Below are 144,179 nucleotides of genomic sequence, written 5' to 3'. Positions count from 1 at the left end.
TCTTTCAAATCCTTAAATTACTTTCTAAATATTCCAAGCCCTAACCCCTCATTTTCACTAATTACCATGATTAAACAAAGGAAAATCACCATATATACAAGTATTAGGGCTCAAGTAACTTACCTCAACGAAACCCCCCTTGATTCCCTCTTCAAATCTATCCCAAAAGCTCTAAAAACCGAATAGAAATGGTGAAGAATGCACCAAAATCGTGAAGGGTTCTATTTATGGTTTCTGCCCAGGTTATTTCGCACCTGCGGCCATTTTCTCGCACCCGTGCGACCGCAGCTGCGGTCCAAGGAGCCGCACCTGCGCAACTCACTTAATCCCCCAGCTTCCGCACATGCGGACTCGCATATGTGGTCTTTGGTGCGCATCTGCGAAACCAACCCAAAATTCTCATCTCTGCATCTGCGCTCAAGGCCTCGCACCTGCGGGCTCGCATATGCGGCCAATTCTTTGCACCTGCATTCCCAGCCTTGGCCCAGCGTTGCCCGCACCTGCGCACTCCCCACGCGTACCAGCGGACTCACACCTGCAAGGCTTTCTTCCGCAGGTGCGAAAATAGCAGTAGCAGCAGCTCCAGCTGCAAATTCCAACTTTGACAAATCTGTTAACCACCCGGAATCACCCCGAGGCCCTCGGGACCTCAACCAAAAATACCAACAAGTCATATATCAACATACAAACTTAGTCGAACCTTCGAATCACTCAAAACAACATCCAATCATCAAATTACCCTCGGATTCAAGCCTAAGAACTTCTAAATTTCTAAATTCGGCAACCGATGCCGAAACCAACCAAACCACGTCCGAATAACCTCAAATTTTGCACACACATCAAAAATGACATTACCAACCTACTCCAACTTTCGGAATTCCACTCCGACCCCGATATCAAATTTTACACTGTCGACCGAAATCGCCAAATTTTCAATTTCGCCAATTCAAGCCTAATTCTACCACGGACCTCCAAATCATATTCCGGACGCACTCCTAACTCCAAAATCACCTAACGGAGCTAACGGAAACATCATAATTCAAATCCGAGATCGTTTACACATAGGTCAACATCCGGTTGACTTTTCCAACTTAAGTTTCTACTTAAGAGACTAAGTGTCTCAATTCACTCTGAAACCACTCCGGTCCCGAACAAACTAACCCGACATAACATAATATAGCTGAATAACACAAAAAGAAGTAGAAATGGGGAAAACGAAGCTATAACTCTCGAAACGACCGACCGGGTCGTTACATCCTCCCCCTCTTAAACATCCGTTCGTCCTCGAACGGGTCTAGAAACATACTTGGAGTCTCGAATAGGCGTGGATATCTGCTTCACATCTCCCGCTCGGTCTCCCAGGTGGCCTCCTCCATAGGCTGACCTCTCCATTGCACCTTCATTGAAGCTATATCCTTTGACCTCAACCTTCGAACATGCCGATCCAAAATAACTACCGGCTCCACATCATAAGTCATATCACCCTCCAACTGAACCGTGCTGAAATCCAAAACATGGGACGGATCTCCAATATACTTTCGGAGCATGGAAACATGAAACATTGGATGCACACTCGACAAGCTGGGTGGCAAGGCAAGCTTATAAGCCACCTCCCTTATTCTCTGAAGCACCTCAAAAGGCCCAATGAACTGGGGGCTCAACTTGCCCCTCTTCCCAAACCTCATAAAACCCTTCATGGGTGATACCTTTAGCAAAACCTTCTCCCCAACCATAAAAGACACATCACGAACCTTCCTATCCACGTAGATCTTCTGCCTAGACTGCGCCGTGCGAAGCCGCTCCTAAATCAATTTCACCTTATCTAATGCGTCCTGGACCAAGTTTGTACCTAAGAGCCTAGCCTCACTCGGCTCAAGCCATCCAACCGGAGATCTACACCTCCTCCCATATAAAGCCTCGTACGAAGCCATCTGAATACTCGACTGATAACTATTGTTATATGCAAACTCTGCGAGTGGCAGAAACTGGTCCCATGAACCCCCAAAGTAAATGACACAAGCATGCAACATGTCCTCCAATATCTGAATAGTGCGCTCGGACTGCCTGTCTGTGTGAGGGTGAAAAGCTGTGCTCAACTCAACCTGAGTACCCAACTCTCGCTGCACGACCCTCCAAAACTGCGATGTGAATTGAGTACCCCTATCTGAAATGATAGAAACTGGGACACCATGCACGCGAATGATCTCTCGGATGTAAATCTCAGCCAACCACTCTGAAGAGTAAGTAGTACCAACTGGAATGAAGTGCGTGGACTTGGTCGGCCGATCCACAATAACCCAAATAGCATCGAACTTCCTCGAAGTCCGTGGGAGCCCAACTACAAAGTCCATGGTGATCCGCTCCCACTTCCACTCCGAGATCTCTAACCTCTGAAGCAAGCCACCCGGTCTCTGATGCTCATACTTCACCTACTAACAGTTGAGACACCGAGCCACAAACCCAACTATAACCTTCTTCATCCGCCTCCACCAATAGTGTTGCCTCAAATCCTGGTACATCTTCACGGTACCCGGATTGATGGAATACCGCGAGCTGTGGGCCTCCTCAAGAATCAACTCTCGAAGCCCATCTACATTAGGCACACATATCCGGCCCTGCATTCTCAGCATGCCGTCATCACCAATAGTCACATCTCTAGCATCACCTCTCCGAACCCTGTCCTAAAGAACGAGCAAATGGGGGTCATCATACTGACGCTCCCTAATACGGCCATAAAGAGAAGAGCTGTAGACCACACAAGCCAATACCCGATTAGGCTCCGAAATATCCAATCTGACAAGCTGGCCTGCTAAGGTCTGAACATCTAATGCCAAAGGTCTCTCTGCTGCTGGAATATATGCTAAACTCCCCAAACTCTCTGCCCGGCGACTCCGAGCATCGGCTACCACATTGGCCTTCCCCGGATGGTACAAAATAGTGATATCATAGTCCTTAAGAAGCTCCAACCATCTCCGCTGACGCAAATTAAGATCCTTCTGCTTTAACAGATACTGTAGACTCTGGTGATCTGTATAGATCTCAAAATGAACCCCATACAAATAATGATGCCAAATCTTCAAGGCGTGAATAATGGCTCCTAACTGAAGATCATGGACAGGATAGTTCTTCTTATGGGTCTTCAACTGGCGTGAGGCATAGGCAATCACCCTACCCTCCTGCATCAAAACACAACCAATGCTTATCCTCGAGGCATCACAATACACGGTGTAAGAACCTGAAGCTGATGGTAGAACTAACACTGGAGTTGTGGTCAAAGCAGTCTTCAGCTTCTTAAAGCTCTCCTCACACTCATCTGACCACCTGAATGGAGAACCCTTTTGGGTCAATTTGGTCAAGGGCAATGCAATAGATGAAAATCCCTCCACAAAGCGACGATAGTAACCCGCCAAACCAAGAAAGCTCCTAATGTCTGTGGCTGAGGACAGTCTAGGCCACCTATGCACCGCCTCTATCTTCTTTGGATCCACCTGAATACCCTCGTTGGACACCACATGTCCCAAGAATGCTACTAAACTGAGCCAAAACTCACACTTGGAGAACTTTACATAAAGATTCTCCACCCTCAATCGCTGTAATACAATCCTCAAATGCTGAGCGTGCTCCTTCTGGCTACGAGAGTACACCAGGATGTCATCAATGAATACAACGACGAATGAGTCCAAATAGGGATGGAATACACTATTCATCAAATGCATGAACGCTGCTAGGGCATTGATCAGCCCAAAAGACATTACCAAGAACTCATAATGGCCATATCGGGTCCTGAAAGGTGTCTTAAGAATATCTGAATCCCGAATCTTCAGCTGATGATAACCGGACCTCAAATCAATCTTAGATAACACCCTCGCTTCCGGAAGCTGGTCAAATAAATCATCAATACGAGGCAAAGGATACTTGTTCTTGACTGTGACCTTGTTCAACTGCCTGAAATCAATACACATTCTCATGGAACTATCCTTATTTTTTACAAATAGAACCGGTGCACCCCAAGGTGACACACTAGACCGAATAAACCCATTATCAAGGAGTTCCTGAAGTTGTTCTTTCAATTCCTTCAACTTCGCCGGTGCCATACGATACGGTAGAATAGAAATGGGTTGAGTAACCGGCACCAAATCAATACCAAAGTCAATATCCCTATCAGGCGGCATGCTCGGTAAGTCTGTAGGAAACACATCCAGAAAATCACGTACCACTGGAACAAAATCAATGACAGGAGTCTCTGCACTAACATCCCTCACAAAAGCCAAATAAGATATGCAACCCTTCTCAACCATGCGCTGAGCCTTCAAATATGAAATCACCCTACTTGGTACATAATCTACAGAACCGCTCCACTCAACCCTCGAAATTCTCGGCATAGTCAATGTCACCATCTTAGCATGACAATCTAGAACAGCATGAGATGGAGATAACCAATCTATACCCAATATCACATCAAAGTCAACCATACTGAGCAACAATAGATCCACTCGGGTCTCCAGACCCCTAATAGTCACCACACATGACCAATATACGCGGTCCACAATAATAGTATCGCCCACAGGAGTAGATACATGTACAGATGAAACTAAGGACTCACGGGGCATATCCAGAAAATAGGCGAAATACAAGAAAACATATAAATACGTGGAACTAGGGTCAAATAATACTGAGGCATCTCAGTGACAAACTGAGACAATACCTGTAATCACAACATCTGAAGCAATAGTGTCTGGTCTGGTAGGGAGAGCATAGAAACGGGCCTGACCAACCCCTGATTTGCCTCCCCCTCTAGGGAGACCCCTAGCTGACTAACCTCCATCCCGAGCTGACTGGGCGTGTGGTGAGGTAACTGGTGCTGTATTCAGAGGCTGACTCCTCTACTGAGATAGAACTCCATGACGACGAGGACACTGCCTCCACATATGCCCAAGCTGCCCACACTCAAAATAACTCCCTGGTGCTGGCGGCGAAAACTGAAGAGAACCCCTAGCACCGGGATGACTGGTACAAGAACCTGGCATGGAAGATCCCTAAACAGGTGGAGCACGGGACGAACTCTGAACTGGAAGGGCACTAAGTGATAAGTGGCCCTGATGAGAACTGTGAGAACCATGGCCAGATGATGCACCCCAATGAAATTGCCGAGCTGATTGAGCCTGCCTGAAATGACGACCTCTACCGTGCGGGAACTGATCCCCAAAAGGAGCACCACTGAATCCACCCTGACCACGAGGCCTCTTGGCCTCCCTCTCAACCCTCTCCTGACCGCGAACCATCTCAATCTGCCGAGCAATGTCGACAACCTCATCAAAGGTAGCACCCAAAACCCGCTACCTGGTCATGAGCAACTGTAGCTGATAAGTGAGGCCATCAATAAATCTCATGATCCTCTCTCTATCCATGGGAACCAAACAGATAGCATGATGGGCCAACTCAGATAATTGCATCTCAGACTGTGTCACAGACATATCACCCTCGCGAAGCCGCTCAAATTGTCTGTGCAGCTCCTCTCTGCGGGATCGAGGCACGAACTTCTCCAAAAAGACTACGGAGATTTGCTGCCAAGTAAGGGGTGTTGCGCCAACAGGCCTACGCCTCTCGTAAGTCTCCCACCATCTAAGTGCAGCCCTAGAAAACTGAAAGGTAGTGAATGAGACCCCACAAGTCTCCAGAATACCAACAGTACAAAGTATCCTCTAATACCTGTCCAAAAAAGTCCTGAGCATCCTCTCTCTCTGTGCCACTGAAAGGTGGTGGCTGAAGTCTCCCAAACCTCTCCAACCTACGCTGATCATCCTTAGGCATAGTAGGAACCACATAATTCTGAGCAACGGCAACCGGTTGGGCTGGTGGTGCCTCCGGTGTCTGAAGTCCCTAAATAACCTGCTCGGGTGTGCGAGCGATGGGAGTCTGAGTGCCTCCCTGGCCTGAGAAGTGGCTGCAGCCGTCTAAATAGAGACCGCCTGAGCAAGGCCAGTACACGCTGTCAGAATCTGAGCAAGGGCCTCCTGAAGGCCTGGAATCACAACAGGCACAGGTGGTGCCTGAGCTGGTGCATCAACAACTGGAACCTGATCCTGATCTGGGACAACCGGTGGATCTGCAGGTACTGCCCCAGCTGCTGTATTGGCTGCACCTCTACCCCTACCATGGCCTCTACCACGGCCTCGACCTCTCGCGGCCCGGGCTGGTGGTACTGGTGGCTGGCCCTCCTGACCGGTAGTATGAATCCTCACTATCGGTGAGAGAATGAAACAACAGATGTTTAGTTACTAGAATCAACAGATTCGCACGACAAAAATTCAAGAATGTGGAGTTTCCTAAAGGTTCAGCAGCCTCCTGAAGATAAGTACAGACGTCTTCGTACCGATCCGCAAGACTCTATTAAACCCGCTCATGACTCGTGAGACCTATGTAACCTAGGCTATGATACCAATCTGTCATGATCCAAAACTAACCCCTGTCATGATGGCGCCTATCGTGGAACTAGGCAAGCCAACTCATTTCTAAAACAAACCGATATTTTTATTTTAAAGATAATTTCAAGGTTATTTAACATAAAAACCTTCGTAAAGGAGTTCCAATCAAAATAAAAGTGCGGAAGGAAAAGCCCAACATCGGGGTGTCACTAGTCATGAGCATCTACTACAATCTGTCTAACAATATCAAGGCTAACTCAGCCTGGAAAATAGCTAAATACAACTAGAGGAAGATAAGAGGGAAAAGAGCAGGGGCTGCGATCGCCAAACAGCTACCTTGCTATCTCCAAGAAAATCTGCAACCAGAACACTCAATAACCGCTACCGTGACCAGCTACACCTGAATCTGCACACAAGGTGCAGGGAGTAACGTGAGTAAACCAACTCAGTAAGTAACAATAATAAATAAAGACTGAGCAGTAGTGACGAGCATTAAAGCATATAACATTCATATCGGGAAATCTCAGTAAAATACCACATGCTTTTAAAAATCAGGATTTGAATCAAAACATCTCGTTTAACCCAGTTCCAGTAAAAATCATTTAAAGATATTTTTCAACAGTTTTCAGACAGGGAAAAAATGCAAAGGTGAGCAAAAATGATGAAATTATAAACAGCCCCTCGGGCAAAACATCACTCATAAACAGCCCCTCGGGGAAACCTCACAGTCACTCGTGCCACTCGGGCATACCTCACAATCACTCTTGCTGCTCGGGCATACCTCACAATCACTCATGCCTCCCAGTCACTCAACACTCGGCACTCGCACTTATTAGGTACCTACGCTCACTGGGGGTGTGTACAGACTCCAGAGGGGCTCCTTCAGCCCAAGTGCTATAATCTGCACGGACAACTCATGTGCTGCACGGACAACTCAGGTGCAATAATAATAAAGTATGCTGCAGGCGGGCAGCCCCAATCCACACTCATCCTCATAAATCAGGCCCTCGGCCTCACTCAGTCATAAACCTCTGAAGTCACTCGGGCATTTCAGTAATACAGGGCATTCGGCCCAAAATATTTATATGCATCAAAATAGAGTCATAAAACTGAGTTATGCGGTAAAAAAGTATAAACATGACTGAGTATAGATTTTCAATCGAAAACAATGAGAGGATGGTAAGAAACAGCCCCTAAGGGTCCAAACAGCATTGGCGCAAGGCCCAAACATGGCATTCAACCCAATTTACAGAAATTCTTTCTAAAACATATAAGTATCATATGGTTTCAACAAAGTATGGAACTTTACAGTTGCTACAGGATGGAACAAGTCACAAATCCCCAACAGTGTACGCCCATACACCCGTTACCTAGCATGTGCATTACTAAAAATAGTAGAATGATACAAAATCCAGGGTTTCATACCCTCAGGACTTATTTACAATCGTTACTTACTTCAAACCGGTCAAATCTCTACCCCGCAATGCTCTTGCCTCTGAACTCGGCCTCCAAATGCTCCAAATCTATTCACAATCAGTACAATACCATCAATATACGCTAATGGAATGAATTCCACAAGAAAAGTTTCAAAATTAGACTAAAATCCGAAATTGGCTCAAACTCGGCCCCCGGGCCCACGTCTCGAAATCTGACAAAATTTACACATACTAGAAAGTTCATTCACTCACAATTCTACCATACCAAATTCATCAAAATCCGATATTGTTTGGTCCTTCAAATTCTTAAATTACTTTCAAATATTCCAAGACCTAACCCCTCATTTTCACTAATTACCATGATTAAACAACGAAAAATTACCATATATATAAGTATTAGGGCTCAAGTAACTTACCTCAACGAAACCTCCTTGATTACCTCTTCAAATCTCTCCCAAAAGCTCCAAAAAATGAATAGAAATGGTGAAGAATGCACCAAAATCGCGAAGGGTTCTATTTATGGTTTCTGCCTAGGTTTTTTCGCACCTGCGGCCATTTTCTCGCACCCGCGCGACCGCACCTACGGTCCAAGGAGCCGCACCTGTGCAAATCACTTAATCCCCCAACTTTCGCACCTGCGAACACCTTTCTCGCATCTACGGTCCCTGGTGCGCATCTGCGAAACCAACCCAAAATTCTCATCTCCGCATCTGCGCTCAAGGCCTCGCACCTGCGGGCTCGCACATGCGGCCAATTCTTTGCACTTGCGTTCCCAGCATTTCCCGCACCTGCGAACTCCCCACGCACACTAGCAGCCTCGCACCTGCGAGGCTTTCTTCCGCAGGTGCGAAAATAGCAGTAGCAGCAGCTCCAGCTGCAATTTCCAACTTTGACAAATCCGTTAACCACCCGAAATTACCCCAAGGCCCTCGGGACCTCAACCAAAAATACCAACAAGTTATATATTAACATACAAACTTAGTCGAACCTTCGAATTACTCAAAACAACATCCAATCATCAAATTATGCTCGGATTCAAGCCTAAGAACTTCTAAATTTCTAAATTCGGCAACCGATGCCGAAACCAACCAAACCACGTCCAAATGACCTCAAATTTTGCACACACATCACAAATGACACTACGAACCTACTCCAACTTCCGGAATTCTATTCCGACCCCGATATCAAATTTTTCACTGCCGACCAAAATCGCCAAATTTTTTATTTCGCCAATTCAAGCCTAATTCTACCACGGACCTCCAAATCATATTCCGGACGCACTCCTAAGTCCAAAATCATATATCGGAGCTAACAGAAATATCAGAATTCAAACCCGAGATCGTTTACATATAGGTCAACATTCAGTTGACTTTTTCAACTTAAGTTTCTACTTAAGAGACTAAGTGTCTCAATTCACTCTGAAATCACTCCGGTCCCGAACCAACTAACCCGACATAACATAATATAGCTGAATAACATAAAAAAAAGTAAAAATAGGGAAAACGAGGATTTAACTCTCGAAACGACCAGCCAGGTCATTACACCTTTACAGTTTGCACCATGATCTATCTCTACTTATTTGAACATTGCACGCAAATCATTATCGGTCCTAAGCTAAAAAAAAATATTAAAAGAAAAGAAAGAGAATTGTAATAAATTGATGGTTAGTGTATATATAGTGTCTAGTTATGCTGAATATTCAATGTGCGCATAGTATGTATTCCTAGAAAGAGGGGAATGACTATAATAAGATTCATATAACCAATTGATTTAAAATTAAATAGTAATTATCTTATTAACTTTAAAATTTTACGGTTTACTCTATATTTAACTTATCACATGTTTGGATGAATTTCCTTCTTTGGGTTTTCTTGTTAAGTAAACTAAGTAGCGAACAAGGAGAGAAGTGGCTTTACCTCTAAACATCTCTCTAAAATTATTTCTCTCTCCGTACAATTAGCCGTTAACACCCAAAAGACGGTAGCTTAGGTGCGTCTTTGTTATGCGTCGCCTCATGGCACCGTCGGACGGATCTCTACAAGAGCATACTACTAATCAAAATGATCTCCCAATGTCATCACACCCATCTACTGAAGCAATTTCAAAGAATCCTACCTATGCCAACACTATCGCTGCTGCTACTCAAATTCAGGCTACCAATACACACCATCCCAGAGAAACAGTCATTGTTATACATACCACCCACAATGATATTCCGGCAGCGATCTTCAAAGCCAAGGATTATTACAGAATCATGGCTGATGAATGTAGACTCACCATTGTTAGGCGATTCCTAGCAATACACAAAAGACAGTTGACCACCCAATGCAAGACTCTTCACTACATTAAAGTATACATAGAACTGAGCAAAGTAAATAGAGAAACCAAGACAAAGGCAACTATGAAGAAGAAGAGTATCTCCAAACATAAAGAGGAAGAAGTAGAACAAGAAACTCAAGCAAGGGTAACAAAAATAGATATGCTACCTCTGTAAAGAGAAAACAAAAGAAAGATACTCTCTCCCCAAATATATCATGATCAATACAATCTTTTGAGATATTAGGGCAGTGAGGCCAAAAAAGGCCATTCATAGGCTAAAACAACATATAGACATTAACAACATTCTTTACACTTCAATAATGGAACCCATGGTTGGAAAGAAAAAAATTGAAGGGTAAAGAAAATTCTTGGGCTATCAAGAATGCATTTTCAATTATAATGGAAAGATATGGTGCTTCTGGAAAAATATCAGCAATACCTCTATTATTGCAAATGATAAGCAACAAATTTCTATTAAAATTGAAAATGGTTCAGACAACCACTCCATCATTATCACTGCTATATATGGCAAATGTACTGCTTTGGAAAGAAGAGATCTATGGAGTATCCTGGAGAACATCAACCTAAATATTAATGGTCCTTGGTGCATTGGAAGTGCCTTCAATGTTATTCTTGACCCCGGAGAGAAGCTAGGTGGTAAACCTCATATGATGCACAGGAGTCTAGAATTTCAAAATTGTATGGATATTTGTGGTACTACAAATATTGCCTATACAGGTCCCAAGTTCACCTGGTGTAATAACATAGGGCCAAGGAAAAGAATTTGGAATAGGCTTGATAGAGTCTTTATTAATGATAAATGGGCTAAAAAATTTCAAAACACTACCGTGAGATATTTGCTGAGGATTAGTTCAGATCACAGGACTACTCATGAAACCTTCAAACTCTACTAACTCTCACTTTAAGTACTTCAAATTCCTTAACTTCTGGACTTCACAAGAGGATTTTCGCAATCTAGTTAAGGAATTTTGGAGTACTAAGATCAATGGTAATAGCATGTGGAGACTTCAGTCCAAATTAATGCTCCTTGTAAAGAGATTGAGTAAAAGGTCTAGAGAAAAAATTGGAGACAACCGGTGGATCTGCAGGTACTGCCCAGCTGCTGTACGGGCTGCACCTCTGCCCCTACCATGGCCTCTACCACGGCCTCGGCCTCTCGTGGCCCTGGCTGGTGGTACTGGTGTCTGGCCCTTCTGAGCGGTAGTACGAGTCCTCACTATCGGTGAGAGAATGAAACAACAGATGTTTAGTTACTAGAATCAACAGATTCGCCCGACAAGAATTCAAGAATGTGGAGTTTCCTAAAGGTTCTGCAACCTCCTGAAGATATGTACAGACATCTCCGTACCGATCTGTAAGACTCTACTAAACCCGCTCATGACTCGTGAGACCTATGTAACCTAGGCTCTGATACCAATCTGTCATGACCCAAAACTAACCCCTGTCGTGATGGCGCCTATCATGGAACTAGGCAAGCCGACTCATTTCCAAAACAAAACGATATTTTTATTTTAAAGATAATTTCAAGGTTATTTAACATAAAAACCTTCGTAAAGGAGTTCCAATCAAAATAAAAGTGCGGAAAAAAAAGTCCGACATCGGGGTGTCACTAGTCATGAGCATCTACTTCAATCTGTCTAACAATTTCAAGGCTAACTCAGCCTGGAAAATAGCTAAATACAACTAGAGGAAGATAAGAGGGAGAAGAGCAAGGGCTGCGATCGCCAAATAGCTACCTTGCTATCTCCAAGAAAATCTGCAACCAGAACACTCAATAACTGCTACCGTGACCAGCTACACCTGAATCTGCACACAAGGTGTAGGGAGTAACGCAAGTACGCCAACTCAGTAAGTAACAACAATAAATAAAGACTGAGCAGTAGTGACGAGCAATAAAGCATATAACATTCATATCGAGAAATCTCAGTAAAATACCACATACTTTTAAAAATCAGGATTTGAATCAAAACATCTCGTTTAACCCCGTTCCAGTAAAAATCATTTAAAGATATTTTTCAACAGTTTTCAGACAGGGGAAAAATGCAAAGGTGAGCAAAAATGATAAAATTATAAACAGCCCCTCGGGCAAAACATCACTCATAAACAGCCCTTCGGGCAAACCTCACAGTCACTCGTGCTACTCGGGCATACCTCACAATCACTCTTGCCACTTGGGCATACCTCACAATCACTCATGCCTCCCAGTCACTCAGCACTCGGCACTCGCACTCAGTAGGTACCTGCGCTCACTGGGGGTGTGTACAGACTCTGGAGGGGCTCCTTCAGCCCAAGCGCTATAAGCTGCACGTACAACTCACGTGCTGCACGGACAACTCACGTGCCATAATAATAAAGTATGCTGCAGGCGGGCAGCCCCGATCTACACTCATCCTCACAAATCAGGCCCTCGGCCTCACTCAGTCATAAACCTCTCAAGCCACTCGGGCATTTCAGTAAAATAGGGCATTCGGCCCAAAACATTTATATGCATCAAAATAGAGTCATAAAATTGAGTTATGCGGTAAACAAGTATAAATATGACTGAGTATAGATTTTCAATCGAAAACAATGAGAGGATGGTAAGAAACAGCCCCTAAGGGTCCAAACAGCATTGGCGCAAGGCCCAAACATGGCATTCAACTCAATTTACAGAAATTCTTTCTAAAACATATAAGTATCATATGGTTTCAACAAAGTATGCAACTTTACAGTTGCTACGAGATGGAACAAGTCACAAATCACCAACAGTGCACGCCCATACGCCCGTCACCTAGCATGTGCGTCACTAAAAATAGTAGAATGATACAAAATCCGGGGTTTCATACCCTTAGGACTAGATTTACAATCGTTACTTACCTCAAAACGGTCAAATCTCTACCCCCGCAATGCTCTTGCCTCTGGACTCGGCCTCCAAATGTACCAAATCTATTCACAATCAGTACAATACCATTAATATACGCTAATGGAATGAATTCCACAAGAAAAGCTTCAAAATTAGACCAAAATCCGAAATTGGCTCAAACCCGGCTCCTGGGCCCACGTCTCGAAATCTGACAAAATTTACAAAACTAGAGAGCTCATTCACTCACGAGTCTAACCATACCAAATTCATCAAAATCCGATAACGTTTGGTCCTTCAAATCCTTAATTTACTTTCCAAATATTCCAAGCTCTAACCCCTTATTTTCACTAATTATCATGATTAAACAACAAAAAATTACCATATATATAAGTATTAGGGCTCAAGTAACTTACCTCAATGAAACCCCCTTGATTCCCTCTTCAAATATCTCCCAAAAGCTTCAAAAATCGAATAGAAATAGTGAAGAATGCACCAAAATCCCGAAGGGTTCTATTTATAGTTTCTGCCCAGGTGTTTTCGCACCTGCGGCCATTTTCTCGCACCTGCGGTCCAAGGAGCCGCACCTGCACAAATCACTTAATCCCCCAGCTTCCGCACCTGTGGACACCTTTCTCGCACCTGTGGACTCGTATCTGCGGTCCCTGGTGAGCATCTGCGAAACCAACCCAAAATTCTCATCTCCGTATCTGCGCTCAAGGCCTCGCACCTGCGGGCTTGCAGATGCGGCCAATTCTTCGCACCTGCATTCCTAGCCTTGGCCCAGCGTTGCCCGCACCTGCGCACTCCCCACGCACACCAGCAGCCTCGCACTTGGGAGGCTTTCATCCGCAGGTGCGAAAATAGCAGTAGCAGCAGCTCCAGCTACAAATTTCAATTTCGACAAATCCGTTAACCACCCGAAATCACCCCGAGGCCCTCAGGACCTCAACTAAAAATACCAACAAGTCATATATTAACATACAAACTTAGTTGAACCTTCAAATCACTCAAAACAACATCCAATCATGAAATTACCCTCGGATTCAAGCCTAAGAACTTCTAAATTTCCAAATTTGCCAACCGATGCCGAAACCAACTAAATCACGTCCGAATGACCTCAAATTTTTCACACACATCACAAATGACACTACGAACCTACTTCAACATCCAAAATTCTATTCTGACCCTGATATCAAATTTTTCACTGCCGACCAAAATCGCCAAATTTCCAATTTTGTCAATTCAAGCCTAATTCTACCACGGACCTCCAAATCATATTTCGGACGCACTCCTAAGTCCAAAATCACATATCGGAGCTAGCGAAAATATCAGAATTCAAATTCGAGATCGTTTACATATAGGTCAACATCTGGTTGACTTTTCCAACTTAAGTTTCTACTTAAGAGACTAAGTGTCTCAATTCACTTTGAAACCACTCCGGTCCCGAACCAACTAACCCGAAAAAACATAATATAGCTGAATAACACAAAAAGAAGTAAAAATAGAGAAAACGAGGCTATAACTCTCGAAACGACCGGCCGGGTCGTTACACCTTTGCAGTTTGCACCATGATCTAACTCTACTTATTTGAACATTGCACGTAAATCATTATTGGTCCTAAGCTAAAAAAAAATATTAAAAGAAAAGAAAGAGAATTGTAATAAATTGATGGTTAGTGTATATATAGTGTCTAGTTATGCTAAATATTCAATGTGCGCATAGTTGTATTCCTAGAAAGAGGAAGAATGACTATAATAAGATTCATATAACCAATTGATTTAAAATTAAATAGTAATTATCTTATTAACTTTAAAAATTTACGGTTTACTCTATATTTAACTTATCACATGTTTGGATGAATTTCCTTCTTTACTCATTGTTTAAGTTATTTTTGTAAGAGGTTTTCTTGTTAACTAAACTAATTAGCGAACAAGGAGAGAAGTGGCTTTACCTCTAAACATCTCTCTAAAATTATTTTTCTCTTCGTACAATTAGCCGTTAACACCCAAAAGACGGTAGCTTAGGTGTGTCTTTGTTACGCGCCGCCTCATAGCACCGTCGGACGGATCTCCCCAAGAGCATACTACTAATCAAAATTATCTCCCAATGTCAGCACACCCATCAACTGAAGCAATTTCAAAGTCTCCTACCTACGCCAACACTGTCGCTGCTGCTATCCCAATTTCGGCTACCAATACACATCATCCCAGAAAAACAGTCATTGTTATACATACCACCCATAATGGTATTCCAGCGGTGATCTTCAAAGCCTAGGATTATTATAGAACCATGGCTGATGAATGTAGACTCACCATTGTTAGGCGATTCCTAGCAATACACACAAGACAGTTGACCACCCAATGCAAGACTCTTCACTACATCAAAGTACACAGAGAACTGAGCAAAGTAAATAGAGGCACCAAGACAAAGGCAACTATGAAGAAGAAGAGTATCTCCAAACATAAAGGGAAAGAAGTAGAACAAGAAACTCAAGCAAGGGTAACAAAAATAGATATGCTACCTCTGTAAAGAGAAAACAAAAGAAAGATACTCTCTCCCCAAATATATCATGATCACTACAATCTTTTGGGATATTAGGGCAGTGAGGCCAAAAAAGGCCATTCATAGGCTAAAACAACATATAGACATTAACAACATTCTTTACACTTCAATAATGGAACCCATGGTTGGAAAGGAAAAAATTGAAGGGTACAGAAAATTCTTGGGCTATCAATAATGCATTTTCAATGATAATGGAAAGATATGGTGCTTCTGGAAAAATATCAGCAATACCTCTATTATTGCAAATGATGAGCAACAAATTTCTATTAAAATTGAAAATGGTTCAGACAACCACCCCATCATTATCACTGCTATATATGGCAAATGTACTGCTTTGGAAAGAAGAGATCTATGGAGTATCCTGGAGAACATCAGCCTAAATATTAATGGTCCTTTGTGCATTGGAGGTGACTTCAATGTTATTCTTGACCCCGGAGAGAAGCTAGGTGGTAAACCTCATATGATGCACAGGAGCCTGGAATTTCAAAATTGTATGAATAATTGTAGTACTACAAATATTGGCTATACAGGTCCCAAGTTCACCTGGTGTAATAACATAGGGCCAAGGAAAAGAATTTGGAAGAGGCTTGATAGAGTCTTTATTAATGATAAATGGGCTAAAAATTTTCAAAACACTACCGTGAGACATTTGCTGAGGAGTAGTTCAGATCACAGGACTACTCATGAAATCTTCAAACTCTACTAACTCTCACTTTAAGTACTTCAAATTTCTTAACTTCAGGACTTCACAAGAGGGTTTTCGCAATCTAGTTAAGGAAGTTTGGAGTACTAAGATCAATGGTAATAGCATGTGGAGACTTCAGTCCAAATTAAAGCTCCTTGGCAAGAGATTGAGTAAATGGTCTAGAGAAAAAATTTGAGATATTCATGAGCATGTTACCAAGTGGGAATAAAAGATCCCGAATTTAGAGAAAATTTAAATCTCTAATAATACTGACATCGACAGGGAAGAAACCAGCAAGGCACATACTGAATACATCAAATGGATGGATATGCAAGACTCTCTATTTACCCAAAAAAAATAATGCCAAATGGTTTGAGGAGGGCGACAGAAACACCAATTATTTTCATAGTAAGCTTAGAGAAAAAGGAAGCTCCGATTGAAGAGAATAAAAAAATATAAGAGCAAATGGATAAAAAGAGAGGAGAAAATTGCAAAGACAGTTATTCGGCACTTCAACTCCATGTTCAACCTTCCTGCACCTCACCTGAATTCTACATTTCTGAATTGTATTACTAAAAATATCACTGAAGAAGACAGAGATAAGCTAGATGAAGAACCTAGTAAGGAAGAAATCTGACAGGCAATTTTAGTCTGTCTGCCTCTAGTGCAGCTGGTCTAGATGGTTATAATGGTACCTTCTTCCACAACTGTTGGGATATTATTAAAGAAGACATTAGTGCTTTCATTTGAAAATTTTTCAAAGGTACTCCTCTTACCAAATTCTATACTCATACTTGTTTGGTTTTAATTCCTAAGTTGCATGCCCCTACCTTATTTAGTGAGTTTAGACCTATCAATCTATCTAATTTTACTAACAAAATTATTTCTAAAATCCTATCAATTAGACTTACTCCTTTGTTGACTAGTCTAATCTCTCCTAATCAGAGTGGCATTGTTAAAGATAGACTCATCTCTGAAAATATTCTACTAGCACATGAAATAGTTCAATCCATTTGTCTAGGTAATCAAGGTGGTAATTTAGTTCTTAAATTGGATATGGCTAAAGCCTATGATAGAATGTCATAGAGCTTTGTAACCTCTATCCTTAGGAAATTTGATTTCTCTGAATCATGGATTTATAAAATTATGAATTTTTTGTCTGGATTTTGGTATTCTATCATATTCAATGGTAATAGAAAAGGCTTCTTCTCATCCAGTCAAGGTCTTAAACAAGGGGACCCCTTATTCCTTTCTATTTTCATCTTGGCTGATGAGGTTCTTACTTGCTCTTTGAACAATTTATAATCTAATAATAATTTCATTCCTTTCTCTATGCCATAAAGGGGTCCTCGGATCAATCACCTTGCGCATGCTGATGATATTGTTATCTTCACTAGTGGTAGTAACGCTTATATTAATCTATTTATGGACACCATTAGGAGATAAGAGAATAGCTCTGGCCAAAAGGTTAACAATGATAAAAGTTTCTTTTTAACTGCTCCTAATACTTGTACTATTAGAATCAATTGAATCAGGAATGCTACAGGTTACATGGACAAGAACTTCCACTTTACTTATCTAGGTTGCCTTATTTATATCGGAAGAAAAAAGTTAGTGTACTTTGACTTCCTTGTTAAAATAATTGTAAAGAAACTCAATGGGTGGCATGGTAAAATGTTGTCCTATGGAGAGAATTATTTTGATCAAACATGTTCTTTAATCTCTCCCTATATATACTCTATCTACTATGTCCCCCCACCCCCCCACCCACTTTTAAATTGGTTGAGAAGCATTTTGCTAATTTCTATTGGGGCTACTCTAACAATCAAAAGAAATATCATTGGAGATCATGGAAAAATTATGCTTCCCCTTAGAGGAAGGAGGCACTAGGCTGAAAAGAATGGAGGCGTTAGCTAATATCCTGGCCTCGAAAAGATGGTGAAGATTTAGAACTATCCCCTAATTGTGGGCTACATTCATGAATCACAAATATTGCCCTAGATCACATCCAGTGAGTTAGAAAAAGACCTCTAGTGATTCACATGCTTGGCAAACATAGAGGAAGGTTAGAGACAAAGTAGAACCTCACATATTATGGCTTATAAACTCTGGTAATTCATGTATATGGTAGGACAACTGGACTGGAAAAGGCCCTTTGGCAGCACTTCTACCAGACATCAACAACAATCCCAAAACTCTTGTCAAAGATTTTATACACTATGGAAGATGGAACATTCAAAAACTAGGAGATGCCTTCGTAGAGGAAATTGTTCAATGTATTGTGAATATCAACATTGGCAATAAAGACATTTCATACCAAGCTATATGGGACCTCACAAAAAATGGTAAGTACTCAAACAAAATAACTTTGAATTTGTTCATAAGCACTCAACCTAAAGATCATCTACTTTGCAAGGTATGGCATTCTAGCATCCCTTTAAAGATCTCTTTTTTATCATGGAGATTATGGTTGGCAAAGCTTCCTTTTGATGATGTAATCCTTAGTTTTTGAAAACAAATTGTCTCTAGTTGTGTTTGTTGTACTAACCATTTAAATGAGCCTATACAACATGTTTTTATGGAGAGTGATGCAGCTAGGTACATTTGGAAGGCCATACGTTACCCTATGGGGATAGTATATAAACAAATTCCCACTAGAGGATGGCTTAATCACTAGTGCCAGCGAAAGAGCAACAATGTCATATATAAACAAATTCTGTAGATCACTCCTATCATCATTTTTTAGAAAATCTGGAAAAGAAGATGCTCATATAAATATGGAGATCAGAAAAGGTTCAACTTCTACAAGATGAGGCAGCAGATTATCTGGAACATTCAAGCTGTAGTTCTTAGATCTTTCCCTAGATGCAAACTGACTCTACCTTGGGTCAAATATTGTGAAACCATGCTGAGGCTACAACCTATTCCTGAAGCCATCATTGTAGTGTGAATTAAACCTCTTCAAGGATCCTTCAAACTAAATACCAATGGAAGTTTTTTACATGGAAATGATAAAGCAGGATTGGGAGGAACTATGAGGAATGACCTAGATGAATTCATAATGGCTTTTTCTATCTCTGCTAAATGCAATAGCAACAATGATGCGGAAGCACAAGCAGCACTATTTGGAATCAAATGGTGTATTCAACATGGTTACTTTGACTTCATCATTGAACTAGATTCTATCCTGGTGGCAAATATATTGAAAGAGGGGCGTACAGATAACTATAAAATGAAGAGGATTATTGATGAGGCAATACAGTTAATGAACCAAGTCAACATCACCCCTAATCACTGCTATAGGGAGGTGTTGAAGTGAGCTATAGTCGAAAGCCCAAGTTTAAGTCTTGACATTAGCCCATTTATTTATTTGTACACTTCACAACATTAGAGGGCCGTTGTAATTTTTTGTTATAGTTTTGGGTCAAAAGGCCCAATATATAAATAGAGGTCCGGCTATGTATAGAGACACTTTACTTTTCTCATTTTGGCTGCTCAAGCCATAAGAAAGACCCAGATATTTCTTGCCCGACTCTCTCTTTCTCAATATGAAACCCTAATGGGTTTTCACTGATCTTGTCAATTACTCATAAGTTTACATGGTATCAGAGCAGGATCTCTCTTACGTTCATCATCATCTTCCGTCTGATGCTACCCATCATCTCATCTTCGTTTATTTTTCGTTGCTGAGTCCGCAATTATTTTTGGTTTGGTTTCTTCTCTAGATTTATTCTGGAGCTGGGGAAGATTGTTACTGTTCGTTCCTTCACTTATTCTTCGATTTCATAAGATCGTGTTTTTCGATTGCAAAAAACTTCGATAAATCTGTTTTATTTTTTTGGAATATTGCATGTTAGGTTTTGGGTGCATGTATGGTTCCGATTGATTCGGACATTAAAAGTACATCCACTTCTCGTGAACCCACTGAATTTACCCCTAGACCCTCGAGTCCTCTATTTCTTCACTCTTCTGATATACCCGGGTTATCTCTAATTCCTGTGCCTTTTCCCGGGTCTGATTTTGGGGATTGGCGAAGGAGTATTATTGTTTCCTTGTCTGCCAGAAATAAAATTGAATTCATTGATGGAACTTTTCCTAGACCTTCGCACAATTCTACAGAATGCAAACAGTGGGATAGGTGTAATAATATAGTAATCTCATGGTTGACTAGTTCCCTATCCCCTAACATTACTGAGAGTGTTCAATATTCTGAAACAGCTGAGGATATTTGTATACAATTGAATAAAATGTATGGTACTGTAAATGGATTTAAAGTTTTTAAAATTAAAAAGGAATTAGCTTCCACCAATCAAGGTGCTCTAGACATTGCATCATATTTTAACAAACTGAAGAAACTTTGGGATGAGCTAAAGGTTATGCGTTCTAGTCATAGCAGCACTTGCACTTGTGCTGCTAAAGCTGGCATCCAAAAATAGGAAGAGGAAGATAGGCTGCATCAATTTCTCATTGGGTTAAATGAAACATATGTCAGTGTTATAAGTAACCTTCTCATGATGCAACCACCTCCATCCTTAGATATTGCTTACAACATTCTGCTTCAAGATGAAAGACAAAGGCAGGTCAATCCATCTACTCAGTTCAGTCCTGAGTCTACCTCCTTCATTGCTACCTCACTTAATTTCTCTCAGCCATCACATCCTCAGAAATAATATCCTCAACGAGTGTCTTTTGATTCAAATAAAGCTCCTCAATTTTGCAAGTATTGTAAGAAGAGTGGTCATTTAATTGACAAGTATTATAAGTTGCATGGATTTCCCAGTGGTTTCAGGTTTACTAAGGGTTGGAAGAAGGCTGCAAATGCTGAGGTTGAATTAGTCATTCTGATGGTACTCCCTCAGTCCCAGATCTCACCAAGGAGCAGTATGCTCAACTCATTTTCTTACTGCAGCAGGGTCATGTGACTGATCCATCTTCTGCTCAATCCAGCTTGATGGCATCTGCAAACTTTGCTGGTAATCTTCCTTTAACTACCTGTGTAGAAGTGCAGTATCGTGCATCTTTGTTGAGTAGAGTAGCTGAATATAGTTGGATTTTAGATTCTGGGGCCACACATCATATGACTTCACACAAAAATATCCTTTCCAACATTCAATCTTTAGTAATTCCCTATCTTGTCACACGTTCAAATGGCTACAAGGTGAAAGTAACTTGTACAGGATCTCTTAAGTTGTTCTCCTTCACCCTAGATCATGTTCTTTATGTTCCTACTTTCCACTATAATCTCATTTCTGCGTCTCAGTTAGTTATCCAACTTCATGGCATGGTCCAATTTGACTCACTCTCATGCATTTTACAGGCCCCTTCACTGAAGAGGCTACTGGAAGTTAGTAAGCTGGAGCATGGTATTTACAGACTCCTCATGTCTCCCTCAGAATCCACTACATTTACTTCTACTGTTAGCTTACCTTTTGTTTCCAATGCAACTTTACATTGTAGATATCCCTTGAATATTTTTTTGTTCCTCCTCTATATCCCTTCCACCTATTTTACATTGTAAAAACCATTCTTCCATTAATAAAGAGGAAGTGTTATGGCATCAAAGATTGGGTCACATTCCTTTTGTTAGATTAAAAGATATTTCTGGTATTCCTTGTAAATTCTCTTCCAAACAGTGTTTTACATGTTCTATCAGCCCAATGGATAGATAGTCAAGGTTACCTTTCCCTGACAGTACCATAAAGACTTCCCATCCTTTTCAATTAATTCATGATGATACTTGGGGGCCCTACTCTACTTCTACTTATAATGGTTTTAAGTACTTCCTCACTATAGCTGATCACTTTACTAGAGCAACTTGGACACACCTCATGGGTTCCAAAAGAAATGCTTTTCCATTACTTCAATCCTCTCTTGCCATGGTTCAAACTCAGTTTTCTACCAAAGTTCAATCTGTTCGAAGTGATAATGCCTTGGAACTTGGTTCTAACAACCATGGTATACAATTTTTTAAAGATCATGGAGTTCTACATCAAACTAGTTGTCCACTTATACCACAGCAAAATGGTGTTGTAGAAAGATAGCACAAGTATTTGCTTGAGACTTCAAGAGCCTTACTTTTTCAATCCAAGCTACCTATAAAGTTCTGGGGGGAATGTGTACTCACTGCCACATACCTCATCAATAGGTTCCCTTCCAAACTACTTCAGAATAAATCTCCTTTTGAATTGCTTTATGGACATTCTCCTTCTTATTCTCACCTCAAAGTCTTTGGTTGCCTTTGCTTTCACACCATACCTAAGTGTTATAGGGATAAGTTCCAACCAAGGGTTGAACCTTGTATCTTTCTTGGCTATCCTATTGCTAAAAAAGGCTACAAGTTGTTCAATCTCTCTACCAAACAAGTTCTTGTCTCCAGGGATGTAATTTTTCATGAACATGTTTTTTCCTTTGATACTTCAATATTTCCTTCTCTTTCCTCTTCTTCTTCTTCATTCCCTGTCTTTGTTGATCCTTCTAATTCTCCTAAGGATGCATTTTTTGTCCCTCTTTCTCTCCCTCCTTCTCCAGTCACATCATCAATCCCTCAGAATTCTTCCAATACCTCTTATTCTCCTTCTCCTATACCACCCACACCCTCCAATCAGCCTACTAGAAATTCGTCCAGACCTCATCACCTTCCTACACATCTTGATGATTTTGTTTGTACTCTTTCTCCTTCTTTACTTGGCTCCAGTTCTTTATCCTTTGTAGTTCAACCTTCTTCTCACAATGTTGCTATTGAGCCTTAGTTTTATCATCAGGCTGCTTCTATTCCAGCCTGGCAGGAGGCTATGAGAAAAGAATTTCAGGCCCTTGAGGCCCATCACACTTGGGCAATTGTTGAATTGCTTACAGGTAAGAAACCTATTGGTTGTAAATGGGTCTACAAGATTAAATATAGGGCTGATAGTACTGTTGATAGATACAAGGCTAGGTTGGTAATACAAGGGGATACACAGTTGGAAGGGGTGGACTTTACTGAAACCTTTTCCCCTATGATTAAGTTTTCCATTGTTAAATGCTTAGTGGTTGTGGCTGTTAAAAGGCAATAGTCTCCCTTCCAACTTGATGTCAACAATTTCTTTTTGCATGGTAACTTGGATGAGGAGGTATACATGATGTTGTCTCCAGGGCTGTATGTTGATTCTGCTTCTTGTTCTTCTAGTTCTTCGGTATGTAAACTTCAAAAGTCTCTCCATGGTCTCAGGCAGGCTTCTAGGCAGTGGTATGCCAAATTGTCTCTTGCTCTTTATACTATGGGGTATACACACTCTTTAAATGATTACTCTTTATTTTTCAAGAAGTCTACTTCTTTTATTGTCTTGTTAGTTGTTTATGTTGATGACATTATCTTGACTGGTGATGATGAGGCTGGGATTCTTGCATTAAAAGCTTTTTTGGATGACCAATTTAAAATCAAGGATTTGGGTACCCTCAATTATTTTCTTGGGATTGAAGTGGCTTCCTTTCCTTCTGGTTTGCTTCTTCATCAACACAAGTTTATATTTGATGTTCTCCAAGAATACAATTGTTCTGAGGTTACCCCTGTTGTTTGTCCCTTGGACTTGAATCAAAAGTTTAAAGATGATGTTGGTGAGTTGCTGCCCAAACCAGAACAATTCAGGAGTTTGATTGGCAAGCTGAATTTTCTCACACATACTAGGCCTGATTTATGCTTTGCAGTCCAGCACCTGAGCCAGTTTATTCAATCCCCAAGGGTTCCCCATATGGATGTTACCCTTCATATCCTTCGTTATTTGAAGGGTACCTCTGATCTGGGTATATTTTTTGAAGCTTCTTCTTATATGTCCTTAACTGCATATTGTGACAGTGATTGGGCTGCTTGCCCTGATACTAGGAGATCTGTGACTGTATTTAGCACTTTTCTTGGTGGTTCCCTCATTGGTTGGAAGTCCAAGAAATAACATGTTGTTTCTCTTTCTTCAGCAGAGGCAGAGTACCGGACTGTTAGCAAAGTTGTTGCTAAGCTTGCTTGGCTCACTCTTTTACTAGATGATTTTAATGTTTTAGTTTCTTCTCATCTTAATCTTAACCAGACAACTATTCACATTGCCCGCAATCTTGTGTTTCATGAGCACACCAAACATATCGAAGTTGATTGTCATTTTGTTCGCACTAAACTCACCGATGGAGCAATTCAGCTGAACCATGTCCCTACCACTACCCAATGGGCTGATTTGTTTACCAAGCCCCTTATAGGGAGTGTTCATCATGGGCTGCTGTCCAAGTTGGGAGTCGTATCCCCCTCCAACTTGTGGGGGATATTGGAGTGAACTATATTCGGAAGCCCAAGTTTAAGTTTTGACATTAGCCCATTTATTTATTTGTACACTTCACAGCATTAGAGGCCCATTGTAACTTTTTGTTATAGTTTTGGGTCAAGAGGCCCAATATATAAATAGGGGTCCAGCTTTGTATAGAGACACTTTACTTTTCTCATTTTGGCTGCTCAAGCAATAAGAAAGACCCAGATATTTCTTGACCGACTCTCTCTTTCTTAATATGAAACCCTAATGGGGTTTCACTGATCTTGTCGATTTCTCATAAGTTTACAGGAGGCTAATCAAGTGGTGGACTTCTTAGTTAAATTGGCTTCAACCACTTCTGACAGTAACATATATTTATCCTTTCATCAACTCCCTAAGGGAGCCAACGGTCCATTCATTATGGACAAATTTCAAGCACCTAATATTAGGATAAAGTACGACAAAGAGAATTTCTTTGTAAGTTGAACTTGTTTTGTATAGTTCACACAGTGGTGAAGTTGTAGGTTTCGCATCTGTGTTTTTTTTGGAAGGATACTAGTATTCTTGTGTTGTAACCTTTAGAGGTAAGGCCACCCCCCCCCCCCACCCGCAATTGGAAACTAAGTTTCCAAAGGGGAAATTTTATATATATATATATATATATATATATATATATATATATATATATATATATATATATATATATATATAAAGAGAGTTTTTTCTTGTTCGCAATTAACAAAATTAGATTACACCGAAATAAAAGTTACTGCAGCCACCCAAATAATAAAGAAATAACAAATGATGGTCATAGCACACTTATTATCTCAACGTATGTATTGTTAATTAAGCAAATAGAAAACTTTGATTACTGTTCGCACATGCAATCACTTTAATTAGCGGGTGGTATTGCAAATGTTAACAACATGATGAAAGGAGTAATAAATCTAAGAAAAAAAGGTACTTTGAAGTTTGAACAAACAATTTTCCGCCGAAATGTGGTACTCGTATTTTTCTTCTTATAATTAGTTCTTTGTGTTATCATCTAATTAAGGACATATTCACGAGAGAGTGATTGCTGAAATAGAAAAACCAGAGCTGATCTTCAGATTGAAGAAGAGTATTGCGAAGAATAAAGCAGTTAATTAGATCAAAACCTAATCAAAATCTGTCTATGTTTATTGAGATTCAAACTAATGAAAATATTTCCAAGACTAGTCGAATGAAAGAAAGGAAAATCAATGTCCAGCATCAAACACCAATACACGCTATATTACTTGTTCAGACTGCCTTATTAGCAAGTCTACAAGATTTAATACATTAAGTATCTTAAGATTAATTGCTAGATGTTCTATCAATTAAATTGTCTACTAATTAGTTTTAAACCTAAACCAAATTAAGGAAATACTTTTTCATGCATGTTCACGTCCATGGCCTCCAAATCCACCCACCCCCACCCCACAAAAAAAAAATCTTTAATTTTGGCAACACGGAATATAATGGTATAAGTACAAGATCAGAGATAGATCTTAGATTGTAACGTGATGGATTCAATCCTTATATCTTTACCGTTGAACTCATAAACTATATTTAATTTATTAAAAAATTTGTCATTTTTTATGTATATATCTAAGTGAAGCTTGGATTCAATATAACTTGGATCTCGTGATGAAGCTTTTGTAAGGATGTTCAACGTGAAAAACTAACTCAAAAAAGAATTGGTGAATTTTGCACAGTACATTAAATATTACTATACTTTATCATGTTCTATTTCCTTTAAGACAGAATATATAAGAAAGATAAGAAAGTTAATTATTACGAGATAAAACATCTCATTGTCTCTAATTTAATTTTTGAAGGTTTTTGTTTCATAAACTGTGAATAATCGATCTATTAACCATACTAGTTAGTAGTTCCAGATCTTATATTTACCTTTAGAGAAGGATTGTTTCCTCTATCTTAGGTTTGACGTTAGCAAGTGGGACGCCCTACCTCAATATTTGTTTCTTATTTTTCTCGTTGAAAAAAAATCCAGCCACATCGCTGGTTTTCTTTTAAGAAATAATAATTCTTCTTTAAATTAATCTCTTTGTTCCTATATTCAATTATAGTGAAGTTTTACAATCTCTCCAACTTCAAACCCAAGGTTGTTCTAATCACAAAAATAAACGTAGAAATGTAATTCAAGAAATAAGTAAAGAAAAAAGTTAATTTGTGACCTAACGAAGAGGATGAAAATCTTCTGTTGACTAAATTTTGAGAATAAAATTACTATTAAGAAGCCAATTTACTTCAATATTTAAGATTCGGAGAGGGGAAAAAACCTTAAACAAATTTGACCTTTTTAAGAAAATCCGGACTGATAATCTTAAAATCTTTATAGAAGATGATATATAATTAAGAATACCGGTAATAAGTAAGCACATTTAATCCTAAACCCAACAGGAAAAGAGCAGAAGAAAGTCTTGCAAAAATCACAATACATTTGCTATATTATAACTTCCTAATACAACTGGAATGCAAAAGTGGAGAATAACCTCCTTATTGCAAAAAACAAAAAACACATATAAAGAAATAGAAAATATAACTAACAAATAAACCGATGCCATTTAATTTTTTTTATTTTCTAAAGTTTCCATTTATAACACACAAAATCATCTAAGGCCCTTGGACTTTTCTTGATACGTTTGCTACGTCTTAAGCTCTCTTCTCCTGCAAATTTTGTCCCTTGATCAATCATTACATGGGGAGTAAATTTGGCAACCTTTTCTTCATCTTCACAGTCATCACAAACATTTAAATGTCATCAAGGCAGTAGCGATGCACACCAAATTCCATACATTTCACACAGTAAACGAATGCGTTTGAAAAACCTTTGTCTCCACAATTTAGGCATATCGTAACCTTTGATTTATTGACTGCCATATGATCTACTTAACTAAAATAATAAGTCAACTTACCTTGAACTATCAAGATCAATATTATAGATTGCAAATAGAAACTGAGTGATTAACAACTGAATGCATATATAAGGAGATCATAAGGACAAGATCATGTTTTTGGTAGGTTAATAAGTTAGACATTTATTAGGTCTAATTTTTATTTCTGAAGTTGCAAGAAGTAGCATTTTCCAAGCGTCCCATGTTTTTCTGTTTTGGATATTTCTGTCCCCTTCAAAAACTGGTAAAATATAACCAAAAGGCCATAATAGATAAATAAATAATTCGGAAGTAACTACAATTAATATCAATTTGTTTTAAATTTCAACAATTAATATGAATCCATTTGTAGCCAGATTATAGTACAACTCTTATTAGGCTGGATTTTACGAGCGGATATGTGTTAAATTGCAATTCACAAGAAAAATCATAGGTATCGTCCCTCCTCACGCCGACTATAAAATAATATTCGTCCTCGAACCAGTAAAGCTGACGAGTCAAATAAATTTAAACTATCAAGATTAGTGTTATAGAGATAACAACTTTTTAAGGTATTTAAATGTTGACAGGCAAATAAAGAATTTTTTTTAATAATTCACTACTAGAAATTCGCTAAAAACCGACCAAAAAAATCGACCAACGTTGGTCGGTTATGGCAAAAACGCGACCATTACAGTGTGGACGGTGTTTTGATGGTCGGAATGGCTTACCGTCCAAAGTTGGTCGGAAATTACCGACCAACTTTGGTCGGTATATTAAAACGACCATCTGACAAGTTTAATTACTTACCGACCAACTTTGGTCGGAAACATATTTTATTAATTTAATTTTACCGACCAAAGATGGTCAGTTTAACTAAATTATATTTTTTTATTAATTATTAAAATTTAAAAAAAACGACCAACTTTGGTCGGTAATTGAAAATATATATTTTTTAAAAATAATTAAAATTAAACATTACCGACCAACTATGGTCGGTAATCTCAACAATGCAAGCAAAATACCGACCAAAGTTGGACGGTAATGTTGAATTCTGGGAATTTAATATTCATTAACCGACCAACTTTGGTCGGTATTTTGGAATAATTTATTTTTTTATTAAAAACCGACCAACTTTGGTCGGTTTTTCTGAGTTTAATTTTGGCATAAAATGTCTGTTTTGGCAGCTACACCACCTGCCAGCATACCAATACAACAACACAACAACAACAACAACAACAACAACAACAACAACAACAACAACAACAACAACAACAACAACAACAACAACAACAACAAAAACACAACAACAACAACAATAACAACAACACAACAACAACAACAACAACAACAACAACAACAACAACAACAACAACACAACAACAACAACACAACAATAACAACAACAACAACAACAACACAACAACAACAACAACAACAACAACAACAACAACAACAACAACACAACAACAACAACCAAAACATTCAATAAATACTTTAAAACTAACAAATTAAAGTTCAATTGAACATAAAAATCCAAAACCAAGTTAAAACTAATTACAACTAGTTCAAAACTGGTTCTATTTGTCTAGTTCAAAGTATATAAAAGTCAAGGGGTGTTTTCTACAATATCATCATTACCGTCTGATGAACTTTCATTTACAAGACGATATAGAGAACGGTCTTGTGGAGGACGGGAAGCACGATCACGGGGAGGACGGGAGGAACGATCACGAGCAGGACGGGAGGAACGATCACGTGGAGGTCGACCCTCTGGAGATGACTCACGAGATCGGGGCAACGGAAAAGCTCCACTAGATAGGAGAGTTCTGATCTGAGCTTGCATGCCAAGGAATTGAGCATCTCTAAGCCTTTCTCTTTCCTTGGCCGCTTCTAGCTCTGATGTGAGCTTTGTCACTGTCTCCCGCATAGCGGAGAGGCTCTCCTTATTAAGTTGCTCGCCTTGCGAGGAATCCCTATTCCTCGCATTCCACACTTATAGCGATGGAAGTTTTTAGTAGGAAGCCCGTATACCTTCCCCCATTTTGGACCGCCAACAGACTCCAACCATATTCTTTCAGCATCCTCGTCCGAAGGTTGGGTTGGCTCACCCGATTCACCAGCTGGATGACTACGGATGAATTCCTCCACGTTACTTTGGTAGCGACCCTATATTATTTTAAATTAAATCAGTATTTCAAAATTTTTATAAAAGTAAATTATAATACTTAAATGAAATTGAAAGCTTACATATGCAGTCGAGGCCCATCCTCGGCCCACCCACTCTTTCTTATTCTTCACAATATGTGTCTCCTTGAATAGCTCATCGTGACTCATTGGACGCCCATACTTCTTTTTCTGAAAATAAATTAATTTAATTAATAAACAGAATAGATATACTTAGAAAAGTAAAATAATTTAAGCAATTACGTATCAATCTTCTTTTTATTGTCCCTAGGCTGATCGCACCTCCAGTGTGCAAGGAGCCTCCCTTCTCGGATGCGCGAGCTTTCTTTCCTTTTTCGCTCCTCTCTAAGAACTCTGCGGTAAGCCATTGCCTTTGCAAATCATTTCACAAATTCTCAAGTAACCAGCCAGGCCTCTTGTTCTTCTTTCTAGCATCCGAGAAAGCATCCGCCAATCTCTTGCGAGCTTTATGATAAAAATTTGTAGCCATTTTCGCGCTATAGCGGTCTTCCTATACACACTTGCTCTGTATTTTAAAAGTTAAATATTAGATGGAAACATCATAAATATAAATTATTAAACTATTTAAAATAATATTTATACCTTAAATTGATTGAAAATTTGCTCCTTCAGTGAGAATGGGCAATCAGTCCAAGTCGCATAAGGGCTATCATAAAGCTTTCTGATGGCATTGGTGATTATCCTCGTAGTCTTATTACCCGGCCTGAACCTGCAATTTAACAATAAAAACACATTAATATCTTAGTAAAAATGTTACAAATCAATAGACGCAAAAATAATGAATAACACTTACCCATCACCCTCAGGGACTATGATGATCCTGCCATATCGATCATAATGCACTACCTCGTCATCACTATCCGAAGCATGTGTATCAGAGGCATGTGAAGACGGTGTAGGCGGGTCAGAGCTACTGCCTCGTAGGTGAAGGCCTGCAATAGATGGAGTCGATGATGAAGATGGTTGCGATCCCTGTGACTGCGACATAGCTGGATGCGACCCAAGTAGATGTGATACCGATGGTTGTGACCCGAGTGGCTGTGACCCGAGTGGCTGTGACATGGGTGGATGCGATCCATGTGGCTGTGATATGTAGGGATGTGATCCATGTGGATGTGATGCAGATGGCTGTGAGGCAGCTGGACTGTATGTCGGACGTATAGACCTATGGCCCTGTGATGGAAGACTGGGTGTCTGAATGAAGGTGTACGGCTCGTGATGCTGTGGCAGCTCAGTATAGCCGTGTGGTGGAGGATAAGACATAGGCATCTCTGAAAAGGGTGGACAAGAGGGAGTATTATTTTTCACCCTCCTCTTTCCCTTCCTACCCTTTTCTCGACCCCGAGAACTAGTAGGGTCATTGTTACCTTGACCCTTACCTGCCATCTGCATAATATAATACACATTTAGATTGAAACATATAAGAAACTAGCTATAAAATGAGAGTGCTTTAAAAAACCAACTTTTTAATCCTCATCGACGTATTGTTCCTCGTCCGAGAATTCTTCGTCCTCACTTGTTTGAGCTTCATCAGTTGATTCTTCGTCCTCATTTTCTATAATTGTTACTTCATTTATATCAACTTCTTCCAATATGCGTTCAAGATGTTCCAATCATTTTCTAACTGATCGTCCACTATTTGGTGAACATTGGAGATATCGTTTTGATATACAACATCTAACACATTCTCGACTTTCACCCTACCTACAGGCTTAGTTTTTATTACAACCCACCAATCGGACTTATTCTGCCGCAATGGATAAGGAGCATAATACACTTGCCTAACGTTATATACAATTATGAAAGGATCATAGCGATCATACTCCCTCGTATGATTAACCTCAATTATGTTGTATTGGTTGTGTACTCTTGTACCTCTTGTTGGATTTGGGTCAAACCACTTGCATCTAAAGAGTATCAATTTCTTATATGGCCAACCTGTATATTCTAGTTTTAATATTTCTTTGACCACACCATAATAATCAATATCTCCAACTTGGTTGCCATCACCACGTTGAACCCACACCCCGCTGTTGTTGCTATTTTTATTTTTAGAGCAATCCTCTGTATGAAACTTATAACCATTCACTACGTACTTAGACATTGTTGTGACCTGAAGCCCAGGTCCCCAAGATATATCTTTCAAAAATTGATTTACACCATTATTTGGATTATTTACCTACATAGAGTTAAAAAAATTCATAAGTTAGCACAACTTATGAATCAATTTTTATACATTCACTACATATATATATATATATATATATACACTTACAAACTGTTTACATATATATATATATATACACACACACACACACACACACTTACAAACTGTTTGAACCACGTATCAAATCTCGTATATACAGCATCATAGCCAAATTGACCCACGAAGTGACTGTGACATATCAAATATTTTTAGTAGTTGCATCAATATGTAGTCACAGTAAATTTTATATTTTGATAACTAATAAATCAATACTTACTTGAGAAATGGTACAACTTCGGGACAATTTAGCAACACATAAAGTGTAGCTGACTTGTACTCCATATCACTCAAACTTCTCTTTCTAACATCCTTAGAACATCGGCCTGGTTGATTGAATGTGGACATTGGTGGATATAATGGATCATTCACACATTCGACCGTGTGCCTATTGGGCCTATTCCTAGAACATGGCACGTTACTCTCAAAATAATAAGAACAAAAATGTGCAGTTTCCTTTGCAAGATAGGCTTCGCATATAGATCCTTCAATCTTATTCCTCTGCTTAAGAAATTATTTGCATTTGCCAATTGTCCTACATAATCTCATGTTAGTGGAAGTGCACCTAATTACTCATTCACTTTGGTATGGTGGAAGTGACGTTGCATGTCTAATAAAGTCATCAACCCCTTCTACAAAATCCTCCCGCAATCCCCGCCGATTAGGATAATTTCTATTGTACATCCAAGTACGATGTTCCATCTATACAAATAAAACAAGAACAAATTAATTTATTCTACAATTATAAATTAATTATATCTTTTTTAGTTAATTCAAGATAATTATTTTTTCCTAATTACACCAATTTATATCCTAAAAGTTCAATTCATATCCAAAAGGTCCAATTCATATCTTAAAAGTTCAATTCATATCCTAAAAGTTCAATTCACAAGAACAAATCCTAAAAACTAAAATTTCAATTCATATCCTACGAGTTTAAACATAAACTAACTAAACTAAAGAAATTCAACCCATACCCTAAAAGTTCGATTCACAAGAACAAATTAATTTATTCTACAATTATAAATTAATTATATCTTTTTTAGTTAATTCAAGATAATTATTTTTTTCTAATTACACCAATTTATATCCTAAAAGTTCAATTCATATCCAAAAGGTCCAATTCATATCTTAAAAGTTCAATTCATATCCTAAAAATTCAATTCACAAGAACAAATCCTAAAAACTAAAATTTCAATTCATATCCTACGAATTTAAACATAAACTAACTAAACTGAAGAAATTCAACCCATACCCTAAAAGTTCGATTCACAAGAACAAATTAATTTATTCTACAATTATAAATTAATTATATCTTTTTTAGTTAATTCAAGATAATTATTTTTTTCTAATTACACCAATTTATATCCTAAAAGTTCAATTCATATCCAAAAGGTCCAATTCATATCTTAAAAGTTCAATTCATATCCTAAAAGTTTAATTCACAAGAACAAATCCTAAAAACTAAAATTTCAATTCATATCCTACGAGTTTAAACATAAACTAAACTAAAGAAATTCAACCCATACCCTAAAAGTTCGATTCACAAGAATAAATTAATTTATTCTACAATTATAAATTAATTATATCTTTTTTAGTTAATTCAAGATAATTATTTTTTCCTAATTACACCAATTTATATCCTAAAAGTTCAATTCATATCCAAAAGGTCCAATTCATATCTTAAAAGTTCAATTCATATCCTAAAAGTTCAATTCACAAGAACAAATCCTAAAAACTAAAGTTTTAATTCATATCCTACGAGTTTAAACATAAACTAACTAAACTAAAGAAATTCAACCCACACCCTAAAAGTTCGATTCACAAGAATAAATTAATTTATTCTACAATTATAAATTAATTATATCTTTTTTAGTTAATTCAAGATAATTATTTTTTTTTAATTACACCAATTTATATCCTAAAAGTTCAATTCATATCCAAAAGGTCCGATTCATATCTTAAAAGTTCAATTCATATCCTAAAAGTTCAATTCACAAGAACAAATCCTAAAAACTAAAATTTCAATTCATATCCTACGAATTTAAACATAAACTAACTAAACTGAAGAAATTCAACCCATACCCTAAAAGTTCGATTCACAAAAACAAATTAATTTATTCTACAATTATAAATTAATTATATCTTTTTTAGTTAATTCAAGATAATTATTTTTTTCTAATTACACCAATTTATATCCTAAAAGTTTAATTCATATCCAAAAGGTCCAATTCATATCTTAAAAGTTCAATTCATATCCTAAAAGTTCAATTCACAAGAACAAATCCTAAAAACTAAAATTTCAATTCATATCCTACGAGTTTAAACATAAACTAAACTAAAGAAATTCAACCCATACCCTAAACTAAACTAATTCATAACTAATTGACTAATTAACAAAACTAATTAGTTAATAAAACTAATTAAAACAAGACCTAAACCCTAATCCTCAATAAAATGAAATGTTCAAATAATTGAAACACTAATCAATTGAAACTAATTCATAACTAATTAACAAAACCTAAAAATAATAAATAAATGGGTTGTAATTCAAACCTAGAATTTTTAGGAGATGGAGAAGGAGAGGGGCGGCAGTGGCAGTGGCAGCGGCGCGGCGTCGGCGACGGCGAGGGCTGGACGGCGAGGGCGAGGGCTAGGAGAAGGAGAGAGGGGAATGTTTTGAGTGAAGAGAGGAAAATTTCAGAGAAATGGGGGTTTCCCCCGTTTTTCAATTCTCTGATTTTAGAATTACCGACCAAAGTTGGTCGGTAATTTTGGTCGGTACATTAAGTGTTGACCGTTTGACCAAAAACCGACCAACTTTGGTCGGTTTTTAAAAAAAAAAATTAAATTCATTTTTTTTGTGTTTTTTTCTTAAAATATTATAAACTATAAAAAAATATTATAAACTACAAGCATTTATTTTATTTAACTATGCAATTATTATAAATAATTATAAACTATAAGCATAATCTTTATAAATAATTATATTAACTATTTAATTTTAATAAATTATAATAGCATCTATCTAAGTAAATTTTTTAAGTTATAATTAAGTATGTGAGTAATTTCTCACACACACACATACACTATATTGTAATTGATGCTAATAACTTCTTTTTTCATTCGTTCATCACTAATAATGCATGACATAGATTAATCGATATATAGGTCGAGACGTTTTGATGAATCATCGATTAATATTCATCAATACGTCTAAGTAAGTTATAAGTCGATGAATTAATTTACAAGTAGATATATTTGATGATAAAGTATATATACTAATTAGTATCTTCCTAAGTCTATCCCTAAAAGAACCCGACCCTGTAGTCCTAGCGCTTCGTGTTCTTATATGTATATATACACATACAAACACACTTCACTGTAATACTTTAACTATATATATAGCTTGTTATAGTATATGTTAGTGTGTATATATATAGCTTGTTAAAGTTTGACCATGTTTGACCTATTAATTTAACTCGTTTACTTAATACTAATATCTTCTTTCGTTTATTTAATTTGTGATCCATATATATATATATATATATATATATATATATATATATATATATATATATATATATATATATATATATATATATATATATATATATGTGTGTGTGTGTGTGTGTGTGTGTGTGTGTGTGTGTATGTGTCAAAGATGTTTAGTATTAATTCTTTTATTTTTCATTCATTCATCACTAATAATGCATGGCATAGCTAGATTAATCGATATAAGTCGAGACGTTTTGTTTTTACTATTAGTCGATATAGGTCAAACGTTTTATTTTTAATATTCATCGATGCATCTAAGTAAGTTATAAGTCGATGAATCAATTTACAAATAGCATGTTATATATAGTATATGTTAGTGTATTCATTATTTGTATTACAAAAGTGTTAACGAATTACATTTATATTATTTAGATAGTAAATATAAAAGTAATTCGAAAGTTTGATCAATGTTGACGTAATAACCGACCAACCTTGGTCGGTTATTTTGCAAAAAATAACAATTACCGACCAAAGTTGGTCGGTAAATGCTTCCCCTACATTAACCAACCAACGTTGGTCGGTAATTTTAAATATAAATTCTTAAATATTATAAAATATTTTAAATAATAAAATAATTATTATAATTTAAAAAATTAGATCCAGATTACTGACCAACATTAGTCGGTAATCCAAAATTTTCTTGTCTGACCAGCTGGGTCAATTCGTTGACCAATTTACCGACCAACGTTGGTCGGTATTTAGTTTAAAAAAAATATAAAAAAAAATTTTCCCAGTTTCCGTCCAACCTGGACGGTTTTTGGTCGCTTTTTTTGACCGACCAACGTTGGTCGGAAATAGTTGGTCGGTTTTTAGCAGATTTTTAGTAGTGATTTACCCATTTTATGATGTTTGGTTTCTAATGACGATTATGTTTTTGGTAGGTTTTTTAAGTTTGAATGATTTCAGTCAAATTTTAGATTCTGATCAAATCAAATACAATACAAATATAGAAAGTTATTTACAAGATTCCCATATTTTATATTGTAAAAACCCCTCACACCAACTATAAAAGCCCTTCTTTTGTTCCCTTGTTTTCCACCCCTCAATTACATTCTCTATTCCTCTCTATACATTTCTTCCATTTTGAATATTATATTTCAGCTTTCTTTTATGTCCCAAAAAATGCCCAAACCTTGAACTTTCTGGCATATATCAAATGAGCATGGTTACATCTGGTAATTGCTATATTATGATCAGTACTTTAACCAATTTTTTTGAGCACATACATCGTATATGAGAACATAAAGTAAGTTGATAATCTATATTGGACTTCAGGTAACACTGTTTTTTTTCCCTTGAGAACCTAAGTAGTAATATGCTCCTCAACCTGTTGGACATCAGGCTTCTCCTTTTGTTTTTGTTTTTCCTAAAATCACAAGTGAATTGGCACCAACAAGTTGTTATAGTGATCTCAGGGTTTCTGTTTGTTTTTCTTTCTTTTTTTAAAGGAAAACTTACGTGCAAATGCAATATCTTTAGATCACTGCACCAACTCGGTAGTGCAAATTTTAAGGAGATTTTAGAAAAAAGAAAAACAAAAGGAAAACCCGATGTCCAACAGGTCAGGCGCATATTACAACTCTAGGTTCCCTAGGGAGAAAAAAAGAAGAATTATTATCTGAAGTTCAAGTAGAGATTATCAACTTACTTTGTGTTTGTGTATGATGTATGTGTTTAAATTAATTGGTTAAACTACCGATTAATGTCAGACTCTAAGGTGCCGTGAAGAAGGTGTCCCCAAGTTTATTGCTTAATTACACATTTACTCTATTCCAATTGTAATTATCTTATTTTAGCCCTGGTCGTTTAGTTAGACTGATGAGATTAACAATTGTATTGCGCAAGCTTCTTGCTAGTTTTTCACTCCTTTGATATTTTCAGATCGTAAATACAGAGATTTTAATATGGATACCACTCTTAGATCCTAGTCGGGCCAAACTTTCAAAAATTTGCATTGAGTTATAAGGAAAATACTTCCGATAATAGCAACTTTTGTTTGGACGAATCATTTGAGAAATACTTTTGTTAGTATTATAGTGTGGACAAAAGTTGGTAGATATAAGTGCTTCGTATAGTAGCAACTTGATTTTGACCAAAGGAAAGCGATTTTAATCTACAATGTTTGAAGGATTTCCATGTTCATTTCCTCCCTTACTCTCAAGGACAAGTTTTTTCTTTTTTTTTTGGACTAGTTATTTGATGAAAACTACTCCGTTTAATTTCCTGACTTTTATGTCACAAATAGTGTTTACCGTACCAACTAGGACACTTAAAATGGCACTAACAAGCTGTAAATTCTATAAACATATATATTTTTTAAAAAAAGAGTTACAAGAATAGATTATTTAAACATATATTTGTAAATTAGGAAATATTCCTTATTAGCAGAGTATCTTAAATTGAATAGATTTGATGGTATATTTGCTCTTTTTGTAAGAGAAATCAATGACAACAGTGATGAACCTCTCAGTTTATGCAAGATACAGCTGAATTATATGAACTTATCTTTTAAGTGACATGTACTAACCATACTTAAATAAATTACGATCTTATAAATTTAGTTGTTCAAAGAAAATAAGGTCATATTTAAGAGCTGTTTAAATTGCATTAAATAAAGGCAAATCCGATTCTTGTAATCTACTTTAGATTTTGTGTAATTCTTGTTAGATTGTATTGCATTACTTAACTTATGTTAGCGACGTTCCTAATTAATTGTGTATTTATATATAGGCCCGGAACTCATATAAAAATTTCGTTTTACCCTTTTATATGATCTTGCTTCATTCTTGAGTGATGTTAATCTTTCTTCATGTCCCAAGGATGCCATAAATATGTGATCTCACAGACCCTAATCATATTTACCAGTTGTCTCATCTCAAGTTTCTTTCTTCCTTTGTTGAAGGTTTCTTGTGTTCAAAGAATCATATGTACCAGTTGTCTCCTCAAGTTTTATTTAACCTAATGAACTTCCCATGATTAAAAAAAGCTTTCGATCGTTTGATAAGATATTTTCTCTCATTTTGATTTAACATCTAGAAAAGAGAAACTAATCCTCTTAATGTTTATCTGACTGAATTTTGTATAAGTGTGGTCACACCATTAGATTCTTGTATAAATGATAAGGCAACGGGTTTGCTTTAGCACCTTCACAAGCAAGAATGTTTTGATTAACTAAAAAGAAAGGAAAAAGACTATTATTAAGTACTTGAAGAAGAAAGGCTTTTGATAATAACTTCTAATGAACTCAAATTAGAGATTATGACTACTTACGCGATACGATTGGAGTATCAAAGTCGAGGGTTATTTTTATGTTGATCTTGCCTCTCAAAAAATCAAAACCCTTCTATGCTACAATTTTTGGGTTTGATTTCATTTTTATTTAACTCTGTTCTCCAAATTTTCAAGTTATTGAGCTGCTTTGGGTACTTTTGGTAAAGATTCTTACATAATCTTCGGGCACCTTACAAGCTTCGACGTAAACAATTTCACCTGAACGAAATTTGGTGGTTTGCTATCTTCACAAATGAATTGTTGTTTTACTTTGAAACATTTTCATTTTGATTGAATGTTCAATGGCCCCAAAGAAGGATTTGAAGATTAGTAGTTTCCACTGCTCTGCAATTATTGTTAGAGGAGATTAGTAGTTTCAATATCCTTGTCAAGTGAAATCAATTTCAGAGAAAGTGTTTTACATTAAAGCAAGTAAGAATTAGTATTGACTTGTCACCTTTACTTCACAAGACACTTTTATTTTAAATTAACGCGGCTAATTTTAGTTGGGGTATATCGTAGTTTCCACTGCTCTGAAATTATTTTATTCCCAAGACAAGCTGAGTATAGAGGAGGTTACACAGCATTCTTTTCATCTATGTATTAATTTTTAGGCTATTAATATATGGATAAGGATCTGCCGATCTCTCTGCCCTTGAGAGGATTTTATTTATAAATTAAAAAAAGTGTTATTTAGGGATTGCTAAGAACGTCATCCACTATTACAGTGTATTCAACAGTCCGTTCCTATACAAACATCTAGACACAAAGGGAAACCAGAAAACTTGTGTATCACACGTCCTGATCATCTATACATGCTTCCCTGGAAAATATCCAAATTTTGAATAATATTCTATTTAAGTTCTTAAGTATGTACAGATGCAGTCAGAAACTGACCTGCCCAAAAAACAAATATCATCTGCTGGCTTGTCATAAACTTTTGTTTTAGCTTACTTCAGATTGCGCAAATATTCAGGAGTTTAGTTTGCACCAAACTCTTGGTTCCACCGTTCAAGTTCCTCCCACTTGCTCTTTTGCAGACTAGGCCTAATCACTGTCATGGCCTTTTGGAAATCTCCATATCTTAAACCCCTTACCTGCAAAATCTGGATGAGTCAATATCCACAATTTTTCTGGTGATAGGTGAAGTAGAATATCCACGATTTATTCACCGTCTACATGGTACGAAAATAGACTTGCTTCCAAGTGCTGGTCAATCGTATACTTAGTGACCACCATTATTTCAATCCTCGGAAATAGAAACAGACAACGACAACAAAAACAAAAAAAAAACAGTATAATCCCACAAGTGTGGTGGAAATAGAACCAGACAAATTATGGAATTATAAAAGAAATTATAGAGATGTAAAACTGCTATTTCCAAACTGTCTTAAATACTCCTAGTCACAAAGCTTTTAAGTATGTCCTGCAATCCAATTTCAGATAGTGCATCCAAAGGTGTATAACTAACTCAAACTGACATCTAAAACAAATGACGTCAACCTTTCAGGTTCCGAGGAAACAACTAGGAGTATGAATACTCCCGTGGTACTATATCTGACAAGGTTGATTAAGCAGAGTTAAATTTCAAACAAATTTAATTCTTGACAATCTTATAAGCTGTACAAACTTCAGTAAAGGACTGTCAAACATTTTGAGATAGTCCAAATGAGAAGCATATCCACAAAATGGAGACAGGGATGGAGTACTTGAAAGAGCATGGGAAGAGTAGTCTTCGGACTTCAACTTCATAGAAAAACACAAGGTATCTTTGGAGTAGTATTTCAGCTATTTTCAGCAATATGCTTTTAGTGCATGTAGAAACATTAACTACAACAGGCAAACAAATTCAAGAGGTAGCACTGTAAACTCCAGAGAAAAATTACCACCTGATCTACATTGACTCTGAGAATGTTAGCACCAAGCTCTCTGATCGGCATCATTGCAGCCTCCTCGCACAAGGCTTGAAGATCACTTCCAGAATACCCTGTGAAAAAGTAGTTTTCAGATTGAGTTTCCCATGAGAAACAAGAGATGTTGATAAAGATTCTTAAGAAACAGATGTTCAGTTAAAAATTTGCTAATGGAAAGAACTCATAGCACTTTTTACCTTCTGTGTCTCTCACTAGTGGTTCTAGATCTCCACCTATCATCCAATAAACAAAACTGAGTTAGCTAACATTGCATTAGCATGCAATTATTCTAAGTAAGAACTAGGCTTTATATTTCACAAAATAAAAAAGAAAGTCTCTCCAAATACAATAAGAAGTCCTTTCAAACGATTTTATTTGATCCTCTGTCATCCTCAAAAGATTGTATAAGAACAAATAGTTCGAGTATACAACAAATGAGCAGGATTATCAGTAAGCTTAAAAACCTTTATCGACTGAAGCTACATAAGAGAGATAAGTCCAGAATGCACATTGGACTTTTATTGATATCATAATATAAAATCAAACACAGAGAAGACAAAGTTGTATTACGAACTCGAAGAACAAAAAGTGAAGCATGTTTGGTTTTCAAGCAACAATTGCAGAGATGCTTGATATGCTTCAGATAAAGAGGAATATTGAGAAATGGTCTTGGACTTCCCACTAAAATGGATGTGAACCGAAGAGAGACCTCTCCCACTCCCATGCATAGAAAAACCAAAAAAGTAGGGAGGGCCAGGGGAGGCGTGGTTGCCCTTAAGCCAGCAGTGACTACGCAAGATTTTTGTAAAAGCACGGACAACTTAAACGAGTGATAAAATATGGGACACAAACACCATTACTTTAAAGAACTCTAGACTGCAATTATCTTGCTTTCCTGCGCATAACTAAATTAGACATGTCCAATCATAATAGACTTTCAATGACCTTCTATAAAAGGATGCAAATCATCATTGCTTTCCTTCCATACCAAGTTTGAATCAGACAAATTTTCCAAGATCTTTGGAGGTTTCCTTTTTTTTTTTGGTTTAAATGCTTTTAAGATGTTTACTTAAGTTCTTTTCTTTCTAAGAAGTGGAATAGAAAAACCCAGTTGAAGTGTAATGATCATACTTCTGCGACTGTAATGCACTGACAGTTGGTTAAGAATTCGCAACATCATGATTGTATTTAGATTTCATCCACATTTCACATCTCAAATTGTAAATCGATCAACTTCATTAAAACCTTTTTTTTTTTTTTTTTTTTTTTTTTTGGGGGGGGGTGGGGGGGGTGCAGACTATTAAATTCCTCATTTTAAGTGGGAACTGTAAGTTATGGTCTACAAACAGACAGTGAGCCAACAACAAGAATAACATCGTTCTAGTTGTCAAATGCAATCTCACCAGGCAAGGAAAATGCTTTTCCCTTTAGTCTGTGTTTCAGAAGTTGTCTTCTAACATTAGCATCAGGTAAAGGAATATATATTCTTTTGACCTGTTCCATAGAGTAACAAGCATATTAGAAAGAAAACAACCTTACAACTATTTATAATAATTTTTTGATAACGAGCTATCTATAGAAAAGTTAAGAACAGTTCACATAGAAATTAGAACTATACTCTTCAGTAACTTACTTATTAAGCTTCTATGATCACAGACAAGGAACGAAAACCACCCTTCAAATAATAATAAGGGACAAGTTCAGAAGCAATTTGCAACTTGATATTTTGTTCTCTACTTTCTTATTATAAGCTGCTGGTCAGATTCAGATCATTTCACTTATCTTCTAGAGTCAAAGAGTATTTTAGTAATGTGGCACTCGTATTCCCTCAGTCCACACTTGAATTTCCATGTAAGATGCAGCAAGGATATCAAAATTACGAACTGAAAACGTTAATTGCTGGTGTTAATTGGGTTTTTTCTAATGACTTGCGAATAAAGTAGATGGGCTTATGTAACTTTTTACACTAGACTTATGTAGATTTGTCAAGGAAAAACTCAAACATATTGCTGTGATGTATAGTTGTATACCCTTTATCTTCATGTCCATTAATTTGTCCTAATATCTACCCAACCTATCAGGCCAAAAAATAAAACACACATCTATAAGCAAGCCAATGATGAAATTGCAACTATGTTCTCAAGACAAACTGCATTCTGATCAAGTGCCAGCACTTACCAATCTCCTTAGAACAGCATCATCCAACTCCTGTGGCTTATTCGTGGCACCTGCATCAGCATAGGCAGATTGCTCAGACACAATAGATAGAGAATACAACGACCAGAAAAAGCAACTTCTGTAGACTGATAACATATTCTCAAAGATCTCAGAACAACATCAGAATGATTATTGATCAGTGAGTCACTGAAAAATCAGATGGCCCATGATTATTGATCAGTGAGTCACTGAAATTTCAGAGGGCCCATCTAGAGTCACCACATCAGGGTCAGTTTGACATTGGCAGACAAAAGTTCCAGACTACAAAGGTTTGGAAAAATGGCTTTTCCTTGGTACATGTTGAACACTAATACTTCACATCTTTGTAGTGTTAGGCATATGCACGGTGTCTCAAACATTCTAAGCTTATTAGATTCTTTATCCTTTCTGATAGTTTGGCTATGTAAATTATGTTCTTAAGCATATTAGGTCACTACCTTCTTTTCTTTTCTTTTTTAAATCTTTCTCTTATAGTGTATTTTATCATTTTATTTTCAGAAAAGGGGCATACTTACCCCTCTACTATTGGACATTGTTTAAAATTACCCTTTAGATTTACCCCTCAGCCGTTAAGAAATCCGACCCATGAATTAAATGGACACGTGGAAGGCCATAAACACACTTCATTTAACTAAACCCAACCCTAAAAAAACCTGTTACCCTAGGATCCAGGATACTACACCCAGAAAACAATAAGCCCTGAGCATCAATTAGCAGGACCAGCTACTGAGAGAGACACCATAACTAAAAGAGAAGTACAGAAACAGCATGAAGCTTACCAATTACAATTACCAGGTCATCAGAATTTGATGTCACCCCATCAAACTGAACTAGAAACTCTGATTTCAGCCTTCTGCTTGCTTCATTCTCATTGGTAGTTCTAGTTGACATAATACTATCTATCTGTTAACCAAAAAATAGCTTGAAGGTAAGATTTGCTACCAATAAGCAACAAATGTACGTTTAGATGTATTTAACAACGAAAGACACAAGTGGCAGACATGTAGTTTATTAGCAGCAAAGTCTAAATAAATATAATCCCCCCATGTCATATTTATGTGGAGAGCTTGACTTGGAACAGAGTTTAAGAAAGAAAGAAAAATTTTAAAATTTGTGGTCTTAAGACCACAAAATCGTGTCACTAAGGGTAATATAGGAAGTTTAAAGTTAAATTGTTTCTAAATATAGAAAGGTGTCATTTTTTTTTTTGAAACAGACTAAAAAGGAAAGAGTGTCGCATAAAATGAAACATCAGGAGTACTAACTATTTTTTCTTTTGGATATGTGAAAAGAAAGATACATGCGGTGTTTTACCGAAGTATCTACAAGAACCAAACTTAAGAGACTTCATATAGAAGAATCAAAACAAAGTCATATAACACAAATATCTAGGACGCAAACTAAAATGCCAATCAGTTAGAGCAAACAAACAATTTATACATAGCTAATAATTTGCGTTACTTTTCAAAATTGCATAGCAAATATTGCAAATCCTACAGAGGTCCATCCATGACTTGACCAAGAAAGCTTCACTTTCACCTAACTGACAGATGTGCCAAGAGAGTAAAGGCAGTGTTTTAAATCATCATCAAACATGATGTTGCTTGCCCGTAAACTATTTAGCTAATCTCAAAGGCCTTGAAGTGGGTTAAGAAAAAAAGAAGAAGGTGCATTTGTCCAACTCGTGAAGGAATCAAGCAAAAGCATGATGTGGAACGGCAAGCGAACCAGCTCTTCTTAAGTTCTTTTTTCTAATTCTAATATATGTTTGCACGTCAGAGCAATGGCAAGAGTTGCCGCCATGTGACCAAGAGGTCAAGGTTTCAAACAGTAGAACGAGCCCCTTGCAGAAATGCAAGGTAAGACTTCCTCAATGTGCTCTGGCCCTTCTATGGACACCGCACATAGAAAGGAGCTTGATACCAAGCTGCCTTTTTGGCTTGTAAAACGGAGTTCGAAATAGTCCGGGTTTCACCTCTTATCGGGACGAAGCAATTTTCACTGATACAACTTTCTACTTTTTTCTGTTTAATTTGTCCCCCGCCCACCACCCACCAAAGAAAGTCTGCCTTTGATGGAAGAGGAATATAAGTTTTTTTTAAATGCGGAAGAGGGATATAAGTTTCTAATTTCTTTATTTGTTTAATAGGTAAAAATGAAGAAAACAATTGATAAAGACTCTCTTTATAGGTATTTTTCAAATTCATTAAATGAAGACCAAGCAGGAAAAACATGGAATAAGTATAATAGCTGAGGCATCAATCAATATAATAATTGCTGATAATGTCTTACCTCATCCATGAAAATTACAGATGGCTTCCTGGAAATGGCAACCATGAAAAGTGTCTTGACAAGCTTTTCACCCTCTCCAACCTGTCATAATAATATAAGAACGTGAAGCTCAGAATATCAAATGATGCAAAACAAACTCAATCAAAGGCACAAACAAAAGAGACACACACCCACTTTGATGTTAGCGAAGAAGCAGACACATTGAAAAATGTTGCCTCCGACTCTGAAGCTACTGCTTTGGCAAGCATGGTTTTTCCAGTACCCGGTGGTCCAAAAAGAAGTAGACCTGTAATACCATAACATCAACCTTTTCAGAAACAAGTTCCTAGTGTTTTATAGTGGTAATCACATATAGATGCAATACCTCTAGCAGGCCTTCTTAAGCCAGTGAAGAGGTCCTTTCTTTTGGTTGGTAGAATTACCATCTCTAAGAGAGCTTGCTTTGCCTTTTCAAGTCCCGCTGCAGGAAAACCCAATTCAAGAATAAACGATTTTACAAATCATTGCATAGGGGTAGGAGGCACAGGAAAGGATGGCTTCTCACCAATATCTTCCCATTTAACAGAGGGGCTTCTATCCACAATTACAGAATTTATCATGTCAACCAACTTTGGATCATACCCATTAGCAGATTCCTGTGAAGGTTTGTGGCTTGATATGCTATTACTAGGAACCCTCGCAACAGAGCTGTCTTTTCCGGAACTAGGAACCCTCATAACAGAGCTGTCTCTCCCAGAACTAGGCGCAGATCGAGATTCTCCTTTTCGAGCAGATGAACTTGATTGTGAAACAGCCAGCCTTTGGGTTTGAGGTGCTGAAATCTGGGGAGAACATGCCCAGATCAATTATGATCACATGATACCCACTTTGCAACTAACATATCAGAAATTCACAACATGTCCAATTCTGGATTCGTTCAGAAGTATACAACTGTGGGAGTAGGGGTACCATGAATTATGAACCAGACCCAGCATGGTGACAAATGGCAAGCTCAGCTCGTGAAACTTTCAATGATGACAAAATAATTTTGTATCAAAAACATTTGACGCCCATGTTCAGAGTTTACCGATTGAATTGTACTTTCCATTTAAAACAGTTCAAAGGCTCGTGGCGCTTACGCCCTGAAGCTCAAAAAAGCTCAAGGAGGGCGCTTTGCCTTGCTTAAGCTATGGTTCAGTGATGGTAAGGCACTAAGGCGTATGCTTTATAGGCCATGCTTTCTATGTTGAATCGAGCGGTACTAAACAATAAAATATAATCAGCAAAGAGATATAATAATTGTTAAGGAAAACCTTATGAATGAATTAGTTATTCTTTTCTTACATTACGACTATGTTGCGCGGACTCTCCAATAAAGGTGCCGCCCCCGTGTCGGATCCTCCAAAAATGCACTACTTTTGGAGGATTTAACACATACCCGGCGATTTTTTTGGAGAATCCGAACAACATAGCATTACGAATATAAATTTATTTTTTTTCAATACGCCATTTTTTACTAAAGCCCACACTTTAACTGCGCTTAAAGCCCTAATAGACCTAGAGCGCTTTTTAAAGCTTTTCTTATCCTTGGGTCGTTTAGTCTTCTCCGTTCAATAATAGTTGATTCCTTCATAAGCAAAGTGTCGAGCTACACGCAAGCCTTCTAAATCAAGCTTGTCCAAGCTCTAGCTATTCAAATAGCGTTAAATCAAGCCGAACTTGTTGAAGGTTGAGATTGGCTTGTTTAGAACCCCTATGTGAGAGTGTTTTAGTTCCTCTCAAGTGCCAAATTGTAATTATAATACCTAAAAAGATGAAGGCCTACAGGACAGTGACAACAAGCGAAAGGACAAACGAAGAAGCAGGATTATCCATGAACAACTAATTACATTACTTACTTTTGTTAAGAAAATAATTACTAGGACATCATAAATAAGAAATGGACAAAACAAAATGTAGAAATGCTGCAGCCTGCAAGCAGATGCATCAAAGAGAAGAACCAATTTGAGCAACAGCATTACTCCACATTAGCACCAAAAGCTCGTAGTAAAGTTCTAAAATTGAAAAAGGAGGCATCATCACGACGAGATAGGAAGGAGACTTGCAATTCCATTGGATGGAAAAGATGTAGTATTTGTTAGCTTAAAATGAACATCTGAAATTGTCTACTCAACATAACAAACTTCATACAGCAGTCCATACCTTGACTGCAGATGTGCCACCTGAAATGGGAGTGGGCAAAGGGAAGCAAGAAATAGTACTTAGTTATTCTCCCTGCTGGTTAAGATAAGATTAGAAACTCAATGCAAGAAGGAATAGAATTTTCGAACCTGCTCGTCGACTTAGAGTCTGAAGTCTCTCTGAAACTTGAGACTTCCACTTTGTTAGCTTTTGACGATATGATTTCACTTTCTCTTGTTCACTGTTTAAAAACCACAAGAGGGCGGCCCAATTACACCATAATCCATCAGATGACCAAGAAAATCAGATATGCCAGAAAGGGATGATTTATTCTTTAATCGTAAAATTTTCTTTACAATTTACTAAGTATATTGAAACAAACCAGCCCATTTTTCATCCTATGTACCTACTGCTGCCGACATGTCACACTAAACATCTAACTTTGCATCAGAAATCAATTAAATAACTCTTACTACAGTAAGAAAAGAGACAGAAAAGTGTTAAAACACAAGAATCCAGTCAACACAGACAGAATTGCAAGATTTGGTGTTCAATGAATTAGCATTCTGTACATGTGAATAACGCTGAATTGCACAAAATTAGAAGTAATTATATATAAAGGAGAATCAGAAATTACAACTAACTACATAAAACTCACTTTAAGAAGTAGTAAAGAGCAGTGTTAGTTTGAGATAAAGACAAGAAGCCAACACATACAAGAAACAACACACTTGTCATGGATCTCCAGGTTATCCTCGATACTAAAGCATAGCTATGGTTGAAAATGTAGTTGCAAAATGCATGTGTGTCTCTATTTTGCCTCACTGGAGCCTAATAGCTGAAAAGGAACATGACAATCACACATCACAAGTTACATTTTAGACAACTAAAAAACAGTTCTACAGGAAAAAAGAATGCACTTCATTCCTTCTTCAGAAGTCCTAGCTCAACCAAATTATCAATCAATCAAGCACCTCAATCTCAAACTAGTCGGATTTGATTATATAATCTTCTATAGCATTACGCTCAACCACTGAGCATTAGATTAATTTTATCTTCCATAACACCATCACATAAGCAAATTAACACAGAAATAAGCTGTACTCATTCAATTTAAACATGTTTAAGCAAACAATGACCTAAGGTTTAATCATATCCTCTGCTCTCAACTTGAACCATACATGTATTGAACAATTTCCTTTTCTTTTTCTTTTTTTTAACAAAAATCACATTTTTCTAGAAAGTTCGAACTCAGCGTCACATTAAAATAGTGGCTGCAGTAGCATTAAGCCTCTAATAAATCTAATCAAACAATAGCATACATAAATACACCAAAATATTCAAACTTGATTGAAATTGAAAAAGAAAAAATTGAATACCTAGAAGTAACATACGAAGGAACCGGAGTAGAAATTCCTTCGGCGAGTATTTTCTGAGCATTTTGGTAATGTGAAATTGCATCATCAGCCAATCCCCATTCTTCAGCCCTAACGGCTTTGTCGATCTCTTCTTTGGCCAAATCAAAGTAGCCTTTCAGCTTATACGCCGCCCGTTCGTTGCCGGTGGCAACGCCGTCCATCATCCGATCGCCGGAGTTTAGGTTACGATCGTTCTGAGGCGAAGACGATGATGGAGTGTCCGAAAAGATCGAGCTTAGGGTTTCAGCCAGGTCTTTGAGAAAACTCATACTATCTGAGAAATTTGTACTAATGGAGAATTGGAAATTTTAGCATGTTAAGGCCCTGTTTGGTATGATGTAAAAAGATACTATTCAAGAAAATATTTATTATGAATATTAAGGGATGATTCATGGAAAACGTACCATTTTCAGATTGACTTTTAAGATGATTCTGTTTGTAGCTTGAAAATCAAGTTCCCACTTGACTCTTCTTCGCATTCTATTTCTTCTGATGTGAAGAGGAGAAGCTCAACTCTCTATTTTTTTAAATTTTAATTTCTCAAGATATAAAGTTTTAGGAAGGCATAGTTAGACCGGTCATGATGCATGGAGTTGAATGTTGACCTGTTAAGAAGAAAGTAGCAGAAATGAGAATGGCGAATTGGATGTACGGACACTAGGATGGATAAGATTAGGAATGAAGATATTCGGAAGAAGGTGGGTGTGGCTCCCATTGATGACAAGATGTGGGAAGCGAGAATCAGATGGTTCGGACATATACAAAGGAGAAGCCCGGATGCCCCGATAAGGAGGTGCGAGCGGATGACTTTGGAGGATACGAGAAGAGGTAGAGGACGACCTAAGAAGTATTGAGGAGAGGTGATCAGGCAGGCAGAATATAGCGAGACTTCAGATTTCCGAGTACAAGGCTCTTGATACGAAATTGTGGAGGTCGAGTGTTAGTATTGTAGGTTAGGAGGTAGTTGAGTATCCCTTACTTCGTACCTTTGTGAGGCTAATGATTTTGTCGATGTCAACTAGTGGCAATATTATGTCTTACTGCTCTTTTGTTTTCCATAGTGCCGGGTCTATGTATTGTCTATCGCATTTGCTTTGCATCTACTTTCTCATTTCTATGATGTTATTTTTCCTATGATTTCTATTGGTGATACTCATATTGTCTCTTTTCATCTTCTTGAGCCAGGGTCTTTCGGAAACAGTCTCTCTACTCCCTCGGGGTAGGGGTAAGATCTGCGTATACAGTAGCCTCCTCAGACCTCACTAGCGGGATTTCAATGAGACGTTGCTGTTGTTGTTGTTTCTCAAGATATGCGAGATTTTTAATATAAACGAAATTTTAAGAGCCAATGTAATTCGGCTCTTCCTTGCTTCATTTTTTTCGCTAATTAATTTTAAAAATACTTTTGAGCATCAAACTAGTGTTTGATCAAACTTTTGAAAGTACTACTAATGTATTTTTCTTAAAAGTACTTTTCAAAAAATTATTTTAAAAAATCTATTTTTTCAGCTTCTCAAAAACTATTTTTGCTTCGACCAACTTTTTACAATTGGCCAAACACCTTAACGTTAGGAAAAAAAGCATGTTTGCCGTAATAAACACTTTTGTCCCTAAAGAAACTTGGTCAAGGCTATAAATTTTTAATTAGGAGCTGATTATATGAATTCAAATGATTTGTCATAGTTATATATGCTGACCATCAACGGATCAACCTATCACAATCTTTCGTACTATGTTTTGCAAAGATCACGTATCCCATGATTTTGCTAATGTATGGAAAATTCTGAAGTGATTTTACTGCTCAGTGTAATTGGGATTAGTTTAATATAGTCATTCGTTCTTTAAAATATAAAAAAAGTGCTAATCAAATCATCGAAAAACACATGACCCAAGCTTAGAGCCAATTGGTAAAACTAATGAAACATGTCATATGGATTTGTTCCTGTCAAGAATTTGCATAGTTACCTGGGGGTCGTTTTCTTTCTTTTCATTATTTTCTTTTTCAAGAAACTAATTTCTTGAGCAACATAAATTTTCAAGAAACACTTAGCCTCAGTTATTCATGCATAGAAACAAAATAAATCATCATTAAACCTGTAGCCCCTTAAGTGGAACTCACTTTCACATATTACAATGGATAACTAACTCTCAATTTACCTATTAGTCCTATGATCATGTTTTCATAAATAAAGATATTAATTGTATCTTCCGAAAATTCATGTCATTTTGATTTGTTCTATTTTTTCATGATGTTGTTATTTTTCTTATGGTTTCTGTTGGTGGTACTGATATTGTCTCTTTTCGTCTTCTTGAGCCGAGGGATTTTCGGAAACAGTGTCTCTACTCCTTCGGGGTAGGGGTAAGGTCTGCGTATACACTACCCTCTCCAGACCCCACTAGTGTAATTTTACTGGGTCGTTGTTGTTGTTGTTTGAATTGTTCTGTTCCCCTCATGTTCTTGCATCACATCCTTATTATTTCCTCCTCTTTGAACAGCATTTATATCCTTTGCCTTGAATTTTCTTACCACTTCAGATCTTGTCAAGTCTTGAACTGCAAAGATGAAGTTTTTGCTTGGAGTACAAAACCCTGCAGAGAGACAATTGCAAAAGGTTTGGATGTATAAAGAATATGGTCCTAAAGAAGTACTCAAACTAGAAGACTTCCCAATTCCTTGTCCTCAACATGATCAACTACTTGTTCAAGTCAAAGCTGCAGCCTTGAATCCTATAGATTTCAAGTTCCGCCAACGACCCATTGTCCCTTTAGATTTTCCTGTGAGTATATACTCCTACTTATGATCACAGGCACAAGAATCATTCCCTCCATCCTTAAAATAGCTTAGAGAGGACCATCACTTGCATGCGCCGCGACTCTTTTTCATCCAAAAACTATCTGCATAAGAGCCTATAGACGGAACCAGAATTTAAACTTGATAGGTTCTTTTTATGTTCTTACCACTAAATCCATCGCACTTCTGAAATTATGTGTTCCAGAATTTAATATTTATTGAAATTTAGTAATTCTTCACCACATTTAGGTAAGTTCCTTGGAAGAAAAGTTGGATTCAGCTGAACTTATGGAACGCATATTGTGTTCAACTCTGTTGACAACATATCATAATGAATATCAGGATGTTTGTGCAGGTTGTGACATGGCTGGTGTTGTGGTGGGAAAAGGAGATTCTGTATCAAGATTTGAGATAGGTGATGAGGTTTATGGGAACATTCAAAATTTCACCAAAGATAAAATAAAGCAGCCTGGGACATTAACAGAGTTTATAGTAGTTGAGGAGGAATTAGTGGCAAGAAAGCCAAAAAAAGTTTCATTTGAGGAAGCAGCAAGCTTGCCTGTGGCACTTCAAACAGCAATTGAAGGTTTCAAAACAGCAGGTTTTAAGAAGGGGCAGAGTGTTTTTATAGTTGGTGGTGCTGGTGGTGTTGGATCCTTGGTTATTCAACTGGCCAAGCAATTGTATGGGGCTTCTTTTGTTACAGCAACTACTAGTACTACCAAAGTGGAGTTTGTCAAAAGTTTGGGAGCTGACAAGGTTGTTGATTATACACAAACTAGATATGAAGACATTAAGGAGAAATATGACCTTGTCTATGACACAATAGGTAACTTTTGTTCATTTTTTTTTTTTTGTCATTTTAAACCATCTTCTACTAATGTTTTTTCTATGTGCAGTTTTTTCTCATCAAAATTGTAAACTTGTTATTAGGTGACTCCAAGAATTCCTATGTGGTGGCCAAAGAAGAAGCACCAATAATTGACATAACTTGGCCTCCTTCAAATCCTAATGCAATGCATTCAAGCTTGACAATAAGTGGAGAAGTTCTTGAGAAGATTGAACCATATCTAGAGAATGGAAAGCTAAAGGCAACAATTGATCCTGCAAGTCCATTTCACTTCTATGAAGTTATCGAGGCGTTTAGTTACTTAGAAACTGGAAGAGCCAGAGGAAAAGTAGTGATCTCTCCATTTCCCTCGATACATGAGGATGAATTCTTGTGATATATGTCAGCAGTCTATCTAGTAACCTCCCGTCCTCTCGTTTGTCTTGTAAAAGTAGTTTAGCGAAAAAATGAGTTCCCAAGCAACTTCTTAATGTATTACTATGTGGTGAATATAATGAAGTATTTCAAAGGTCAATAATGTGTAAATTTCTTCTTTTCCTTGACTAGGCGCAACCAGCTAGAAATGAATAGATTTTGTAAATCCTTGAGAAAAAATTATCTTCCTGCGATATTAACAGAAACCTTGAGGCTACACCCTGCGGTCCAAATACAATTTTTTGTCCAAAAACAGGATTTGTCTACTCAGAACAGCAATTGTGAGGGGTGTGTCATCGGCTAGAGTTGATCTTATTCATGCTCGGATCTATTCCATGTGTTACTCTCTTATGCTACGATGGGATGTGAGATTATTTGACTATCCACCCGTATGATGTGGTCCTGTTTAGGCCTTGTGGCGATATTTGAGCGAGATGGCTCTTGAGATATTGAGTTGTTCATTGCACCTTAATCGTGCTTTGGAAACAAAATTCTAGAATGCCTTATATTGTCCCTTATTTGGCTTCTGCTCCAAGATAAGAACTTCTTTAATACTGTTCCTTACATGGCTGCATCATATTACCTTTTCTTTAACTTGTTGGTTTATTTGATTTACATGCCGGTCCTCGAATATGCACAGGCAAAGAGCTTTCCTGTAATATGGCCATTAATTTGGCTTCTTCTCAAGCGGGGGCCAAATTTTCATGACATTTGCAATAACATAATATCCACTAAGATAAATTTGTGAATCATGACATTTGTCATAACATAATATCCACTATTAGGCCAAGAATTTCTTGCTATAAATAGAGGAGTTTCTCCTCATTTGAAAACACACCAATTCAAGAGTTTTTCACTCTTGTCTTTCTTTCTCCTCCTTTATTTCATTATAGAGTATTTTGTAAGAGAGTGAGTGTTGGGAAACACTTGTGTGAACCCTTTCTTTGGAGTGATCTTGTGAGGTTATTCTCTTGGGGTATTTGGTAATTAGAGTATTTACTCTAATTTTGTACTCTCTTTTGTACTCTTGTTGGTATAGTGAAATTGTTTCTCTCCGCTTGTGGACGTAAGTCACCTTGACCGAACCACGTTAAATTTGTGTCTTCTTTATCTTCTTTAATTACCGTTATTATCAACTTGCGTTGTCTTTGTTATTATCATTATAACGTTATTTGGCTAAATTCCGTACTACTCGATTTCCCGATCCTAACATTTCCCTTTTAAAAAAAAATTAATGATAAGACAAAAAATGAAGTAGTAGCTGATGCATCGAAATTTACAAAGACTTCCTAAAACACATAATATAGTCATGCAGAGCTCCCTCAAAGAATAAAAAACTTAACTAATTAACGACATTGTACCTAGAATTCAAATGGAGTATTTAATTTTATTTGGAAAACAGTGCTTTCTGCTGAGGAAGCCTAATCACGTTTTCCATATTTGGAATGCAGATAAGACATGCATTTTGGTTCTGACGAGGAAAAAAACCTCTCGATCCTTTTCATCGAAAAGAAATAAGGAGAGCATTACGCATCCAACGATATAGTCTAGCGGTAATGCGGGATAAAAACTATGGCACCCCAAGGTTCAAATTCCCGTGTAGGCAAAAATTAAATTATTTCTTCTCATCTATCTAAACTTTGACAGGCAGCGTTACTCAGTACTCGTGCTAGTGGAAGATATGTATTGGTAGAATAGTCGATAGATGCACAGGGTAAACTAGTTTAATAAAATGTCATACATATAGACAGTCTTGTTTGTTACAAGTAAGAAAAGAGAGGCCAAGGGGTAACAAATCTTGACGCGGAAGTGGAAATTAGGAACTTTAATTCATCTTCAGACCAGAAAACTACTAGGGAAACATGGCAAGAAGAGATTATACCATCCAATTGTTGACACCATTTTCAATCAGCTTCTCAACTTCCACAGGCTGTACCACTATATGATTGATCTTGCTGGCAAGTACAGAACTTACAGATTGATTAACCCTTTCAGGAATGAGATTTATACTGCTGACCCTGCTAACGTTGAGTACATTCTCAAAACAAACTTTAACAATTATGGCAAGGTACGCCATTTTCTAGAAATCCAAAGAAAAACCATTTTTTATGTTGGAACTTTATTTATTTTGTTCAGTAATTTAATTCTGTATATAGGAGAAATATCTATAACGAGTACAACTGATGTTCATTTTCGTCGTACTATGAACATATTTATGTTATAATATCATCACCAACTTTAGTTAATAATAGACTATTCAAGTTGTTAGCATCCAATTGTATTCAAAAACTTATAGTAGAATATAGGGCTGCTGCAGTTTCAGCCTGATACATGAGAATTTAAAAGTCACTTTGCTTGGAGTTGTCTACCTTTAGCTTCTCAATTATTACACTACAGGAAACAAGGTTTTCAGTAAGGATAAGTAAGTGTCACGAGTCGGCGCAATAGGTGATAGTTTCCAACCGGTCAGTTGGAAAGTTCCTGTATAAATTGTCGGATCCTCAAAAACAGCGAATTATATGTCACCGCAACAGTTTTGAGTAGCGACTACCTTAAAAAAAATCTTTACTTTTTGTGGCAAACTTAGTTGCCATAAAGTTAAAAATAAAACAAATAAGCTTTTGTGGCGACTAAGATCGTCACAAAAGAAAACAATGAGCCAAACAAGACTAAAGGTAGGTCGCAACTGGAAAATTCGACGTGTACTACCTTTGGTGGCGACTAAAGAGGTCGCCGCCAAATGTCGCCACTAAAAATTGAGTTGTTAGAAATTTTGGGTAAAGTTGAGCTTTCCATCCGTTGCAGTTCATTGAGTTTCTTTTTCCGCTATATTGAACACCCATTCATATCTATTGACGGGAAGATCCTCATCAAATAATAGAATCTTTTTCTTTTCTAGTATTTTTATGGGATTGTTACACAAGTAGCTGATCAAATTCAATATTTATTTATTTTATAAATTTATTTACCCGAAAAATCGGATAACATTAAATTTAGATATGGTTCTAAGGGTATGCAAATTCCTTTGATACAAAATAACAATACAGGTATTTTTGCTATAAAATGGGAATGATGGACGGAAAGACTGAAATGAGTTAGAAAAACAAGCACAATGAAATCTTAATGTATCTTGGAGGACCTGCGTCTATTGCAGTCTATCCCCCTTTTTATAGTAGAGGGTCACTGCTTTATCTATAACAACATAATAAAATAATACATATAGTGGAGGACCCATGATGGTTTGTCTCTTCCTTGATTCTCGCCAAGATTCTCTCCCTCGGTGCGGTTGTAACGGTTCTTATCTGCGAGCTTGGCACTGGCTCGAGCTCGGTGTTAGATCGAACCTCCAGTCTTGGTTCGAGCTCGGTTCTGCCTTGGGGCATCGATATTCGGAGCCTGTGTCGATCGGTGTTGCCCCGTAGTCCGATTCGAACACGGGCTCGATAATGATATCGAGTTTTGCCGTTGATTGGTCTTATAGATCGAAGCTCGACGTCCCTACTTCGGAATTCGTCTAAGCTTATTATGTGGATACCCTTCGATTGAAATGTCATTGTCTCGACCGATTTTTATGACTGAGAATCGATTTTGACTGTATACAAATAGTCCCCTCGTTTCTCAGAAAGGATGTAGCAAGGAACGATATGATTTCCCTGCGGCTCGATCAAATTTATGCTGACGTTTCTATCGAACCCGATCTTGACGTATGTGATAGCTGTCCCATCGGCTCGGTTTTACCGAAGCATTTAATGTGTGTCAGACGGTGGTCGGCCACCGCTGATACCGATTCGTCATGCCTTAGTCTATAAATAGTCTTTCCATACAACCTTTACCACTTTTGCGCCTTCTCTTCTTCCAAACTTTCTTATTTATCCTCTCTATTTCGCTGCTACGGGGCCGCCCATACCAGAATTTTGGTGATGTCTATTTCTTCACCTTCCTTTTTACTCTTTCCTTTCATATCAATGGCGAAAATTTCCAAAACCATACCTTAGAAGGAGAAAGCTTCTTCCTCACGGCCGTCTGATGATAAGGCACCGGTGGAGCCGTCAGTTCATGACTATGTTCCTGGCCTGTGCACTTTGAAGACCGATTTTAAGGTGGAGAATCCTTCCTCCGTTCCGGGTTGATGTGAACATGTATCGATGTATACGTGCTCTATAATGGAGGATCACCTCGAGGTCGTCAGAAAAGACTGCAACTGGGGTTCCGAGGTCGTGTTGCAAATTTCATCTTCCGATGAGAGTGTTACCACTTACGTGGAGGGTTTTTTAAGTGTTTATACTTATCCATTCACACTGGGACCCGTCGACCCTGTGATTATTGATTTCTGCAAAAGGTATCAAGTCACCCTTGGCCAAATTCATCCCTCTTTATGGCGTATAGTGATCTTATTGCGCTTCTTCTCTATCAAAGCCGGGGGTGGATTTTTCTCTGAACCACCTCATACGACTGTATCGGCCTCAGATCTTTCGAGGACTAATCAGACTTCATCGTCGGGCATCGAAGGCTTTGATGTCGAGCATCGATGAAGACAAGGATCGGGGTTGGATGTGTCGTTATATTCGAGTGAGGACCCGTGATCTCATTCCAGAGGAGAAGATGTCATTCCCTGAAGAATGAAATTTTGATCGTAAGTGATTTTTGTTCACTTTCCATGTCCTTTTTCGATTTTTTCTGATGTCCTTCCCTGATGTTCAGCTGCCCCTTGGATGCCACAAGCGGTGCCTGACCTCGAGGACTGGGTTCAGAAGTTAGTCTCGACCTCCTCTTACGCCGAGCGTGCTTGGCGTGATTTGGCAAAAGGCAGATGGAAGGCCAAGAACCATGGTGAGGTTTGCTTCTTGTTTCCTTCGAAGTATTCTTTGCGTTCTATTCGTTATCGATTTCCTTTTGTGCAGGCGTAACCAGGGATGTTGCTTTGAGGCCTTTGAGCAGTGAAGAAGGGAAAAGGTCCCTAGTCCCTAAACAGGGGGAAGATAAGAAGCGAAGAGCTTCCTCTCGGTCAGAGGACCCCAAGCCCAAAACTCGAGGGGTGAGGAGAAAAGCAATTGCCCTTTCGATTGACTCGGTCCAACGACTAAGAGAAGAAGAAGAAGAAAAAGAAGAAGAAGAAGAAGAATAAGAAAATAACTCCTCGGCTTTGGTAGTCCGATCTACGGAGGCCATCGAGGTTGCCAGAGCTCCCGAGCCGATGGCGGTAGTGCCTGTCGGGGTTGTTTCCGAAGACCTGAGTCTCGGCCGGAGTACTCCGAGTGATTTGCTCGGGTCTATGACAATGGGTCATTCGCCTTCTCTTCCATCTTTTTCTAAGGAGGCGTTGAAGGAAGCTCGAGAGTTGAAGACTCCCGATATTGGCGCAGGATCTAGTGTAGGGGATCCTTTTAGGGATTGTTTTACTAGAGTCAACGATGGTTCTGATATCGATGATGCTTCTCTTTTATTAGAGGAGACTCAGCGTTTCATTACTCGGGTAATAATTCTTCCATACTTGGTTTCTTTGTTCTTTTCCATACTTGACTCGTGTTTCTTACTGTGCAGGCCATTAGTAGGTTTCGAGTCGATCTTAGCCAGTGTGAGGCCGAGCTCCGGAAGGTCTCAGGTGAGAGAGATGCCCTGCGGCTTCTTTGCAGCCAAAAGGACGAGGCTATAAAAGACCTCCAAGCGGATTTGGCTAAGGTCCGTGAAGAAGGGGTCGAGCTTGATAAGCATGTGAGCCTCGTTCTGTTAAAGTATGGGTCTGACTCAACCATGGAAGTTAACCCTTCGTTGTCTCAGTTGCAGCAAAAGATCGAAAAGATCGGGTTACTTCTAGAAGAAGTCGATCAAATCCGAGCTGAATGCAATCGGTGGAAGGAGACCCTCGACCGCCTGGCAGCGAATAAAGAAACCATCTTAACAAAATTATTATCGGCTGATGTTCAACTTCGAAGTATCAAGCAAAAGGGGTCGGTTCAAGCTAAGAAGATCGAGGAGCTTGAAACACGACTTGCTGAGGCTAAGGCGGAGGTTGAGTCATCGAAAGTCTTGGCGGATAAGTCCATTGCTGTATATCGGGCTGATGCTGAGGCTGCTCAGATGGAGGCCCGAGAAGCGGCGAAGACCGCCGATGCTCGAGCTCATTGGGTTGCCGAACTTGCTAAGTGTAGGTCTCGGAGGGAGACCCTCGAGGAGATACACGCTCGAGGTTTCGACCTTACCGAAGAGGTAAAAAAAGGCAAAAGAGCTCGAAGCGGAAGCTGAATCCTTGGCTTCTGATGATGATGATGATGATGCTGGTAGCAAAAGCGAATCCGAGGACGGGGAAGAGCTCGACCAGGAAGCTTAGTTTCTAATTCTTCATGTTTGTAAATTAATCACGTAGGCAATTTTTGTATATATATGTATAACGAGGTCGACTTGTTTTTGTTTTGTGAAGACTTTTAATCGAATGTTGACCTTGTAGTCTCTCTAATCGATCAGATTTGTAGCCCCTGGGTTTGCTTGTTGAGTCGATGATTCAAACTTTAAAGGAACATAATATGTAGGTGTAATGTAATGGTTGAGTTAATGTAAACTCAGAGTAAAAGTAGCTTATTAGCCGTCGAGTGAATGTTTTGAACTTGAAATATTGTAGCCCGTAGGCGTAATGGTCGAGTGAGTGCTTGCTCGAACTCGGAATAACAGTAGCCCGTAGGCTTAATAGTCGAGTGAATGTTTCGAACTTGAAATATTGTATCCCGTAGGCATAATGGTCGAGTGAGTGTTTCTCGAACTCGGAATAACAGTAGTCAGTAGGCTTAATAGTTGAGTGAATATTTCGAACTCGAGATAATGTGGCCCGTAGGCTTAATAGTCGAGTGAATATTTCGAACTCAAGATAATGTGTCCCATAGGCGCAATGGTCGAGTGAGTATTTTGAACTCGAGATAAAGGTAGCCCGTAGGCTTAATAGTCGAATGATTGTTCCAAACTTGAAATATCGTAGCCCGTATGCATAATGGTCGAGTGAGTGCTTGCTCGAACTCGGAATAACAGTAGCTCGTAGGCTTAATAGTCGAGTGAATGTTTCGAACTCGAGATAATATGGCCCGTAGGCTTAATAGTCGAGTGAAGAACTCGAGATAATGTGGCCCGTAGGCGCAATAGTCGAGTGAGTGTTTCGAACTCGAGATAAAGGTAGCCCGTAGGCTTAATAGTCAAATGATTATTTCGAACTCGGAATGAAAGTAGCATGTAGGCTTAATGGTCGAGTGAGTGCTTGCTCGAACTCGGAATAACAGTAGCCCGTAGGCTTAATATTCGAGTGATTATTTCGAACTCGGAATGTAAGTAGCCCGTAGGCTTAATGGTCGAGTGAGTGCTTGCTCGAACTCAGAATAATAGTAGCCCGTAGGCTTAATATTCGAGTGATCATTTCGAACTCGGAATGAAAGTAGCCTGTAGGCTTAATAGTTGAGTGAATCTTAATTATGGTTGCACAATAAATCTCAAGTCATTGCACATGTGTTTATGTTTGGGCCAATCTATATGAGCATGGTTCATTTTGACCATTTGGCTCTTACAATTTTTCCTGTTGGAACCCTATTGTTGTGAGATGACTTTCTTGCATCTGAACTCGATGTATTTGAGGGCCCTGATGCCCCCCGGTATTCGGTATTCGAGGTCGATTGGAAAGAGGCCTCGGATATTATTAGAAGTGCAACACGATCGATGGTTGCCTCATTAAAAACCTTGCCGAAAAACCCATTTGGGAGAAAACCGGTCTAAGGGAAAAAGAGTGCAATGCGTGCTTTTAAGCGAAAGATCTTATTCAGCTCTTGTTCGGACTTCTGCATGGGTTAGTTAGATGAATATGGAAAGGTCGTACCTTAGTAGTAGTACCGTTTTAGATGTGATACATTCCAACTGCTTGATAGTTGTTTACCGTTTATGATGTCGAGCCTGTATGATCCTTTTCCAACGTTCTCGAGCACCTGGTATGGTCCTTCATAATTTGGTCCTAATTTTCCTTCGTTTGGATTCCGAGTATTGATGGTGACTTTTCTTAACACTAAGTCCCCCGGCTTGAAATGGCGAAGTTTAGTTCTTCGATTATAATACCTTTTATTCGTTGCTTTTGGGTGGCCAATCGGATGGGGGCAGCTTCTCGTCCTTCATTCGATAATTCAAGGCTGGTGTTCATAGCCTCGTTATTTGATTCTTCCGTCATGAATTGAAATCTGGGACTAGGTTCACCGACTTCAACTGGTATCAATGCTTTGGAACCATATACTAAGGAGAATGGGGTCGCCCCCGTACTGGATTTTGACATTGTTCGGTATGCCCAAAAGACTTCGGGCAGGATTTCTCTCCATTTTCCCTTCGCGTCGTTCAATCTCTTCTTCAAGTTTTGAAGAATAGTCTTGTTCGTTGATTTAGAATCAGAGTTGCGGGTACGACCTGATCTTGCAGGCCGAGCTGTTCTACGACCCTCGATCTGATGATGTTGGCCGAGCTACCTGGATCAATTAACACACGCTTAATCTTAGTTTTATTCATGAGTACAGATATTACCAGTGCATCGTTATGGGGTTGGATGATTCCCTATGTATCTTCATCACTGAAGGACAAAGTCCCTATGGATGTATACTCTTGAGTTCGAGATCGCTTTTCCCTCACAATCGATGTTTTAGTGCATTTAAGCATCAGTCCCTGAAGGGCATCGACGCCGCCGATGATCATGTGAATGACGTGTTGCGGTTCTTCTGGTTCGTTTTACTTGCCGAATTCCTTGTTCCTAAAATGGTTCTTCGCCCTATCACTCAAAAATTCCTGAAGGTGTCCTTTGTTAAATAAGAGGGCCACTTCCTCTCTTAGTTGCCTGCAATCTTCCGCTCTGTGGCCATGGGTGCCATGATATTCGCACATTTGATTGGGATTCCTTTGGGCAGGATCGGTCTGCATGGGTCGAGGCCATCTGGTATATTTGATGTGTCCGATGGCCGATACGATGGCGGATATATCAATGTTGAAGTTATACTCTGCTAATCGAGGGACTTCTATAGGATCAACATATTTATCAAAGCCGCTCTTGCTCATAAGTCCCCGAAAATTTTGCCCCCGATCAGTCCTTCGGTTGTTCCGAACCGTATCACGTGCTGAACCGTTGTTCATCCGATCTGTGTCGTACGGTTGGTATCGGTCTCTATTCGACCTTTGTTCTCTGTTGATTTCCCTCTGATTTTTAGTGGTTGTGTGGTTCTGACGTACGGGCCCATACGGAGCTCCCAATTGATCATCTTCAACCCTGATTTTTGATTGGTACCGGTTGCGTACATCTGCCCAAGTTATTGTTGGGTACTCGATCAAATTTTGTTTCAGCCGACATGATGCTGTCGAACTTAGCCCGTTCAGTCCTTGGGTGAAAGCTTGTACGGCCCAATCATCTGTGACCGGTGGCAAGTCCATACGTTCCATTTGAAATCGGGATACGAATTCCCTCAGCATTTCGTTACCCCTTTGTTTTACTTTGAAGAGGTCTGATTTCCTTGTTGCAACCTTTATGGCACCAGAATGTGCTTTTACGAACGAATCTGCTAACATGGCAAAAGAATCAATGGAATTTGGTGGTAAGTTGTGATACCAGATCAGTGCTCCCTTTGCGAGGGTCTCTCCGAACTTTTTCAACAACACGGATTCGATCTCATCATCCTCCAAATCGTTTCCTTTGATGGCACATGTGTAGGAGGTGACGTGTTCGTTAGGATTGGTTGTACCGTTATATTTGGAAATTTCGGGCATACGGGATTTTTTGGGAATTGGTTTTGGGGTCGCGCTCGAGGGAAAAGGCTTTTGTATGAATTTTTTCGAATCGAGCCCTTTTATCATTGGCGGAGCCCCCGGGATTTGATCGACCCTAGCGTTATACGTTTTCACTTTTTTGTCGTTGGCTTCGACTCGTTTTGTGAGTTCCTCGAGCAATTTAGCAATTTTAGGAGCGGTCCCCGATTCCTCCTCGTTTGATTTCACTACGTTGGGCTCCGTTCTGGGGGTGACTTCTCGAAGAAGCGAATTGGAGTTCGGCCCGCTTTGCATATGAGTTCGGCTCTACAACTGAGCTATCGCTGCTTGTTGGGCTTGTAACATTTCGAAAATCATACGCAAGCTGACCCCAATTTCCCCCGTGTTGTTGGTGTCTCGGACTATGGGTCGAGCACCGCCCTGAACGCTTCTTTCCGGTTCAGAACGCTGATTCGCTTCTAGAGCTATTTGTGAATTGATATCCAATGGTACTTCGGCTCGAATTTCGGGTTCTTCGATTCGAGCCTCGTTGCCGTCGTCAGGTAGTCTTCCGGCCCCGGGCGCCAAGTTGTTGGTTTCATCTTGAAGGCCGGCTTCGAGGTCGATAGGTAGAGCCATTACTGATTTGAAATTGTAAGCTGGAGTGTACTGTAGATTTATATCAAACAATCACTGTTACCCTTAGCCCCACAGTGGGGCCAAACTGTTTACCCGAAAAATCAGATAACATTAAATTTAGATATGGTTCTAAGGGTATGCAAATTTCTTTGATACAAAATGACAATACAGGTATTTTTGCTATAAAATGGGAATGATGGACGGGAAGACTGAAATGAGTTAGAAAAACAAGCACAATGAAATCTTAATGTATCTTGGAGGACATGCGTCTATTGCAGTCTATCCCCCTTTTTATAGTAGAGGGTCAATGCTTTATCTATAACAACATAATAAAATAATACATATAGTAGAGGACCCATGATGATTTGTCTCTTCCTTGATTCTCGCCAAGATTCTCTCCCTCGGTGCGGTTGTAACGGTTCTTGTCTGCGAGCTTGGCACTGGCTTGAGCTCGGTGTTAGATCGAACCCCCAGTCTTGGTTCGAGCTCGGTTCTGCCTTGGGACATCGATATTCGGAGCCTGTGTCGATCGGTGTTGCCCCGTAGTCCAATTCGGACACGGGCTCGATAATGATATCGAGTTTTGCCGTTGATTGGTCTTATAGCTCGAAGCTCGACGTCTCTACTTCGGAATTCGTCCGAGCTTGTCATGTGGATACCCTTCGATTGAAACGTCATTGTCTCGACCGGTCTTTATGACTGAGAATCGGTTTTGACCGTACACAAACCTCTAAACTCTATTTGTGCTATGAAATATTATACATGAATTATACATATATTATACATCAAGCGACTATTTATAGTTTAAGAGATTATGTGGGCGTCTATTTAAGTTAATTCTTCTTCTCGGGCGCAGGAGATTCATTTGACCTTTTCTTCCTTGTATAATGTGATTGTATCTCGATTCCTGTAAGAATTTGCAATCGTCTATGATAACAAGATGATGGTATAATTCTGCAGGGATGGTATAACTGCAGCAATCTAAAGGACCTGTTAGGGGATGGGATTTTCACAGTTAATGGTGATAAGTGGAGGGGAACAGAGGAAACTGTCGAGACACGAGTTCTCGAAAAGGGTTTTGAGGGATTTCAGTAGTGTGGTCTTCAGGAAAAATGTGGCAAAGCTTGCCAACATATTGTTTGAAGTTGCAAATTCAGACAATATGTTGATCAGAAGCCAAGTTAAGGGGCAATATAAGAACTGTTGATGCATTTGTGTCTAAGCTGATCCATAGCAAGACGGAGCAGATGAGTAAATCAGAAGCAAATTTATTTGTAGGTGAATCACTCTTTAGTTTCTTTTTTTTTTTTTTTTTTTTATATTTAGATGCTTAAACCGTATACCTACATTCAAGGTTTCTGCAATTACCGGGGCAGATCCAAGGTATTTGCGTGACATTATATTAAATGCAGGGGCGGCTCAAGCTCATACGAGGCCTAAAACGTAAAATCAAGTTTAATATGAGGCCTAAAGTGAAGTTTAATATGAATATATTATTTTTATTTGAAGTATATTCTTCTACCTTTTTGAGATACAAAGTTATTAATAATTTGTTGTCAACTTGTCATCAATTTCTTCCAATAATTCATTTTTAATTAATATTATAGTCAACACATTTAATATTTTTTGATACATTGTTGATCTTAGCTAAAATTTATCAATTTTAATTTTGAAAAATTTGTTTCCTTTGAAGAAAATGTTATAGGAAACCGATATCTATAAGCAATATAAACAGTTGGAAAAGAATCAAACCTTTTGATTTGATTGAGTATATACTATATAGTATATTTTACTTGTACTATTTTTTCTTGCCAAATCAATATCAATCACACGTTAAAAAAATTATTCATACAGTTCATTTTTAAGTAAGTCAAACTATTACTTTATTTACATACCTATAAAAATTCTTTCCTTTTATATGACAAAGTCTATTTTTCTACAAAAAAATTCTCAATTTTATTTTATTTAAATAATTATATACCTATTGTACTTTTAAAAAATAGGCCCCCCTAAATGCACATGCCTTAGTAGCAATAGCCTTAGAGCCGGCCCTGATTAAACTTAATTATAGCAGGTAAATATACAACAACAACAACCACCCTTGCTTGGTTTATATGTATGCTATGCAAGTACCCACATGTATAGGAGAAAGTAGTACAAGAGATTAAAGAAGCAGCAAATGAGAAAGAAGATGCCACAGAATATAATGACTCGCCTGGCCATTTTGAGTGTTGTAGCCTCGTTCCCCTGTTTAATACTTATTCTGTGCTCAATTATTGTTATGTGACTTGTCGGGGTGGTTGGTTTGGTTCCGGGGATGTTTCGGAATGAATTGGGACACTTAGTCCCAAGGTTAGAAGCCTAAGTTCAAAGAGTTGACTAGATATTGACTTATGTGTGAATAACTCTAGAATGGAGTTTTGATGGTTCCGATAGCTCCGTATGGTGATTGTGGACTTAGCAGCGTGTCCGGATATTGATTTGAAGATCCGTAGATAATTTTGACTTGAATTGGCGAAAGTTGGAAAAATAAAAGTTTGACCGAGAATTGACTTTGGAGTTACCGAGCTCAGATTTTGGTTCCGAAAGTTGGAATAGGTCCGTTGTATCATATATGACTTGTGTGTAAAATTTGAGGTTAATCGGAGTTGATTTGATTGGTTTCGACATCGATTGTAGAAGTTGGAATTCATTAGTTTTCATTAGGCTTACTGTAACGATCCAGCCGGTTGTTTCGGGAGTTATAGCCTTGTTTCCCCCATTTCTATTTTCTTTATGCTCTTAAGCTATAATATGATATGCCGGGTTAGTTGGTTTGGGCCCGGAGTGATTTCGGAGTGGTATGAGACACTTAGTCTTTTATTTAGAACCTTAAGTTGAAAAAGTCAACTGTATGTTGATCGATGTGTAAACGATCTCAGATTTAAATTCTGATGGTCCTGTTAGCTCCTTTAGGTGATTTTGGACTTAGCAGTGTGTCCGGAATGTGATTTGGAGGTCCGTGGTAGAATTAGGCTTGAATTGGCGAAATTGAAAATTTGACGATTTTTGGTCGTCAGTGAAAAATTTGATATCGGGGTCAGAATAAAATTCCGGAAGTTGGAATGGGTTTGTAGCGTGATTTGTGACGTGTATGCAAAATTTGAGGTCATTCAGACGTGGTTTTATTGGTTTCGGCATCGGTTGCCGAATTTGGAAATTTAGAAGTTCTTAGGCTTGAATCCGAGGGTAATTTGGTGATTTGATGTTGTTTTGAGTGATTCAAATGTTCGACTAAGTTTGCATGTGTTATATATGACTTGTTGGTATTTTTGGTTGAGGTCCCGAGGGCCTCGAGGTGATTCCGGGTGGTTAACGGATTTGTCGAAGTTGAAAAATGCAGCTGAAGCTGCTGCTACTTCTATTTTCGCACCTGCAGAAGGAGGAGTCGTAGGTGCGAGGTCGCTGGTGCGCAAGGGGAGTCCGCAGATGCGGAAAAGAGGGCACTAGGCAGACTTCGCAGAAGCGGAAGGAAATGCGCAGGTGTGCTACCGCAGGCGCGAGAATTTGAAGCACATATGCGGAAAATGGGAGGCCAAGGCTGGAGCGCAGGCGCGAAGAATTTGGACGCACATGCGAGCCCGCAGGTGCGAAACCTGAGCGCAGGTGTGGAGGCTGAGAGTTTAAGTGATTCTCGCAGGCGCGTGGAATAGGCCGCAGGTGCGAAAATCTGGACAGAATGTATAGATAGCACTTCGCGAATTTTGGTTCATTTCCACCATTTTCAAGTCGGTTTTTGGAGCTTTTGGAGTGATTTCGAAAGGTGATTCAAGGGCTATCAGTAAGGTAAGTTGCTTGAGCCCTAATACTTGTATACATGATGATTTTTCGTTGTTTAATCATTGTAATTAGTGAAAATGAGGGGTTAGGGCTTGGAATTTCTAAGAGTTTAATTTAAGGCTTTGAAGGACCAAAGGATGTCGGATTTTGATGAATTTGGTATAGTTAGACTCATGAGTGAATGAATTTTCTAGTTTTGTAAATTTTTTCGGATTTCGAGACGCGGGAACGAGGGCCGAATTTGAGCCAATTTCGGATTTTGGTATAATTTGATAGTTTTTCTTGTGAAATTTATTCCATTAGCGTATATTGATGTATTGTACTGATTGTAAATAGATTTGGAGCATTTGGAGGCCGAGTCCAGAGGCAAGAGCATTGCGGGGTATAGATTTGACCGGTTTGAGGCAAGTAACGATTGTAAATCTAGTCCTGAGGGTACGAAACTCCGAATTTTTTATCATTCTACTATTTTTAGTGACGCATATGCTAGGTGACGGGCGTGTGGGCGTGAACTGTTGGGGATTATGACTTGGTCCATCCCGTAGCAACTATAAAGTTTCATACTTTGTTGAAACTATATAATACTTGTATGTTTTAAAAAGAGTTATCTATAAATTGGGCCGAATGCCATGTTTGGGCCTTGTGCTAGTGCTGTTTGACCCTTAGGGGCATTTTCTTACTATCCTCTCACTGTTTTCGATTGAAAATCTATACTCAGTTATGGTTATACTTGTTTACTGCATAACTCAATTTTATGACTCTATTTTGATGCATATAAATGTTGTTTTAGGTCGAATGCCCTACTTTTACTGAAATGCCCGAGTGGCTTGAGAGGTTTATGACTGAGTGAGGTCGAGGGCCTGATTTGTGAGGATATTTATGGGATCGGGCTGCACGTCGCAGCATGTTGCATATTTATGGGATCGGGCTGCACGCCGCAGCATGTTGCATATTTAGGGGATTGGGTTGCACGCCACAGCATGTTTGATATCAGCCGAGGGCCTGATTATGAGGATGAGTGTGGATCAGGGCTGCCCGCCTGCAGCATACTTTATTATTATAGCACGTGAGTTGTCCGTGCAGATTATAGCGCTTGGGCTGAAGGAGCCCCTCCGGAGTCTGTACACACCCCCAGTGAGCGCAGGTACCTACTGAGTGCGAGTGCCGAGGGTCGAGTGCCGAGTGCTGAATGACTAGGAGGCATGAGTGATTGTAAGGTATGCCCGAGTGGCAAGAGTGATTGTAAGGTATGCCTGAATGGCACGAGTGACTGTGAGGTTTGCCCGAGGGGCTGTATATGAGTGATGTTTTGCCGGAGGGGCTGTTTATGATTTCATCATTTTTGCTCACCTTTGCATTTTTTATCTGTTGAAAAATATCTTTAAATGATTTTTACTGGAACTGGGTTTAAACGAGATATTTTGATTCAAATCCTGATTTTTAAAGCATGTGGTATTCTACGGAAATTTCCCGATATGAACGTTATATACTTTATTGCTTGTCACTACTACTCAGTCTTTATTTATTGTTGTTACTTACTGAGTTGGCGTACTCACGTTACTCCCTGCACCTTGTGTGCAGATCCAGGTGTAGGTGGACACGGTAGCGGTTGTTGATTATTTTGGTTGCAGATTTTCTCGGGGATAGTAAGGTAGCTGCTTGGCGACCGCAACCCCTGCTCTTCTCCCTTTTATCTTTCTCTAGTTGCATTTAGCTATTTTCCAGGCTGAGTTAGCCTTGATATTGTTAGACAGATTGTTGTAGATGCTCATGACTAGTGACACCCCGATATCGGGCTTTTCTTTTCCGCACGTTTATTTTGATTTGAACTCCTTTGCGAAGGTTTTTATGTTAAATAGCATTGAAATTATCTTTGAAATGAAACTATCGGTTTGTTTTGGAAATGAGTCGGCTTACCTAGTTCCACAATAGGCACCATCACGACAGGGGTTTGCTTGGGTCGTGACAGATTGGTATCAGAGCCTAGGTTACATAGGTCTCACGAGTCATGAGTGGGTTTATTAGAGTCTTGCGGATCGGTATGGAGACGTCTGTACTTATCTTCGAGAGGCTGCAGAACCCTTAGGAAAATTTCACTTTCTTGTATTATATCGTGCGAAATTGATTCAGCTTGAAACATAACTCTTTGAATTCCTTCCACGCATTCGTATGCGCACATGAGCGCTCGGTATCAGTTGTGCATCGCCGGCTTGTGATTCTATGAACGAGGTTCGAGGTGTGTATTATGTTTTTTGGTGATGGGCTAGTCTGGAGGACTTGAGGCCAGGTTTAAACCGTAGTTTTGGCTCAGTAGCTTCAGTTGTAACCTATACATTTGGACTCATATGTCCGGTAATGCCCCTACGAGTGGAATTTGTGGCTCGATGATCGGTGGAATAGTTTTGTGATGAGTATGATGTAACTGTGGGATGTGTTAAGATGATTTAAATGTGACGAGAAATGTTTCCTTGAAATGTAAAGGAAGGCCATTGGGCGCTTGATTTTCATTTTGATGTGACGTACGGTCTCGAGTGTGAATGTTCTGAAGGATCTTTCACGTTGTTAAATTTTGGGGCAAATTAAATTCTCATGTCTTGTCAATGAGTTTGGACTAAAGAAGAGTAAGTGATTGTGTAGTAATTGTGGTTGCGAATGGGTATTTTTGATGTTGATGGCTCGAGAAAGATGATCTTCGAAGTATTGGTTCAAGTGCGATAGAGATACATTTCGATTTGATGCAGCAGTTGGGTAGCAAAGTATGAGGGAAGACATGAAGGGAAGTGTTTCGCGGTGGATGAAGTACTAGCAGGTCAAGTAGGAGAAGTAGAGGTTGAGAAGTTTCTTAAAGGAGATGATTTAACCGAAGTAAGAGTGGCAGATTAGCATATGAATTCACTAGTAGGGCAGTCGTGCGCCTTGACTGCTTGGCGACCGCAACCCCTGATCTTCTCCCTCTTATCTTCCTCTAGTTGTATTTAGATATTTTCCAGGCTGAGTTAGCCTTGATATTGTTAGACATATTGTTATAGATGCTCATGACTAGTGACACCCCAATATCGGGCTTTTCTTTTTCATACTTTTGTTTTGATTTGAACTCCTTTGCGAAGGTTTTTATGTTAAATAGTATTGAAATTATCTTTGAAATGAAAATATCGGTTTGTTTTGGAAATGAGTCGGCTTACCTAGTTCCACGATAGGCGCCATCACGACAGGGGTTTGCTTGGGTCGTGACACTTACATTGGGTGCGATTCGTGTTTCTGATGTTGTTTGATATGATTTGAGGCCTCGACTAAGTTCATATCGTGTTTTAGGACTTATTGATATATTTTGTTAAGGTCCCGGGGGCCTCAGGTAGATTTCGAATGGTTAATGAATCGAATTTTAAACTTAAAAATGGCTAAGGAGTTCTGGACTAGTGCGATCGTACGTGCGAAGGATTTGGTCACAGGTGTGAGACCGCAGGAGCGTGGTTGGCATCGCAGAAGCAGATTTTGGCTGGGCTGAGGGAATGCACATGTGCGAGGTATTTGCCGTACCTGCGAGAGCACAGATGTGAGAATGGGAGCGTAGGTGCGAAAGGCGAGAGGCGGGCATTTTCCGCAGAAGCGGAGCCCAGGTCGCAGGTGTGACTCCGCAGATACGGAGTCTGGTCCGCAGAAGCAATGGCAGGGCCTTCAAGGGTAAACCGCAAAAGCGAAATTTGGCCGCACCTGCAGAACTGCAGGTGCGAGATGTCTAGCAGAGTTATAAGGTCGACGGTTAAGTCATTTTTCTCATTTTTAGACTTTGCAAGCTCGGTTGAAGGCGATTTTTGAGAGGGGTTTCGCGAGATTTCATGAGGTAAGCCACCTTTGGTCATTTTTATCTAATTATATTGATTACCCATTGAATTTCCCACCTAGTTTATGTGTTTTTAAGGTGGAATTTTGGGAGTTTTGGGCTAGGGATTGGAGAGTGAGAATTGGGGATTTGAGTGGCGATTTGGTGTCGGATTTGAGTAATTTTGGTATGGTTGGACTCGTGGTTAAATGGGTCTTCGGATTATGTAACTTTTGTTGAATTCCGAGACGTATGACTGGGGTTGACTTTTTTAGTTGACCTTTTGACTTTTGATTAAGAATATAGCATTTTTCATATAGAATTGATTCCTATAACTTGTGTTGATTGAATCGAGTTGTTTGTGGCTAGATTCAAGGCGTTCGGAGTCTGATACGCGAGGTAAGGGCTTATTAGAGTAGAGATCTGCGCGATTTGAGGTAAGTAACACTTCTAAATTTGGTCCTAAGGGTATGAATCCCTGAATTACGTGTTATGTGATTGGTATTAAGGCGACGCTCATGCTAGGTGACGGGCGTGTGGGCGTGATCTGTAGGGATTGTGACTCGGTCGATCCCGTGGAACTGTGTAGTCAAATAATCTTATCATTATCTATATATTCTCTATGTGTTAGAGTAATTGAGCTGGAGATTTATGTTAGGCTATATGTTTATTCTGTTGAGACCCACTGTGGTCATTTCTGTTGTTGAATTATTTGCTTAGATAGAAATTTTATACTCAATCACATTCATCATTTGCATATTATATCTTAGTCTCTGTTACTATTTATTGTTGTGTTATATATCATTGTTTGGGCTAATTGGCATGTGATTTGTGAGCTCGAGAGACTGGAGAGATTGATGACTGAGTTGGGGCCTAAGAAGCGTGTTGTGAGTGAGATTTGTGGATAGGGATACACGTCGTAGCAGGCTTTATGGATTATATGTGGATCGGGCTACACGATGCAGCAGGCCTTTTAGGCTTTATCACTATGGGATGCAGATGCACGCCGCAACAGGCCAAATTGGCTTATTATTAGCGCTTTGGCAGAATCCGCCCCTCCGGAGTCTGACATACCAGTAACGAGCGCATGTACCGTACAGTGCTGAATGACTGAGTGTATTGAGCTTAACTGTTAAACTTAGAAGCATGTCTACATTCATGTACTGTGTACTAGTGGTGGGCATAATACCGACCGAACCGAAAAAATTGTCTGAATCGTAAACTTCGGTTCATTCGGTTTCCATTTTTTTGGCTTATTCGATCGGTTTGCGGTTTATGTTTTTTTATAATTTCGGTGTTCGATTCGGTGTTCGATTTTGTAACTTCGATTTTTGATTAAACCGAAAAAATAAAGTTTTCTAATATGGGTCCTAGCCTCTGGGCTCCTCTTAAGGTCTAGCCCAACTTTTTTACATATTTACATTAAGAAATTTGAAGCCCAAACACACATAAAATCTCACAAATAAATATTGTTGGTATATTTTGGAATAATTCTAGAATATTGCATAACTAATTAGCGTATTTGGCTATATAAATAATATAATAGTGGTATAATATATACACATATATGTTTATTTATACATATTATTTACAAAAATTGCTGGTACATAATATTAAATGTATATTATGATACCTTACACGTTTATTTGTGAGTATATATCTGGATTTTTTTAAAAATAAATTTGAATGTTATAATCCTATAATTACACTTCTTTTAATCCTACCGAATTTTAGAGTAATAAAACGTATAATGGTAAGGATATTGTTATGATGAAAGAGAATGTGTGATAATTAAATTATGAGAGAGAATTATGAATAAATTGATAAGGATAACCGATGCCTTAATTTGAGATCATTATTTAACTTTAAAACATGTTTGCACGTAAACAATCTTTAAGATGCTATAAATGTTAATAAATCTATCATTTTTGAAAGAAATCTAAGCTGCTGCTCTTTATTAAAATAGCTTTTTATTAATGACCAACAATGTAAAAATCTCTATAAGTATCGCGTTTTCGAGTTTTAGCTGTACTAAAATATGAAATTAGTCATATTTTTTAGTAGAAAAAGTCTAATTTAAAAGCTCAATACGATAAGACCAAATCGACCGAATTGAACCAAAAGTCGACCGAACCGAATTAGCAAAAACCGAAGAAACCGAACTAATTTTGGTTCGGTTATTGGTGCACCAAATAGAAAACCGAACAAACTGAACCGAACTACATGTAAATTGAACTGGCCGACATTCCTGTACTATGTACCAACAAATTATGAGTTTCTCTGAGATATTATTGTCATATTTCCTGTCATTTTCATACTGTTAAACTCTGTATTTGGATTGTATTGGTTGAGCTCGTCACTGCTTTCAACCCCAAGGTTAGTCTTGTTACTTATTGAGTACTTTACTCATACTACACTCTGCAGTTCATGTGTAGATCCAGATACTTCCGGGCACGGAGGTTACTAGTGTTGGAGCTTATTCAGTTCGGAGACTATCGAGGTAGCTGCCTTGGCGTCCGCAGACCTTGACTCTCCTCCTTTATCTCTTAGTTTTATTTATACTGTTCTACCTTCCTAGATAGTGTTTCAGTTGTCAGACCGTGTTATTGTATAGATGCTCATGTACTCAGTGACACCCGAATTTTGGAAAATTATGTATTGAGTTGCGGTGTTTTCACCCCGTTATTATGAGATTTTATTTATTTAAACCTATTTCAGTATGTTTTGGAATTAAAGATGCCTGTATTCGTGAGTTGTCGGCTTGCCTAGTATAGCGATAGGCGCCATCACGGCACATGTAATTTTGGATCGTGACACAGACATAACGGATTTTGTTGCTAATGTGAGTGAAGATGCCCTTGAAAAGATGCAATATCTTCATGCAACATTGACAGAGACTCTTAGGCTCTATTCTCCGCGGGGATAAAAATTTAATACCGCTTATTCCTTGTTTGGTTATTAATTGTGGGATAAGTTATCTCAAGATTAAAAATAATAACAGAGATAACTTATACCTACGAGAGGGTGAAATAATAATTCCACGATATGCTTTCCCATGATAAATCAATAAAATTCACAATCACTGAATCACAGGATTAATACGGCAAGACTGCCCAGCATAACTTATCTTCAAAGCAAAGGACCCCTTAGTACCTATACAGTACTGACACATTAACTGGCTAAGTACATTATTGTGCTGATAAAACAGGCAGGGCCAATAATTTGTTTGGGAAAGGAGTTTGCTTACAGGCAGATGAAGATATTCTCTGCTGTGTTGTGACGTTACTTTGTTTTTAGGTTGAGTGATGACAAGAAGACTGTCAGCTACAGTACAATGATTAATCTTCACATCGACGGCGGACTTCATGTTCGTGTCTTTCATAGATAAGGCCATTAGAAAGAGTTTCCATAAATATGTTCAGTATTGGTCCCCAAGGATACTTCTACTAAACTTTGATTCATTCCCTTTGTGTTTTTATCACGTGTTGGATTGGGTTATGCGTTGATATACCCACTCTCTCCCCTTCCCCAACCCCTTCTTAGAAGAAAATACTAATAGCGTTTCTAAGGTCAGTAAACTATTTCCATGGAACATCGTGTAGAACCAAATCCGGATTATTTAATCAGTATAAATTGTCTGTCTTATTTATACAATATTAGTTTTCCAGTATAAAATTCTGCATAACCAATATAGTCTCGGTATAACTGATCCGGCTTTGGTTTCCAGTATTAAATGTCGCATAAGTCATGCAGAGTTTAGTACCAAAAATCATACATTGCATTACTACTTCCGGTATACCTTACACTAGAATTTATATACACCTTATGTTTCATATTTATGTGATGATGTTTGATTGGGCATACAGTATGAAAACTTTGGAATTGTGATTCTAAACGTACCAAAAGACAATTCTATTGATTAAAAAAATTTATTATCAAGGGTAAAATAGAAACTTAAATTAAATTAGTGCTCACAATCATACAAATTTAAGGATGCTGACTGCTGAGGTGGGGACAAACAAGCAAAAACAGCAGAGCAAGTTGTAAGACTAGTTAAACGTTACACTATGTCTAATGCTGAGACGCCATATTTATGTTCAAATCCAAAGGGGTCCCAACCTCCAAAGTCCAATTCTTCTTTCAAGGGGATAGGGACATCTTCTTTTGTTTATTCTGCTAGTTTCTTTCAGTTCATTTTCTACATGACTAGGACTTTGATTTTTCCCCGCTCCCACCCAACAAGAATCCAAACCATTTCCCTCTAAGAAATCTGCTAGATAATTCTAGCAAGAACGAAAAAGATTGGCGAAAAGATTCTTGGGCATATCTCTTTTGTACTCTATTTGGCAAGTTGCTCGGATCGCATGTGAACAATTTTCTGGATTTGTCTTAGCAATGGCGGAGCCAAAAATTTATATAAGAAAATTAAATAAGATACTAATCTTAGATCGTCCACCTGGAATGTGAATCTACGACCTAAAACAATTTTTGAACCCCTTTGCTACTTTACAAGAATTTTTTCCTTATGTTAAGGAGATTCGACAGTTTAAATATTATAAAAAGAATTCATTTTACTCACTCCACAGAGTGTAATTTTTCAACGCCCTATTGGTAAAAATGGATATTCTCTATACTATCTTCACCTGTATAGCGATCCTCTTATTCATATGTGTCGCTCCCATTTTAGTTTTAATAGTAAGGATCTATGTTGGCAAGTCAATCAGAAACCCCAAATATGCACCAGTGGTAGGGACCGTGTTTCATCAACTCTTCTACTTCAACAGACTCTATGATTATCAAACAGAAGTGGCTAAAAAAACCCCTACTTCCCGGCTTCTATCGCCGGAGCAGAGTGAAACATATACTACTGATTCAAGAAATATTGAACACATTCTTAAGACCAACTTTAGCAGGTACTCCAAAGGCAAGCGTAATCAAGAAGTTCTGAGGGACTTGTTTGGCGAAGGGATTTTTGCCGTAGATGGTGAAAAATGGAAGCAACAGAGAAAACTTTCAAGCTTTGAGTTCTCAGCAAGGGTCTTGAGAGACTTTAGCTGCACAGTTTTCAGAAAAAGAGCAACCAAATTAGTCAGCAAGGTTTCTGATTTCTCTCTTGCCAACCAAGTTTTTGATATGCAAGTAAGTTATTCAACAACTCTCTTTAGCACTTACCCTCAAATTTAACAATACTTGAACAGCTCAATAATTTCACTGGTTAGTTGTTATTACTAGACTATGGCACCATATTTGTAGGAACTGTTAATGAGAAGCTCCCTGGATTCAATATTCAAAGTTGGCTTTGGAGTTGATCTGAACTGCCTGAATGGATCAGGAGGAGATAATAACAAATTCATCAAAGCCTTTGATGACTCGAATGAATTGACATACTGGCGCTATGTCGATCCATTCTGGAAGCTTAAGAGATTCTTCAACATTGGCTCTGAATTCCTCCTTAAAAAGAACATCAAGTACATCCACGAATTCGTTGATGAACTGATAAGAACAAGGCGCAAACAGCTAGAAATGAAACAAGATTCTGTAAGTCTTATTTTGTTATTATTAGAATATTTTGAGAGCTGGAAGTGAAACGTTTCCATCTTCTAAAGCTTATGAATCTTTTTTCCGTTGTGCAAGATGGATAAGGAGGACATACTCTCAAGGTTTCTGGTAGAGAGTAAGAAGGATCCAGAGAAAATGAATGATCAATATCTCAGAGATATTATACTGAATTTCATGCTTGCTGGCAAAGATAGTAGTGCTAATACTCTTTCATGGTTTTTCTACATGCTTTGCAAGAGCCCCTTGATCCAAGTAAAGGTTGTTGAGGAAATAAGACAAGTTATTGGTTATAACATAAGCGATAGTGAAAGTGTAGATGATTTTGTGGCAAGTATTACAGAAGAAGTCCTAGAAAAAATGCATTATCTTCATGCAACATTGACAGAGACCTTGAGGCTATACCCTGCAGTCCCAGTGGTAAAACATTTGTTTAAGAAAACACAATTTTTTCATAATCGAAACCAAACTACTCTATCATTTCTACTTTCTGTATCTATAGATGACTATTTGTCATATCCAACATGTTATTTTTTTATACTCAGGATGGCAGGTGCGCGGATGCAGATGATGTTCTTCCTGATGGCTTTCACATCAGAAAGGGGGATGGAGTCTATTATATATCCTATGCAATGGGGAGAATGCCTTACATTTGGGGAAATGACGCTGAGGATTTCCGACCTGAAAGATGGTTGAAGGATGGGATTTTCCAGCCAGAGTCACCATTCAAATTCATAGCATTTCATGTAAGTATTAAACTTCCATACTTTATTAGCGCGACTACCAAATTGATATAGATGATCACTGAGGCTATATAGTTTGTTGTTAAGTGTAGTTCAGAAAATAGGAAATTATGCTCAAATATGTCAAGTTTTAGTACAGACCTAACGGAATATATAGCAGTTTGCATGCTTCACATAAGGGCTGCATCATGTTATTATTCTCTAACTAGTTGTTTCATTTGATTTACAGGCTGGTCCACGAATATGTCTAGGCAAAGATTTTGCTTATCGACAAATGAAGATTTTAGCAATAGCTCTTCTTCATTTCTTCAGGTTCAAATTATCAGATGACACGAAAGAAGTAACTTATAGAACCATGTTTACACTCCACATCAATGAAGGGCTTCCAGTTCTTGCAGTTCCAAGAAGAGGATGAAATGCAGAAGGCACTTTGATTATCATCTTTATAGCTAATGTACAGAAGTCAAGTCAGTCCATTTCTGCCATTTGAAAAATAAGTTCAACTATTCACAACTTTGTGACTACAAAATGAACGCTAATATTTCATCAGGTTCTTGATTTCTTCATAAAAGTACGAACTGGCTTCATATTAGTGGGATGTCGTACCCTGCATTCCATATTCAAAAGTTGGCCTTTCTTAGCGAACTTGAATAACAAACTAAAAAGTAGTAGTTGAAATTATAACAAATTATGTAGTCCAATTCAGTGACTTAGTAATACATAATATACATATGTGTATGTATATATTATAGGATCAAACTCATCTGAACTCAGTGACTTTAGATCCTAAATTCGCTTCTAGTACATGATTATAAAGTCAAGAATTTACGACGTTATCTAACCACGACGTTTGATGGACTAAATCAGATGATACCCTATAAAATAGATTGCACAAACATGGCTTTAGAAATATTGGATGCTTAACATTCGGGGTGTACATAGGTCGGATTGGTTCGGGTTTTTCAATTATCAAACCAAACCAATTACATCAAATTTTTAAATCTATAAACCAAACTAAATCACACCAACAAAAGTCGAATTTTTCAATCACGGTTTTTTCGGTTTTCTCAGATTTTTCGGATTTTTTCCCGGTAAAATCTTCATGGCATAACATATAACTTGTGCTCCAAAAATTTATTTGATACTAATCGGATACAACTATATAAGATGTTACCCATGAAAATAACACAAACTAATGTGAGATGAGTCACGACATTATACTAAGATATTCGCATAAAATAAATATTGCCAACTAATAAGTCATAATGAAAATGAATATAATCTAAAAGTATTGAATCTTGCTAAAATAAGTACGACGAATAAGTACTAAGTATTAATTATATAACTAAACAATAAAAAAATAAAGTTATGTATTTTCATTGTCTTAAACCAATGAAAAATAATATATATATCCAATCGTCATTCCTAATATTGAAATGATTTTTTTTTTTTAGCATTGATATTGATTTGGTTTTGCTTTGGGCTTTATTTGAGTTACTAACAATTAGGGGTATTATCACGTTTAGCACGCGTCAGAAATTATTTACATCTGGTATCCAAAAAAGTGTATAAAATTTATATAATTTTTGTATATAACATACAAAATGTATATATATATATATATATATATATATATATATATATATATATATATATATATATATATATATATATACATATACATACAAAAAATATATAAATTTTATACACTTTTTCAGCTATTATTTTTACAACGGTTAAACAATGTCATTTTTTCTAACAATTATGGGTTATAACATAGGGGATCTTTGGCAAATACCCAGGCAGGGGAAACTATTTACCCGCCCCTGCCCATATGGTTTGCCCCTACCCTTTTTTTTTTTAAAATACCCAGTCAAACCCAACCAAATAAAGTCAAACTAAGCTATTAAACCAAGTCAAACCAAGCTAATTCAAGCCAAATTGGTAATGGGTGGGTAGGTAGGGGTAATTAGTTTTAATTTGGTAGATATATATTATAAATAATTTTTAAATGGGTAGGAAAGGATAATTATTTTAAGCTCGACGGGTATTCTGACTAGTAGGGGTGGCAAAATGGTTAAAAGAAAACATTTAACCACTCATATTATCCACTAAAAAATGGGTTAGATAATGAACTTTTTAAAAAACGGGTCAAATATGGATAAGAACCATATTATCCATCCATTTAGAAAATGGATAACTAATGGGTTTAACTTTTACATTTGTAAAACCTCAAATTGGGGAGTTTGGAAGACTAAGAATTCTCCCAAGTGATCATATTTATGAAGCCATGGATGATTACCTATATTATCCGTCGATTAACCCGTTTTTTATCCGTACTAAATATAGGTCGGATCAGATAATTTATCTGTTTTTTCATTACCCGTTTTCGACCCGTCCCATATCCGACCCGCCCGTTTGCCACCCCTGCTGCATAGATTGCTTTATAACATAGTGGACCATTCAAAAAGTTTAAATCCAAGCTTTAAATAAGTTAAAAGAAAGAATTATGAAAAAGTTTAAGAAATATTCATAAATTACATTAGAATAAATATTTATTTATAAAATATTTTTAAAATTTGTATACATATAATGTCGGGTTTATTTAATTTCAGTTTAACTTTTTTTAGTTAAGACCAAACCAACTAATTATGATCGACTTCTTTTTTCCAACATCAAATCATAATTTAATTTTTTTTTTTGATTTGACTCGAATTATCGGTTTGATACACTTTGTCGATTTCCTTTATACTTTGATATTTTGACGGGTTAGCAGCTGCCTAACTCATAGGGAACCTAACATCAGCTTCACACTTATCCTTTACCAAAGGGACTATCAGAAAGATGAGTTCGGGGGGAAAAGACAAACAGGAAGAAAGAGAGACAAATGAGACTACCTAAAAACTAATAGTAAAACAAAGAACGAGCCAATTTTTTGAGCTTAGGTGGATCACCTTCAACTCCCATGACGCATATTATTTGATACATTATTATAAGCCAGATATGAACAAGTTACATAATATATTATGAGCTACCTATGCACAAAGATAGGTTAGTTGTTTCCATGGATATTCTTCAGAGCTCCATGATCTACATACCAGCAACCATTCTCTCACTTATTTGTTTTGGTTTCATAGTTCATATTCTGACCAGAAAAGTACTAGGAAAACATGGCAAAAAGAGATTATACCATCCAATTGGTGGCACCATTTTCAATCAGCTTATCAATTTCCACAGGTTGCACCACTATATGACTGATCTTGCTGGCAAGTACAGGACTTACAGATTGATTAGCCCTTTCAGGAATGAGATTTATACTGCTGACCCTGTTAATGTTGAGTACATTCTCAAAACAAACTTTGACAACTACGGCAGGGTACACCATTTTCTTCAAATCCCAAATAACTTCTTCTTTTTTTTATGTTCATAATGTTTGATATTTCTTAATACCCCACTATTTAGTAATTTTTTCATTCATGACTAAACTCCATTGAAGTTGAGTAGAAGCATCAATAATGAAAGAAATGATGGAGAAGTAGTGTTATCTGCTTTTGGAAAAATTAGCACAGTTTCTTGTACATTGAATAATTCAATGTTTCTTATTTCGTGTTGTGGACAGATCTACAGAGCAGGGCTGCAGTTTTGGTTCTGATAAATGAGTATTTTGTAAATCACTTTGCTTACTGTAAATCAGATCTGATTATTTTGGCTCACATCTGCTACAAGTAGTACCAAATCTTGAGTAAATTCTAAGTATTTGGAGTTGGGAAATTGGAAATTAGTTGACTTTCCCGTCTGGCTGAAAGGTCAATATATCTAGTTGCAGTTCATTGAGGCACAGTAGATTGAATCTCATTTTCAGTATCTGCATCATGCAACTGTAAATCTGCTATTGTTCTATCAATCGATCAGCTATGCCTCAATTTCTAAATTAGTTGTAGTCAGCTATGAATCTGCCAGTCTACTGTAACAAATGATAGAATGATACCCGTGTTGCGACTTGAGTATTTTGTATAATCTACAGGGAAGGTATCATCACAGCATTCTAACGGACCTGTTAGGGGATGGGATATTCACGGTTGATGGTGATGAGTGGCGAGAACAGAGGAAATTGTCAAGCCACGAGTTCTCCACGCGGGTTTTGAGGGATTTCAGCAGTGTGATCTTCAGAAAAAATGTGGCAAAGCTTGCTCATATGTTGTCTGAAGCTGCCAATTCCAGCAAGATAGTTGATATCCAAGTATTTAGTCTCCATGACTTGACTGCATTGAACAGCCCTTCTTTGTTTTTACCAGATGAGTAAAGTAAACATAGTTTCATCAATGCAGGATCTATTCATGAAAGCAACTCTAGATTCTATATTCAGAGTTGCCTTTGGAGTTGAGCTAGACAGCATGTGTGGTTCAAATGAAGAAGGCAAAAAGTTTAGCGATGCATTTGACAATGCAAGTGAAATGACACTTTGGAGATATGTTGATATCTTTTGGAAGATTAAAAGAGCTCTCAATATAGGATCAGAAGCCAAGCTAGGGGACAATATAAGAACTATTGATGCATTTGCTTATAAGCTGATCCACAGAAAAACCGAGCAGATGAGTAAACCAGAAGCTAATTTATCTGTAGGTGAATCACTTTTTAGCTTAACCAGAAGCTAATGACGATAGATGCTTTGACATTATAATCTTTTTCCAGTTGCAGTGGAAGAAAGAAGACATTTTGTCAAGGTTTCTACAAATAACAGGAACAGATCCAAAGTTTTTGCGCGATATAATATTGAGCTTCATTATAGCAGGCAAAGATACAACAGCAACCACCCTTTCTTGGTTTATATATATGCTTTGCAAGTTCCCTTATGTACAGGAGAAAGTAGCACAAGAGATAAAAGAAGCAGTAACTGAGGAACAAGATGCACTGGACATAACGGATTTTGCTGCCAATGTGAGTGAAGATACCATTGAAAAGATGCAATATCTTCATGCAGCATTGACAGAGACTCTTAGGCTCTATCCTGCAGTTCCAGTGGTAATAAGGATCTTCTTGTGTCATACAGAAGTCGCTAAGTAGATGTATGCTTTCAGATGTTAATTTTGTTTCTTGGGCTCACATTGTAGGACGCAAAAATAAGCTTTTCGGATGATACCTTACCAGATGGATTCAGTGTGAACAAAGGGGACATGGTGTCTTACCAACCATACGCGATGGGAAGAATGAGATTTATATGGGGTGAAGATGCAGAAGAATATAAACCAGAGAGATGGCTTGATGGGAATGGTTTCTTCAGGCAAGAGAGTCCCTTCAAATTTACAGCTTTCCAGGTTGGTTAAAGCTCCTTATCAGTTTTTAACATCATTTGTCAGAGAATTGAACATGAATTGTCTATACATTACTGTGCTGATAAAACAGGCAGGGCCAAGAATCTGTTTGGGGAAGGAGTTTGCTTACAGGCAAATGAAGATATTCTCAGCTGTGCTATTACGTTACTTTGCTTTCAAGTTGAGTGAAGACAAGAAGACTGTCAACTACAGGACAGTGATTAATCTTCACATCGACGGCGGACTGCACGTTCGTGTTTTCCATAGGGAGGGCCATTAAACGGAGCCACAGATATTTTATCTCCTCACTGAGTTCTGTATACTAGAGAGAGCAAATATGATACTGCTAATTTTTTTCTTGAATGCTGTTTATGATATCAGTATCCAAAATAAGCCTATCAAATAACATCGACCAGTCTGAAGATTTAGGTCCGAACTCTAAGAAAGGTATCATTGCTTCACATCCACATTTTCCTTGTTTTACGTCAGTCTCAGTTTTTCACAGGAATAACTGCCCCCCCCCCCCCAACCTCAGGTCAGGAGAAAATCGTAGTAAATTTTCAATTCTATTCTCTATCTTTAAAGCCTGGAACGCAGGTAGAAGTTGCATCAACTATAACTCCTCATCGCTGTTTACTGTTCACGAGTAATAAACAAGCATCTGAAAAGGTACAGTTACAAGTAAAAACTAACATATGTTCTATGAAAATGCTTCTATAGTCAATTTTGCCCTAAAGTTATGGGCATTACACTTGCATCGTTAACCAACTGACCAGCAGGATTCAGTATAGCAACTAAGGTTCGTAGGAAAATTATATACACATACACATTTACACACACCTGTGTAACACGTGTGTGTCTCAACGACGTCTCAATACCAAAATAAGAAAAGAATTGTAAGGCAAAAATAATGATGAACAGAGAGAAGTAGCTAAATAAACATGTAAAAAAGCACATCTTACAAGATAACATTTACAAGGGAGTATCTTGACTGTGATTCCACGACACTGAAGTCCCAATACAGTGATTGAGGAAGGGGAAGAAAAGATCAAATGGCTAAATTTCCTATACTCTAACATCAAACAATTGGACGGCATGTACAACTATATCGATCAAAACAATAAAAATAAAAATGCTGAACCCAGTAAAAAAAACTACTGGACAGCCCTGTGGTTTACCTATTACAGTACACTCATGTTACATGTCAATGTAAAACATTATCCTCGTTGCACAGTGACTATGATACAGTCAAGAGAAGGAGCCGCTGCGTGTCAGTTATGCATCCAAAGTTTTCGTATTTGATGCATAGCACTTTTCATCTTGTAAGATATGAATGGGATTTTTACCAGGAGAAACTTTGGTTAACCCTTGGTGAATCAAAGTCCAATTTCCTGAAACTTTCACTTTATAAGAGGGCTGAGTCCATCACCTTCCCAACCCAGCTTAAGCATTTGATCCACTACCTTCAAGCTCAACTGCATATGATATGGATAGAAAGTCAACTAAGATGTTTATAAGCTATAACCCCCCCCCCTCTCACCATTCTCCACTTAAATACAGGGCTTGGTCCACAAATTAGGTTCAAACTCGTGATATGCACATACCAAACATCTTGCCTTGTTTGCCATTGACCAAAGCCCGGGGAAATCAGGATAAACTCTTAATTTAGAAGAATGACATTAACAGAGAATTTTCAAAAGAAATCCATTTTGATATTCATAAAATTTATTAATCACTAATTTCCACAGTGGTGTTTGCACAGTCTAGCACAAAATGGCATAAGTGAATCTAGGAGCTAATTCGTCGTAGATAACTAAGTTCCAACTGTATAAGCCTAATTGCCTAAAGGTTCTTTTTGCAGTTATAGGAACAAACTCCATTTAAATCAAGTGTCAAACTTACTATTGTGGTTGTGCAACAAGGAATCTCTAACTAAAGTGGGAAGCGCTTCTCGCCATGGAACTCATGTCAACAGGGGCTTTGCAGTCATTTTCCAGTATTTAATACAGTAAATTTTCTTCTACCTTATAAGGGAATGGAACTTGGTTGTTCCTTTTGTTCGTTTCTCTCTTCTTCTTTTTTGTGGGGCTGGCCAGGTGGGCATAGGGAAGAGAAGGAATTTCATGAAAGAGTTAAGAGTGTGGCACAGACAAGTGAGGATATGGTAGATTAGAATTCACCTTTTATAATGTATTGTTTAATGGTTATAGCACTCACATCTTTTTCATTAATAGAAACATTCAAACAAGGAATTAGAATTCACCTTTTATAATGTATTGTTTAATGGTTATAGCACTCACATCTTTTTCATTAATAGAAACATTCAAACAAGGAAATGCTATTCCACAGAGAAGTTTTAACATAATTATCCAATTAAGAGAAGGCTCTCAGGATGAAATGGCTATGGAGGTATTCTCAAGAACCCCAAACCTTATGGGGTAATGTGATCAAAGCCAAATATGGTGAGGAAGACAAGTGGATAACAAAGGAAGTAAATACAGCATATGGAGTTAGCTTATGGAGATCCATCAGGTCACTCTGGCCTATTCTAAAGAACCACTCATCCATCAAAATGCAAGATGGCAATAAAACCTCCTTCTGGAAAGATAACTGGTTGGGAGATGGATGCTTAAAGGACCTCTACCCTGATATGTATGTTCTGGCACAACATCAACACAACACAGTAGCTGAAATGTGGTCCCCACAAGGATGGACACTTGTTTTTAGAAGAAGTTTGAATGATTGGGAGGTGACCAGAATGACTGACTTCTACAAACATCTGGAAAGATTCATAGGTTTACAGAGTGGGGTGGACACAATAAGGTGCCAGGGAAATAACAGTGGCAAGGAAATAACAGTGGCATCTATAAGGTGAATACAGCATACAAGATCCTGAATCAAACTAAAGATTAATAACTGGCCTTGGAAGCATATATGGAAAATCAAGATTCCCTATAAGGTAGCATGTTTTTGTTGGTTACTAGCAAAGGAGGTGGTTCTGACACAAGACAATCTTATAAAGAGAGGGATTCAATTGTGCTCAAGATGTCACTTATGTGGAGAAGATGTTGAGACAATTAGCCATCTATTTTTACATTGCAAGATAACTGACCAGTTATGGAAGATCTTTATTAATCTCAGGGGCATAGCTTGGACAATGCCTAGTAAGATTACTGAAGTTCTTTTCAGTTGGGATGAAGCTGGAACTGGAGCAAGAGACAGAGATATATGGAGAACTATCCCAGCATGTATTTGGTGGACAATCTGGAAAGAAAGGAATTCCAGATGTTTTGAGGATATGAGGATAGAAGAAATTCTGTGCAGAAGATCAAGCTTAATTGTGTTTTGCTTTTTTGCTTTTGGTGTAAACAGATCTATGCAGAAGATACTGTTTCAATCCTAGATGTCCTAGAATCTTGTTAGGCCTGAGGTCCAAGTTTTTTTCTTTTGGCTACTCACTTGTAAATATGATTTCAGTACAACCTATGTACTGATTTTATTATAATATACAATATGTTACCATCTCAAAATTATCCAGTTAAGAGATATTTCATGGGCCCAAGGGTATCCACAAAAATGCAAGTTGACAAGAAATTAAGGTGTGTGGGGCATAAAGAGCCAACAAAAATGCACCAGCCTTCAATGAAAAGTTGTAACATATGCTTCTTTCAATCACTAGATGCTAAACATGGCGTTTATAGATATTAGCATTTCATATATCTAGTCACTTGGAGATATTTTATGAAAGGAAGAAGATAGGGATGGAAACCAAAAGATAGAACCCAAAAATTAGCATTAGCAAAAAACTCTCAACATTTTTTGACAAGGAGCAAAAACCTCTTAACATAAAGAGAAAGTATTCAACTTACGGCGGGATCTGTGAAGATTATCAACTGCTTATCAGCTGTCGATAGCAAGAGATTAGTATTATCCTTGTTCAGAGCCAGAGCCGTAATATCTTGACCCTCTCCAAGCTTCATAATGTGAAAAACCTGCAAGTCAAAACATCAGCTTCTGCTTCATACACACAAGCGAAACAAGGTGAGAAATGAGTGTACTTCCTATCATCAAGCAACTAAGAAAATGGAATTTCAAGTTGCATGGGTCAAAAGGTGCTAAGAAGCAGCATAGACAACCCAGACTTGGCAAAGCAGCAAACAAACTAGATGGTCTGCCTTACAGTTCCTCACTCAGTGATGCCAGTTTTGACGTGGACAGGAAAAGAGAAAAAAATAAGGTCCAAAAGATGTCTTAACTCTACCTTTAAAGTATACATGTCAACGAAGCAGATCGAAGGCACAGAGATATCTAATATATTTCCTTTGCCATTTTCATCTGATTCGACATCAGAATCTCCAGGTCCTGGCTTTTGCCACTTCATAGACTTATTGTCTGATGGTCCATCATTTTCAGCAGATGGATTTACTCCAAGCAATGCATTTTGTCCATCAACAGAAACCTCCATGCAACTAATGGCGGAGTAGAGAGGAAACTGTATTCTAGCAATAAGAATTCCATTAAGAGTAAAGGTGCTTAGTGTTTTATGGAATTTATTCCAAGCCATTATAATTCCATCAGATGACAGACAGACAGAATGTGCCTCCATTCCAACCAGCCTTCTGACCAATCGACCCCTTCTTATAGTATGTAGCAAGACATCTGACGAGCTGGAGCATGAAACCACAATCCCAAGATCTGAACTCACACAGCAGCATAATATTTCCCCAAGATGGCCCCTAAGGACATGTATGGGACCCTCAATTCGATGCCTCTTACTTTTCTCTCTCGAGCTGTTTGGTGTAGTGCTACTGGTTGAAGGTGTGCTTGAACCAGTGGAAGCCTCTGCCGTGCTGCCGATGCGCGGCATTGATGCCCTATTTATTCTCCAGAGAAGCACGGTTGCATCTTTAGACCCGGTAACAAGATAATTGCTATCTGGAGATAAAGCCACGCATGTCACGGGAGCACAATGTCCTCTGGCTACTTCTAAAGTTTTTGCCCCATCTGATGATATCAGCCGCACACTGTTGTCTACATGGCCACCTAGATACAAGTCCAGGAACTATTATTAGTCAGTATGTTTAGGATTCAGCAACAACATAAAGCATGCAATGCTAATCTCGCTTCATTGAAAGGTCTTGCATTCAATCACTTTTTTTTTTCCGCCCAACTAAGGAACCCACTGGCACTCTCACAAATCATGGAATCAGAGGAAATGAAGTAAGAGGCTTCTGCCCTCAAGTAGATAATTTGAGATAAATGAAGAAAATTACAAAATGAGCACTAGTATATAACCCCCCCCCCTCTCCAAGTTCATCCTATGTGGTGGTTCTAACTTGGAATGGAGTTTAAGAAAGAAAGAAAGACTTTTGGAACTTGTGTTCTCAATATTCCATGACATTTTCTTGGCTACAAAAGCATGTCATTGAGGATTAAATGGGAAGTTCAAAATACAGTAAGGCGGCCATTCTTTTAGGAACAGACTAGAAAGGAAAGCATGCCACATGATATGGAGCATAGGGAGTAATTCCTAACTTCATTTGCAAAACATCAAAAGCAGTATATTGGCTGAGGAAATTTGTCTCAGATAAGTGAGTTTTGACCATCAAAGTATTGTTACAGGATGAAGAATTACGCAATCACTTAACCCCCCCCCCCCCCCCCAAAACCAAAAAAACAAAACAAAAAAGGAACAGAAAACCCACAAAAAAAAGGTTACAAAGCAAGCTTACATATAAATGGGTTAATGAACTCAAATATGATACTTTCACAACTACAATTCGATAACTAAAATATTTTGAGATTTAAATAAATAGAATATATATACTGCTTGCCTGTAAGAATTTCTTTGTCACATGTAATTGCAACTATGGATGAGCCTCTGATTCCAGAAGCTGCAAATGCTAGGGCTTGAGGGAAATGCCATTCCTCTGATTCAGAGCCAGTCGGCCCCTTGAACATACGCATGAATGTTCCACCAGCGGAGCTAGCACCAGGTTTTCCGTGTTGAAAGAGGAAAGGTGTTCCCTGGCCATCTGGTGTGTTTGGTTGCCATTTATGCTGAGCTACATGAGCACCTGGAGCATTCATATCAACAATTACAAGTGAATCAGAAGATGCCTGCATCGCTGCAGCAGGTAGGTTACAGCGCTCTGGGTGGGGAACCATATACGGTTTAGCATCTTTAGGATTCCGGAAGATGGTCTGTCAAAATTAAATGAGAAAAGTCCAAGGTTAAATTTGAGTCCACCTATTATGATAATATAATACTTAGTAGCTGAAAATGAGCTGCACTATCCGCTCAAAACTGAATCATAAATTGTCTAAGAAACAAGATACGCTCAGACCTCCACGCAGAAAGGAACATCCAGGCTTAACAACAAGTTCTCTAGATTCATAAGACGAACTTGCTCAAATGAATAGGATACAGCAAGACAAACAAAAAATAAATCGGGGTCTCCAAAGAAGGGGCCCAAGGGAAAAGTGAGACTTGAAAGTTTGACAAAGTACAATACAGAGGCTCAGAATTGGGAATACAGTGCCACATAAGCAAATAAGACATTGGTGATCTTCTGCCACCAAGGTGAAAGGGTAAATCGACTCATAAAACAGGAAGAAAATGACAAAGAAATCATTGTGTTCTACAACCGACCCGGTGAGTTCCTTTTCTTTTCCTAAAGGGGTGAAATTAACATCACCTACAACAATTAAATATTTCACCCCTCTATACGAGCAAAAGATAGACAGTTCTAGACTTACATTTCCCTCATCTAAATTAATCAAAAAGAAAATTACTACTGCTCACTTTAGCCAACTTCAATTTTACTCGTATATATTTTTTGATGAAGTTGAATAATATAAATAAAGGCATCAAGAAGATGCAAGGTTACAGAACAGAGGAAGATATCAGCTCAAATGTACAAAAAAAGAACTATCAAATAACCAATTTTACTCATATATATGTTACACTTGACTTTGAAAACCTTAAAAGGGGAGAACCTATGTATGCAACGAACTTACCTGTAGCTGGAGAACATCTGCCAGTGGCATCCTTTTCATGTGTGGGACAGTAAGAAGTTGAGATGGAGTTTGTCCAAAGTACGCAATCTGATCTTGCATAGCACGCTGCTGGACCTTTTGACAAGATTTAAGATATAAAAGTTACTAGTATTCAAGTTATGTGGGATAATTAAAGCAAAAAGAACAGGAAGTGAAGCATACTGGATCAGTTATCTTGTCAATATCCACTGTTCCTTCATACGTCAAGTAAAAGAAAACATTATTTGCCTGTATAGCTTCTTTTCCTCGTTGCTTATACCTGAGTATGCAAAGAATATCTTTTAAAAAGAAAAGAGAAGGAAAAAGAAGAGACAACATTTAAGGGGAAAGTCACTTTTGATGCATCCAAAACAACTCCTCACACTTCGAAAATCTCAAGGAGAGTAACACAGTACATAGGCAAAACCAGATTGTGTAAATGATCTTCTCAAGTGAAAGACAGACAGAACCTACCCAAAAATAAGATCAATCCATTCATGTAAATGAGCAGAGACATGCTCACTCTCAAGTGCCATCCGATTCTTATGAATAAAATCAACTGTGTTCTCAGCCCAAGGTGGAAGCCGCACAGAGTCTGAACAGAGATGAGAAGCAAATGATATGACAGTGCCACGACAAAATTTAGCTTTGTATTGCATCTATATTCAATTAAATTGTATTGCATACCAAGCTTTTCTCCCAACTGTGTTGTACCAAAATCAATTGAATTCTCATTTGTTAGCATCTCCGGAAGATAAAATAGCTCCGGAACCTAGGTATTAAGAAAGATGAAATAAAGATATGACGTATTGAATTTAGGAAAACATGGTGCAAAAGATTTAACTGACTCTAGAAACAACAAAAGAAAACAAATCATAGAATCCCAAATCTATTAGAAGCTGAAAGCATTATCTGCTCCATCTGTTTCCAATTGAATGTTACTTCCCTTTCCAGGACACACCAAATTAATGTCCATAACGGAATACTTTGTCATTTTAGATATCACGAAAAAGAACAACAATTAATCTATCATTTCACTTTAGGACCCACTTGATATAAAACAATCCTAGTTGACTATCCAACTTGAACAAATTATTCTAATCTACATTTCTCTAAAGAATTGAGTAAAGTTAATTAGTGAAACTCAAATTGTAAAAGAATATTGAGGTATAAGTAATATATAGTTCATACCAACTCCTTAACATCACTCATCTCCTCAAGAACACTTTTCCAAGTGGCAGGAATATCTGAGAACATCCTGTCTGCATGATCAAATTTTCCACCTTGGAGCTGAATAGATAGGGTAGTGAAGGGCTCCATCCTGATTAGATAATACAACACCTGGTGTAACATTAAAATTCATACCAAAGGCTTAGAACAGAATCTTTAAAATCATTGCAGCCTATGTTCACACTCAAGTAATGCATATTCAACATATATAACAAAGAACAGAGACAGAATTATCTATGAATCAAACCGAGCCAGAACAAGTAAATAACCAAGAGTGTCAGAAGGTCAAGAGATGAATGAAAATGCAAGCATCTCTAAGGAGATTATTGCTTGGTAGAGTATGCATTGAATGCTGACAGACTCGTCAACTAATATGTTGAATTATTCAGGACATCCAACAATATAGAGAGGTATAGTCATCCCTCACAATAGTTTAAAATGACTTAGGACAACCAAATGCAAGTGAGAGAAAGAACATACTGTTCCTGCACTTGAATAATGTGAGCCATAGTGGAACTTTGGGATGACAGGATCATCAAAGCTAGAGTATCTCTCTTGAAACTTCCTTAACCGATCAGGATTCAATGCTCCAACTGGCTGCACGTATACATTTCATATGTCAGCCATATAACAACCTGGTGATGATTTGACACGTGAAATATTATATATGCCAACCTTTGAGAGGTCTCGGTAAGAAGATGGATTAGCAAGATCCAAGTTGGTTGATGTATAATCGGATATGACCCAGGGGAATACAGGATACTGCAAAACCGACGGAAAACTGGTCAACTTAGCATGTGATTCCTCTCGAGTCCTCACAATGAGAAAATGGTACCTGAGTAATATCATTGTAACTACGTCCGGCCAGTGTGTTAAGATGCATTAGATACTCAAAGTTGCTGATCTGAAAAGATACAGATTAGCAAATTATGAATCTGTGTGACAAAGGAAAATGAGCACTTGAAGTTGAAACTAAAGGATTGTGGTGGATATATATTGTTAGATAATGCGCTTGCCCATAATTGGCTCAGTAAGCATTTCCAAGGGGGTTTTAAGGTCCTGAGCTAATCCAACCATCGTCTTAAGATATTGGTCAGATGTTTAGATTCTTTCACATGGTACCAAAACCATTCTTTCATGTGGTAACCATCATTTGATAAGCACATGCTCACACTACATGGTACCAAAACCACTCTTTCGCATGGTAACCATCATTTGGCTCGTATGGTTTGCAGAGGGTTTGTGCTATTCCACTCACTGCTTCAAGACTCTTTTTTTCTTTTTCTTTTTTTGGGGGGAGAAAAGAAATAGTAAATTGCTTTAATTTTTTAGGTTGGACGCTTAGATTTTCTCTCATGGTATTAGAGTCAAATGTTGAGCCTCTGTTTTTCTACAACCATTTTCTCAATACCTATACTATCGCACTGAGCTTCTCTCTACTCAGCCCATTGAGCTACTAACTTTACTCCAAGCCCAATCTTTAACCTATTGAGACTAATCTCTCTCTCTCTCTCTCCAGACCCCCATTTCAACCTGCTGAGCATTCTTCAGCCTGTTGAGCTAGTTCGTCTTCTCAACAAAGAGAAAGAGAGAGAGAGAGAGAGAGAGAGAGAGAGAGAGAGAGAACAAAGCCGGAAAAAATGCAAAAGAAGAGAGAAATCATCAATTCGCATGTAGGGTACGGGTGGGAGTTTAAAATGCATTTGTTCCACATTGGATGTATAAGGTTAAGGGTTGGCAAAAGATTTTAATGTTCTGACTACCCTACCCATTCCACCGATTGCCTTTAGAATGTGGGTTGCATGCTCTCTCTCTCTCTTCCTCCCCCTCTCCCTCTCCCTCTCCCTCCCTCTCACTCTCACACACACACACATACACTGAATTTTCATTTTCTTCTTCCCCTTTCCCCGAAATAGATAGTAGTGAAATTTCAATTTTCAAACATACCTCCCAGCGAGCCCAACGTTCCATGAGTTGAGTTCTTTTAAGAAGTTGTTCAGGTCTCTGCAAGAGGAGAAGTGGCATAAACATATAACCGGATAGAAGATTGGTCGATGTTAAAGAAAGCAGAAACTCTTGTTTGACCATGAAGATTCAAGTCTTTCTGCAGTGTAATTTTGTATGGATATGGATACAAGTACAATATGTCGAGCACGGCTCACACATATTATTGCAAACTAACTAAAAACCAAGTTTGTGCATCTGCTATAGACCAATGATTAAGCAACAGAGAAGTAGAAACCTGAGTTGCGAGGTAGATATTGTTCAAATGAGAGGGACGAGTCTGAACGATAGCTCGATATGCATCTCTTCTTGCCTCAGTACTCTGTTGCAAAAATCAAGGAAATTAACCTAATTGTTGAAGTAATATAAAAATAAGAGCATGATATCATAACAATGTAGTAGAAGGTAATACCCCAAAGTCAAAGAAGAAGTTTGACCGGTCGACCATAAATAATTCCAATGCACTTCTCCTTAGAAGATATCTGTAAAGACAAAAAGTCAGGTAAAATGGCCGCTAAAGAAAGAAGACAACTTTCTAAATAAACAAATGTCAACTAAAGCAAAATGGTGTGCTTCTACCTTAGAAAATTTAGACTGATTAGTGAAATAATCACTTCACAACACACATGGGGTCCATAAGTGAACCCTCCTGGAAAAATCACATAAGAGAAAGCAAGAATCTAGCAAAGGGACTAATGATTTCAACAAAGTGAGCAGCATGTGAAATGTGACTGAAATGTGTAAGAGAGCTGGCAAGTCCTTTTTCCAGCTTGAAATGTGACCAACATGTGAAAGAGTGAAAATCTCCTTTCAAGCTTCCAACTGAATGAAAGACATACCAAAGAAAAATATGTTTCTTGACATTCTTGATTTATTTATGTAATCCTATCTATGTTTATAAATATCAGAATTCTATTCTCCATTTGTTATGCTTTGGATATCTATTCTACTCTTTGTTTAAAAATATAACACTATCATAGTCTCAACCAACTAGAAGATTCTCAACTATACAATGAAACAGTAACTGAATCTCTCCGCAACCAGCAGTGGAGAAGGTCAAAGAAAAACTACAAATCAATAAATGGGAATGAGCACCTCAAATTGTAGCACAGCTGCAATCAAATGAGGGGGTTCTCAAATAATTTTGTCCTTGCGATGTCTGAATAGATCTAAAACAGAAACATCATTACTCTCACCTTCTGCTATATATCTGATGAAGGGAAGAGATCAACCAGCTTCGATCCTTTTCTTGAACTTTCTCTTCACTGCTGCAATTAAGACCATCCCCAACAACACTGGTCCCGATGTTATCAACAATAAAATTTATTCTCCTCGTAGTAATCTGAAACAAGAAATCATTTCACATGTTTATAACTTTCACTTATAGTTAAGAAGAAGATTAGGCAATCTTGTGTCCTAACTTACAAAAAGATAACCTGTCCCCTACAACTACAAACTTTACAATCCAAACAAAGACAGTCAAAACATTAAAGGACACCATTCAAACAGATTTTTTACCAAGGAGACAATGTATTTTTTTTTTATGACCGAGAAATCCCCGAGGGCCAGCGACGCACGGTTATAATCTGAAACTTAGAATCTAATTGGACTAGAAATGATCCCCCGTCCCCAAATGCAACGCCAGCTGATGGCCCATTTGCAGGGGCGCGGGGAAACCTTCAATTTCAAATACTTTCACCAGATTGCAGTTACTCAATTGACATTCAAACCCTTCTTCAATTCACTAATCTCTTTTTTTTTTAATCAGTAATATGCAAATTTTATTCACAGAAGGCAGCACCAACATGCTGACGTAGTATGTACAACTTCTTCAATTCACTAATCTTCCAGTCATCCTTTTCTCTTTGAGGCAATTGAGTTTCAAAAGATGTGTGCACTTCAGAATGCCACTCATTGAAAAATTAGCAGCTTATACGTAATCAGCCAATAACCTTATTAGTTAAGGAAATATTTCGTAAAAAGCATATTTTTGATCTGCGAACTTACTTGGAAAGTTCCTCTAGAAACCTTCAATGGCCTGACCATTGATGATGGAAGCTCAAGGACAATCCTTTCGTCATGTTCACTAGGAACATAACCAGGGGCAACTGCTGAAGGACTCTGCACCATGTCTTGGTGGTTAGTAACTGGAGGGTCTCCAGATTCTGAAGATGTCCCCGGTGGCTGAACTGTTCCAGATATTCTGTTCTGAATGTCACCATGATGTTCCATGTCACCTACTTTACTGTCCAAGTTGGGATCATCTTCCTGTTCATAATCCTCGTGCACTGGCTCAATGGAAATAGCATCTGCTGCCAAAAGAGAGGCTTTTGATGGACTGATTGTTTGATCTTCCCCCTCTTTTAAACCCGTATGATCAGCATAATCTGCAGCAGAACCAAAATGATCTGACCCTCCATAGTTCCTTCTCAAACATCTCCGCATTCTTGCAGATGTTTCCATGTTATCCAGCTTCCAGTAAACCTACTCGAAAACATATTCATTAAATCCTAGGTTGTACAACCATTGATCAGACAAATACAACAAAGCAGCAAGTTACATACACGCTGAGGATTGTACAGACAATCACTAAATGGGCCAAAAAGACTTTTAATCTCTATCAAGCTACGGATAAGTTTTCTCCATTGGCGTATTCCGGTATACAAGCGATGCTGAGCAATTACGTTCACTTGTGTCCGCCTCTCAACCTATAACCACATAGCCACACAAGGAATCATATAATGAACCTCAACAATGATAATGAGACCAGTTGTATGGACTTATCAAAGAAAAAGACTAGTGGCATATATATGAAGAGGACCTCTGATCTTTGCATGTTTCTCGCTAAAGCTAAACTTCCAACAAGGACAGCAATGAATTTGTAAGACAGAGCATTAAAATCTTTCCCATAGACTGATTTAGTATCAACTGACTGCAAACATTCCATCCAGGCCGTTCCCATGGCTTCAGAAACATTCCATCTCTTCACGCGTTCCATGTCGCTTCTACTCCGTCGCTGTGCAGATGTAGCCATTGCCACTGCGCTGAGACCTCTTCCTGATCCTATCTTTGCATTGCGTTCAAGGTCTCGTGCAGCAGCCAATGCCGCTGCTTTTGCTGCCGCCTTGTCCTTGGGAATAGCTGGAGATTTGCTAGGTGCCTCTATCGGTTTCTGAAAACTTGAAAATGTATGAAGTCTAGCCGCTTTGCGCTCTAGCAATGAAGAATCCCGCTTGAGATGTGTGGTTGTTGCTGGTGCTGGAGCTTCTCCTCCAGCAGCGCCAGCAGCTAGCATTGCCAGTGCCATAGCAGCAGGTGGAGATGCAAAAGCAGCAGCCCAGCTAGGGGAGATCATAGAAAGAGCAGCCTGGATAAAAGAATATCTTAGTTCTTGGAGATTTAACATATACAGAAGACTTTAGTAAGTTCATAGATGCAACTGACTAACAAAATGCAGCAGCATTTGCGAAATGTTTCTGTGGCTGAAGAGAGAAAGACTGTATAAACGAAAGTGGAATTTATTAATCTGCGGTTACAGAAATAAAAGAGATCAATTTAAGTGACCGACAAAATAGAAACTGCAGACATGGATAGCGACAGAACAGAAAGCCAACCACAAAGCCTTATGCTGGATGTGCCAGATTCTAATCAAAAAAAAAAAATACATGAACAATTATGGATAGTTGTAACGACCATGTCATTTTATTCAACATTCATTCGACAAACTCCAACTCCACAAAAAGATTACAGTAAAATCTAGAGCTGAAATTCCATCACTATGTACATGGAAGTCTAATATATCTACCTCAAGGGGCAAGGCATCTGCAGCCAATGCTCGGTCATCAACAACAAAAGGATTTGAACCATCTGCAGTTGCCAGTTCATGAATTCCTGCCAAGAGGGGCCGCCACCTCCTTAAGGCTGCAATAAAAGGTGGTAAGATAACTTCTAGATATTGCTTCCTTAGAGGAGTTCGATCCCTACCAACAGCATGCCAGACCTGCAACATACAGGTGAGAGAAACATGAATCAAAATACTGAAAGCACCAGAAACAAAAGTGTACAGCTAAACTATAAGAACGACAGAGTTCTATCTTAAACCTCTGTATAAATTGTTGACTCAGACAGGTCTTCTAGATAGATATAATACTAACCTCAGAGAACATGACACAGGAGGCAACCAACACTCTCTGTCTTTTGGACTCAGAAATAGGCATGTTGAGAATTGGTGAAAGCACACTGTCCAGAGAAAATGAGAATGAGTGGGATACCAATTAGAATGAACTGGGAAGTTAGAATAAAATATTACTAAACAAACATCTGGCCGCGCTGACAACTAGCATAAAAGATAATCTAATTTACTAATTTTTTGTAACATGTAGTCACGGGTAAGGGTAACTCAGTCCACCAAGGCTTAGGCGGATGGGAAGAAATCACCTAGTGTTCTGTGTCTCTGTTGGAATTTGAACACTGGTCTCTACGGTTTTGACCTAGTTCATTGACTATTAGGCAACACCCTATGGTGCCAAAAATGTTAGTCTAACTATGATGAAGAAATATAAGCACACGGCCATAAGTACCGACACAACATCACTCAAGAAATAGACTAACACAAAAGGAGAATATCAAGTAAAGTGGATGCCAATCTTGTCGGAGAAACTTAAAATTGGCAATGGAAACCAGCAAAAAAGAAAAACCAAAAGAAAAATACTAACATGTTGACATTACCAAAAGTTAGAAGCTAATGCCAATGAGTATTGACATAGATAAATGGCAATCCAGAAGGTTTTTTCTGACATTAGAAAAGCCAACAAGTATTGGGGTTGATAGAAAAAACTTCTGGATTGCCAAAAATATTGGCCAGAGGCGCGCGCCGCTGGAATGGTCATGGACCAAAAGGTCATCAGAAAGGACACTAGAGTGCTGCCGAGAGAGCCGTGGCACTGTCGGAATGGCCATTAGAAAGATGGAGCAGCCACTCATCGGAGATAGGAGCTGATGTCACCGGAGAGACGAAAACATTGAGCGGGTTCTACCAAAATCGTAGAGACTTTGATACCATGTGAAGAAATGAAGTTGACACTCGTTATAATGAAATAAAGATACACCTATTTATAGGTGTGAGATACACTTGCATCTCATATATAACCAATGAGGAACTAACATCATGCTAACACTTGACATTCGAACATTTCTGTAAGGACGCAACTCAACATTAACGTTAAACTCTTTAACACGCTAACAACCTTTATTAAGAATGCAATGTTCTGAACAGATGGATTTAACTGAGGGTTGGAAAAAAATATAGAAATGATCAAAGTGACAAGATATTGTTTCTACCCAAGTGCTCTGAATTGGACACCAGCAAGAAAATAAGAATATCTGTTCTCAGTGGTGGCAGCGCAAGAAGTTTATATAAGGGGATTCAAAAAATTCTAAAATGTCACAGTTGGGATCTGAACTTGTGACCTAAAGCAACTTTTGAACCCCCATTACCACTTCACTAGAATCTTCCCTTATTTCAAGGGGATTCATCAGTTTATATATAACCAATTGCACAGTTTGATATTCCTTCGAAGTGGTTCAATTGAACCCCTTTACTTATACCTAGCTCCGCCCTTATTCTCAGAATATTTCAGTGCTTTTTTTTTTATGAAGAATATATCAGTACTTATATTTCTTTCTATACAGTACCTTTACCAGAAATCTTGTGCATATGCAAAAAATAATAAATAATTAAAAAGAGAAACAAAACCAAAAAGAAAGAAGAGGAGAATTGAGTAGCTCTCAAAAAGGGTCAGCATATGCATACCTCCACAACAATGAGGATCGTGGTTTTCTTGATGGTATACGAGCATTAACGTCTAAAATAGAAAGATTGCTAGTCTGTCTACGGAAACCCTCTGACGTCCCATCTTCTGTGTTTCCATGCCTCATTAACATCTGATTTCCACCATCATCTTCTTCCCTTAATGAGACAAGCACCATGCGCAGCATGCAAAGAAAAGGCTGGTCACTGTCTAACAATTGGTATAGTGCTGCCATGCCTCCCATTCCAGTACCTGATCCTCCTCCAATACCAAGACCACCACCCAGTCCAGACTCATCTAACAACAGTGCTTCTAGCATTGCAACCGACTTCTTTATTAAAGGAAGTTCAATCCAGTTTCCATCAGCATCTTTTTCCAATGCAAAATTCCAAGCTTCCCAACCACTGCCACCACCACCAATTACTGAGGTGTTTGAGGGAAGGCCAACTCCATACCATAATCGACTCCTGTATTTCCACCCCTCAGCTAAATCCAAGGCACAGCTGCCATATGACACAAATGCGCAAGAAACAGATTCATAAGGTTCAGCAGCTGCTGCTGCAGCGAGTCGTTCCATCACAGTTGCAGATATCTGTCCATTAGGATCGGCCATTGATGCAAGAACCTAGTAGAGATCAGCAATTACTCAGTAAACTAAGTCCAATGAAGACAACAACAACAACAACAAACCCAGTGTAATCCCACAAGTGAGGTCTGGGGAGAGTAGTGTGTACGCAACCTTACCCCTACCTTGCGAAGGTAAAGAGGTTGTTTCCAATAGACCCTCAGCTCAAGCAAAGCACAGTTACAGCAGTATTTAAAAAGAAATACAGTGGCTAAGTCCAATGAAGAAGAAACCAAATATAATATCGTAAACTGTTACAAACACCTAACATGGTCTCCGGACAAATAAGTTAGAGAGCATTATAAGCATGACTGAGTGAGGACTACACTGCATTCTTAACCCAATTAGCAGTGAGACTGGCGTTTTCCGAAATAATTACATGTAGTGTAAGCGAAAATGCAGCAACCACAGTCACAACTGATAATAGTTTATAGAAGACACAGGAAATAGAGAACATCTAGAGATACAGACAAGACATAGAAGCAGAAAAACTCCAATAGGACTGCCAGGAAAATATGCACATTACAGGCGGTGGAAAAAGAAAAATAGAAGATCTGCGGACTGATATGAACACTTAGTACTAGAAGAAGAGGAATTATTCACACTCAAGCATAAGTCAATAAGTACATACATCGAGTGAAAGTCTCCCAGAGCCATTGGATTTACGTTCAGCTACAGTTTCAGGAGGATCTCCACCAACAGCACTTGCAGACTGACTACCTACAGGCACAACATTTGAAAGGGGGGAAACAGAACCAGCAGGAACACGTGAAGTCCTGTAAAGTTTGCTCTGCAGCCTCAGATGGTCTTCAACAAGCATTAAAATCACAATAGCATTCTCTACCAAGGCAACAGAAAGTTGAGCCGCATTTTCTGCTCCCATCTTAGCATCCTTAGCGGACAACCCTTCAGCTGCCACACCAGCGGCTGCTGCCGCAATAACTTGGGTCTGTGGAAAAAGAAAAACTGGATGTAGACATTGTTGTAGTTTCCGCAAATGTTAACGTCAACATTAGGATGCAATTAAAAAATTACTTTACTTGTCAAAGGAAAAGTTTAGGATGAATTTATTCAGAAAATAACACAAAATTTAACTTCGTCAAGGGGCTAAAACAAATTTTGCTATAGTAATAATTTTAGAAAGGAGCACAGTGACGCCAAGCTAACAAGTAAGCAACCATATTTGTGCTATATTCATACTTTACATTAAAGCATATAGAGAGAGCTCGACATGCAAATCCTCTCTCTCCGCCCAAACAAATTCTTCTTAGAGGTTTCCTGTGTTTCTCGTTTTGTATGGACACCAACTTGGTGCATCATTAGTATAGTTACCCTTACTTATCAAACAGAAAATTACTCAGAATTTAACAAAAATCGGAACTGCCACCAAGGAATGAAAACAAAGTTGATTTTGAAATAAAAACATTTCGAAAGGATCAAGGTGACACCAATGCCCAAGCTAACTACAAAGGAAACCAAATTTGTGCGAAATTCAGACTTCAATTAAGAAATATAGAGAGCTCAACATGCATCCCCCCCCCCCTTTTCCCACACCCCTCCCCCAACTCTGCTGGTGCTTTTATGGTTGTTCTCAAACAAAAATCTACAAATAAAAATGAAGAACACACAGGCATCACCCAGTTAATCCAAGAAATTAAAACAAAAAGAAAAGTCTCTCTGGGCACAAATGTAAGAATATACAATAAAAGCCAGAAATTTTGAAACAGACAACACTAGCAGATTTCTATTAACATCTCAAGTAGCACAAACTTGGCCTCGAGTACTAACTTGCTTTTACCCTGTTCAAAAATCACACTGCAGCAGGTATTTCTGATATCATATGGAAGATAGAAAATCATTAGCAAAAAGACAAGAGGAATATTAAGTCCCATCTTCAGTTTTCACCATAGAGAGCAGAGCTTGAAGAACAAGGTTACCTGAACCTGCAACTCCCGTGCAGCAAAATCCAGCAAGCTGCCCAACAGCCTTCTTTTGAAAATGGGCAGTGACTCTTCACGTCTTGGGACGAATAGATGAGCAAAATTGAAAACTAATGAGAACCCCAAAATTGCCTTTGATAGAAACATAAGATGTTGTCTTTAGACACCACTCACCACACAAGGCACATGAAAATTGAAATGGTCCTTCAAAGGAAATATAGCCCAGACAGGCTATGTTCCCTGATTTAGTAACAACTTAAGCTAAATAAAGAATAAGAATTCACTATCATAGATGGGACAAACACACTGAAAGTTCAAAAAAGTCGATACAGCCAAGTTTCCATTCTCTAGAAATCATAGTCAAGGTCCTGAAGACGTAATGCTTTTCAGCTCTCCGAAGATTAGGTCTGTACGAAGTCGAGTTTTTTTTTTTTTTTTTTGACAAGTAACTAGAATAAACTTCACCATGCAGGTCAACATGACGCTGTTATTAACAGCCAGGCATGCTATTTTCTTTTAATTTAGTCTGTCTTACAGTATGGCAGGTACTAGAACTTAGGCCAGGATATAATTGGAAACAAATTTTATCCAATTTTTACAAAACGCTTGTTTTCGAATATGTATTGTCGATGCAGAATTTCTGACAATGGAAACATCGAGATATGATGAAAACCGGAAGGAAGAGAAAGCTAAACCATATATGATATCCAGTAAGCAGCAGTGAAATAAGCCAAAATCCAAAATTTCCATGTACTTCATTTAAACTGATTGAAAATTGCAATAACCAGAGCAACTTAATGCATGAAGCACATCTAATAACATACTAAATAATTCAATATAGAGTAGATTTATGCAGGAAAAAGGGGATAGTCTACACAATACATGTAGCATTTTGAAAGAAATGACCTTTTCAACAGAAAAATCACTAGAGAAAAATCAAACACTGAGAGCTACTCAATAAACTTGTCAAGTCTAGTACCTGATTCTCTGGTCTCCTGTGCTAGAACCACCCACCATGGAGAGCCATTCTGCACAATGAATTGTAGCTTCAATATCCTGTCCAAAAAAAATTATCAAAAGAAATGTTTGATGCAAATATTAAAATAGAAGAACGATCAGTGCAAGGGACAAAAGAAAGAGCAATATGAAAAATAGTTATAATAAGTTACTGAAGCTTCCTCATTCTTCTTAGGTCAATCAGCAAATGACATAAAACACCAAGAAATCTAACACCTAAAACAAAAGGAAATTCAGGCCAGGAGATGACTCATAATCAAAAATCAGAAAGAGTAGTCATCAAGTACTTATTGATTTCAAAGTAGTCAATCCCATTTGCTCATTGTGGTATTGCAAAATATGAAGGTTGGTAGATATTCATTTATGTAAGTGGATAGATTAGTGAGTATAAGCAAGTCAAGAACCCACATGAGGGGTTTGGTTTTCGAGTGATAAAAAGGGGTTTGTGCCCGTTGCAAGCAAACTCCTCTAGTTTGCACAAGGAAAGCAATTTTGGCATTACGGATGCTGCTTATCCATATCTTTTTACATATTCTTATCATCTCTAATATTTTGACAGTACTAATACCTCTCACTTGTGCCAATTCCCTAATTCCCCATCTTCTCTATATCCCAAGTTAGCTGTCTTAATTTGAACAAGCATGTGAGTTGATAAAAAATGAAATTAGTGCAGTACTATAAATATAACTAGAAAGAACAAAAAATGTCTGAAGAATCAAGGACTGACACAATCATTCCAAGACTACAACAAATCCATTCAGCTCTCGGTAATAAGACATCTTATTCCTACAATCATTATTATTAGTTGCTAGCTCACCTCTCAGATAGAATCATTCACTCCATTCTTCTCCATCTTAGTGAATACACTCTGTTAGTTAGCATCCTACTGGTGCTACACTTATGTCCTCAATGTTTTTTAAAAATGTAACACAAACCGAGCAGAATGATGTAACATGAGAAAGGAGAATGGTTCACAAAATTTACCTTCCATCCATCCTTCTGACGCATTGAGTGCTCTAACACAATTATAAGAAAGTTGTGTATGAGGTCTTCTATATCTCTCAAGCTTCCTGGGTTTGCATTCTTACTTGCTCCTGTCTGTCACAGAATGATCATAAGAATTAAAGTCAGAATTTACATTTCTTTTAGCCTCTGCTGACATTGAAAAGTTCACTCTAACCACTACGTCACAGGGAAAAGACGTATCAGAAAAGACATTTAGTAGCTCCACCTATGAGCCTCACTTTCAAGTGAGCGAAGGGAAAAAAGTATACCAGTGACCACATGGAAAACTATTCCCGTATACAGATGCATGAGAAGAAATGCAAAACGAGGTGGCAACATGCACAAAAAGTATCAAAATGAAAAACAAAACCGAAATGTATTTGTATCACTCTTCACATGACTCCAAAAAGAAAGCAAAGTAATTCTTTGTGAAATAGCATAAGAAATCTACCTCATAGTTAGATATCAGGATCTCCAATATCCACTCAGGCCATTCATCCATTTTGGTTAGATTGATTCTGTTTTCGGGATGACTGCATGCCATAATCAGAAGATCCTGAAACCAAACAGAAAATTCAAATGAGAGAGAGGTAGGAGAGGAAGAGAAACAACAAGGACAATATAAGAAAGCAATAAATTGACATGAAGCGTCTTATCCTTATTTCTTTTTGGTGCACCCATTCCTGTTTGTATAGAAGATTGGGGTGTTGTTCGTAGAAAACCATATCTTTCTGTAAGGTTTTCTACTTTTTGGTATACATCTTGTATACGGGTGTCCGTTTGCCCTTCATTTGGTAAAATTTTACTTTATAACAAAACACTTATTAGCTGATTGCATTGATTCTCCCATCAAAACAGAACTTGTACATTTAACTAACCACGCAACAATTTTTATATTAATAACAGTGAAACTTACTTGAGGCATAGTTGTTGTCCTAACTGTGAAACTCAATATGACAGCCTATAACCTAATTGCCCCACCACTCACAAAGATCCTTGTTCATCCAGAAGTGTCAGAACCAATGTTATATTTGCCTTAATTCTACAGAAATAGTTCCGATGTAGAAGTTTGATGTTAAATATTCAATTAATGAACTTGGAACCAACCGATAACCAAGTCCTCACTTTAAAAATCATCTAAAACCAGTAAAAAAAATTAAACACCGCAGCCCATGGTAATGAAGTGCCAAGAGCCTACACCCACATCAGCACAAAGAAGATAAGGCACAATAAGCTGTTAGGAAAAAAGGGGCACAATTCAGTACCTGCAGTGCTCGACTTTGCAATTGCTTTGGTGCATATGGAAGTGACCGTAAAAGAATCAATAAAAGTTGGATATGCTCAAACCGATGCCCAGAATCATAGAAGTTCAATCCATCATCTGTTGACGAGGCATTTATCTACATCAGGAGCAAAAAGGCTTCAGATTTGTCTGTGATACATTGCTTAAGCACAGAAAACTCAATAGTAGATAGTATAGCCCAAACACTCTAGCATCTATAGATGAAGTGACTATCTGAATAAGTAACAGAGAGGAAATTCAAAAACCAAACAATGAGGCTTTCAACAAAACTAATCATAAAAAGGATTAAATGAGCCCAACCAAGATATTCAAGAACACCTATACTGATCATAGCATAGACCATGTCTAGATACCCTAAAACTGGTTTTCCCGGAAAAGAAAAACTTAAACTATTAATTGTACAAATAAGAAAGGTCTAGACTGAATTTTCACATCAATATCGCGTATTCAAAATGTGGAATTATTACCCATGAGGTAAATAGTATAATATTGATACGCAGATTATATTCATTTGATTTCTTTTTGTTTAAACCTTATTGGTGACATTGACACTCCAGCACATAAACTGTCAGAAGATAATGCACTGAGTTTCTTTCATTTACTTGAGCATCAGATCCTACGAACGCAGTAACTATCTTATTGAAACACAGCAAAGAAAGGAAATTTTCCTAGAAAAATCCTAAGAGGATTTCCACAAAAAAAAATTATCCACAACAGAATAGAAGTGCAGGAACAGAGTTTCTGAGGAAGCAGCAAATCAAGAGGAAAAGCATATTAATACCGAGGCACCCAATAAAGCTGTGTATACTCTGCCAGTCATGAGCCTATTTGGTGCTGCTTGGAAGGCCTTTTGTAGCGCAAAAAGTAGAAGGGAAACCTTATCATCAAACATGGTACCCCCTCCTTCCAGCAACCCCAAAAGGTTGTTTGTCACATCTGGGGGAGCATGCGTACCAAATTTCAGATAGCCTGATGAAACTAAAGCACCCAAAAGGTTAATAATTCCAAGCACAATTTCATCACTTTTGTCAACATTGTATGCATTATTCCGTGCATTTTCAGCACTTATTGAAAAGCTTATACCCCCCAGGTTTTTTATAAATCCATTCTCTGGGATGGACTGCATCCTCTCGATATTAGACCCAGTAGAAATTGTGGCACCCGCAACACTGGGGGACTCAGATACAGAATCCATTTCACTTAAACTTGTCTCTCTTTCTTTTGTTAATCCAGTTTCACCAACTTGACTACTTTCTGTGGGACAATGCGTCTCAGTATCCAATTCAGTTTCCTGGGCTGATGCAGCAGTATCATCATGATCGAAAGAGGATAAATCATCACAATCACCAATCTTTACTTCGCGCTGCAATAGGACAAGAAGTGTTTCTATACCACCAGACGATAAAAAAGCGTCAGCAAAGGTTTGAGCCCTGGACATATTTGGCTGTACAACCAACCTGTACATGAGATGTAGCACCCTGGCAACCTGAGAGAACCAAATTATATTAGTAGATTCAAGTAGAAAGTCTGGCACATCTGATGGAAAATATCAACTAAAAAATGAAAGTATCAAGAAATTTCTCGTTTAAGATGAAGATTCCATTCCCCAGTGAGCAAAAGGAATAAATGTGACATATTTTTCAAGCCAAACAACCTATGATTCATACCAATATCGATACCTATCCAGCAAGGGAGGAAAAAAAAGCATAACATCACTAAGAACTGTAACTAAATGAATGGAAGTTAAATGAATAGGTCGAATAAAAGGACTGAGACAAGGGGATCCATTGTCTCCCATGTTTTCAATATTAGTTGGAGGCTTTGAGCATGATGATACATAGAGTAGTTGCAGGGAGTATTTGAAATGGTATCTAGGCTTTCCTATAAAGATCAACAAGAAACTTAACTAGCCTAGAAACTTCCTCAACACTCACTATACTTGTATAAGAAAAACGTGCACATTACCTGATTTGGTTGTGGACAATCCACCATGAAACCAAGCAAACAACGGATATCATCTGTAGCTAGCAAAGGAGGGGCAGCCACAACTAAGAGTTCAATAACAACTAAGAGTTCATCAACCAAAGCATTTACTTCACCCACAGGACGTGTTTTCTCATTCATAAATGTATCGGCAGAGTCACCTTCACGAATAGTCCAATAACATCTCCTGCAGCCATCTAGAAGCATCTGAATGGCATTAGCATCACGCATCACAGATGACTCAGTGAAAACCATATCTGCAAGTGAAGAGAGAAGCTTCTTCTGAAGACCATAACTGCATAAGCTCCAAATCCTCAGATCCAGTAGAAGCGTACTGAAAAGCTGCACCTTGAGTGTGTGGTTTTGCTTTTGTGATTGGCACAATGAAACAACTGCTGCTACAAGTGCCTCATCCCCAACTCCATCACGCTTTGCAACATCAAGGGAAGACAAAGTTTGTAGAAGGTAGTTCAAGATTCTTGACAGGACTTCTGGCCCTTTTCTGCGGCTCAACTCTTCATTGTTTCCAGGATGTTCAACGGCTCTAGATATAATTCTGAATATGGGAGCGGCAAGAGCAGTTGTGGCTAATGATAAAGAAAGGCCGCCTTGCTGAGGTTCCAAGCTATTCTCTTGCACATTACTCACTGCCAAAGGAAGTAAGGACATGGGGCCTCCATATGCCAGTGCCCAAAGAGCTTCCGTTGGGCGCATTCTTGTTGCAACATGGACTTGCCCAAGAATTTCTGCAGGCCTTCGAAGCATACCTGAAGAATTCAGAATTATTAACAATAACAGATTGACAACTGTTACATTCTTCAAGCTACAATTAAAAAGAGACAAAATAAACATGCAAAGGACAAACTTTGGTCCCTGACTTATCTTTTACCAAATAAAAGAAAGACAGAGAAGGGGGAGGGGGGTTACATATTCAATTAGTATACAGAAAATATTTGTCAAGCACTGTCCAAAATGATCAAATAAGAATATGAAACTTAAAAGTTCCATTATTAAATAGGAGGCTCTAGAATATGAAACTTAAAACTTCCATTATCTAGTAGGAGGAGAAAGATATGAGTGTGAACAACACAATCACGCAGAGAATTTCCCCTCAACACGATACTGCTACCTCTACCCAAACCTTTTGACCCCCATCTAAAATATACGCATAGTTAAATGAACATAGGCAGGGAAATACATAAGGTGGTCTAGGTATAAAGTTTATAGGATCAGTGGTAGCAACTCTAAAGCATCAAGCTTTGTAGTGATAATCTAGAAGATAATGGACATCAGAATTCAAATTGATATGTGCTGTAAATGTAACAGAATTGTCAAACCTGCTGAACCAGAAGGAGAAGCATCTGGACAAAAACGGCCACTGAGCAAGCCAGGATGATAAAGGAGATGAAGGTATCCAGAGATTTCAGCATCAAGAAGAGAACTTTCTTCAGCCAACTTTTGCACATAGTCATTTGTTGCTAACCACGGCGAGCCAGCTCCATGACCAAAAGAAGAAAGCACATCTCCTCCCCTAGACGCCAAACGTGCCATTTTCTCTGGCCCAATTGGTTCCTTAAAAATGTATACAGGGCCCATCTCAGCAAACAAAGGGCACTGACGACGACGACGTTGTAAACCAGCCATAGTTGGGGGTGGATTAGTCCCAATACAGCAGAATGCAAGTGGCTTGGATATCCGGGGAAAGTCAAATGGTCGACTCTCGTACAAGGATCCATCTATGTACAGCCTCAGTTCACTCTCTGCTTTCCCAAGGAGGCCTTGCTTACAAGAGTGTTCAAGACCAATAAAGTACCAACACTGTGGCTTGAACGCATGAGTGAAATGCAAAGAAGACTTCCTTCCTTTCCCACTACCGCTTTCAACTACCAAAAATTGGGCGTGAAAATATGCTTCAATTCCTTGATTATCAGCTGACAGGAAACTGAAGAGCCGTGGCATGTGAGCTGTGCCTTCTCCAGCCAGTGCACTGGCTGCAGCAGCAGCTGACATTGCAGATGATTTTCCTGACGTGGCAGCTGCAGCAGCAGCAATTGCAGCTGCAGCAGTTGCTGTATTTAAAGTGTCAGCAAAGGACTCAATGTAGATCCATGTAGCAAATGCATATCCATTAGTAAAAGGCCAGCGACTCTCCCCTGGACCCAGCAAGCCAGAGCTTTCACCATCAAATTCAAAGGTACATGCTGGACCGCTTGACTCTTTCCAACTCATGGCCTTCTCCAAGGAAAGCAATAAACGAGCTGCCCACTTAGTGGCAAGTGTTTTTGTGACTACTTGAAACCAACTATGCAGATCCCTTACACTAAGAGAATGTGCAGCTAAGTGTTGAATGCATAGGCATAAAGGAGTCCCATCCCATCTTGAAATTGGTGGCTCTGAAGTAGCAAGATCCTGACTAAAAATCTTTTCAGCCGATTGCAGCAGGACACGCAACAAACCAGCTGTAGAGCACATTGCTCGGTTTCTAGTGCAAGCACGCAAGATAGCAAGCAAACCCTTAACCATGCGAGTCCTAGGCGACATGAGACCTGCAATGTCCCCAATGGAAGGAAGCCAAGGAATGAGTTCAGCCGCCACAATGGCTGCCCTAGAGTTCAACATTACGCTTGGCGGATTATTATCCTCATCATCCTCAAAAGATTCAACCCCTCCCATGGTGGCAAGAAGTGAATCAACTACCAAGAATGCAATAGAGTCAGAGTCATCCTCTCCATTCCCAAAACTCTCGACACCACTCACAACATTTTTCAGCTTGTCCAAGCCTTCAGGCTTTCCCATAATAGCAGAGTCCACTAAATGCAAGAGTTCAGGTTCCACATTTGGCACAGCCTGTTTAGGCTTAGGTTTAGGTGGTGATCCAAATGGAGAATATGCACTATCCCCATATGAATACATACCTGAATCAACCGAAGAAGATGACTGTCTAGTTTCATCAAATTGGCTATCATGGTGCACCTCAATGTCAACAGAACCAACCCCAGATGGGATTTTGCCTAAAGAAAATTCAAACTTGTCCTCAGACAGTCTTAAATGATCAGATCTTGGAGAATGATTTAAGTCCCCAACAATTTTATCTTGATCTTTCAATGAAACATTGTCAAATAGCTCATCATCTACCGTAGGAGCTGAAGAAAAATCAACCCCTTTCAAGACTACATTATTATATACAATATTATCTACATTATCACCACCAACTTCATTTTTGGGTTTCTCCTCTTCCATTCTGCAAACCCAAATGCCTCAAAAATACAATCTTGGAAATAGTATCATAACTATAACGATGGGGAAACTTGAGACATGCACATTTTTTTTTTTTGTTTTCAATAAACGCAGAAGGGGAAACAAAATTTGTAGTCAAGATTTTACCTTTTTCTGAAAGTTGATCCAATATCTGGGATTGAAGGATCAAGAAAATGAAGAATCAGCGAGGGGTGGGGGGAATGGAAGCGAAATAGGGGGAAAGTTGAGCGCGAGAGAAAAGGCCGAGCCAGCCAACTGAAGCTGGTGATGATAGTTGGGCACGGGTTTTGCTTATTGGCCCAGCAATAACTTCAGCATGCATTAGCAAAAACTCATTAGAAAATTACATACTACAAGACAAAAACTTAAGCATGTTTAGTCTGAAGTTTTAGCAAATGAACTAAAAAACTAAGCATGTTTAGTCTGAAGTTATAGCAAATGAACTAAATAACGTAAGCACGTTTAGTCTGAAGTTTTAGCAAATGAACTAAATAATTTAAGCACGTTTAGTCTGAAGTTTTAGCAAATGAACTAAATAACTTAAGCATGTTTAGTCTGAAGTTTTAGCAAATGACTAAATAACTTGAGCATGTTTAGTTTGAAGTTTTAGCAAATGAACTAAATAACTTCAGCATGTTTAGTCTGAAGTTTTAGCAAATGAACTAAATAACTTTAGCATGTTTAGACTGAAGTTTCGGATAAAATTCATGACAAAACTGTAGACTGCAGGATAAAATAACTTCAGCATGCATTAGAAAACTTCATGCTGAAACAACTTCATGTTATATTAGCATGAAGTTTTAGCTTCAACATGAAACAATTTCATGCTATATTAGCATGAAATTTTAGCTTAAAGGTGAAACAAATTCATGCAAGTGTGATTATGAAAATAAATCTCGACAAGTTTCTGATTTTTTTATAAAGTTGCTGAGATGAGAGGAGGAGGTCATTTTATATCTTTTGTCATGGGTGTAATTGTCATATTATTATGGATTTTTTGTGAGATGGCTACCAAATTAATAATTTTAAAAAATAGGGTACAAGTTAAAAGGTAGGCACAAATATAAGGTACGGTTGCAAATCCCCGAGGGTTTGCCTAGTCAAATATCCAGCCCATTTGCATAATCTTTTATGCTTTCTTTCTTTTTCTTTTCTTTGTCTTTTTTCTTTAGACTAATTGCACATTCCTTATATCCTCAATTTTGTTGATTGGTCAAAAATTAAATTTTATTAGTTTATCGAAAGCGACAATAGGAATATCAGTTGGGTGCCAACTATGTATTTAGATGTTACGAAAAAAATAGGGAGACGAGAGTCTAACTTCTTAATTTTGATCATATATTGGACATAAAATCTTTAACTTTTTTGAAATAAAATTTTTATATTTGAAAACTACGTAAAAAGTACTATAAATCACAATAATTAACAATTCAAAATGGGCATATAAAATAATCACGATCAAAGAAAAACTCTTTTAACTCTCAAAATCTGAACTCTACCACATAAATTGGGACATGGGGATATATGATAATAGCCTTGGGGCCAGAAGTTGGAATTCCGGATGGATAACAAGAATATGGTGGATCACTAGGAATTTAGTATAAAATTATTGTAGGCGGAATACAAGTAGTTTACGATGGGTTGACTTGCCATAACTCATGATAAATCACTGAAAGTTTAATACAAAAATGTCCTGGCAATTACCAACAGTTTTGATGGATGGACTTGCTATAACTCATGTGAATCGCTAGGAATTCATTACAAAAATATCCATGTTGATCATCATGGGTTCTCATTGATACGTGCCTTGCCACACGTCCTAACGATCATTAGGACTTTAGCCCAGATTGTCTTAGAACAATTTGTTCATACTTCTTGGCAGATCACCAAAACTTGCAAATAAAATACATTTTTTTCGTCAAATTTGATCCAACCTCCAATTTTGATATCCACACGTCTTTTAATATCAATCTCGTTAATCTTGAATGGTTAGTGTCAACTTAGGCCTTCAAAAATCAATAAATCTGTCTTGTCGTCTTAACAATTTTTTTTTCAATTCATTAAATTTAATTGCATGTCCTTAATTTATTGTAAGAAGGAGGAGGAGAACGAGGAAGAAGCAGGAGAAGACGAAACCAAGTTCTGGCAAGTGTTTGGCATCGAGGTACAAAAAGTTTTAACAAGGCCAAAAGTTAAAACACTAACGCTTACGGAGAAGTGAAATTTCTTGAAAAAATATAACTTCCTCACGTACATCAAAGGAATATCAATGGTGCTAACAACGTACTACCACGTATTTATTTTCTATCTTCTCTAATTTGTTTGCCCTTAATTGAGCGTTAATCATAATAAACTTGAACTAACTTGTCTGGTCAAAAACAAAATATTTAAAATTGTAAAAATTGCATGAGGCGCCCTATTTGGTCGCCCCTTTTTAATTTGTACCCGCTTTATTTTTTTGTTTGCATCCGTACCTTTTTTTTTGTTAAAAGCATTTTAAAAAGACGATTTTGTCCTTCTTTAGTAAAAGACTACTTTCTCTCCAAGTATACGGCATATTGACTCTTGTCGCTGTCTCTCTCTCCTTCTTCACGGTTTTGATTTGTTCTTCTCTGAAATCAAACGTTTTCGGCATTGCATTCTTCTTGATTTTGCAACTGTTTCTTCCCTAACAACAATAAGTATAATCACAGATACGATTTTAATGGTTGCTTTTGTACATTGCATTAACTTTGTATGGAATTTTAATTTATGATTAGTTTTATGGTTTAATTTCTGGATTTTTTGTTGATAGTAATCTTTGTTGAATTGTTTTGTCTTTTTTTATTTGTGCTAAAATAGTTTTCTAGGGTTTACTTTGATTAGTGCATTAGTTTTGTAGGTTTTACTTTTACGATTAGTGTTTTTAGGTTTTTTGAAATTGTGTTTGTGTTTTGATGAAAATTCTATATATTCTTCAGTGATTTTTGGAGATGTTAAAATTTTTGAAAAAATTGAGACTTAAATAGATGATTCTATTAAAGTGTGAAGTTTATAATACTTCAAGGATAACTTAGCTAGCGTTTGGCCATAGATTCTCAAATTTATTCTAAAAAATCTAATTTGGGTGAAGTTTGGTTTGAAAATGAAAATGTATTTGGACATCTGTTTTGGGTGAAGTTTGGTTTGGAAAAACATAAAACATGACTTATACCCACAAGTTCTAAAAACTATCACAAATACTCAACAGTACCATTATCAATAACATTCATTATATTATCGCAAACCATAGTCTTGAACATAAATAAATTTGATACAAAATTATCATTTTTATAATGAACTAAATGATATACTATCAAATGACCGAGAAGACGAAGCAACATCGTTACAAAATAATAAATGGTGGGCTATTTTATAAAATATAAAAGTTTGGGGTAATTTTTAAAAAATACAATAGTGATATTTTGGCCCAAAACTAGCTATTGAGCTGGTTTTGGGATTTGGGATTTGGCCAAAATGTAGGCAAAATCTATGGCCAAACATGTGTTTGCCAAATAAAACTCAAGTTTATTTTGGCAAAATCTATGGCCAAACAAGTCCTTAATTCTAGGAGTTGAAGTTTTGTTTTATGTTTTGTATAAGTAAAGTATGTTTTGTCTACAGTTTTTGTTTTGTTTTTGATGAACTTCACCATTATTGGAGTTGGATTTGTGCTCTGTATTTTGTAAAAACTACAGCATGTTTTGGCTGAAGTTATTGTTCTGTAATTGTCGAACTTCAGTATTCTTAGAGCTGAAATTTTATACTGTATTTGCTGAACTTCAGCATTCTTAGAGCTGAAGTTTTGTTCTGTATTTCTTTGAAGTTAGATGGCTTTAAAATATAACTTAAGCCAAATTGTGCTGAAGTTTTAACTGATTTTTTTGATAATGTTCTAAAGTTATTTTTCCTACCTTTAATTTTTTTGAACATATGACATCTACAAAATCCAAAGCACCTAAAGATCCTAGAGTACCTAAAGCACCTAGAATACGTAAAGCTCTTTCAGTTCCTATTGTTGTACCTACAAAACCAGGGGAGAGATATTATGAGTTTTAAGATTGGTTTAACTATCGTGCTTACTAGAAGGAGAACCACAATTTGAAGGGTTTAATTACAACTCTCTTGACTCATGCATGACAGGAGAAGCTGAATAATGGTACATTTCAGTACATTATGGCTATGGAGAATTTCCATTGCAGCATGAAGTTGGTTCATTATTTGATTCTTTCTCGCGTATTCACCAATGATCGAGATTCTATTAGTTTCAAGATTTTTGACTGTGATGTATCGTTCAGCCTTGAATACTTTTATATTATGTGTGGTTTGAGGATCACAACACATAATGTTGGAAAACCAATTAAACGAGAGAGTAAGATTCTGAAGCGTTATTTTGGGAATTCTAAGGGTGTGACCTTGAAGGACATTCGAGAGTATATGATACGGAATCAAATTTAAAAGGATGATGTGTGTAACGACCCGACCGGTCATTTTGAACATTTACACTTCGCTCGGTAGTTTACGGGTATGAGTAGATCTGTATGATACATTATGACTTATGTGAATCGTCGGTTTTAATTTTCAGGTTACTTGGAATCGAACTGGAAGAATGGATTTCATTGTCGAAACTTTAAATTGGGAGAGTTGACCAAGTTTGACTTTTGTGAACTTGAACCCAGAACGGAGTTTTGATGGTTCCGTTAGCTCCGTTGGGTGATTTTAGACTTAGGAGCATGTCCGAATTATGATTCGGGGGGTCCGTAGTAGAATTTGGCTTGAAATGGCGAAAGTTAAAATTTTAGAAAGTTTGACCGGGAGTGAACTTTTTGATATCGGGGTCAAAATCCGATTCTGGAAATTGAAATAGGTCCGTAATGTGAAATGTGACGTGTGTGCAAAATTTGAGGTCAATCGGACGTAATTCGATAGGTTTCGGCATCGGTTGTGAAAGTTAAAGATTCAAAGTACATAGATTTCGATTTGAGGTGCGGTTCATCATTTTGGTGTGGTTATGCGTGATTTAAGGTCTCGAGTAGGTCTGTGTTATATTATTGGACTTGTTAGTATATTCGAACGGGGTCCCGAGTGGCCTGGATGAGTTTTGGACGAGGTCCGGATCATTTTCACTTCATGTGCAAATCTGGAGGTTGTTAGTTCTAGTACGATCTGGTTGCTTTGTGCAAGTGCGATGGCCGTAGAAGCGACAAAGGCATCGCATATGCGAGAATAGTGCTGGGTGAGGAAGACCGCAGAAGCGAAGATTTGGGCACATATGCGATGCCGCAGGTGCGGCAGCTCGAGCGTAGGTGCGGAGTTGGAGGGTGTCAGCAGAGGTCATAGGTGCGATGGGATTTACGCACCTGCGATGGCGCGGATGCGGGCAGGGAGTCGCAGAAGCGGAAATGGTGAGGAAGCCAGGCAGAGCAGGTGCGAGGTGTTTCCGCAAAAGCGGTGGTCGCATATGCGACGAAATTTTCCGCAAATGCGGATGTGCTGGGCAGAAGGGTTCGCGATTTTGGCTTCTTTTTTATATTTTCAAGCTCGGATTGAGGCGATTTTTGGAGCAATTTTCACCATATGAATTGGGGCAAGTGTTCTCTACTCGGTTTTGGTTATATTCCATGAATCTATTTCCGATTTTAGCTTTTGGTTGATGAATTTTGAAGAGAAAATTTGGGGGGGGGGGGGGTTGGCCTAAAGGTTCATAATATGAATTTTCGAGTTTTGAACATCGAATTGGAGTCGGATTTGAGTGAAACTAGTATGGTTGGACTCGTAATTTAATGAGTTGTTGAATTTTGTAAATTTTTTCGGATTCTGAGGTGCGGGCCCGGGTTGGGCTTTTGGCCGATTTCGGGCTTTTGATTCAAGATTTGATCTTTTTCGATCGGGATTGGTTCCTTTAGCATTGTTTGATGTACTTGAGTTGTTTTTGATTAATTTCGAGCCGTTCGGAGGTCGAAACGTGCGTGGTGGCATCTTTGGAGCACCGCTTGGCTTGTTCGGCATTGTATTGGTTTGTTTGAGGTAAGTAACTCTTCTAATCTTAGTACTGAGGGTATGAAACCCTGAAATACGTGTTATATGATTGGTATTGAGGTGGCGCACATGCTAGGTGACGGGCGTGTGGGTGTGCACCATGTGAATTGGGACTATGTTGTTTCCATGGCACTGTATAGTGGTCTTACTTTGTTGATATCCGTGTTTTCATCATGTGATAAAGTAGTTAAGCTGTCAATCATGCTAGATTTCATGTTTAGGCATTTTGTCGATATTGTTTGGACCCATAGTGGTCGTTTCTTACTGTCATCTCACTGATTTCATTGATATTTCGTACTCAGTCATATTCGTGCATTCATATCATATCTCAGTCTCAGTTAGTTATCGATACATCATATCATTGTTGTCGGGTTGGTTTCATAATATTGTGAGCCCGTGAGTGAGACTGGAGAGATTAATGACTGAGTGAGGCCGGGGGCCTGTTTGTGAGGATGTTGTCACTATAGCACGTGAGTTGTTCGTGCGATTCCAGATGTTGATATTATAGCACGTGAGTTGTCCATGCGATTCCAGATATTGATATTATGGCACGTGAGTTGTCCGTGCAGCACGTGAGTTGTCCGTGCGGATTATAGCGTTTGGGCTGAAAGGAGCCCCTCTGGAGTCTGCACACCCCCAGTGAGCACAGTCTATTATTAATATGGATCAGGCTGCACGCCGCAGCGGGGTATGGTACAACGCTGAGTGTTTGAGTGTGCAGAGCATAATGAGAGAGAATGCGAGACAGTGAGATTGAGTACTCTGAGAGTGTGAGTACATGAGCTCATCATCGAGATGCATTACATTTGACATGCGTACTTGAGATACATGCATAGAGGTGCATTTCCTTCTGCTACCCAGTTTTGGGGACATTTATGATTTTACCTGTATCTTGACATGTAGGCATAGAGAAGGACATTCCTAATGCTATTTGGAAATGAAACATCTTACTATTTGTTGAAAGGAGTTTTGGGAAAAATCACAGTTTTTAAACTTACTCGTATATTGGCTTTTTAGTAAAAGATTTGGATTTTCACTGAGATACTTGAAAATAAATGCCTATTTTTCTGGAACTGTGAACGAACTGAGCCTTTTATTTCTGAGATTCTTCTTTTGTTATTGTACCATGCTGTTATGAACTGTTGGGGAATATTGGTGTTGAACCCGACCTTTTCTGTTAGCTTGTCACTACTTTCAACCTGAGGTTAGGTTTATTACTTATTGAGTACGTGGGGTTGGTTGTACTCATACTACACTTCTACACCTTGCGTGCAGATGTTGGTTGTTGATGTTGCTGTGTTCGATGGGAGCTGGATTGAAGATGTACTTGCGTTCCGGTTGTAGCTGCCCCTTGTTCGTGGTAGCTTTAGGTCTATGAAACCTGTTTATATACTTTTCAAACAAGACTATGTATTTAATTCATTTCAACTTTGTAAACTCTATTCTTATAAGCTCATGATTTGTACTATCAGTTCTTTGAGAATGTATTAGATTCAGATATTTCTTTACTTAATTACTTTATTAATTATTATTGGAATTGGTTTTGTGGTTAATTGACTTATCTAGCGGGTTGGGTTAGGTGCCATCATGACTAGTCGGATTTTGGATCGTGACAATGTGAATTTCAAACACGTATGCGAGAGTGATGAAGATGCTGTGAAGCTTATGGAAATTCTTGTTGTGGAGTCTATTTTGTTCGGAAGAAATAATGAATCAACTGTGTTAGAGGAGTATGCAGCTATTGTTGAAGACGATGAGGCTTGTCTTAATTAACCTTGGGGTAATGCGTCTTATGAGAAGCTTATTACCTCAATGAAACATGCTTTGGACAATCAGGACAAAAATAATTCAACTGAGTATACTGTAGGCGAATTTTCATATTCGTTATGTATTTGGTTCTATGAGCGCTTCCCAGATATTTGGGACAAGTATTTAAAAGATGACGACTTCCTTGATGCCCCTAGATTCCCAGGATGTTGCGTTTACATCTTTGGGAGAGCCTAAATTTAAAGAACTTCACGAGGATTACTTTAGTAATCATGGTATAAGTTAATGTTCTTTATTTTTTCTCTTTTCTGTAGTTTTGTTAATATGTTGACGTATCAGATTTATTTTATTTTTGATAATATACTTTTTTGTATTAAACAGAAATATCGGACATTTAGGGTATTAGATATAATTCCTACCGAAGAGGAATTGAATTCAATGCCTTTAATTGGACAATTACCATGCAACCGCATTCGTTCGAAGGTACTGAATCTGGTTCCTTCAATTGGTGAATCACCACGTAATCGGAGTCGATAAAAAAAAACCAATCGAACTCCTGTAATTGGAGAATCACCTCGTACTGAGAGTCATTTTAAACGTTGTACAACAACGTTTGACGATGAATTAGTCAACACAATATGTCGTGTAAGTTTTTTGTTTTTTTAATCTTAAGTTTTTCATACTATTTTTTGCTTAATTATAGGATGTTTTATGTGATGTTTTTTGAGCTGAAGTCTTTTTTATATGTTTTGTAAAATTACAAAATGTTTTGTCTACAGTTTTTGTTCTGTTTGTGATGAACTTTTGTATCCTAGGAGTTGAAGTTTTGTTTTATGTTTTGTAAAAGTAAAGTATATTTTGTCTGCAATTTTTGTTTTATTTTTGATGAACTTCAGTATTCTTGTAGTTGAGGATGTGTTCTATATTTATAAAACTACAACATGTGTTGGCTGAAGTTTTTGTTCTGTATTTGCTGAACTTCAATATTCTTAGAGCTAAAGTTTTTGTTATGTATTTGGTGAACTTCAACATTCTTAGAGCTGAAGTTTTGGTATGTGTTTCTATTTTTTGAAATTGTTGTGCTATTTCTATTTCTATATTAGAGGGTAAGGAGGGAGGTTAAAAACTATGCGATAGAAGAAAGGCTCATGATCGCGAAAGAAGTTGTTCAAGAGTTTCGACAGGATGAGCGATCTGCTATTGTGGACGAGGTTGTGAAAAAAGTCAAGGTAAGCTTATTTACAGAAAAGTTTTTTTTTCCTGCTAATGTTATTCTTTTATTCAGAATAATCATTGTTAGTAATTTTTTATATGAATATTTTGATGAGAAGTTTGAAAAGTTGTTTAAGATTGTTGATAAGTCAAAAGGAAGAGATGATGGCGATGCAGATTTTGAATTCATGAACTATCGACAATATGATAGGATAAACGACTTCTTCGAATCTCAATCTTATATTAATGCTGGTCATTATGGACTGCATAAAGTCGCAGATGAAAATGTAAGAGGTGAGGAAGCAGCTCTTGAAGGTCACGTTCAAGTATTCGAGCAAGTTCATTGTGTTGAACATCAAGTTGAAGTGGAATATTCTAGTGTTGATAGACTGAGCAAAGTTGCTAGATATGATGAACAGTTATCAACCGAGAATGTAGGAAGCAAGGAAGGTGTAGATGATGAAGTTGTCGGTACTGAAGATCATGTACCGACTTGTGCTTTGGGTAGTCATATTGCAAAAGGCAATGTGTTTGCAGATGTAGATCATGAACCTGTTGGTACTGAAGAACACGCACCGAGTGATATGGGTACTCCTATTGGGAAAGGCAATGCGTTTGCGGAAGCATTAGTTATTTGCCAAGAACTTTTAGGTGCAGAGACACAGGAAGTTGTCACTACAGGTATAAATATTTTCTATCTATCTATCTATCTATCTATATATATATATATATATATATATATATATATATATATATTAGGTCATCTTTTCCCCCTATGAATATGCTGTGGAAGTTGAAAATAGTGGTGCTTCAATTGATACAACTCAAAAACTCTCCGATGATGCTGCATTGCATGAAAATAGAGTCGAGAAAATCCTTCCGGAGAATACTCCAATGCTCCTCGACATTGCTGCACCATTGAATGAAGCTGATCAACAAAGGTATGCAGTCTGGCGATAGCGCAGTGGAAGGAAAACGTCAAGGTATTCTATACATCACGAATTTATTATATTTGATCCAAATATTTATTTTCAGTTTGAAATTTTGCATACTTTCTTTTCTTTTTTGTGCTTTTTATTGATTATTCAGACAGACTCGATGCAGCCAAAAAAGAAATTGGTGAGCTCATTCGACTATATGAAAAAGGAGAAATACATCTCTTCACACCTGTTGGCTCACAGACATGTATGAAGTGTCTTTGTAGTATTTTCAAGATCTAGCGAGTATTATTTTATATATTTTTTTGCACGAAGATATAGACATATCTGAGGGTAATGCAAGCGGATCTGTTGGTATGCGAACACCATCTGTGTCGCAACACTTAGACCAAGTAGTTATTTGCTGCAATTTGATTACAGGTTATTTTTTTTGCCTAATGTGTGTTTGTATCAGTTGTATATATGTATATATTATTGATACCCAATTTTTTCCTCATATTTTCCAAATATATATATATATATATACTTTCAAGATAATGCACATGTATCATCATTTGATATACAAGCATATATATGTATTTTTCATAATTTTCTATAATTTTTAAAGGTTTTAAATCAATTTATTTCGGTATTTTATTATATATAAATATCGATTAATTACCTTACAAATTATTTTATGACAGTTTTATCATTTAAACTTATCATTTACACCCATATTAGATTTTAAATATTTTTAGTACATTTGTTATAATTACGTTTGCATTTGTTAAGGCTAAATTGCACATTTTGCAATAATAGCCCATACATGCTTATAATTACTTTATTTATGCAAAAAAAAAAAGCAACATTTTATATTTTTATAGTGTTAAATAATTATTTTAAATCATTTTTATGCACAAATAATATTTTTGTTATTTATTCATTTTTTTATAAATTATTTATTTAATAAATTGGGTATCTGGCCCCAATTTTTAATTAAATTTTCGGACCTAAACTAACCAAACCTACCCAATTACCCCAAGCCCAATACCCCTGGCCCAATTACCCTTACCCACTCAATTAAACCCAACCTAGTCCGCTCAATTCCCAGCCGTTGATCAAAAATGATCAACGACTCATAAACGATTCCTCCATTTCCTTATATCTCCACCCCCAAACCCTAACCCTCATTTTCCAAATCCGCTGCCTCTGTTTCCCTCCTCTGATGAACCCTAATCCCGCCGCCTCACTAAAACCCCCCCAAATCCCGTTCCTAATGGGATTCTTTCCCCATTCACCTACCATCTCGAGATATTTCCCTTATTTTATGCTATTTTATGGAATAACTTTGGTACTTGCCTAAACATGGCAAGTACCCCATCTTTGATTCTGTCCAAATCGATCTTTACCTCTTGAATATGGACGACCTTAAGTCCAAGCACGTTATTTTGAACCATGTAAGCCCGATTCGTTCGTATCTTGCCGATTCCCTAAGGTTAGGGTTTCAGATTCTCTTTTGATTCGAACCAAAACCGGTTCAAGCTTGATTTTTAGCATTATTTCGTCTATAATCATTCTATTACGCATGAATCTTCCTATTTTTGTTAATTTCTTTTACTTGCCTTAAATTAGGGTTTCAGATCTTCTCTAATTGAACCAAATCTGGTTTGATTCTGTGTTTCTTTTTGAATAATCTCCTATCTATATTCGTTTTATGCTAATATGTGATTCTTTGCCTTTATTTTTCTGCCGATTTTGTGATTTACCCAAATTAGGGTTTCAGAGCTTTTTTTTACTTGAATCAAATGCGGTTCTACTCTGTGCTTCTTGTGAATAATTTCCTGTCTATGTTCATTGTACGCATTATGTGATTATTTGCCTTATTTTCTGCCAATCTTGTGTAATTTTACCTAAAATTTAGGGTTTCAATTTTACTGATTTAAGTAGTTGCCCTTTTTGGTGTTTAAACCAATTATTTTCCATGTTTATGTTCTAATCCCTACACTGTTTAAACCCCCTCCCCACTCCCCTTTAAAGAAAAAAAGGGCTTGGAAGTTCTGAGTTGGAAAATCTTTCACTACTATAACAAAGTTGCGTGCTTCCACTCTTGAATAATCTCATTTTGTATTCTGATTCCTGGCCGGCGAAAGCCAAGGCCAGAAATCTCCAATTTCTTGCTTCTGTTGGTGATATTTACCACACTGTTGGATCCCTTTCTTCCCTGTTTCATCTCACCTGGTGAGTTATTAGACCCTCTGCTATTTCACTGCTATTTCACTATGATTATTTGCTCAACGTGTTATTTCAATTAGATTATGTTATCCTAAATGCTATTACTTGTGGTTTGAGACATGTTTGAACCTATTTTGAGTTGATTAATGAAATTCTGCTTAAACTCTATGTTATTGATGACTGTCTTTTAAAGTTAAGTCTGTTATGAACCTGTTTATAAACATGATCTCATACCTTTTCTTGTGGACTGGTTAACTATGTATAGATGTGTGCATTAACAGATTTATAAGCCTGTTTGTAAAACTTGTTATAATGTGGCATGTTTGACTTTTTTCTTACTATATTATGATACCTCTAGTAACTGCCTTAATCAATTTTAATATGTCCTGACTTATTGCTAGTTAATGGGATCCCTTCTTATGACACTAGTTCCTACACTTAGTCTAATCTGGATCTTCTGTTATCACTATGAATCTGCTTATGAACTTGCTTTGTTAGCATGTGATTGATTTAATTCCTAAAACTTGATTAAGTCTGCTTAGGATTAAGCATGTCTACTATTTGTTCATATATGCTCAATATGTGATTATGTCCTTCAGTAGATTCCCTAATCCATTTCTACTCCCCTGATCCTTCTGAATTCTTACTCCTAGCCGGCTGAAAACCAAGGCTACTTAGGTTCTGCCCTCTTATCTTTCTAGTGTGCGCACTGCCCTGGGTTTTTGAAGCCCTTGGGAACTTTGACACACTAGGAATTTGGGTTCTGTATGTTTAGCCTTGATATATGAGTGAATCACTCAACAACTGGTTACTTTGTATCTATGAACATGGGTTTTGGAGCTATTGTGAGTGGAAGGCCTGGCTTGTCCATGTGTATTTGGGCCTGTTGTAGGCTCCCTATAGTTACGCTTACTTTGTAATTTATTTATTAAATTCTGGTCTGTAATAATTATTTGTAATAACAATTCTGGGGTGTTAGTGAAATTGGGAAGGGGTTCCTATTTTACATTTGCAATAAGATGGGTAGAAATCCTGCCTATTGGTCCAACAATGTGTTATCGTATGTGATGTATTAGAAATCATACTTTTAGGTACTTTATTATGTTCAGTCATTATGTTCTAGCAGCCATGTCCATAGGTTCAATGCTTGGTTCAATTATGTTCTAGTATGATCCAATATGTATGCAAATTTCTGTTTACGCACTGTTCTGATCAAATTATAGAAATCATGCCTATAGGATCTAAAACTGGATCAAATTGTAGAAAGCATGCCTATAGGTTCGAACCAATTTAATTTCTGCCTGTTTATTCATGAGTTTCCAAATACTGTATTTTCAACCTCGCTGGAAAACATGCTTATAGGGCTAAAGCAAATAATTCTGGGTGTGTTTCTGTGACTTGCCTCTATTTACTATCATATAAAACACCTAGATACCATGCTAATAGGCTTAATCGTATTATGCTAAAATCAGTAGGCAAATTTATGTAGGTTCTAATAATCGTATTAAAAAACTGATTTTATACATGACTGCCTGCTCGTTCATTCAATATCACATAGATATTCTGCCTATAGGATTCTGCAATTAATAAAATCTGTCAATGCTAATCAGTTTGGCGTGCATTTGATGTCTAAATGCAAAGGCTAACTTGAGCCCATACTTGTTTCTATTTGAGAGTCCTAACTGTTTTTGTCTGTCGCTTAGTATTTCTTTTCTTTTGAGCAGCCTAAGTTAAGGTCTAGAACCACCCTAAAATAGAGGTCCAAATGCCTCCTGGACCATAGGCATGGGACGAGTAATGTACACATAGGGCATGGCTTAGAATTAAATAGAGCGTTTTAGGTAAACAACTTAAAGATAGTAAACGGGTAGCAGGAGATAATAGTTTGTGCTCGCTGAATAATATGAGTAACACCCCATCTTGAGGGAGTTACGAAATATTATTTATGTTGCACGGGGTGATCCTTTAGGCTAAAAAACTTAGGACCCCCTATTCCTGTTAAAATATTTCTTTATTTGTTCAAACTGTTTCTTTTCTCTTAGACTAATTCACATAATTCGAGTTCGGCCGGGACCCACCGTTGTGGACCTCGAGGAGTGCCTAACACCTTCTCCTCGAGGTAATTTGAGCCCTTACCCGATCTTTGGTTATGCAAACTAGTAAACCCGAGTCATTTGCAAATAGGTGCCCTAACGCACCTTAATCCGTTAGGTGACGACTCTCTTTTTTAAATAACCCTTCCTTTAAAAGAGTTGTCAATGTCGAAACCCGATTTCGCGAGAAAAAGGGGCGCGACAGCATGGCGACTTTGTTGGGGATATATTTAGGCTCTTACCATTGCGAACTTGGTCTATATGAATTAGTCTCTCCCGATAAGCGTGCCTTTATTATTTTGCTGAACTTACATGCAACTCTTCGCTTAATCTGGTTACAATATGGCTCCAATTTTTTAAATTTTGTCATATCATGACTTTCCCGATTCTTTCCCCTTTATTGCTTTATTACAATTTTATACGAACTAACTTCTTCCCTGTTTTCTTTCTTCTCTGTCTTTACATTTATTAAATACTACATTTATCGCTTTTATCATGCAAAATACTTGACAACGTGTTGTTTTATCTTTGCATAAAGCATGCTCTACATCATATTCCACTCGTGTGCAATTAATACCATAGAGGCACTTGGTGAGTGTCTGCGCTCTTCCTATATTATCCTTTTTAAAATTTGGAAAGGCTTATTTTCGGTAAAACTAGTCGATCAGCGGTGCAATCGACGATTCTGTGCCTTCCCCTCTCAAGTTGTCTACTTGAGGGTACCGGTCTAGACTCTTCTAGAAACTCTCACTCTAATATTAACTGTGCATGCATCATGTCTAAACCTAGTATGGGTTAGAACGCTATCCGCGTAATAACTCTCTAAGGCAAGCCTTGTCCAAAGCCCATCGGGGTTTCCATAATCCCAACGGGCACGATCATGATATGTGCATTATTTGGAGAAAACGTGCCGATATGCTAATGGTCAAATCTAGAGGGGGAAAGGGCTAACTTTATTTATTTTGCAAAAATGAGGCACGAACTCCCCAGGTTCGGCATAGTTCGAAGTATCCCACCTTTGTTGCTAGATTGGTGGGAAAATCTCTCGCCAAGCGACAAAAACCATGTGAAAAAGAGTTCTTGGAAATTTACCTTCTTTGTTGGACATTCATCCAAACAATGTACTGATCGAGGCCGCTACTATGTTCTGGGATGAGAAGAGGACCGTCTTCCGTTTTGGTGACATAGAAACGACTCCCCTTCTAGAGGAAATAGGAGGCTTTGATGGGCTTTCCTAGGACAGCCCTGGTCTGTTGGTACCGAAAAATCGCACGTCTCGAGGTTTTCTGAAAATAATGGGTTTCAGGTAAAATGATGAGTTAGTCTACCTGAAGAAATCTTACATACCATTCGACTTCTTTTATGAGCGTTATGGGCACATCAAGTCTTACCGTCTTTATCATGATGAATTTGCTATCACCTCTCTGGGTTGGACTTATCGCCGGGTTTTTGTGTTCATTGTCTATTTTCTGGGGATGCTGGTATTCCCAATACAAGGAGAAAGGATTCACACTCGCTTAGCTATGGATACTAAGACCCTAATGGAAGGAATTGAGGGGCAGACTTACACTATTGTCCCAATGATTGTAGCGGAGATATACTGAGCCTTGGATTGTTGCAAGAAAGGATATAGGCATTTTGAGGGTTGCAATTTGTTACTGTAAATATGGCTGTTGGAACATCTTCAAAGGGGACAATACCATCAAGAATTTCCGCGGCGACCATGGAACGACCATATAACTTTTCACCATCTAAAAAGAATGACTTTGATCCCAGACAGGTTTGCACAACCGGGAAACGCAGTGAGCTGGGTACATTTCTTTAGTAATTTGACTGATGACAAGGTACATTGGATGTTCGAGTGGTTCCCTAGCAGTGAATTCATCATTAGGTCGAGAGATGTTCCTCATCTAGTGCTAATCGGTTTAAGGGGAATTTATCTTTATGTTCCTATCAGAGTCATGAGGCAAGCTGGGAGAAAACAGGTTGTACCACAAGTTTCCAAAATGGTTCATTACAAAGTAGACTTCCAAGGAAATGGCATTCCGTTCAAATGCGAGGCACATCACACGTGGCATCAAAAGATTATTGTGGAGAAAGATACCATCGAGCCAGACAGGTATCATGCCGGCCATGTGTACTTCTACCCATCATGGTTGGTCGATGACATAGCAGGAGAGGTCAAGCTAGGGGTTGATTTGGAATAGGGTCATAGACGACGCTGCTGAAGTACAAGTCAAATATAGGAGGTTGCGCAAAAGGGTCTTTGAATCTGAGTCCAGGCATTTGGAACAACATAAAGTGGACATGGAAGCAAGCAATGAATGGAGGGGAATCGCTACTAAATTAACAGAAAGGTTGGAGTATTTGGAGGAGGGTTTGATAGAACTTGAGGGGAAGATTAGGAAAAGGGTCTCAGATTGTCAGAACGCAAAAGCCATTGAGGGGGGACATCTAGCAAGGGCGTATCTGCTGTTGGACATGCGCGACCTGGGGAATCTGATTGATGGGGCTAAGAAGGCCAAGCTTAGAGAAGGTCCCTCTGGGACCATGTAGATTAGGGGTGATATTTTCTAGATTCGTTTTAGAATTTGATTGTAGTAAGGCAAATGCCACTAGTGACTCTTTATAATTATTGTCGTTTTAGTAGAGATTTGGTATATTCATCATATTAATGAAATTATGCAGTTATCGACATTGAGTTTTCTATAAAGCTATATGTCGCTAGGCCTACCTCGGGCACGATGAGGTCCCCAAATAAGGATGCGAATACAACAATACGTGTTTAAATATCGTAAATATCATTTTAATATTCTTTACTGACTTGTTTACCTTTTGTTTTTCTTCTTTTCTTTGTTTATTCCCATCCCCTAAGGTTGGTTTGTACATACTGGCATCATCGGCATATCATACCAGATCTAGAGGTCCTCCTCCTCCTCCTCCTCCAAGTGATCCTAAGAACAAAGGAAAGGCTAAGATGGATGATCTGAGCGGTATCAGGAAAGACAACGCTACACATGCAGAGAATGTTGAAACTTCAGATGGTCGGGGTACTCCGGCACAGAAAGACTTGGTTTTGCGATTAGAGCAAAAGATACTGGAGTTACAAGGGGAACTTGAGCAGGTCCGTAACCTGGCAAACCTTTCCCTTACCCTGAATGTTCCCGACATCAACTAACAAAACGCCCAAAACTCAACACCTCCACAAAACACACAAAAACAGCACCCACAAAATCCTCTCGCACCTCATCAATACTCCTCGCCTCCCCAAAATCCTAATCCTCCACCAGCACCAACTCCTCCACAGTATCATCATCATCTGACCTAGTACCCACCAACTACCACATACCACACTCCTCATAATGCACCACAGCCTACTCCTGACCCGTAAAACTCAACCAATGACCACCATTACGCCCAGATTCCGGGAGTCCACCAAAGTAATCCCATATATGTGGAAACCTTACCCCACACCCCACAACAGACCCTATACATACCCGAATCCGCCGAGAAGGACCTGCTCATCAAGAATATGACAGAAGAACTCAAGAAACTTAACGGCAGGGTTCAAAATGTCGATGGGGGCAAAGGTGTTGAGGGTTTGAATTATGAAGATTTGTGTATTCAGCCGGATGTAGAACTGTCAGAGGGTTATAAACCTCCCAAGTTCGAAATGTTCGATGGAACAGGTGATCCGAAGGTGCACTTGAGAACATATTGTGACAAGCTTGTAGGAGTTGGCAGAGATGAAAGAATCCGCATGAAGCTGTTCATGAGAAGCCTCGCTGAAGACGCCCTGTGTTGTTACATCAGCCAAAACCCAAAGAAATGGGTTAATTGGGTAAGCATGGCATCAGATTTCATGGATCTGTTCAGGTTTAAGACAGAAAACGCACCAGACATTTTCTACATTCAAAATCTCAAGAAGAAGCCAACAGAAACTTTCTGCTAGTATGCTACTCGGTGGAGGTTTGAAGCTGCAAAAGTAAGGCTAGTGCTGAAAGAAGAACAAATGAATAAGTTCTTCGTCAGAGCTTAGGATCCGTAATATTATGAAAGATTGATGGTTATTGAGAACCATAAATTTTCTGATATCATCAAGTTGGGAGAGAGAATAGAAGAAGGGATCAAAAGCGGAATGGTGACAAATTTTGAAGCACTCCAAGCCACAAATAAGGCCCTACAGTCAGGAGGTATCTCCAGGAAGAAAGAAGTAGGTGTAGTAATGGTAGCCCAAGGTCCGAAGTCTCCTCTCACATACCAAACACCTCCACCCACATATCAGCCTTCACCTACCAGATACCAACAACCTGCCACCACTTACCATACCTATAACACCCAACCCGCATACTACCACTCACCACTAGCCCGCCAAAACTACCAAAAACCTAGACCAAATTTTGACCGCAAGCCGCCCAAACAATACACCCCAATTGCTGACCCTATAGACCAACTGTACGAGAGACTGAAGGTTGCCGGTTATATCACTCCCATTCCTATTGTCGCCATGGAAAATTCCTCTCAATGGGTCAATCCAAATAAGACTTGTGCCTATCACTCAGGCATGAAAGGTCATACTATTGATGAGTGTCGTACTTTGAAGGATAAGATTCAGACATTAATTGACACCAAAGTCATACAGGCAAAGGAGGCTGCACCCAATGTCCGTAATAATCCTCTCCCGGATCACAGAGGTAGAGGGGTAAACATGATAAAGACCAATGAAGAATGTGACTCAGAGGGGTCAATTAGACTCATTCGAGAAGGGGATAATACTGAAACATCTCCAGTCACTCTCACACCTATCATGGTACAAACTCAGGCACCAATCAGAGTTGAGGTAGCTGCACTAACTCCGTTTGAGGTTGAAGTAACAACACCCTTCACCGTGATGGTACCACCTACACCGTCTTATAAGTCTAATGTTATACCATGAGATTATGTTGTAGAAGCAAGAAGGAAAGGAAAGGGGAAAATGGAAGAAATTGGTGCAGCACAAGGCATGACGAGAACTGGTAGGGTTTACATGCCCGATCATTTGGGGGGAACAAGTAAAGAAGCCGTTTCCAAGCAGCCCATCATTGAAACCAACCCGGATGATCTTTGGAGAAAGGTGCAAGCAAGGGAGTATTCTGTGGTTGATCATTTGAACAAAACCTCTGCTCAGATATCTATTCTATCACTACTGCAGAATTCTGAGGCACACAAGAACGCGTTGATGAAAATGTTGAATGAGGCTTATGTACCCAACAACATTACCAGTAGAGTGATGGCCAATATGGTAGGACAAGTGTTGGAAAGCCACAAGATCACTTTTCATGAAGACGAGCTACCACCAGAAGGACTAAGTCACAACAGGGCACTGCATATCACAGTGCAATTTGAGGATAAGTTCATTGCCAGAGTCCTGATAGATGGGGGGTTCGAGTCTTAACATAAGTCCACTAACTACTCTGAAAAGATTGGGTAAAGGCCTGCACGAGATACGAGCAGGAAGTATGAATGTGAAAGCATTTGATGGGTCTCAAAAGGCCACAATTGGAGAGACCAACCTTAGCCTACAGATGGGCCCAACCTGATTTGATGTTGAGTTTCAAGTGTTGGACATATCTGCTACCTACAACTTATTGTTGGGACGACCTTGGATACATGCAGCTGGGATCGTAACTTTTATTCTACATCAGGTCGTGAAGTTTGAGTGGAACCATCAGGAAGTGATTATCCATGGGGATTGAAGTAATCCCATTTACACCAGTCAAACTGTTTCGGTCATCGAGAATAGAAGGAAGTTGGGTGGAGAAACATACCATCGCATCGAGCGCGTCAATGCAATTGAAAAGGACAAATGGTGGAGCAGTAAAATAGAAGGCATATTGGCATGAACAGGGTATAAGCCTGGCAAAGGTCTCGGTAAGAATATCCAGGGGATCACCAGACCAATACAGCTAAAGTGTCACGGCACAACTTTTTGGCTTGGGTATGAATACACCTGGCACGAGTATCAGAATTGGTCGCCACCATGGCGTGGTTCTTATTACCCTCTAGAGCAACCAGTACCACATTTGAGCCAGTCATTTCATCAAGCTGACATGATGTGGGAGTCCAAAGAAAATGAAGTTCTAGCTGGTATAAGGAATCTGTTTCTAGATAATGAAGACACTGATTGCAATGCGATAGTTGAGGAGGAGGAGGAGGAGGAAGGCCTCATTATTCAGACTATGGAGAAGGGAGTTGTTCTCAAGAACTGGACTGCTGCACCATCAAGGGCCCATCGAGTTCCTGGGTAGCCTGGCAATTAGCATAACTTATTTTAAAAGCAATATTTACGAGCATTTAAAACATTTTCAGTATTTTGTTTTAAGCATGTTTTGTTTTGAAATAATTGCTCGGGTCATCGAGCCGTACCTATTTGACGTTTTCAAGATTTATCTAAATGCATTGTTGTTTTTAGTATTTATTATTATTCTTTACATTTTTTTCTCTACAGTATTATTACCTATCCCGATGAACTTACGACTGTGACATGTAATGAGACAACACAACATAAGGATAATGATTTAGAGGATCTGGAAGAGGATATAATGCCCGAGGAAATTGTTAGAGAAGTGGAAAACTTTGAAAACAAACCTAAGTCCAATTTGGATGAGACTGAAATAGTTAATCTAAGAGACTCCGAAACAGTCAAGGAAACACGTGTAGGCATTCACCTGTCACCATCAGAGAAAGAAGAATACACTCATTTCCTGAAGGAATATGAGGATATCTTTGCATGGTCCTATGATGATATGACCGGTTTGAGCATGTCCATAGTGGCTCATAAACTACCTACCAACCCAATGTGTCTGCCGGTAAAGCAGAAGTTCAGAAAGTTCAAGCTAGATATGAGTTTGAAAATAAAAGAAGAAGTCACCAAGCAGATCAAAGCTAAGGTTCTCAGAGTGGTTGAATATCCAACTTGGTTGGCTAACATCGTGCCAGTTCCGAAGAAGGATGGGAAAGTCAGAGTATGCATCGATTATCGGGACCTAAACAGAGCAGGTCCCAAAGATGATTTTCCATTACCCAACCTACACATACTGATCGACAATGCGCCAAGCATGAACTCCAATCCTTTGTGGATTGCTTCGCGGGATATCATCACATCTGGATGGTCTGAAGAATGCTGGGGCCACTTATATGAGGGCCATGACAACTATTTTCCACGACATGATACACAAGGAGATAGAGGTATATGTGGATGACGTCATCATCAAATCCAAGAAGAGTACAAATCACATAGCAAACTTGAGGAAATTCTTTGATCGACTTCGGAGGTACAATTTGAAATTGAATCCCACAAAATGTGACTTCGGGGTCCCCGCAGGAAAGTTATTAGGGTTCATCGTCAGCCGCCAAGGAATTGAGCTAGACCCATCAAAGGTCAAGGCTATCCAGGATTTGCCACCTCCAAAGAACAAGAAAGACGTGATGAGCTTCTTGGGACGTCTTAATTACATCAGCCGCTTCATAGCACAATCAACCGTGATCTGTGAGCCGATTTTCAAAATGTTAAATAAGGATGCCGCAACCAATTGGACTGAAGACTGCCAGAAAGCTTTTGACAGAATTAAAGAATATTTGTCAACACCGTCAGTCCTGGTCCCGCCAGAACCTGGTAGACCACTGCTACTCTATCTCTCCGTATTAGATAAGGCTTTAGGTTGTGTCTTGGGACAACACGATGAGACGGGAAGGAAAGAACAGGCCATATACTATCTGAGTAAGATGTTCACACCCTACGAAGCACGATATTCTTTGCTGGAACGCACCTGCTGTGCTTTGACCTGGATTGCCCAGAAATTGAGGCACTACTTCTGTGCCTATACCACATATCTCATATCAAGGATGGACCCTCTGAAGTACGTCTTCCAGAAACCCATGGCTACAGGAAAGCTGGTAAAATGGCAGATATTGTTGAGCGAATTCAACATCATCTATGTGACTCAAAAGGTGGTTAAGGGACAAGCATTAATGGATCATCTTGCGGAAAATCCTGTAGGAGGAGAATACAAACCACTAAAAATGTATTTTCCTAATGAAGAAGTATCATTCATATGAGAAGATATCGCCAAAGCCTACGATGGGTGGAGAATGTTTTTCGATGGAGCCGCAAACTTCAAAGGAGTGGGTATTGGAGCCGTTTTGGTGTCAGAAACAGGTTAACATTATCCGGTATCCGCGAAACTCAGATTTTCGTGCACCAATAATATGGCATAATATGAGGATTGCATATTAGGGCTCAATTTGGCCGTTGACATGAATATCCAGGAATTACTGGTAATTGGCGATTTAGATCTGCTGGTACATTAGGTGTAGGAATAATGTGCTACAAAGAATACCAAGATATTACCATATCTATATCATGTGCAAGAGATGATGAAGAGGTTCACGAAGATAGAGTTTAGACATGTCCCGAGAATCCAGAATGAGTTCGCAGACGCATTGGCCACTTTGTCCTCCATGATACAACATCCGGATAAGAATTTCATCGACCCCATTCCGGTGACAGCTTACTGCGCTCATATTGAAGAAGAAGCGGACGGGAATCCATGGTTCCATGATATAAAGAAGTACTTGGCAAAAGGAGAGTATCCGGAGCATGCAAATCATACTAAAAAATGCACGCTCCAAAGATTGTCCAACTATTTCTTCCAAAGTGGAGGAATTATGTACGGAAGGACTCCAGACTTAGGATTATTACGGTGTGTTGACGCCAAGGAAGCTTCCAAATTGCTCGAAGAGATACACTCTGGAATTTTTGGACCACACATGAATGGTTTTGTTTTAGCCAAGAAGATACTGAGGGCAAGTTATTTTTGGATGACTATGGAAACAGACTGCATCAGGTATGTACAGAAATGTCATCAGTGCCAAATACACGCAGATATGATACGGGTGCCGCCAAATGAACTCAATGCAACGAGTGCACCTTGGCCTTTTGCCGCTTGGGGAATGGACGTCATTGGACCAATCGAGCCCGCCACTTCAAATGGGCACATGTTCATTTTAGTGGCCATAGACTACTTCACAAAGTGGGTCGAAGCTGCATCCTACAAAGTTGTAACCAAGAAAGTCGTCACAGATTTTGTCAGAGATCGTATTGTTTGCCGATTTGGGGTTCTAGAGTTCATCATCACCGACAACGCTGCCAATCTCAACATTGACCTAATGAAATCTATGTGAGAGACCTTCAAAGTCAAGCACGAGAATTTCACAGCATACAGGTCTCAAATGAATGGAGCCGCGGGGGACGCAAACAATAATATCAAGAAAATACTAAGGAAGATGGTAGATAACCACAAATAATGGCACGAGAGGTTACCGTTTGCCTTATTGGGGTACCGGACCACAATCCACACGTCAACCGGGGCAACTCTTTACCTATTGGTCTATGGTACTGAAGCCGTCATTCCCGCGGTAGAAATTAAATCCCTAAGAATTATACAAGAAGCTGAACTCAGTGATGCAGAGTGGGTAAGAAGTCGCTATGAACAATTAGCTCTCATTGACAAGAAAAGAATGAATGCAGTGTGTCGTGGTCAACTTTATTAGAACAGAATGTCTAGAGCTTTCAACAAAAGGGTCAAACCTAGATAGTTCGCACCGTGGTAGCTAGTGCTGAAACGAATCTTTCCACATCAAGATTGAGCCAAAGGAAAATTCTCACCTAACTGGCAAGGACACTATATGGCTCACAGAGTACTAACAGGAGGAGCACTCATACTCGCAGAAATGGATGGAGAGATTTGGCCAAAGCCTATCAACTTAGATGCAGTCAAAAGATACTATGTTTAAAGCTATTTACATTTATGCAATTGATGTAACTGGACTACGCTTGACCTGATTCCCATTTAAGAGGGGATACACATGCAGCCCTGTAAGCACTGCGTATGCAATGCGACTTCCTTAGAATTTTGAGGGTCCTCCTCAAAATTCTGCCCCAGTTTATTTAGGCGATTCTCTGGCTGTTTTGTATATGATGACGTTGGCTGGACTTGCTCTGGAATTTTGAGGGTCCTCCTCAAAATTCTGCCCCAGTTTCTGATTGTGGGGAAAATGAGAATTTTATCTTTTGACTTCCCATTGCATGAGACTAAGCACTGTCTCAAATCTTGCATGAGGCTAAGCCCTGCCTCCTCAACTGCATAAGGCTAAGCTCTGCCTTCTTATTGCAAGAGACTAAGCATTGTCTCCAATATTGCATGAGGCTAAACCTTGCCTCCCCAACTGCATAAGGCTAAGCTTTGCCCTCCCCCCCACGAGACTAAGCATTGTCTCTCCTTGCATGACCACAAATGTTGCTCTATTCCAAAAACCTTGCATCATTCTCTTCTCTCGAAGCTCAGCTCTGCCTCCGACCTTACACAAGACTAAGCTTTGTCTTATCTTATCTCAAACATCATATCTTTGTATCTCATGGGCTGAAACTTAGCCAAACTTTTCGAAGGCGTCATAGTCCGAAGGCATCGGCCTCATAGTCGGAAGACACCATGCCATGGCCTGAGGATCTCTCAATATTGCACATCATTATTCAAAGGCATCATGGTTCAGAGGCACCATCTTCATAGCCCGAGAACATTATTTCATGGCCTGCGAATCCTTTACTGCATAATTCATGGCCCGAGACATCATAATCTAAGGACGTCATCCTCACCGTCAAAAGACGATCTCCATGTTCAGAAGGGAATTTGCATCATGTTTAAATTTATGCGATAATCTATATGCATGCATCGTATTTTTAATTTGCAGGTGATCGGGAAGCAACTGTTCTCCTAACGGGAGCAATCTTCGCTCTAGTTACCATTTAACGTTCATATCCTTAAATTATTTCAAACGTAACCGATCACAGTCCGTTACCCATTCCCATCTGATACCCACTTAAATATCTATAACCGCTCTCAATCCCGAGTTGTCCTATCCAGAATATTTTTTCCGTTCTTACAACAACTCCATTGGTTTATTCCACCGTTGGATCCAGAACTACACATGGCCTGATTCCTATAAAACCAGGGATATGTAGGCAACTCAAAGACCATAGTGCGGCCTATATTTTTCCAAACACCCCATTCGGTTAAAATCGTTCATCATTTCTTTATCCGACAATTCTTTCATCCTTCCCGGGGTAAAGAGGGGCAGCTGTTGATACCTAATTTTTCCCTCATATTTTTCATATATATATATATATATATATATATATATATATATATATATATATATATATATATATATATATATATATACTTTCAAAATAATTCACATGCATCATCATTTGATCTACAAGCATATATAAGTACTTTTCATAATTTTCTATAATTTTTAAAGGTTTTAAATCAATTTATTTTGGCATTTTATTATATATAAATATCTATTAATTACCTTACAAATTATTTTATAATGGTTTTATCATCTAAATTTATAATTTACACCCATATTAGATTTTAAATATTTTTAGTATATTTGTTATAATTACGTTTGCATTTGTTAAGATATTTTTTCATATTTTGCAATAATAGCCCATATATGCTTATAATTACTTTATTTATGCAAAAAAAAGAAGTAACCTTTTATATTTTTATAGTGTTAAATAATTGTTTTAATCATTTTTATGCACAAATGATATTTTTGTTATTTATTTAATTTTTTTATAAATTATTTATTTAATAAATTAGTTATTTAAAATCTGGCCCCAATTTTCAATTAAATTTTCCGACCTAAACTACCCAAACCTACCCAATTACCCCAAGCCCAATACCCCTGGACCAATTATCCTTACCCACTCAATTAAACCCAACCCAGTCCGCTCAAATCCCAGCCGTTGATCAAAAATGATCAACGGCTCATAAACGATCCCTCCATTTCCTTATATCTCTACCCCCAAACCCTAACCCTCATTTCCCAAATCCTCCGCCTTTGTTTACCTCCTCTGATGAACCCTAATCCCTCCGCCTCACTAAAATCCCCCCAAATCCCGTTTCTAATGGGATTCTTTCCCCATTCACCTACCATCTCGAGATATTTCCCTTATTTTATGCTATTTTATGGAATAACTTTGGTACTTGCCTAAACATGGCAAGTACCCCATCTTTGATTCTGTCCAAATCGATCTTTACCTCTTGAATATGGACGACCTTAAGTCCAAGCACGTTATTTTGAACCATGTAAGCCCGATTCGTTCGTATCTTGCCGATTCCCTAAGGTTAGGGTTTCAGATTCTCTTTTGATTCGAACCAAAACCGGTTCAAGCTTGATTTTTAGCATTATTTCGTCTATAATCATTCTATTACGCATGAATCTTCCTATTTTTGTTAATTTCTTTTACTTGCCTTAAATTAGGGTTTCAGATCTTCTCTAATTGAACCAAATCTGGTTCGATTCTGTGTTTCTTTTTGAATAATCTCCTATCTATGTTCGTTTTATGCTAATATGTGATTCTTTCCCTTAATTTTTCTGCCGATTTTATGATTTACCCAAATTAGGGTTTCAAACCTTTTTTTTTACTTGAACCAAATCCGGTTCTACTCTGTGCTTCTTGTGAATAATTACCTGTCTATATTCATTGTACACATTATGTGATTCTTTGCCTTATTTTCTGCTAATCTTGTGTATTTTTACCTAAAATTTAGGGTTTTAATTTTTCTGATTTAAGTACTTGCCCTTTTTGGTGTTTAAACCAGTTATTTTCCATGTTTATGTTCTAATCCCCGCACTATTTAAACCCCTCCCCCACTCCCCTTTAAAGAAAAAAAGGGACTTGGAAGTTCTAAGTTGGAAAATTTTTCACTACTATAACAAAGCTTTGTGCTTCCACTCTTGAATAATCTCATTCTGTATTCTGATTCCTGGCCGGCTGAAAGCCAAGGTCAGAAATCTCCAATTTCTTGCTTCTGTTGGTGATATTTACCACACTGTTGGATCCCTTTCTTCCCTGTTTCATCTTAACTGGTGAGTTATTAGACCCTCTGCCATTTCACTATGATTATTTGCTCAACGTGTTATTTCAATTAGACTATGTTATCCTAAATGCTATTACTTGTAGTTTGAGACATGTTTGAACCTATTTTGAGTTGATTAATGAAATTCTGCTTAAGCTCTATGTTATTGATGACTATCTTTTAAAGTTAAGTCTGTTATGAACCTGTTTATAAACATGCTCTCATACCTTTTCCTGTGGACTGGTTAACCATGTATAAATGTGTGCATTAATAGATTTATAAGCCTGTTTGTTGAACCTGTTATAATGTGGCCTGTTTGACCTTGTTCTTACTATATTATGACACCTCTAGTAACTGCCTTAATCAGTTTTAATATGTCCTGACCTATTGCTAGTTAATGGGATCCCTTCTTATGACACTAGTTCCTGCACTTAGTCTAATCTAGATCTTCTGTTATCACTATTAATTTGCTTATGAACTTGCTTTGTTAGCATATGATTGATTTAATTCCTAAAACTTGATTAAGTCTGCTTAGGATTAAGCATGTCTACTATTTGTTCATAGATGCTCAATATGTGATTATGTCCTTTAGTAGATTCCCTAATCCTGCTATACTCCCCTGATCCTTCTGAATTCTTACTCCTAGCCGGCTGAAAGCCAAGGCTACTTAGGTTCTGTTCTCTGATCTCTCTAGTATGAGCACTGCCCTGGTTTTTTGAAGCCCTTGGGAACTCTGACACACTAGGGATTCAGGTTCTGTATGTTTAGCCTTGATATATGAGTGAATCACTGCACAATTGGTTACTTTGTATCTATGAACATGGGTTTTGGAGCTATTGTGTGTGGAAGGCCTGGCCTGCCAGGTGTATTTGGGCATGCTGTAGGATCCCTATAGTTACACTTACTTTATTATTTATTTATTAAATTCTGGTCTGTAATAATTATTTGTAATAACAATTCTGGGGTGTTAGTGAAATTGGGAAGGAGTTCCTATTTTACATTTTCAATAAGATGGGTAGAAATCCTGCCTATAGGTCCAACAATGTGTTATCATATGTGATGTGTTAGAAATCATGCCTAAAGGTACTTTATTATGTTCAGTCATTATGTGCTAGCAGCCATGCTTATATGTTCAATGCTTGGTTCAATTATGTTCTGGTATGATCCAATATGTATGCAAATTTCTGTTTACGCATTGTTCTGATCAAATTATAGAAATCATGCCTATAAGATCTAAAACCAGATCAAATTGTAGAAAGCATGCCTATAGGTTCGAACCAATTTAATTTCTGTATGTTTATTCTTGAGTTTCCAAATACTGTATTTTCACTCTCGCTGGAAAACATGCTTATAGAGCTAAAACAAATAATTATGGGTCTGTTGATGTGACTTGCCACTATTTACTATCGCATACAACACCTAGATACCATGCTAGTAGGCTTAATCATATTATGCTAAAATCAGTAGGCAAATTTATGTAGGTTATAATAATTGTATTAAGAAACTGATTTTATACATGACTGCCTGCTCGTTCATTCAATATCACATCGATATCCTGCCTATATGATTCTGCAATTAATAAAATTTGTCAATGCTAATCAGTTTGGCGTGCATTTGATGTCTAAATGCGGAGGCTAACTTGAGCCCATACTTGTTTCTATTTGAGAGTCCTAACTGTTTTTGTCTGTCGCTTAGTATTTTTTTCTTTTGAGCAGCCTAAGTTAAGGTCTAGAACCACCCTGAAATAGAGGTCCAAATGCCTCCTGGACCATAGGCTTGGGACGGGTAGTGCACGCATAGGGCATGACTTAGAATTAAATAGACCGTTTTAGGTAAACAACTTAAAGATAGTAATTGGGTAGCAGGAGATGATAGTCTGTGCTCGCTGAATAATATGAGTAACACCCCATCTTGAGGGAGTTACGAAATATTATTTATGTTGCACGGGGTGATCTTTTAGGCTAAAAAACTTAGGACCCCCATTCCTGTTAAAATATTTCTTTATTTCTCCAAACTGTTTCTTTTCTCTTAGACTAATTCACATAATTCGAGTTAGGACGGGACCCACCATTGTGGACCTCGAGGAGTGTCTAACACCTTCTCCTCGAGTTAGTTTGAGCCCTTACCCGATCTTTGGTGATGCAAACTAGTAAACCCGAGTCATTTGCAAGTAGGTGCCCTAACGCACCTTAATCCGTTAGGTGGCGACTCTCTCTTTTGAATAACCCTTCTTTTAAAAGAGTTCAATGTCGAAACCCGATTTCGCGAGAAAAAGGGGCGCGACATATATTTTCCTTATTTTTTGCAGATCTTATCTGATGCATCATAACTTCTTCCAAATCCTAAGAGAAGCAAGGTGACCAGTTTTCCTAATGTTTTGCGTGACACAAGTGATATCCCCAACTTCAATTTATGTTCATTTTCGTTGGGTAGTACACAAGAGATTGGTTCAGAAAGTAATTCCGATCGTGTTGTTGTTGGTGAAGAGAGACAAGAACATCATGAACAAAAGGGAGTTGGTCAAGTATCTGCCCCTTTGGCTGTGGATTTTTCCCCTGCTGTTGAACCGCAACAGTTAGTTGCGACTGAGCAGCAGGAACAACAAGCAAAAAGAAAAACAGCTAAAGTAGGGAAAAGGATTCGTATTTAGAGTATTTGGTTGAAATCTCCCTACGTCATTCCTAAACAACGGGCAAGGGGGCAAGATTGGAAAGTAGGAAAGACTACATGTAAGGACTCGACTTGTCGTTTTGAGAATTGACGTCTCCTTCAGCAGCTTAAGGTCCCGAACAGCTTTGTAATTTGCATTATGACTTTCGTATATGGTCAAATTTTGTTTTCGAATGATACGAGACTAAATTGAAAGAACAATTCTTATTTTTGAAGCTTAAATGAAAAATGTTTATCGGAGTTTGACTTTTGAGCAAACGACTCTGGAATGGAATTTTAATGATGTCAATAGCTTCTTATTGTGATTTTGGACTTAGGAGTGTGTCCGGATATTTATTTGGAAGTCCGTAATTGATTTTGGCTTGAAATGGCGAAAGTTGAAAAATGAAAGATTTTTAGAAAGTATGACCGGGAGTTGACTTTATTGATATCGGGATCGGAATTTAATTCTGAAAATTGGAACAGCTCCATTATGTCATTTATGACTTGCATGAAAAATTTAAAGTCATTATGGATTGATTTGATACGTTTTGGCACAAGATATAGAATTTGAAAATTTTCATAAACTCATAAGTTCGATTCGAGGTGTGATTCGTTGTTTCGGTGTTGTTTGATGTGATTTGAGGCCTCGACTAAGTCCATAATATGTTTTGAGAATTGTTGATATGTTCGGACGGGTCCCGAGTGAGTTTCGGAGTGATTTCGAACCATTTCTAAGCCATTTTTAACTACTGGTTTTTGGCTACATCAGTGTCCATTGCAGAAATTTCTGCTGCGTAGGGCTGACTTTCGAAGCTTATATCTCATAATCTGTAAGGAATTTGGAGATGATACAAAATGAATGTTGTAGCCCTTTGAGTCTAGTTTACATAAATGTAAACTATTTATCATTTGGATATTTGTACAGAATGTTACAATCGATTAACTGAATCCTGGTACTGTAGTTGTTTTGCCTAGCAGTATGCATCGTAGAAATTTCTGCTGCACATAGCTGACTTTGGAAGCTTATATCTCGTAATTTATAAGGAATTTGGCGATGATCCAGCCGGGCGAAGGGGAAGGAAGAGATGGGTGGTCCAATAAAAGTTGTAGATGGAATTTGGCGATGATCCAAAAATATAAGTTGGCGTAATCTATAAGCTTATATCTCGTATCTAGTTTTCATAAATTTAAATCGTTTGGTAGTTGGGGTTGGGTACAAAATGTTATGGTCGATACACTACAGGCTGTATAGGAAGAGTTTTTGGAAGAGTTTGGTATTTTGAGCATAAGCATGTAATGATCCAAAGGTCCATTTTTAGTTCTAGAGATCGAAATTTGATTTCGAGACTTCCTGGAGTTTGATAATGAATTATAGGAATGATCTGGAATATTTGGTATAATTTCACCAAGTCGCGATTGGGTTTTTAGTGCGAAACATGAGTTAATTGTTTAACGAGCGAAATTGGTATGCATTGGGCAAATGAGCTCTGAATTGAGTTTCGATTGAACTACTAGATTCGTACTATTATTTGTGGCTCATAGGAACAAGAATCCTCGAATTTCGAGTTCGTATGATGGAGTTAGAGCCTTCTTAGTGAAATATTAAATTGATGATCCAAGCAGGTTCTGGTGCGGACCTTTAGTGACGGGAAATGGACTTCTAGTGACGGGAAATGGGTTTTTATTGAGCAGTTTTGTTTTTTAGCTCATTTGAACATTTTTGGAGCTAGGGAACTCGAATTTGGGCGATGTTTGAGAGGATTTTCACCATATGGATTGGGGTAAGTGTTACCAACTTGGTTTTCATTATATTTTATGATTCCATGTTTATTTTCATCTTTTATTAGTGAATCAATTGGAAGAAAATGAGATTTTTGCAAAATCTTCCAAAAATAAAAATTTAAGATTTGGAGGTCGATTCGTTATCAGAATTTGGTAAATTTGGTATGGTTGAACTCATATCGAAATGCATGTTTGGATTTCATGAAAAATCTGTCGGGTTCCGAGAGGCGGGCCCCGCGTTGACTTTTGGTTGGCTTTTTAATATAAAATTTTAAGTCGATGTTTTATTATCCGAAATTATTTTCGATGAATTTTAATGAAGTTATACAATTAAGTTGGATAGATTTGAGCTATCTGGAGGTCAATTCAAACAAAAAGGTTATTTTGGAATATCGGCCTAACTTCAAAAAGGTAAGTATCTTGCCTAACCTTGAGTGGGGGAATTACCCCTTAGGCATTTAGTTGTATGTGTCATTTGTGTAATGTGAAAGCCGTGTACGCGAGGTGATGAGTACATACTTGGTTTATATGTGCAAATTATGTTGGTTAAAATTCGTAGACATCCTTAAGTATTAAATTGAAAATTATTGGAACATAGTAAATCCTTTATTTGTCATGCCATGTTCCTTGTCTGTCGAGTTTGTATTTTATATGATAATTTGGGGTGATTGCCACTTGGATTTTATGTGAATTCCGTGTGTTTGTTGATTTGATATTTCTTGGAATTAATTTCATTATGGATTTTTCATCTGCAAATAATTAATTAAATAAGCTTAAAAAGAGACGTTAATATATTTATCAAAAATTTGGATTAACGAAGGTGTTGTCCTATGCTGAGTTACTTTTCTTTCTTTGTTGTTATTTTTGAGGTTTTATATACGTTGTGTGGAGCCTTGGGCTATTTGCTTTGAAATTAATTGATTTTTGTTGTATCTTTGGAGTTGGTTGTGGCAGGTGGGCAAATTGTGATACGAATTGTTGTATTGTGTTGTCGTTTAAACACTCTCCTTGATGTTATTTATGCTTCCTACCTTGCTTGTTAATGATATACATATGCTTGGTAAGGAAGAGTGTAAAGCACGAAGGGTAATGTCGCGCCATTTGAGAGTGTAAGGCACGAAGGGTGATGCCGTGCCATTTGAGAGTGTAAAGCACGAAGGGTGATGTCGTGCCATTTGAGAGTGTAAAGCACGAAGGGTGATGCCGTGTCATTTGAGAGTGTAAAGCACAAAGGGTGATGCCGTGCCATTTTATTTATATTATCATGTGAGGATGTGAGTAAAAGTACGAAGGGTGATGTCGTGCCATTATTTTTATATTATCATGTGTTCATGGAACGAAGGGTGTTTCCGTGCAGGCGAGGACAAGAGACATACATTATATTGTGATATCTTTTCGTTGTGTATACATTTATTCCTCTATCTTGAGCTGTTATTGTGCACCTATGTTTTCTATGTGACTTGTAGTCGTTGTTGATTCCTGTGTGCCTCCCACTTTATTTATTTTATTGTTATTGGCATTTCTCCCACTTAGTTGGTACTGTTATATGTATGCACAGTGAGAAAGATATAAATGCACGAAGGGTGTTATCGTGCCAATTGATTTGATCTACATATATATATATATATATATATATATATATATATATATATATATATATATATATATATATATATATATATATATATATATATATATATATATATATATATATATATATATATATATATATATATATATAGATGTGATATGTTGAATATATTTCTCACACCATGAAAGTTAAGCGAGGTGTCACATGGTGACTTTTACTTGAAAGAATTATATTTAAAAGAACTATATTCGTAACATATTTATTTGAAGGAAGTATATACGGGATATATTTAATTGTACGGATTATAAGTTTTATTTGAAAAACTTATAGATAAAAGATGTATATTTTGAAGGACTTGATTAATTGGCTGCACTTGTGTTTATTATTCGTTTGCGCAATATTTATGGTGTTCCTGTTATTTTGTTGTTTATGTCACAAGTTGATTATTGTTACCATCACTGCTATTTGTTTTCTATTATTTTTGTATGCTATATTGCACAGGTTATTTGACTAGTGAGTGTCTTGACTGTACCTCGTCACTACTCTACCGAGGTTAGTCTAGATACTTACTGGGTACTGACTGTGGTGTACTCATAATACACTTCTGTACATTTTTGTACAGAGCCAGGTACTGGAGATATTGTATTCGTACAAAGATTAGAGTGTGATCATAGGGCTTCAAGGTAGGACTACTTGGTCGTCGCAGTCCCTTGGAGTCTTTCCATTATATTGTACTGTCAACTCTTATTCGAACAATATTGTATATTCGATCCTTGAGATTATTGCATGTATTCAGTTAGAGTTCGTGACTCTATATTACCAGTCTTGGGAGGTTGTTATAATTATATATTTTTAAAAAAAATGGCTTGAATTGTAATTGTAATCAGCTTACCTAGTCTTAGAGACTAAATGCCATCACGACACCTGTGGTGAAATTTTGGGTCGTGACACTACACGAAGGTGTCCCTTCCATTATGTCAATCAAGACAGTGGATTGATGCCGAGATTTACAGACTGGTTGAAGACGGATGCCACGGAATATGATACCAAGCCATTCAGATTAGCTGGAATCAATATTCCAAAGTCATTCTTTACCGAACTTGTGGACCCTACCTCTGATCTTGCAGATGAAGTAAGTTATTAAGTTTGTTTTTTGAATTGGTGTTGAACTATATTTCCTAAAACTTCAGCCTTATGTTTGTTTTAAAGTTTTTGTACTGTAATTTGGTAAAC

The 144,179-nt window shown here is 38.1% G+C and overlaps 6 protein-coding genes and 1 pseudogene across 9 annotated transcripts; 5 read left to right on the top strand and 2 right to left on the bottom strand.

Moving 5' to 3' along the window:
* Window positions 1–9,875: 9,875 nt before the first annotated feature.
* LOC142173620 (uncharacterized) lies at window positions 9,876–24,584 on the top strand. The gene is made up of 12 exons (XM_075239243.1): window positions 9,876–10,325; window positions 18,422–18,635; window positions 19,311–19,543; window positions 20,148–20,663; window positions 20,727–20,870; window positions 21,012–21,137; window positions 21,203–21,743; window positions 22,084–22,245; window positions 22,621–22,949; window positions 23,052–23,335; window positions 23,456–24,195; window positions 24,241–24,584. The coding sequence occupies exons 1-12, from the start codon at window positions 9,876–9,878 to the stop codon at window positions 24,582–24,584; spliced, it is 4,083 nt and encodes a 1,360-aa protein (XP_075095344.1).
* A 14,814-nt stretch (window positions 24,585–39,398) lies between these two features.
* Window positions 39,399–49,298, bottom strand: LOC107811891 (uncharacterized). 3 transcript variants are annotated; one of them, XR_012702882.1, is made up of 15 exons: window positions 49,179–49,298; window positions 48,736–49,062; window positions 47,506–47,597; window positions 47,378–47,397; window positions 45,741–46,017; window positions 45,561–45,656; window positions 45,367–45,482; window positions 45,197–45,277; window positions 43,684–43,807; window positions 42,866–42,915; window positions 42,091–42,181; window positions 40,885–40,920; window positions 40,664–40,761; window positions 39,672–39,871; window positions 39,399–39,597 (listed from the first exon to the last, which is right to left on the bottom strand). XR_012702882.1 is itself a non-coding variant. In XM_075238284.1 (14 exons), exons 2-14 carry the CDS (start codon window positions 49,041–49,043, stop codon window positions 39,755–39,757), a joined length of 1,506 nt encoding a protein of 501 aa, XP_075094385.1. In that variant the 5' UTR covers window positions 49,044–49,062; window positions 49,179–49,298; the 3' UTR covers window positions 39,399–39,754. The 3 variants fall into 3 exon arrangements, 2 of the variants coding, with proteins under 2 accessions (XP_075094385.1, XP_075094386.1); XM_075238284.1 differs by having other exon boundaries at window positions 39,399–39,871; XM_075238285.1 differs by having other exon boundaries at window positions 39,399–39,871; window positions 48,736–49,098; window positions 49,179–49,265.
* A 661-nt stretch (window positions 49,299–49,959) lies between these two features.
* On the top strand, window positions 49,960–52,927 carry LOC107811890 (2-methylene-furan-3-one reductase-like). 2 transcript variants are annotated; one of them, XM_075238283.1, is made up of 3 exons: window positions 49,960–51,551; window positions 51,921–52,394; window positions 52,499–52,927. In XM_075238283.1, the coding sequence occupies exons 2-3, from the start codon at window positions 51,929–51,931 to the stop codon at window positions 52,789–52,791; spliced, it is 759 nt and encodes a 252-aa protein (XP_075094384.1). In that variant the 5' UTR covers window positions 49,960–51,551; window positions 51,921–51,928; the 3' UTR covers window positions 52,792–52,927. The 2 variants fall into 2 exon arrangements, with proteins under 2 accessions (XP_075094384.1, XP_016492369.1); XM_016636883.2 differs by lacking the exon at window positions 49,960–51,551 and having other exon boundaries at window positions 51,741–52,394.
* A 1,474-nt stretch (window positions 52,928–54,401) lies between these two features.
* LOC142173619 (cytochrome P450 704C1-like) lies at window positions 54,402–73,774 on the top strand (annotated as a pseudogene).
* Window positions 73,775–75,127: 1,353 nt separating this feature from the next.
* On the top strand, window positions 75,128–77,718 carry LOC107817025 (cytochrome P450 704C1). Its single transcript, XM_016642795.2, has 5 exons — window positions 75,128–75,987; window positions 76,102–76,386; window positions 76,483–76,824; window positions 76,950–77,150; window positions 77,377–77,718. Exons 1-5 carry the CDS (start codon window positions 75,466–75,468, stop codon window positions 77,560–77,562), a joined length of 1,536 nt encoding a protein of 511 aa, XP_016498281.1. The 5' UTR covers window positions 75,128–75,465; the 3' UTR covers window positions 77,563–77,718.
* A 2,332-nt stretch (window positions 77,719–80,050) lies between these two features.
* LOC107817020 (cytochrome P450 704C1-like) lies at window positions 80,051–82,922 on the top strand. The gene is made up of 6 exons (XM_016642784.2): window positions 80,051–80,523; window positions 81,172–81,387; window positions 81,476–81,766; window positions 81,840–82,169; window positions 82,259–82,462; window positions 82,551–82,922. Exons 1-6 carry the CDS (start codon window positions 80,185–80,187, stop codon window positions 82,737–82,739), a joined length of 1,569 nt encoding a protein of 522 aa, XP_016498270.1. The 5' UTR covers window positions 80,051–80,184; the 3' UTR covers window positions 82,740–82,922.
* Window positions 82,923–83,387: 465 nt separating this feature from the next.
* LOC107817010 (BEACH domain-containing protein C2-like) lies at window positions 83,388–109,935 on the bottom strand. Its single transcript, XM_075238281.1, has 31 exons — window positions 107,752–109,935; window positions 106,397–107,181; window positions 105,213–105,917; window positions 104,394–104,528; window positions 103,580–103,684; window positions 103,108–103,221; window positions 102,086–102,162; window positions 101,104–101,185; window positions 99,798–100,115; window positions 98,544–99,166; window positions 96,886–96,970; window positions 96,537–96,731; window positions 95,553–96,098; window positions 95,296–95,439; window positions 94,739–95,215; window positions 93,928–94,073; window positions 93,144–93,213; window positions 92,970–93,053; window positions 92,675–92,731; window positions 91,563–91,631; window positions 91,403–91,489; window positions 91,208–91,324; window positions 90,689–90,838; window positions 90,185–90,269; window positions 89,972–90,092; window positions 89,681–89,777; window positions 89,480–89,593; window positions 88,294–88,663; window positions 86,721–87,502; window positions 86,329–86,451; window positions 83,388–83,934 (listed from the first exon to the last, which is right to left on the bottom strand). The coding sequence occupies exons 1-31, from the start codon at window positions 109,652–109,654 to the stop codon at window positions 83,860–83,862; spliced, it is 8,841 nt and encodes a 2,946-aa protein (XP_075094382.1). The 5' UTR covers window positions 109,655–109,935; the 3' UTR covers window positions 83,388–83,859.
* Between the last annotated feature and the right edge of the window lie 34,244 nt (window positions 109,936–144,179).

The sequence above is a fragment of the Nicotiana tabacum genome, chromosome 19, assembly GCF_000715075.1.
Source record: "Nicotiana tabacum cultivar K326 chromosome 19, ASM71507v2, whole genome shotgun sequence".
Classification (NCBI taxonomy): Eukaryota; Viridiplantae; Streptophyta; class Magnoliopsida; order Solanales; family Solanaceae; genus Nicotiana; species Nicotiana tabacum.
Note: the sequence above shows the minus strand (reverse complement) of the source record. Positions and strands in the feature narration are given on the sequence as shown.

Excerpts from the sequence above, each read along its gene's own strand:
- LOC142173620 (XM_075239243.1), top strand. The coding sequence starts at position 9,876 with ATGGCACCGTCGGACGGATCTCTACAAGAGCATACTACTAATCAAAAT. Across the intron at positions 10,326-18,421 it reads AACAAGAAACTCAAGCAAGG|GACAACTGGACTGGAAAAGG; the intron begins GTAACAAAAATA and ends TGTATATGGTAG. Across the intron at positions 20,871-21,011 it reads AAGATGAAAGACAAAGGCAG|TATTGTAAGAAGAGTGGTCA; the intron begins GTCAATCCATCT and ends CAATTTTGCAAG.
- LOC107811891 (XM_075238284.1), bottom strand. The coding sequence starts at position 49,043 with ATGAGTTTTCTCAAAGACCTGGCTGAAACCCTAAGCTCGATCTTTTCG. Across the intron at positions 45,483-45,560 it reads CTTAAGAAGGCCTGCTAGAG|GTCTACTTCTTTTTGGACCA; the intron begins GTATTGCATCTA and ends ATGGTATTACAG. Across the intron at positions 42,916-43,683 it reads TGACCTGGTAATTGTAATTG|GTGCCACGAATAAGCCACAG; the intron begins GTAAGCTTCATG and ends ATGCTGATGCAG.
- LOC107817020 (XM_016642784.2), top strand. The coding sequence starts at position 80,185 with ATGCACAAAGATAGGTTAGTTGTTTCCATGGATATTCTTCAGAGCTCC. Across the intron at positions 80,524-81,171 it reads ACTTTGACAACTACGGCAGG|GGAAGGTATCATCACAGCAT; the intron begins GTACACCATTTT and ends TATAATCTACAG. Across the intron at positions 81,388-81,475 it reads GCAAGATAGTTGATATCCAA|GATCTATTCATGAAAGCAAC; the intron begins GTATTTAGTCTC and ends TCATCAATGCAG.
- LOC107811890 (XM_016636883.2), top strand. The coding sequence starts at position 51,854 with ATGGAACGCATATTGTGTTCAACTCTGTTGACAACATATCATAATGAA. Across the intron at positions 52,395-52,498 it reads CCTTGTCTATGACACAATAG|GTGACTCCAAGAATTCCTAT; the intron begins GTAACTTTTGTT and ends ACTTGTTATTAG.
- LOC107817025 (XM_016642795.2), top strand. The coding sequence starts at position 75,466 with ATGGATATTCTCTATACTATCTTCACCTGTATAGCGATCCTCTTATTC. Across the intron at positions 76,825-76,949 it reads TATACCCTGCAGTCCCAGTG|GATGGCAGGTGCGCGGATGC; the intron begins GTAAAACATTTG and ends TTTTATACTCAG. Across the intron at positions 77,151-77,376 it reads TCAAATTCATAGCATTTCAT|GCTGGTCCACGAATATGTCT; the intron begins GTAAGTATTAAA and ends TTTGATTTACAG.
- LOC107817010 (XM_075238281.1), bottom strand. The coding sequence starts at position 109,654 with ATGGAAGAGGAGAAACCCAAAAATGAAGTTGGTGGTGATAATGTAGAT. Across the intron at positions 103,685-104,393 it reads TGCAAAGTCGAGCACTGCAG|GATCTTCTGATTATGGCATG; the intron begins GTACTGAATTGT and ends GTTTGGTTTCAG. Across the intron at positions 102,163-103,107 it reads GTCAGAAGGATGGATGGAAG|GATATTGAAGCTACAATTCA; the intron begins GTAAATTTTGTG and ends TTTTTTGGACAG.